The sequence below is a fragment of the Choloepus didactylus genome, chromosome X (assembly GCF_015220235.1).
Source record: "Choloepus didactylus isolate mChoDid1 chromosome X, mChoDid1.pri, whole genome shotgun sequence".
NCBI classification, from domain to species: domain Eukaryota; kingdom Metazoa; phylum Chordata; class Mammalia; order Pilosa; family Megalonychidae; genus Choloepus; species Choloepus didactylus.
In genome coordinates this window covers 133,093,965-133,238,143 of record NC_051334.1, presented here as the reverse complement: position 1 = coordinate 133,238,143, position 144,179 = coordinate 133,093,965, and the positions used below count along the sequence as shown (strand labels likewise).

At 38.5% G+C, this 144,179-nt stretch overlaps 1 pseudogene; it reads left to right on the top strand.

Annotated features, from left to right (window-relative positions):
- The first annotated feature begins 23,819 nt into the window (after positions 1-23,819).
- On the top strand, positions 23,820-76,272 carry LOC119522348 (annotated as a pseudogene).
- The last annotated feature ends 67,907 nt before the right edge of the window (positions 76,273-144,179 follow it).

Below are 144,179 nucleotides of genomic sequence, written 5' to 3'. Positions count from 1 at the left end.
GATATTATACAGAACACTTTCTCAGACCACAATGGAATGAAGTTGGAAATAAATAAAAGGCAGAAGGTCATAAAATTCGCAAACATATGGAGGCTAACAAACTTCCTCTTAGAAAACCAGTGGATAAAGGAAGAAATTACAAGAGAAATTAGTAAATACCTCGAGGCAAATGACAATGAAAACACAACTTATCAAAACTTATGGGATGCAAGATCCAGAAATAGATAGCATAATACTGGGTGATGGTAGCACGGTATTGTAAGTACACTGAACAAAGATGTCTGTGAGTAAAGCTGAAAGAGGTAGGACAGGAAAAAACAAAATCAAAGCAAACTGGAGTCTATGGTCAACAGTAACATAGTAATATACCTCCATTAAATGTAACAAAGGCAATATGCCAATGCTAAATGTATATGAGAGGGGGATATAGGGGAGGAATACGGGATTATTGGTAGTGGTGTTATTTGCTGTCCTTAGTAGTATATTGTATTGTATGACATGTTATTTGTCTTTTTATCATTTTTTCTTACTGCTAAAAAAAAAAAAAAACAATTTTTCTTGTAGTAATCAATATGTTCAACTGCTGATTGTGGTGATAAATGTACAACTTTATGATGAAACCATGAACAACTGATTGTACACTGTGGATAAATGTATGGTATGTGAGCATAACTCTATAAAATTGTAAGAAAATACATATATAGGAGTAAAACTGTCGGAGAAAACATAGTGAGAGGGATGATGCCTCACCAATATGGACTAACTACAATTTGTAAACTCAGAATTGAATCTTAGAACATAGCCTAACATGGACACAATAATTGTAATAGTCCCTAGATTGTAAGCTCTTACAGCAGTTAACTCTATCCCTGAATTATAAGGCCTATCTCTAAACTTTGAGATGCTTATCCCCTAGCGTATAACCTGATTGGTCTCTGGAACAATGCATGTCTCTGGAACAATGCATATCTCTGAGACACCCGAAACTCAGAGCTAGAGTTCGGCAGATGTGAATGTCAGTATTAGTGCATACAGCCACTGTCAAAAAAAAAAGCTGAATAAGAGCGCAGACTTCAATTAGTGATATGAATGAAGCAGGTCTGGTTAAGACCAGGGCAAGCCAGGCCAAAGGGTAAAGGTTGAAACTCATTGCGTTTTAAAACTTCAACTTTCATATGAGACCAAGGGAATAGATATCTATTTGGTACAGGATCTAAATTTTCTAAACGGTACAACTCTACAGTCGATTTGTTCAAACACCACAACTGCATGGAACTTTCAATAGGAAGTGAGATACGGTAGGTTAGTATAGGCTGGAGTGAAATAGTGACACATCCTAGAGTAATTTGGGCAGATAATAAAAAATATATTTACAGCCTCCCCCTCCCCAGCCCCGAGGATCTGGGGGAAGGTGCAGATGTGTTGGACATCCTCACCTGGACTGGTGTTGATGTTGTCACAAACATTGGGACTGGCAGTTTGATGTGCTGAGCCCTTGAGCATGGGACTTGCCCTTATGAAGCTCATTACCACAAAGGAGAGTCTAAACTTGTATGTAATGGTGCCTAAGAGTCTCCCCCTGAGTACCTCTTTGTTGCTCAGATGTGGCCCTCTCTCTCTCTAACTGAGCCATCTCGACAGGTGAACTCGCTGCCCTCCCCTCTACATGGGACCCGACTCCCAGGGATGTAAATCTCCCTGGCAACGCAGAGTATGACTCCCGGGGATGAATGTGGACCCGGCATCGTGGGACTGAGAGTATCTTCTTGACCAAAAGGGGGATGCAAAATGAGATGAAATAGTCTCAGTGGCTGAGAGATTCCAAATGGAGTTGAGAGGTCACTCTGGTGGACATTCTTATGCACGATATAGATAACACTTCTTAGGCTTTAATGTATTGGAATAGCTAGAAGTAAATACCTGAAACTACTAAACTCCAACCCAGCAGTCTAGACTCCTGAAGACAATTATATAATAATGTTGATTACAAGGGATGACAGTGTGATTGTGAAGACCTTGTGGATCACACCCGCTTTATCTAGTGTATGGATGAGTGGAGGAATGGGTATAAAAACTAAAGGACAAATGGGGTTGGATGGGGGGATGATTTGGGTGTTCTTTTTTCACTTTTATTTTTTATTCTTGTTCTGGTTCTTTCTCATGTAAGGAAAATGTTCAGAGATAGATTGTGGTGATGAACGCATAACTATGTTATCATACTGTGGACAGTGGATTGTATATCATGGATGATTGTATGGTGTGTGAATGTATTTCAATAAAACTGAATTTAATAAAAAAAAAAAAAAACTTATGGGATGCAGCAAAGGCGGTGCTGAGAGGGAAATTTATTGCCCTAAATACCTATATTAAAAGAGAAGAGAGAGCAAAAATTGAAGAGTTAACTGCTTACCTGGAGGAATCAGAGAAAGAACAGCAAACTAACCCCAAAGCAAGCAGAAGGGAAGAAATAACAAAGATTAGAGCAGAAATAAATGCAACTGAGAACAGGAAAACAATAGAGAGAATCAACAAAACCAGAAGTTGGTTCTTTGAGAAAATCAATAAAATCGATGGACTTCTGGCTAGGCTAACAAAAAAAAAAAAAGAGAGAGCAGATGCAAATAAATGCAATCAGAAATGGGAAAGGAAATATAACTACTGACCCTACAGAAATTAAGGAGATAATGAGAAGATACTAGGAGCAACTATATGCTAATAAACTACACAACTTAGATGAAATGGACAACTTCCTAGAAAAGCATAAACAACCAACATTAACTCAAGAAGAAATAGATGACCTCAACAAACCAATCACAAGTAAAGAGATTGAGTCACTCATCAAAAAGCTCCCAAAAAGGAAAAGCCCAGGACCAGATGGTTTCAATGTGATCTCTACCAAGCATTCAAGAAAGAATTAGTACCATTTCTGCTCAAACTCTTCAAAAAAATTGAAGAAGAGGGAAAGCTACCTAACTCTTTCTATGAAGCCAACATCACCCTAATACAAAAATTCGACAAAGATACTACAAAAAAAGAAAATTATAGGCCAATTTCTTTAATGAATATAGACACAAAAATCCTCAACAAAATACTTGCAAATCGAATCCAGCAGCACATTAAAAGAACTATACACCACGACCAGGTGGGATTTATTTCAGGTAAGCAAGGCTGGTTCAACGCAAGAAAATCAATTAATGTAATACACCACATCAATAAATCAAAGCAGAAGAACCACATGATCATCTTGATTGATGCAGAAAAGGCATTTGACAAAATTCAACATCCTTTCCTGATGAAAACACTTCAAAGGATAGGAATAGAAGGGAACTTTTTCAATATGATAAAGGCAATATATGAAAAACCCACAGCTAACATCACACTCAATGGGGAGAGACTGAAAGCTTTTCCTCTAAGATCAGGAACAAGACAAGGATGCCCACTATCACCATTGTCATTCAACATTGTGCTGGAAGTTCTAGCTAGAGCAATTAGGCAAGAAAAAGAAATAAAAGGCATCCAAATTGGAGAGGAAGAAGTAAAACTTTCACTATTTACAGATGACATGATTCTATATGTAGGAAATCCAGAAAAATCTACAGCAAAGCTACTAGAACTAGTCAATGAATACAGCAAAGTAGCAGGCTACAAGATCAACACGCAAAAATCTGTAGTGTTCCTATACACAAGTAATGTGCAACAAAAGGAGGAAATCAAGAAAAAAATCCCATTTACAATAGCAACCAAAAGAATCAAGTATTTAGGAATAAACTTAACCAAGGACGCAAAAGACCTTTACGTAGAAAACTATAAGAAACTGCTAAAAGAAATTGAACAAGACCTAAAAAAATGGAAGAACATACCATGTTCGTGGATTGGAAGACTAAATATAGTTAAGATGGCAATTTTACCTAAACTGATTTACAGATTCAATGCAATACCAATTCAAATCCCAACAACTTACTTTACAGAAATAGAAAAACCAGTAACTAAATTTATTTGGAAGGGTAAGGTGCCCCGAATAGCCAAAAATGTCTTGAGAAAGAGGAATGAAGTGGGAGGTGTCACACTACCTGACTTTGAAGCATATTACAAAGCTACAGTGCTCAAAACAGCATGGTACTGGCATAAGGACAGATATACTGATCAATGGGATTGAATTGAGTGTTAAGAAGTAGACCCTCGCATCTACAGACAACTGATCATTGATAAGGCAGTGAAGCCAAAGCAACTGGGAAAGAGCAGCCTGTTCAATAAATGGTGTTTGGAGAACTGGATATCCATTTCCAAAAGAATGAAAGAGGATGTCCATCTCACACCTTATACCAAAATTAACTCAAAGTGGATCAAAGACCTAAACATTAGCACCAAGACTATAAAACTCTTAGAAGAAAATGTAGGGCAATACCTTAAAGATTTGTGAAAGGAGGTGGTTTCTTAGACCTCACACCCAAGGCACGAGCAACCAAAGAACAAATAGACAAATGGGATCTCCTCAAAATTAAACACTTTTGTACATCAAAGGACTTTGCCAGAAAAGTAAAAAGGCAACCTACACAATGGGAGATGATATTTGGAAACCACATATCAGATAAGGGTTTAATATCCCGAATATATAAAGGAATCCTGTATCTCAATAACAGAAAGACAAACAATCCAATTAAAAATGGGCAAAAGACATGAACAGACATTTTTCTGAAGAGGAAATACAAATGGCTCAAAAGCATATGAAAAAATGCTCAACTTCACTGGCTATTAAGGAAATGCAAATCAAAACCACAATGAGATATCATCTCACACCTACCAGAATGGCCATTATCCAAAAAACAGAAAATGACAAGTGCTGGAGAGGATGTGGAGAAAGAGGCACACTTATTCATTGTTGGTGGGAATGTAGAATGGTGCAAGCACTCTGGTAGACAGTGTGGAGGTTCCTCAGGAAGCTAAATATAGATTTGCCATATGACCCAGCTATTCCATTGCTGGGTATATACTCAGAGGACCTGAAACTTAAGACACAAACAGACATTTGTAAACCGATGTTTATTGCAGCATTATTCACAATTGCCAAGAGATGGAAACAGCCCAAATGTCCATCAAAGGACGAGTGGATAAACAAACTGTGGTATATACACATGATGGAATATTATGCAGCTGTAAGACAGAACAAAGACATGGATCATGTAATAATATGGATGAACCTTGAGGACATTATGTTGAGTGAAGTTAGCCAGAAACAAAATGACAGATTCTGTATGGTCTCACTAATATGAACAGACATTAATGAACAAACTTTGGGAGTTAAAAGCTGACAACACAGGCGACCAGGAAATAGAAAGAGGGTAGAGACCAGCCATTTGATGCTGAAGGACTGCAGAATGTTTAGGATTGATTGCATAGATCCAGAAATAGATAGCATAATTCTCTGTGATGGTAGCACAGTGTTGTAAGTACACTGAACAAAGATGTCTGTGAGTAAACTGAAAGAGGTGGGATAGGAGAATGTATGACACCAGAGGTATAGATAGATGATAAAGACTGGGACTGTATAACATGGCAAAAACTGGAGTGGCCAATGACTGTTACTAAATATACAAATATAAAAATGTTTTTGCATGTGGGAAAGCAAATGAATGTCAACCATGTAGAGAGTTGAAAAGGGGATGGTATTCAGGAAAAAACATAATCAAAGCAAACTGGAGTCTATGGTCAACAGTAACATTGTAATATACCTCCATTAAATGTAACAAAGGCAATATGCCAATGCTAAATGTATATGAGAGGGGGATATAGGGGAGGAATATGGGATTCTTGGTAGTGGTGTTATTTGCTGTCCTTACTAGTATATTGTATTATATGACATTATTTTTCTTTTTATCATTTTTTTCTTATTGCTAAAAAAAAAACAATTTTTCTTGTAGTAATCAATATATTCAAGTGCTGATTGTGGTGATAAATGTACAACTTTATGATGATACCATGAACAACTGATTGTACACTGTGGATAAATGTATGGTATGTGAATATAACTCTATAAAATTGTAGGAAAATATATATATAGGAGTAAAAGTGTTGGAGAAAACATGGTGAGAGGGATGATGCCTCACCAATATGGACTAACTACAATTTGTAAACTCAGAATTGAATCTTAGAACATAGCCTAACATGGACATAATAATTGTAATAGTCCCTAGATTGTAAGCTCTTACAGCAGTTAACTCTATCCCTGAATTGTAATGCCTATCTCTAAACTTTGAGATGCTGATCCCCTAGCATATAACCTGTTTGGTCTCTGGAACAATGCGTATCTCTGAGACACCTGAAACTCAGAGCTAGAGCTCGGCAGATATGAATGTCAGTATTAGTGCATACAGCCACTGTCAAAAAAAAAAAAAAAAAAAAGCTGAAAAAGAGCGCAGACTTCAATTAGTGATATGAATGAAGCAGGTCTGGTTAAGACCAGGGCAAGCCAGGCCAAAGGGTAAAGGTTGAAACTGATTGTGTTTTCAAACTTCGACTTCCATATGAGACCAAGGGAAGAGATATCTATTTGGTACAGGATCTAAATTTTCTAAACAGTACAACTCTACAGTCGATTTGTTCAAACACCACAATTGCATGGAACTTTGAATAGGAAGTGACATACGGTAGGTTAGTATAGGCTGGAGTGAAATAGTGACACATCCCAGAGTAATTTGGGCAGATAATAAAAAATATATTTACAGCCTCCCCCTCCCCAGCCCCGAGGATCTGGGGGAAGGTGCGGATGTGTTGGACATCCTCACCTGGACTGGTGTTGATGTTGTCACAAACATTGGGACTGGCGGTTTGATGTCCTGAGCCCTCGAGCATGGGACTTGCCCTTATGAAGCTCATTACCACAAAGGAGAGTCTAAACTTGCACGTAATTGTGCCTAAGAGTTTCCCCCTGAGTACCTCTTTGTTGCTCAGATGTGGCCCTCTCTCTCTCTAACTGAGCCATCTCAACAGGTGAACTCGCTGCCCTCCCCCCTACGTGGGACCCGACTCCCAGGGGTGTAAATCTCCTTGGCAATGCAGAGTATGACTCCTGGGGATGAATGTGGACCCGGCATCATGGGACTGAGTATATCTTCTTGACCAAAAGGGGGATGCAAAATGAGACGAAATAGTTTCAGTGGCTGAGAGATTTCAAATGGAGTTGAGAGGTCACTCTGGTGGACATTCTTATGCACTATATAGATAACACCTTTTAGGTTTTAATGTATTGGAATAGCTAGAAGTAAATACCTGAAACTACCAAACTCCAACCTAGCAGTCTGGACTCCTGAAGACAATTATATAATAACGTAGATTACAAGGGGTGACAGTGTGATTGTGAAGACCTTGTGGATCACACCCCCTTTATCTAGTGTATGGATAAGTAGAAAAATGGGTATAAAAACTAAAGGACAAATGGGGTTGGATGGGGGGATGATTTGGGTGTTCTTTTTTCACTTTTATTTTTTATTCTTGTTCTGGTTCTTTCTGATGTAAGGAAAATGTTCAGAGATAGATTGTGGTGATGAATGCATAACTATGTTATCATACTGTGGACAGTGGATTGTATACCATGGATGATTGTATGGTGTGTGAATCTATTTCAATAAAACTGAATTTAATAAAAACAAAAACTGACTTATTCCAAAAACTACAATAAAATGAAATCATGAAGATTAAAAAAAAAAAAAAGAACACCCAAATGTCAGGGATTGATTTTGGTGATGAATACATAACTATGCAATGGTAGTGTGAACAATCGAATGTACGATTTGTTTTGTATGACTGCATGGTATGTGAATATATCTCAATAAAATGAATATTAAAAAAAAGAAGCCCAGTGTACCACAAGCAGAATAGATATTAATAGACCTACTCCAAGGCACTTACTAATCAGATTGCCAAATGTTCAAGATGAAGAGAGAATTCTGGAAGCAGCAAGGAAAATAAGTATCCACAATAAACAAGGAAAGCTTGATAAGACTATGAGCAGATTTATCAGCTGAATCTTGCTCAAACTCTTCAAAAATATTGGACAGCCAATGTTGCCTAACTCATTCTATAAATCCAACATGACCGTAATACCAAAGCCAAACAAAGATAGTATAGGAAAAAAATTACAGACCAATCTCTTTAATAAATTTAGATGCAAAATCCTCAACAAAATACTTGCAAATTGTAACCAGCAGCATGTTAAATGAATTATACACCAGGACAAAATGGGATTTATTCCAGGTGTGCAAGGCTGGTTCAATAAAAGAAAATCAATTAATGTAATACACCACATCAGTAATTCAAAGGCAAAAAAGCACATGATCATCTCAATAGTTTCACAAAATGCATTTGACAAAATCCAGCATCATTTCTTGATGAAAACACTTGAAAGGATAGGAATAGAAAGAAACATCCTCAACATGATAAAGGGTACACATAAAAAAACCACAGATAACATCATACTCAATGGGGAAAGATTGAAACTTTCCCTCTATGATCAGGAAAAAGATGAGCATGCCCACTGTCACTATTGTTAAACTTTATGCTAGAAGTTCTAATCTGAACCATTCAGCAATGAAAAGAAATAAAAGGAAACCAAATTTGATAGGGAGTAATAAAAGCTTTCCTATTTGCAGATAACATGATTGTATTTAAAGAAAATCCTGAAAAATCCTAAAAAAGATACTAGAGCTTACAAATGAATTCAGGAGATTGGAGAAGTACCATATTAACCTGAAAAAAGCCAATGCTGTTTCTACACAGAATTAATGAATAATATGAAGAGGAAATAAGGAAAAAATTCCATTTAAAAAGAAATTAAAAGCATGAAAGGATCAAATAACAATGAATACATTTAAGTAAATATTACTTACACACAGAACACTACAAAACATTGGTAAAAAGAAACAAGGAAAACCTAAACCTAAACAGATGGAAGGATATTCCATTTTCATGGATTGGAAGACTAAATGTTGCTATGATGTTGATTCTACCAAGAAAAAATTACAGATTCAAATACAATCCAAAATCAAAATCCCAACAGCCTTCTTTGAAGAAATTGAAACACCAATCAAATTTATTTGAGGCAGTGATGTCATCAACATGGCAATGTAAACAGATACTGAAAACTTCTTTCCAGGGGTTTATCAAAAAAAAGGGCAATTCTGAATTGTTTAAAATTCTGGAGGAGGACATACAGTGGAGAAAGACCCTGAAAATGCTGAATTGAAGAAAGAGATTTCTCAGGTAGGAATTTTCCATCCCAGAACAGCAAGTCACCTCCCCACCCCACCTCTCAGTCTCCATGCAGAAAAGGCACAGAAACAGAAACAGCAGACCAGAACCCCCTCAACAGGGACTCAGATTTTAAAATCTCACAGCAGTGAAAAATACCCTCACTGTTTAAAGACCTGAAGGATATTTCAAGACCCAGATCAGTGAGGGACAAAGAAACTGAGAAAATGTGCACAGAAATGCACTTCAAGCCCTGGGTTTGAAAGCCCTTCTCCAATCTTGAGGGAAGCAGCAGCCAGTGGCCATTTAACTTCTCATGAGGTGACAGAGAATGTGACAAAAGAGATGAAGGACATAACAGAGACACTTGGATGATCATAAGGAAGAATTTGTAAGCTTGAAAAAAAGGCAAAATTATGGGAATGGAAGGCACAATAGAAAAGATGAAAAACACAATGGAGACATACAACAGCTGACTTGGAGAGGCAGAAGAAAGGCTCAGTGAGAGGGCCTTTGTGTGCAGGAAATCTGAAATCCTGCACACAAAGGAACAGATAGGGAAAAGAATGGAAAAAAAAAATATGAGCAGAGTCTCAGGGAACTGAATGCCATTCAGTGCATGAATAAATGTGTTGTAGGCATCCCAGAAGGAAAAGAGGAGGGAAAAGTGGTAGAGGGAATAATAGAGGAAATAATCAATGAAAATTTCTGAACTCATATAAAAGGCATAAAATTGCAAGGCTTTTCCAGTTTGCTAATGCTGCCATTTTGCCAAACACCAGAAATGGATTGGCTTTTAAGTTAAATTCAGTTTTACCAAGATACATTCACATACCACATAATCATCCATGGTGTACAATCAACTGTTGACAGTACCATCACATAGTAATGCATTCATCATCCCAATCTATTTTTGAACATTTTCCTTACTCCACAAGTAATGAAAATTAGAATAAAAATAAAAGTAGAAAAGTACAGCCAAATCATGCCCCCCATCTAACCCTATTTTTCATTTAGGCCTTCTCCCATTTTTCCACTCATCCACCCATACACTGGATAAATGGAGTGTGATCCACAAGGTTTACACAATCACACTGTCACCCCCCATAAAGTACATTGCTATAAAATCTCTTCAAGAGTCAAGGGAACTGGATTGGAGTTTGATAGTTTCAGGCATTTACTTCTAGCTTGAATTGGCTTTTATAAAGGGGGTTTATTTGGTTACAAAGTTAAAGCCTGAAGGCCATGAAAATGTCTAAGCTAAGGCATCAACAATTGGGTACCTTCACCAAAGGAAGGCCAATGGCATTGGGAAAACCTGTGTTAAGTGGGAAGGCATGTGGCTGGCATCTCCTTGCTCCCAGGTTGTGTTTCAAAATGGTGTTCTACAAAGTGTCAGCTTTCAATGGCCATCTTCAAAATGTCTGTCTCAGTTGCACGAAGCAGTGAGCTGCTTCTGTCTGAGCTTTTATAGGGCTCCAGTGAACTAATCAAGGCCCATGCTGAATGGGTGGGGCCACACTTCCATGGAAATTTTCAATCAGAGGTCACAACCTAACAAAAGGTGTCACTCATAGTTGGGTGGGCCACATATCCATGGAAACAACCTAACCCCAATATCCCACAAGATTGCATTAAAAGATCATGGTGTTTACTGGGGGCAATAATATATCCAAACTGGCACAGCGTCCAAGAAGCATAGCATACACCAAACAGATTTGATCCAAATAGAGCTACTTCAAGACATTTGCTAATCAGATTTTCAAATGTCAAAGACAAAGATAGAATTCTGAAAGCAGCAAGAGAAAAGGAATCCATCATATGCAAGGGAAGCCTGAAAAGACTACATGTGGAACTCTCAGCAGAAACCATGGAAGTGAGAAGGCAGTGGAATGACATACTCAAGATACTGAAAGAGAAAAACTGCCAACCAAGAATCATATATCTGGCAAAACTATCCTTCAATAATGAGGTAGAATTTAAAATATTTACAGATAAACACACAGAGTTTGTGAATAGGAAACCTCCTCTACAGGAAATACTAAAGGGAGTGCTACAGACAGACAGAGAAAGACAGGAGAGAGAGGTTGGGAGAGGAGTGTAGAAATGAAGATATCAGGAGATAGAAGGGTAGAGATTGGGCATTAGATGTTGAAGGAGTATAGAATATTCTAGAGGATTGATTGTGTAGATCTAGAAATGGTTAGCACAATACTGTGTGATGGTAGCAGAATATTTTAAGAACACTGAATAAAGATGACTGTGAATACAATTGAAAGAGGAAGGTTAGGTGTCTGTATGACACCAAAAGGAAAGATAGAAGATAAAAAGACTGGCGCAGTATAACTCAGTGAAACCTAGAGTGGTCATTGAGTGTAATTAGATGTACAAATATAGAATGTTTTTGCATGAGGGAGCAGCAACAAGGAATGCAGTTGTGAGGTATGAAACAAAGTACATGAAAACAGTAGGTTGAGTGAAATAAGCTAGAAATGAAAAGACAAGCATTGTAGTGCCTCCCTAATATGGACTAATAACAATGTATAAACACTGAGAATTGAATCTGGGAGCATGGGTTATAAGGGGAAGGCTTTTGTAAAGTTTCCTAGATTGTAAGTTCTTACAGCAGTCACATTTATTCATGAGCTGTGACAGTTATTTCTAAATTTTGAGATTATGAGCTGTTTGGGTATGATGTGGTCCCTGGAGCTTCATGTGTCTGTGTGGCATCTGGGACTCAGAGCCAGAGTTAAGCAGCTGTGAGTGTCTGCATTGCCCCATGAATCAACTGTTAAAGAGGCTGAATAGGAAATCAGAATTCAATTACAGATATGAATGAAATGGATTTGGTTGAGATTGGGGTAGATCAGACCAAAGGGTAGAGGATATTAGCCATGTTTCAAAACTTTCCCCTCTGTGTGGGACCAAAGGAAGAGATGGTTATTTGGTGCAAAATCTATATTTTCTGTAGCATATTATATAATTTAACTTGTATGGTCAGTTTACTCAAATGACATAATTACATGGAACCTTGACTAGGGAGTGAGAACTTGTTGCTTTGTACAGGTTAGCATGAAGCTCCTACACAACCCAGAGTAATTTGAGCATAGAATAAAAGCATTTGCAAAGCTCCCTTGTGAGACTGTGGAAAATATGGAAATATTAAACTTTCCCAGCTGGGAAAATCCTGATATTCTTGGAAGCATTGCAGACCACCAGCTTAGTAGGCTGAGCCCTTGATCTTGTGGCTTGCCCTTATCAAGCTTGCTACTCCAAAGGAGAAGCTAAGCCTACTCCTCATAAGTGTGCTTAAGAGTCACCCCCAGAGGGCCTCCTTTGTTGCTTAGATGTGGCCTCTCTCTCTAAGCCAACTCAGAAAGTAAACTCACTGCCCTCCCCCTTAAGTGGGACATGATTCCCAGGGATATAAATATCCCCAGCAATTTATATATTTACATGTGGAATATGACTCCCAGGGATGAGCCTGGACCATGCATCGTGTGATTGAGAAAGACTTCTGGACCATAAGAGGGAAGGGAATTGAAACAAAATAAAGTTTCAGTGGCTGAGGGATTTCAGATGGAGTCAAGAGGTACTTCTGGAGGTAACTCTTATGCATTATATACATATCCCTTTTTAGTTTTTAGTTTATTAGAATAGTTAGAAGGAAATATCTAAAACTGTTGAATGGTAATCCAGTGTTCTTGATTCTTGAAGGCAATCATATAACCATATAGCTTATATGGTGTGACTATATGATTGTGAAAACCTTTTGTCTCACACTTGCTTTACCCAGTGTATGGACAAATAAGTAGAAAAATGGGTAAAAAATAAATGAATAATATGGAGGAGGGAGGCATGGGACATTTGGGGAGTTCTTTTTATTTTTATTCTTATTTTTATGTTTTGGAGTAATGAAATCATTCAAAAATTGACTGTGGTGATGGATGCACAACTATATGATGGTACTGTGAATAATTGTTTTATACTTTGGATGATTGCATGGTATGTGAATATAGTTCAATTACAATAATTAAAAACAGAAAATGGAGAGAAGAGGGTTATCAGATGATTTGAGTGTTCTCTTTTACTTTTATTTTTATTCTTATTTTCATTTTTATTTTTTGAGTAATGAAAATGTTGAAAAATTGATTGTGGTGTTGAATGCACAACTATATGACAAAATTTTCAACAATTGTACACTTTGGATAACTGTATGGTGTGCCAGTTTAGATGTATTATGTCCCCAAAAATTCCATGTTGTTTGATGCAATCTTGTGTGGGCAGATATTATTGGTGTTGATTAGATTGGAATTCTTTGATTGAATGTTTCCATGGAGATGTGACTCAATGAACTGTGAGTGAAATGTTTGATTGGATAATTTCCATGGAGGTTGTTCCCCACCCATTCAGTGTGGGTGTTAATTGGATCACTGGAGTCATATGAAGGAATTCACAGACAGAGGGTCTCAGAGCAACTGAGAGTGACATTTTGGAGAGAAGCTGAAGCCTAGAGAGGAGCATCCTGAGAGAAAGCCATTTTGAAACCAGAACTCTGGAGCAGATGCCAGCTATGTGCCTTCCCAGCTAACAGAGGTTTCTGAATGCCATCAGCCATCCTCCAGTGAAGCTTTCCTGTGTTGATGCCTTACCTTGGACACTTTATGGCCTTAAGACTGTAACTTTTTAACCAAATAAACCCCCTTTATAAAAGTCAATCACCTCTGGCATTTTGCATTCCAGCAACATTAGCAAACCAGAACATATGGTATGTGAATATATTTCAATAAAATTACATTAAAAAATTGAGGGAGATTCAAACATTGAATGTGATGAATGCACAACTATGTGATGATACTGGGAACAATTGATTGTATACTTTGGATGATTTCATGGTATGTGAATATATCTTAATAAAATTGCATTAAAAATTGCAATAAAAATTAGTTGAAAGGCTAGGTGAACAAGTATCATCTTGAAAAAGAAGAATAAATTTGGTAGTCTCACAATTCCTGACTTTGAAACTTATTACAAAGCTACAGTGGTCAGAAGCACATGGTACTGCACCCCAGAGTACTTTGGGCAGAAAACAAAATGTATTTGCAATGTCCCCTTGAGGTACTGGGGAAAGATGTGGACATATTAAACTTCCTCACCTGGAGAATTACTGATATTACCAGAAGAAGGAGGGAATCCCAATTTAATAAGTAAAGCCCTCAATCTCAGTGCTTGGCCTTATGAAACTTATTCCTGCATAGAAGAAGCTAAGCCTACTGATAATTATGCCTAAGCATCACCCAAAGACAACCACCTTTGTTGCTTAGATGTTGCCTCTTTCTCTCAGCCAACTCTGCAAATAAACTCACTACCCTGCCCCCTATGTGGGTTATGACCCCCAGGGGTGTAAGTCTCCCTGGCTATGAGGAACAGGACTCCCAGGGATGAGTCTGGACTTGGAATCATGGGATTGAGTATGCTGTCGTGACCAAAAAGGGGAAAATAATGAAACAAAATAGTTTCAGTGGCTGAGTGATTTCAAAGATATCCAAGAATTCCATCTGGAAGATATTCTTACACATCATATAGATATTCCTTTTTAGTTTCTAGTTTCTTAGAATTGCTAGAAGGAAATACCTGAATTTGTTGAACAGTAATCCAGAAGACCTGGTTCTTCATGATGATTGTATAACTATTTAGCTTTTATCATGTGACCATGTGATAGTGAAATCCTGGTGGCTGACACTCCCTTTAACAAGAGTATGGACAGATGAATAATAAAATAATGATAAAATATAAATAATAGGGTTATAAGAGGTATGGGATGGTTTAGGCATTCTTTTTTATTTCTTTTTTATTTTTATAAATTTCTCTTTATTTGGAGTAATGTAAATTTTTGACAATTGATTGTGGTGAGGAATACACAACTTTTTGATGATACAATGAGCCACTGATTGTATCTTTTGAATGGATTATATGGTCTGTGTTTATATATCAATAAAATTGCATTAAAAAGGAGTGTGGTACTGGTACAAGGACAGATATATTGACCAATAGAATTGAATTGAGACTTCAGAAATAAACCCTCACTTCTAAGGTCAATTGATATTTCACAAGGTTGCCAAGTCCACTCAATTGGAAAAGAATAGTCTCTTCAACAAATGGTGCTGGCAGAACTGCATACCCATATGCAAAAGAATGAAAGAGGACTCCTATCCCACACCTTACACAAAAATAAGCTCAAAATGAATCACAGACCTAAACATAAGAACCAGGGCTACAAAATATCCACATGAAAATGTAGGGAAGCATATTCAAGATATTGAGTTAAACAATTGTTTCTTAGACATTATATCCAAAGTATAAGCAACAAAGAGAAAAATAGATAAATTTGACCTCCTCAAAATTTCAACTTTTTATGCATCAAAGGGCTTTATCATGAAAGTGAAAATACAACCTACTCAGAGGGAGAAAACATTTAGAAACCTCATGTCCTATCACAGTTTAATATCCAGAATATATAAAGAAATCCTACAATCCAGTAATAAAGAGGTAAGCAGCCCATTTAAAGTGGGCAAAAGAAAATAATAGACATTTCTTCAAAGAGGATATACAAATGGCCACAAAGCACAGGAAAAGATGCTGAACACCATTTTCTATTAGGATAATGGAAATCAAAAACCACAATGATAAACACAAAACCTTGAACTTCCACAAAAATGCTCCTAGAGCTAATAAGTGAATTCAGCAAAGTGGCAGGATATAAGATCAACAGAAAATAATCAGTAGTGTAAAAAAAAATCAGTAGCAATGTACAATCAGAAGAAATTAGGTTAAAAATTCCATTCAGAATATCAACTGAAAAATCAAATATCTGTGAATAAATCTAACCAATGATGTAAAGGACTTGTACACAGAAAACTAAAACAGTTGCCAAAAGAAAGTAAAGATGACATATAGAATTGGAAGTATGTAAAGCATTCATGGATTAGAAGACCAAATATTTTAAGGTATCAATACAACCCAAATCAATTTGTGGATTCAATGCAATCCCAATAAAAATTTCCACAACCTTCCTTACAGACATGGAAAGAGCAATCGTCAAATTTATATGATAGGGTAAGGAGCCCTGAATAGCTAAAGGCATACTGAAGAAGAATGAAGTTGGAGTACTCATATTTCCTGATCATAAAACTTATTACAAATCCACAGTAATCAAAGCAGCATGGTACTGGCACAAGAGCAGACATGTAGACCAATGGAATCTAATTGAGAGATCAGAAATCAAGACTCACATTTACGGCTAACTGATTTTGACAAGGGAGCAAAGACCACTCAAAAGGGAAAAAATAATAACTTCAAACAAATGGTGCTGGGAAACTGGATCTCCATTTGCAAAACAAACAAAGCAAGATGGCCCCTAATTCACACCTTATACATAAATCAACTAAAAATGTACCAAATACCTATATATGAGCCAGAACTATTTAACTCCTAGAAGAAAACTTAGGGAAACTGTTCCAGTTTGCTGAAGCTGCTGTTATCCAAAATACCAGAAATGAATTGGGTTTTATAAATGGGATTTATAGGTTACAAATTTACAGTTCTAAGGCTAGAAGTGTCCAAATTAAGGCATAAACAAGAGGATACTTTCATTGAAGAAAGGTTGATGTCATCTGGAATACCTCTGTCAACTGGGAAGGCATGTGGCTGGCATCTGCTGGTCCTTTGCTGCAGGGTTCTTGTTTCAAAGTGGCTTTCTCCAAAATGTCTCTGAGCTTGTGTCTCTCTCAGTTTCCCTCTCAGCTCCTGTGAATTCTTGCTTGTTCTCCCAGGCATTTTTCTTATCATCTTGGGGTCCTTTCTAAGCTTCTCCGGGGCAAACTCTAGGCTTAATCTCTTAGCATCTCCAAAAGTCCTTCTGTCTGCATCTCTGAGTGTCTCCAAGTGTGTATGACTATGTCGGTTCTTAGCTTCTCCTGCATGCAAATTCTGGATTACATAGCTTTTCTACAAAATGTCTCTTTCAGTTTCCCTGAGCTCCTTCTCTCTGTGAGCTCCCTTAAAGGACTCCAGTGATCTAATTATGATCCACACTAAGAGGGAAGGGTCAGATCTCCACTGAAATATTCAATCAAATTCCCAACCCACAAAATTGGATTAAATGATCATGTGTTTTCTGGGGTCCATAACAGCTTCAAACTGGCACAGAAGCATCTTCAAGATTTGTATTAAGCAATGCTGTCTTAGATTTACACACAAAACACAAGCAACAAAAGATAAAAGATAAATGGTAGCTCATCAAAATAAAAAGTTTGGCACCTCAGAAGACTTTATCATGTAAGTGAAATGACAACCTACAAAGTGGGGGAAATATTTGGAAACCACATATCCAATAAAGGTTTAATTTCAAGAATATATAAAGAAAACCTTCAACTTAACAACAAATAATTTAGAAAAATGGAAAAAGACTTGAACAGACATCTCTCCAAAGAAGACATACAAATGGCCAAAAAGCACATGAAAAGATGCTCATAATTAGCCATCAAATAAATGCAAATCAAAACCACAATGAGATATCATTTCATACCCATTAGAACACCTGTTATTAAAAAAATTGATCTGGGGGCTTTCCCTTGTGAGGCTTGTTGCTGCAAAGGAGAGGCTAAACCTATTATAATTGTGCCCGAGTCTCCCCCAGAGAGTCACTTTGTTGCTCAGATGTGGCCCTCTCTTTCTCTCTCTCTCTCTCTCTCTCTCTGACTATGTGGCAGGTGAAATCACTGCCCTCCCCACTATAAGGGACATGACTCCCAGGTGTGTGAATTCCCATGGCAATGTGGGAAATGATGCCTGGGGATTACCCTGAACCCAGCATCATAGGGTTGAGAAAATCTTCTTGGACCAAAAAGGAAGAGAAATGAAACAAAATATTGTTTCAGTGTTGAGAGATTTCAAATGGAGATGACAAGTCACCCTTGAGGGTATTCTTATGTGCTATATAGATAGCTCTTTTTAGTTTTTAGTGTATTGGAGTAGCTAGAGGGATATACCTGAAGCTGTCAAACCACAACCCAGTGAACTTGATTCTTGAAGATGATTGTATAACTATGTAGCTTGCACAGTGTAACTGTGTGATTGTGAAAACCTTGTGGCTTGCACTCACTTTATCCAGTGTATGGACAGATGAGGGGAAAAATGGGGACAAAAATTAGATGAAGAATAGTGTGGGATGGAGGGGATGGAAAGTTTTGGGTGTTCTTTTTTTATTTTATTTTTATTTTTTGGAGTAGGGAAAAGGTTAAAAAATTGATTCTGGTGATGAATGCACAACTGTATGATGGTGCTGTGAATAACTGATTGTACATTGTGGATGATTGTAGGGTGTATGTTCTATTTTGTTAATGCTGCCAGAAGGCAGAATACAAGAAATGGATTGGCTTTTATAAAGGGGGTTTATTTGGTTACACAGTTACAGTCTTTAGGCCATAAAGTGTCCAAGGTAATGCATCAACAATAGGGTACCTTCACTGGAGGATGGCCAATGGTGTCTGGAAAACCTCTGTTAGCTGAGAAGGCATGTGGCTGTTGTCTGCTTCAAATTCTGGTTTCAAAATGGCTTTCTCCCAGGACATTCCTCTCTAGGCTGCAGTCCTCTTCAAAATGTCAATCTCAGTTGCTCTTGGGGCATTTGTTCACTCTTAGCTTCTCCAGAGCAAGAGTCTGTTTTCAACGGCTGTCTTCAAACTGTCTTTCACCTGCAGCTCCTCTCTCAGCTCCTGTGCATTCTTCAAAGTGTCCCTCTTGGCTGTAGCAAGCTCACTCATTCAGTTGAGCTTATATAGTGCTCCAGTGAACTAATCAAGGCCTATGCTGAATGGGTGGGGCCACACCTCCATGGAAATTATCCAATCATAGTTATCACCTACAGTTGGGTGGGTCACATCTGCATCAAAACACTCAAAGAATTACAATCTAATCAACACTAATATGTCTGCCAACACAAGATTGCATCAAAGATAATGGCATTTTGGGGGACATAATACATTCAAACTAGCACAGTGTGTCAATATTTCTCAATAAAACTTTATTTTAAAAAGTAAATGAACAATAGGGGGTGAGGAGGGGTATGGTATGTTTTGCAAGTTCTTTTTTACTTTAATTTTTATTATTATTTTTTGAGTAATGAAACTGTTCAAAGATTGTGGTGATGAATGCACAACTATATGATGATACTGTGAAGAACAGATTTTACAGTTTGGATGATTGTAGGGTATGTGACTATATCTCAATAAAATTTTATTAAAAACTGAGAACATATTCTGGAGAGGATACAGATAAATAGGAACACTCATTCTTTGCTGGTGGGAATATAACAGTGTGCAACCACTATGGAAGGCAGTTTGGAGGTGCATCTGAAAACTAAGTATAGAACCTACCACATGACCTGGCATTCCCACTACTAGATACATACCCAAAAGAATTGAGATCTGGGATTCAAACAGCTATTTGAACAACAGTATTCATGGAGGCATTATTAACAATTGGCAAAAGATGTGAGCAACCCAATTGTCCACCAACTGAAGAATGGGTAAATAAAATGTGGTGTGTACATACAATAAAATACTGTTCAGCTGTAAAAACCAATGAAGTCCTGATATATGCAACAATTTGGATGACATTGAAGAAACCATGTTGAGTGAAATAAGGCAGACAGAGAAGGACAAATATGTTAAAAACTGACTGATTTGAAATAATTAGAATAAGTAGATTGGGAATCTCAATAGAGGGTACCAAGGGATGGGGTGGGTGGGTTTAGGGAATGAGAAGTTAAGGCTTAAAATGTTCAGGGTCCTGTTAAAAATGATGGAATAGTTTGATAATGGATGATAGTCCAACATTGTGAACATAATTAATACCATTGAAATATATGTCTGAATGTGATTAAAAGGCAAAAATTTGGATTGCCTGTATGGTAACAGGATAAAAATTTTAAAAACCCATGGAATAATGCCACGTAAACAGTGAGCCCTAATTTAAACCATGGACTATAGTTTATAGAACAATTATTAGAATGTGCTATCATCAGTTGTAACAAATATTCCATAACATTGCAAGGTGTTAATAGTAGGGAGGTCTATGTGAATCCTATATTTTATGCATGATTGCTTTGTAAACCCATAAATTCTCTAATAAAATAAATTGGAAGGACACAATTAGATATCATTACACACCCACTAAAATGGATACTATTTTAAAAAACAGGAAATTATTTATGGGAGTGGAAGTGGAGAAATAGGAACTCTCACTCATTTTTGGTGCATGTGGCAAACCAGGGCCCAGGCTGTTCCCACCGTAATGAATGTGGGTTACTGCAAATAGCCACCTACTTGATGAGCACAGGTGTTAAAGGCCATCAGACCTCCCAGAGAGGGGGTAAGTATGGGCAAATGGTATTGTAAACAATGCATAAAAACTCCCCTCCCATGATCACAGCTGATAACAAATCCCCATACCCCTATGTCACAAGACCCTGCCAAAACTCTTGTCTCATACCAAATGGACTGTACTTTTCCTAACCCTTATAAACTACCCCATGGCATAACCCCCTGCTCTTTGCAGAGAATTAATTCAATTTTTGGCTGGCCACCACTGGGATGAACCTCTCCTTTCCATAAGTCCTATTAAACTCATGTCTAACTCCATGAATGGCATGTTCTTTGTGCCACTTTGAATATATTATGTAACCCCAAATAGCCATGATCTTTTAGCCCAGTCTTGCTGAGTGGATCATTTTAATTGAGTGTTTCCATGGAGATGCAACTCACCCAAGTGTGGGCAATACCTTTGATTAGATTATGTCCATAGATAGAGGTGTTACCCAACCCATTCACTGTTGGTCTTAATTAAATCACAGGAGTCCTATAAGAGCACACAGACAGAAGGAGCTCAATGCCGCAGCTGAGAGAGACATTTTGAAGACAGCCATGGAAAGTAGACATTTGCTATCCCAGAGTCTGCCTGGGAGAAACTAAGAGAACTCCCCAAGATGTTTAGAAAGAAATGTCCTTGGAGAAAGCCATTTTGAAACCAGAACCCTGGAGCAGGTGACAGCCACATGGCTTCCAAGTTGATAGAGGTTTTCCAGACACCATCATCATTATTCAGTGAAGCTACCCTATGGTTGATGCCTTAGTTTGGACACTTTTATGGCCTTAGGACTGTCACTTTGTAACCAAATAAACACCCTTTATAAAAGCCAATCCATGTCTGGTATTTTGCATAATGGAAGCATTAGCAAACTGGAACAGATTTTGGTACCAGGAGTGGGGTGCTGCTGCTGCTGAGTTTGCAAATACCAAACATGTTGGAATAGCTTTTTAAATGGATAGGGGAAGATTCTGGAAGAATTGTGAGGAGATTGATAGAAAAAGGCCTAGATGGTTTGAAGAGACTACTGGTAGGTGGAAGGCAGAATTTGAAAACAACAACCTGGGATACTTAGCTGAGAAGATCTCCAGACTATGTGTGGAGGACCCAGCCTGGCTTCTCCTTGCAGCTTATAGTAAAATATGAGGGGACATAGATATGCTGAGAATTGAACACTTTTGTACAAAGAAACCAGAAACAGATTGGAAAATTCTGGGCTTCGTGAAATTGAGACCCCAGAGGATGGTGCCCCACATGAGGATTTATCCAAATATAGAACCCAACTGCCATTTCAATACGAGCCAGGATTGGAAAAGGAGTTATCCAAAAATGATTCATGGAAAGTCCTATTATTTGACAATTTTGACTCTGGTAAGCTGCATGTGAAGCCAATAATTTTTTGTGAGATCTGTATAAATGGAACTACTGCCAGTCTGGACTAAAGGAACAGAAAAGGGACAGACTGAAGGAGCAATTTCTTCAAAGACAGAAACATGGAAATTGAGGTCTGGAGTCAAGAAATCTTGGGCAAGGAGAGCAGAGCAACCCATGCACATGGAAAGGGTAAGTTTGCCCTGGAGTCAGAGGGCAGGCCTTCCGTCTCAATGCTCAGGAAGTGCTGCTGCCCCAGGCCTCACAGAGGATGGAGCACATTCCCCAGGAATTGGGGAGAGCCTAGCCACCATCCCACAGTTTGGAGAGGGGTGAGCCTTTTCACCAGAGTTGCAGAGCCCAGGTGGCACCCTGATGCTTGAGGAAGATGGGGTCAAGATAGAGGTGTTCTCCCCAATTCTTTAATATGTTGGATAACTCACCCCAGTGTTTGAAGAGAAAAGGGCTGCTGCATAAGCAATTGGAAAGCATGGGATGGTCACTATCTCAAGCCCCAAGGATAAAACATTATTCTATAAATGACTCTCAGACTTTCAAATCAAATGAAATATACCCTGCAGGGTTTAGGAACTGTCCTGGTCCTGTGAATCTTATTTTCCTTTCAGTTTCTCCCAATGGCAATCAGAACACTTATCCTATGACTGCCCCTCCATTTTATATTGGCAGGAGATAACTTGCTCTAAGTTTTACAGTTCCACAGCCAGAGGGGAATTTTGCCTTAGGACAGACCATGTCTGTAACTGATCTTGTTAAGATCTTGTACATACCAACTGTTACTGAAATGATTCAAGTTTTGTGATATTATGATGGAATAAGTGAATTGTATATGGAAAGATCATGTCTTTTTGGGGTCCAGGATGTGGAATGTGAGAGTTTGGATATATTATGTCCCCCCAAAACAGCCATGATATTTGAACCCAATCTTGTTGTTCAGTGGAACATTTTAATTCAATGTTTCCATGGAGATGTGACTCACCCAAGTGTGGGTAATATCTTTGATTAGATTATTTCCATAGAGGTGTTAACCCATCCATTTGGTGTTGGTTTTATTAAATCACTGGAATCCTATAAGAGCACACAGACAGAGGGAGTTCAGTGCTGCAGCCAAGAGAGCCATTTTGGAGATGGCCATTGAAAGTAGACATTTGTTAGCCCACAGTTTGCCTGGAAGAAACTAAAACACCCTCAGAGGCTTAGAAAGAAATGTCCTGGGCAAAAGCCATTTTGAAACCAGAACCCTGGAGCAGACACCAGCCATGTGCCTTCCCAGATGACAGAGGTTTTCTGGACACCAGTGGCCATTATTCAGTGAAGATACCCTATGGTTGATGCCTTAATTTGGACACTTTTATGTATTTAGGACTGTAACTTTGTAACCAAATAAACCCCCTTTATAAATGCCAATCCATTTCTGGTATTTTGCATAATAGCAGCATCAGCAAATTGGAACATCCTTTCACCTTGTGGCTGAGCTGGGTTAGAACAATTGGAGAGTAAGCCAGGAGACAAAAGAGCCACTGGCCATACTGAGAAATTGTGGGAAAAATTCCAAATTTGCTGTGTCATCCATATTGGGAGGGGTGGCTGCCATTCTGGATGATTAGGGACTGCTGTGATGGTATAGGGATGCCCTGGAGACTCTGGTGGGGTTATTAATTGTTTTGCAACAAATAGCAGGACAACTAAATTTAATTAAGAAGAAAAAGGATCGCCAAATAGTGGCAGCCACTGAATGGCCCCTTTTAGGAAATTTGCAGATGGCTACTGAGACAGAACAAGTGGAGAAAGCATTACATTTAGAAAAGAAATTAAAACTAGAAAAAGATATCCACTTTGCCCAGCTGGAAATGAAGGACTCTCTGACCAACCACCTGCTCCAAGTGAATGACCAGTTAGAGATTCTAGCATGCACATTTGCCTGAATCAAAGGGTGTCAATTGCCTTGGGCTCAATTCCAGAGGATTTTAGCTACTCCAGTATGGGACCACAAAACATGGGACCCCATAGACCTCCTTGGAAGAGGAAGGAAGGGGAGGAATAATGGGAGGTAGAGGAAGTGAAGAGTCCCTAGAGATGCATCCCATAATACAACAGAGTGGAAGGTGCCACAAGATCAACCCCCTAGAATTCAGCAATGCCAGCCTCCTGAAGAGAAATTACATTACTATGAGAGACTATACTGCTGCTGATTTGGATGATTTAGGGCAGCAGTATATGCAAAAAACTAAGGAGTCCCTACCCAATTGGTTTCTGAGGTAATGGGACACTGGAGTAGAGGGAGTAGGTCTATCTGGAGTGGAGATGAGTAATTTGGCATCTACTACAACCCACCTTTCACTACAACACTTGTATGCTACCTCAGCTAATGCAAAATTCACCTCCTTATTGGTATGACTGGTTGATGGGTGTAAGGCTGCATGGCCTAATAAAGAGGATACACTGCACAATGCCTCACATTGGCAAACTATGGAGAAGCTACAAGATGTTTTAAGAGGGCTAGGAATGAAGTATGCCATTTATGCCAAGGCTTTCATATGTCCTGACACAGGCTTTTACTACAGGAATGAAAAACATGGTGTTGAATACTGCCCCCAACCATTACTATGGGACTCTCATGTCTCTCCTAAGTCTGCTAATAGGACATCCTGTATTTCCCTTGTTGCTCAGGTTATAGCCAACATTGGTGATTTGGAAAGGATGCAGAAAAGGGTGGCATGCATAAGGGCAATGGAAAAGGATCTCTGTGAGCATGACAGTCCTAGTCATGTATTTGGCAAGCAGATGTTGGCAGATATCATCACTTCTGTCACAGAAATGGAAGCTATAGATAAGCAATCTAATGCAGTCCTAGAAAGCCTATGGAGAAAACTGCCTAAGGGCCAGAGATTTACTAAAGTAAGCTCCAAAGCCTCTGAGAGAGAAAGGAAGTCATGAAAGAAACCACCATAGATCCCAAGCCTAGGAGCCATATGTTTCACCAGAAGTGGCATGACAAGCCACTTTCCCTCTCCTTTAGGGGGTAGGTCAAGATCTCCAGATGCAAACAATAACGGATGATCCCTGGGATTAGAGGTCCTCTGTGGAATTAACTGTTTGTTGGTCCCCTACTAGCCAGCAGCAAGTGTTAGTACTCATAAATATGGGAGTCAAATGTACTGTAATTTATGGAAATGCAGCCTGATTTAATGGATATTTGCTGGCTATGGGAGAAAAACAATCAAGGCCAAACAGCAAAATTTCATCTAGGAAATTGGGAGATTGCCCCCCCAAGAGAATATGGTATATATTTCCCTTATGCTGGAATATATTTTAGGAATTGATCTACAGAGTGCCACACTGAAGACCACTATAGATGAATTATGCCTCCAGTGAAAAGTGATCAAAGTGGTCTTAAAGGGAGCAGGCAGAGTGATGTCCTGTAAAAGTAACCCCACCTCAGAAGGTCATGGCTACAAAGCAATATAAACTTCCTGGGGGGCACCAAGAAATTTCAGCCACTATCAAAGATTTGGAGTAGGTGGGAATAGTAACACCCACCCATAGCCATTTCAATAGTCTTGTATGACCAGTACAAAAGCCTGAATGTAATGTAGCACATGGCAGTAGAATATCAGTAGTTAAACAATATAATACCAACATTGTATGCCACAGTCCAAAAGTTCACTGGTTTATTACAAGAAATTCATACCCAATTGTGTGAATATCATTTTGGATTGGCTCTTGTTAATGCTTTCTTTAGTATCTCCCTAGAAAAAAAATCAAGCAGACTGCATTTGCTTACTCCTGGGGAGGCCATCAATGGACTTTAAGAGTTCTTCACCAAGGCTATGTACACAGCCTGACCATCTGTCACAGTCTCGTAGCAAAGGATTTGGCTAAGTGGAAAAGTACCATAAGTGTAACTCTATTTCACATCAGTGAGGATGTCATGTTAACCACTAACTCTTTCAAATTAAAAGAAGTCTCAGATGCATTGCTATCTCACCTAGAAAATCAGGGATGGGCAGTCAATAGTGACAAAATGCAAGGCCCTGGCTGCTCTGTCAAATTATTGGGTGTTGCATGGTCAGGTAAGATAAAAACTATACCTTCTGCTGTAGTCAATAAGGTGCAATGTTTCCCCATGCTGCAAATGCCAAAGCAACTAATGGCTTTCTTGGGGTTGTTGAGGTATTGGAGACCTGTTGTTTCTCACTTATCCAAAATGTTAAAACCTTTGTATATTTTGATTAGGAAAGGCCATCCATGGGAATGGGACACCTCCCAACCAGCTGCTTTTGAAAAGATAAAAAGGGCAATAGCAGAGGCACAAGCACTGGGGGTCATAGATCCAGACCTTCCATGTGAATTGGATGTAACCAGCACTGATATATGCTTTGTATGGGGTCTGTAGCAGAGGCAACATTCTAAACAAATGTCTCTTGGCTTTTGTTCACTATTATGGAGAGGGACAGAACTGAGATACAGCACCCTGGAAAAGCAAGTGTGTGCTGCATATAATGCCTTATTGCAAGTGGACAGACTGACTCAAAGATGCCCAATCACCTTGAAAATGGCTATCCCTATTCACAGGTGGTTAACCATCATGGCTTCTAAGCCACTCTCTGGCAGTTCCCAGCTAAGCACACTGAACAAATGAAAAGCCTACCTGCTATGGCACAGCATTTTCAATACCAGCCCTCTGAGTACAGAAATGCATAAGATTCTCAGACTAGTGTCCTTTATAGAAGATTCAACAGCCCAAGTTGGTGCACCTGAAATAGCTGTTTAAATTCCCACTATAGAAGTCATAGGTACAATTCCAGAGTCTGCTTGGTACTCTGATAGGTCTGCCAGTGTGAAGTCTCCCACATGGGCAGCTGTGGCAGCACAACCCAGTACTGACACTTATGGTGGGAGACTGGTGCTATGCAAAGCAGTCAATGGGCTGAGTTAAGAGCATTGTGGATGGTAATAGTGCATGAACCAGGAGATGTGCTAACCATCTATCTGAGAGCTGGACTGTTTACAAAGTCATTATGACCTGGATGGCAACCTGGAAGCAGGAAAAATGGACAATCATAGGTTGCCCCTTCTGGGGACAAGAATTGTGGAAAGATATCTGGGACACCTGCCAATGACAAAAAGTAACTGGATATCACGTCCCTGCCCACACTCCCAACACATTACCTGGGAATGTGGAAGCTGATGCACTTACATGGGTTCATAGATCATAGCTGAACCCAGGGAAATGGCAGAGTGGTTTCATTGGAAAAAATGGGCACTGAGGGTATCAAACCCTGTGGCATCTGGCTGCCCATCACACACCAGCAGCTAGTGGACATCACTAGAGAGTGCCCTTCATGCTCCCTGCATTGACCACATAAGCTACCTCACCAGATAGGACACAATGGCCAGTAACAAATCCTGGTGACCTGGTGGCAAGTGGATTACAACCATCTCTTTCCACTCTTGCAGATTGCAAGGTATGCTTTTACTGCTGTGGACACAGCTACAGGACTTTTATTAACTTTCTCAGTGGGGAAGGCAAACAAGGGGGGAACCATATGCTGTGTGGAAAGAATGAGCACTCTCTACGGTGAACCTACACAGATAGACAGTGATCAGGGGACCCTTTTTACTTGATAAATGACCAAGCCTTGTCTATGGACTATGGTGTAATGTGGACTTTCCATCTAGCTTGTAGCCCCATTGGTGCAGGCCTTAATGATAAAATGAATAGTTTGTTAAAGAAACAGCTAAAATATGATAAAAGGTCCTTGTAGCAGTGGATTAAAAGGCTCTATCAGGCCATAACTCCCTTGAATGCAATGCTTCCAAGGGCTGCTGCACCCACCCCAGTTGAAATGCTAATGGCAGGACCAATTCAAGCATTGGGAATCCAAGTTAAAGGGTCAGCTGCCTTACAGCTTAAGTGAGGAAATAGCAATAATTTGTTGTTGCCTGTGCCTCAGACCATAAAATTTGGGGAAAATGAAGTCAATTGGCCTTGGTGCTGGCCTATGCAGCCACATTGGTTAGGAATCCTAAGTCCCTGGGTAATAGGATTTACCCCAAATTTTGTGGTAAGGCCTCAGTTTATTCAGAAAATACCTGTTAAAACTCTTATCACCAATCCACGGCCTACTTTTCCCATGGGAACTTCATGCATAACTATGTGGATACTTCTTATGCCCAGATTAACAATTGATGTAATGGCAGAGGACTCTCAAGATTTGAAGGGTGAGAATATACGGTATTTAAAACCTCCCCATAATGTTTCTCTCCCTGGTGCCTTTTATCAACCAATGGAACTCTAGCATGTATATTTTTAGATCAGCAGGAATTATCCCTTATTTTCACCCATAAACATCTTTGTTTTCACCCATAGCCCCCTAGCAAACACCTTCCTAAGTTGGCTTCAGCAGTAACTCATACCCACAATTGAACCCAATGTTGGGTTTTCCTGGACTTTCCATCTTCAGGTAACACTGGCCTTCCTTGGACTGTGAGCTCTGCAAATTGGACTGCAAGGAATACCCTGCTGGCCTGGCAGAATTCAGTACATTAGGACATTTGGAAAAGAATCTTCTAAATTAAGGCTGAAATCAAACTACCATCCTATAAAGAGACTGGGGCTTACATTCCCTCCCTTGTATGGGAACAGGTGAACAAGCCCTAGCCTGTATTGGGGAATGCTGTATATGATGGTTTAGGGTGGTTGATGGCAGAAACTATAACAGTGGACCATGTTGCTGTCTCAATGGAACTACTTAATGGAATTCATGATGTGGGATGGATACCCTCTGAATTGTGTAATTTTACTGCTAAACTACAAAACAATAGCCTTTTCCACTGGCAAAATATCTGCAACCAATATGGGGCATATCCTTCCCCCAAGGGATGGCTATGGACCTGTGGGCATTTTAGTTGGCTCTATTTACCTTAAAACTGGACAGGACATTGTATGTGGGGACAGTCCTATGTTTCCTTTCCCTTATATGACTCTTTACTCCATAATTCTAGTATTCCAGTTTGCTAATGTTGCCAGAATGCAAAACACCAGAAATGGATTGGCTTTTATAAAAGGGGGGTCATTTGGTTACACAGTTACAGTCTAAAGGCCATAAAGTGTCCAAGGTAAGGCAAACACAACTGTGTACCTTCGCTGGAGGATGGCCAATGGTGTCCTCTGGAAGACCTGTTAGCTGGGAAGGCACATGGCTGGCATCTGCTCTGGAATTCTGGTTTCAAAATGACTTTCTCCCAGGACATTCCTCTCTAGGCTGCAGCAGTTCTCCAAAATGTCATTTTAGCTGCTCTTAGGTTGTGTTTCAAAACAGTATTCTCCAAAATGTCTCTGTGTCAGCTTCTTGGGGCAAACTCTGGGCTAGTACCTCCAAAGCATCATCAAAACTCTGCTTTCAATGACCATCTTCAAAATGTCTCTGTAAGTTGCAGCAGCAGGGTCCTTCTTTCTGAGCTTTTTTTATAAGATTCCAGTGAACTAATCAAGACACATCCTGAATAGGTGGGGTAACACTTCCTTGGAAATTATCCATTGAAATGTCTCGCCCAGTTGATTGGGTGACATCTCCATGGAAACAATCAAAGATTCCAACCTAATCAACACTAAAACATCTGCCCCCACAAAATTGCATCAAAAAACATGGCATTTTGGGGGACATAATACATCCAAACTGGCACATCTGGTAACTGGGAAATGGGATAATACTTCCAAACTGGCACATCTAGTAACTGGGAAATGGTTAAAGCTAGACATAGAATAAAATGCACTCCCTGGTGGTATTATCCTTTAGCCATTCTTGCACCAGGTGGAGCTGAAATAGTTACTGAAAAACGTGTAGCCTTAGCCAATCACACTGCCCAAGCATTTAATGATTCCAAAAGAGCTATATCCTTGCTAAATGAGGAAGTCACACAGCTTAGAAAGGTAGCTTTACAAAATGGAATGGCCTTAGATATCCTCACTGCAGCACAGGGTGGCAGCTTTGCCTTAATTAATGTGCAGTGCTTTGTATATGTCCTAGTTTGCTAATGCTGCAGAATGCAAAACACCAGAGATGGACAGGCCTTTATAAAACGGGGGTTTATTTCACTACACAGTTACAGTCTTAAGGCCACAAAGCATCCAAAGTAACACCTCAGCAATTGGGTACCTTCACCGGAGGACGGCCAGTGGTGTCTGGAAAACCTCTGTTAGCTAGGAAGGCAGCTGGCGTCTGCTCCAAAGCTCCGGCCTCAAAACGGCTTTCTCCCAGGACGTTCCTTTCTAGCAAGCTTGCTTCTCTTCAAAACATCACTCCCAGCTGCACTCTCTTTCTTCCCCTCAAGTCAGCTCATTTATATAGCTCCACCGATAAAGGCCCACCCTGAATGGGTGGGGCCACGCCTCCATGGGAACATCTCATCAGAATCATTGCCCACAGCTGGGTGGGGCACATTCCAAGCAAATCCAACCATCACCAAAACGCCTGCCCCACACAAGACCACAAAGATAATGGCATTTGGGGGACACAATACACTCAAACCAGCACATTCCACCCCCTGGACCCCAAAATGACATTATCTTTCCAAATACAAAATATATTCATTCCATCACAATATCACAAAAACTTAAATCATTTCAGTAACAAAAATTAAGTACAAAATCCCATCAAAATCAGTTTAGGCTTGGTCAGTTCTAAGACATAATTCTTTCTAGCTTTGGATCTGTGAACTTAGAACAAGTTATGTGCTCCCAATATACAAAGGACAGACATTCATAGGATAAACATTTCCATTGCCATAAAGAGAAACAGTAAGGAAAACAGGGTTAACAGGAACAAAACAGTTCCTAAAACCCGCAGGACAAACTCCATTAGATTTCAAAGTCTGAGAGTCACTAACAAAACAACGTTGCATCCTTGGGGCTTGAGAGAGCGGGAGCCTAACCCTTCCCAAGGGCCTTTTTGGCAGCTGATTCTTCTCCAAATGCTTGGGTGAGTGCTCCAACACTTCCACACATTGGGGAGACCACCTTCTCGGCTCCACCCTCCTCAAACCTCGGGGCAGCTCCCGGATTCCCTTCCATCTCCGGGGCACACGCTCAACCCCTTCAGAACAGTGTGGTGGCAGCCAGGCTCTCCTCAATTCCCTGGAAATGTGCTCCAACCTCTTTGGGACCTGAGGTGGCAAAACTCTTCCAGAGCATCGAGGCGGAAAGCCCGCCCTCGACCTCCAGGGCAAACTCACCCTTTCCATGCATGTGGGCTGCTCCGCTCTCCCAGCCCGAGACCTCCTGACTCCAGACCTCAACCGCCATGGCTCTGACTTTGAAGAGATTTTTCCTTTAATTTTTTCCTTGTCTGTCTCCTCCAGTCCAGACTGGCAATGGCTCTGTCTATAAAGATCTCGCAAAAATTCTGTTGGCTTTGCATGAAGCATGCAGGGGTCAAAGCCATCAGACAATAGGACTTTCCACAAATCCTTTCTGCTTAACTCCTTTTCCAATCTTGGCTTGTACTGAAATGGCGGCTGGCTTCCACGTTTGATTACATCCTCATGTTGGGCTGTAGCTTCTGGGATTCCACCCCCTGGAAGCCTGTAATTTTCCAAGCCATCAACTTCTGGTTTCTTTGAACCCAAGAGTTCAGTTCTAAGTTTATCTCTCTCTGCTCGCATTTTACTATAAGCTGCAAGGAGAAGCCAGGATACGTCCTCCACACATAGTCTGGAGATCTCCTCAGCTAAGTATTCCAGGTTGTTGCTTCCAGATTTTTCCTTCCATCTGACACCAGGACTCAATTTTGCCAAATTTTGTGCCACTTTAAAACAAGGATCACCTTTCTTCCAGTTTGCAACAACACATTCATCATTTCTGCTCAAGTCCTCATCAGAAGTATCTTTAGAGTCCATATTTCCACAAACAGTCTCTTTAAAGCAGTTTTGGCCTTTTCTATCAAGCTCCTCACAACTCTTCCAGAAACTCCCCCTTATCCATTTAAAAAGCCGTTCCAACATGTTTGGTATTTGCAGACTCAGCAGCAAAAGCACCCCACTTCTCTCGGTACCAAAATCTGTCCTAGTTTGCTAATGCTGCAGAATGCAAAACACCAGAGATGGACAGGCCTTTATAAAACGGGGGTTTATTTCACTACACAGTTACAGTCTTAAGGCCACAAAGCATCGAAAGTAACACCTCAGCAATTGGGTACCTTCACCGGAGGACGGCCAGTGGTGTCTGGAAAACCTCTGTTAGCTAGGAAGGCAGCTGGCGTCTGCTCCAAAGCTCCGGCCTCAAAACGGCTTTCTCCCAGGACGTTCCTTTCTAGCAAGCTTGCTTCTCTTCAAAACATCACTCCCAGCTGCACTCTCTTTCTTCCCCCCAAGTCAGCTCATTTATATAGCTCCACCGATAAAGGCCCACCCTGAATGGGTGGGGCCACGCCTCCATGGGAACATCTCATCAGAATCATTGCCCACAGCTGGGTGGGGCACATTCCAAGCAAATCCAACCATCACCAAAACGCCTGCCCCACACAAGACCACAAAGATAATGGCATTTGGGGGACACAATACACTCAAACCGGCACAGTATATATTCCTGATCATTCAAACAATGTTTCACAAGTTTTAGATCATATACAAGAGCACATACATAATATTGATCAATTATCAGTAGCCCCCTTGTCTAAACAGTTTAATTCCCTTTCTTGGCCATGGTGGCATATCCATGTGGGGTTATCTCTGTGTGGGGGACTTCTAGTGTTCTGTTGTCTCTTATACTTTTGTTGTGGAATATGGAGGCAATGTCTGTCCTATGCTCAACATAGTCTGCTTCATGGGGCTGGATTGCTGGGACCCAGGGTTGGGCACCCTCCCTTCCATAGTGAAAGAGATTTATTGCAAGTAACTGCCTACTTGATTGGGACAGACATTAAAGGTCATCAGACCTCCTCAAGTGAAAAAGAATGTACAAATGGTAACATAACCAAAGCATTAAAACTCCCCTCCCCTGATCACTGTTGAAAACAAATCTCCACACCCCTGTGTCACAAGACCCTGCTGAAATTTTTTCTCACACGCTATGGACTGTCCTTGTCCTAACTCTTATAAAGCACCACCTATCACTCTGCCCTTCCTTGTGGAGTGCTAATTCCATTTTCTGGCTGGCCACCACCAGGAAGAGCTCCCGCCTGTCTCTAAGTCATATAAACTCATGTCTAACTCCATGCCTGGTGTGTTCTTTGGTCTTGGGTATGAGCTGAGTTGGAACAGTGGGAATGTAAAATGGTGCTGCCACTTGGAATGCAGTGTGGCACATCCTCAGAAAGTTAGGTATAGATCTACCATATGACCTGGCAATTCTACTTCCAGATATAAACCAAAAGGTTTGAAGGCAGGGAATCAAAAATATATTTGTACACCAATGTTCATGGTGGCATTATTTGCAGTTGCCAAATGGTGGAAGCAGCCTGAGTGTTTATTAACTGAGAATGGATAAATAAAATGTGAAATATACATAAAATGGTATGCTATTCAGTCATAAATACAGAATTTTTCATATATGCAACAATATGGATAAACCTTGAAGACAGCATATTGACTGAAATAAGCCAGATGCACAAGGACAAACATTGTATGATCTCACTGATTGAAATCATTAGAATATGAAAAATCATGGAGTCAGAATTTAGAATATATGTTACCAGGGGCCAGTGTGGGAGTAGGGAAAGGGGAGTTAATGCTAAAATTGTTCATATTTTCTATTTGTGTTGATTATAACATTTTGTTAATGGATGGTGGTGATGGTAGCACAACATTATGACTGTGATTTAAAGCACTGAATTATATATGTGAATGGGCTTAAAAGGTATGATTTTAGGTTGCAAATATGTTCCTATAATTAAAATTTAAAAATCACTGTACAAAACAGTGAACCTTATTTTATATGAAAGACTATAATTAATAGTAAGATTATGAAAATGGTCCTACATGAATTTTAACCAATGTACCACACTAATACAAGGTGTTAATAAAAGGGTGTATATGGGAACTCTGTATTTTATGCATGATTTTTTTACAAATCCACAACTTCTCTTAAAAATAAACATACAATTACCTGCAGTTTTTAAAGGAGTTGCAAAATAACTAGGGTAGTGAACGGTAGCAGACTCTGATACCCTCCAGAAGTCTGCTATAGTGTTTTATTGAAACACAAAATTTGTCTCTACAGTTACCCTCCTTTTGAGAAAAGATAATCCCAAAGAAAGATAATTCTTGATTGTAAAATAAGGCCAGTTTTAGTGAATTTGACCTGATTATTTACATAGGTGTAGCAAGAATGGTAATTTACCATATGGGCCTTTTTAAGTTTGCTTTATATTGGAAGTTTTATGAGGAATCTCATATTGAACTTTTAAAAAACTCACCAGGCTAGGAAGCCAAGCTAAGAACTTGCCACCTGATTTTACCTACATTACCTACAGCTTTGGGTGAATTCCTCTGTCCTTGAAGTCCTCACCTTCCCAAAAAATGTATGGTTCCAGAGCCTGTGAGGAAGTGACCTTGTTTTATCACCTGTAAGGCTGGGAACTCTGTAAGCAGAGTACCAGGCTAGTTTTTCCAAGAGAGCATTGTAAGCGTTGATTCCATAAAGTCAGCCTTAGTTCCTTAAAAGTGTATTTCCTCAAAAAGCTTTGGTTATGTAGCCAATATTTCCAATTATGTCCTGTTAACAAGGAGGGCAGAGTTTTATTGAACCTATAAAAACATATTTCCATGAAAATAAGAATACTCAAGATATACACATATATACTCAATACATATTCTGGAGGGATCAGGCAGGGAGAAAAAGATAAATGTTTCATTTGTTTTTTACAAAAATACGGTTCTTTAAATTTGTTTGAGTTGTAGATAGCTTCAGGTAAAAGAGGAAGGGGCTTCTTATATCCTAAAAGTAGAACACAAAATCATCAGCAGTACTTTAAACAAAATTTTATCAGGTCATGAATCAGGTCCTATATAATTAATTCTTGTTTGGCTTGATCCTGTGCTAGTAATCTCATGAATCCATCAGCTTTTCCACTAGAATTCTGGAAATTTTGACTCAGTCCAGTGGTATGGTCTCAAAGTTATTTAAACAATGTCATCAGAAGTTTGTGTCCCAGAGTACCTGGATAGTCCTTTCCATGTGTCTTGGAGACAACTCTTTTCTGTTGAAGAAGCACTCTGGCCTGTACCTGATTGCAAGCACAATTAGGCAAGTATCCGAGTTAAACAAACAAAAATTCTTTTCAGATGACAAAAGGTTAAGGTGTCCATAGTTAGCTTATTACTGCTTATAAAAAGTGAATGATCTGGTAAGAATTCATTATAAAATAATGAAACCAATGAGGAAATTTGGTTGTCTCCATGTCAAGTAACATTTTTTAATAATAATTGAAATTTGGTCAATAACTTCATACTGCCATTGTATATTATCAGGAAAAGCAGTACCAGGGCATATAATGAATCATGAGGATACTGAGAAATCTTTAGGAACTTCATACAACTTCTGAAATATTTATAGTAATAACGTATCATCCATACAAATTTAACCAATGCAAGATTAACCATCTCTTTTAATTTGACAATACTTACCATGCAACTCATAACATATCAAATAAATTTAATTACTTTTAGCAGCCCTCTGTTTAGAAGGTGAGAGAAAAAATCCTTTATGATTTTCCAGGGGACCTCTGGAAAATCCCAAAGAGAGTTTGTGACAACAAAACATCATTTAGGATTTGATTTTGGGAAGGCAAAAATTCAGGAGGTTTAAACATATGGTTACACAGGTTCATGGGTCACTGTGAAAATATTTTCAGTTATCTATTTAACCAAAGTGGCAATAAAATATTTTAAAAATTAATATAGGAAGCAACATGTTTGTAAAAAAGAAAACTTAGTTTTTTAAAAAAAATTGATCTTTTTAAAAGTAAGAAGACTTGTCTTAAACAATCAAGGGCATGCAAAGTCAACATAGGGCATAGAAAATTATTGTGATAAGACACAGAATTTTTCCCTTTTGGGCTGATTACTCAGAAGATAAAGAAAAACCTTTTACAATCTTTTAGGAACAACAGACCAATAATCCAAGAAAATTTTGTCATTTTAACAGAGGAAAAAAACAAATTCTTATTTTGCAGTAGTATAACATTTGATACAAATGTTTTTAAAAATCTTATCATAAACCCATCAAATCTTATCCACCTGTGACCATGAAAAATAAGGCTCCCTTTTCACAAATCTGTAATTTTTCTTATCCAGTAAAGTTTTATTCTGTATTTTCCTCTTTCTCATTCTGCAATAGGCAGTCACTTAGTTTAGGGAAGAACTACATTTTTCTCAACAAAAACATATCCTGCGTAACTTGCATACATGAATTAGCTAAGAACAAGGTTTTAAGTTTTTGAAATATCTTGGACTCTTACTTTAAGCTGCCATCCTACAAAACACTATTAATGCTGAAATAAAGTTTGTCAGAAAAATGAGTCTATATGATTAAACTCAAATTTACATTTTTATCATCTTAAACATCTAGTAGATATAATGCTAGCTTATTTGGTAGGTAAACCTGTATAAAGTCAGGAAGAACATACTAAAGAAGAATAAAAATGTGTGCTTGTATTGTACCTAACACTGATAACTCAGAAGGCATAGTTGCTTTTATTAAATCAACAGCAGAGTCTTATTTGTCAAAGATTTACCTAAATTATGGGAACTTGAATTCTTAAAATATTTGGGTTTGTTTCATAAGAATAATTTTTGGATTGAAAGTATTTGAAGTTCAGTTCCCTGAGATTTTCGGAATATTAAATTTATATTAGTACTTACTTATCTCTAAGCTAATTTGAATAGACTCCTTTAAGGAATTTTGTAAGTCAATTACATAATACCCATACAGGAAGTAGGGAACTATATACATATAACATGCACATTAAGCATGTAGACAGGCACAAATAGGGAGTTTATAGCTTCAATTCTAAAAATTTTGGCTGTGAGTTAAACATAAACACAGAAATTATATATATATATATATATATACACACACACATATATATATATATTATATATATATATATATATACATACACATGATAAAAGAGCTAGCTTTGTTCCATTTTATATATTTTTAGCCAGGATTGTGTTCATTGCAGATGGAACATGTTAATGGTACTTGCATAATATGAAGGCTAAAGCGTCCTCACCAATATTTGTGGAGGAGACTTATAAGATTCTCTTTGCCTTGATGTGTAATCTTATGGAGGCTATGGACTAAATCTGGAGCAAGGGGACAAGGAGAGACCAAAGAGCCATCTGAGCCATCTGGTTGTCTCCAAGATCTACCCAAATGGATAAAATATAAAATCTGTTTCCAATTAACTTTTTCAGTCTCATTTAGTTGCTTTTGGGTCTCTGAAACCCTTGACAAGTACCAACAGGGAGAGGAGACTTCCCTAACAATAGGGAATTGAGAGACTGCAGTGGGAAAGGGAAAGACTCAAGTTGCTGAAGGGAAGTTTGGTTTTTAGGATGCACCAAAACTGGTAAAATGAAGGAAGGAGGAGAGAGGTAAGAGAGTGGAAGGGGTCTTAGATGAGCCAGTTAGGGAGATCTCAAGTTTCCCCAAATTGAACATTGAATTTCTGGGGAGTCCTTAGTGAAATCATGCCATGGAGAAACAAATTGGACAGAGATAGCACCATATTGCTATTCAGAGACAGAGTGCCAGAAGATCGGGTATGGCCAGTAGTGAAGGAGGGCACCAAACCAACAATTAAAATTTAAGATACCAAGAAAATAGAACGTCAAAATTCAAATGAGGCATCAGTAAACAAATAGACAATTGAGAAGACAGATACATCACAAAAAGAGCCAGGAAAAGTCCTGCCCAGAGGAAGGGGTCATGGAGAAAGTAGCCAGGAAGAGTCCTGCTCAGTGGTGGGAGTCAATGATTAAATCCCCACTCAAAGGATGCAATAAGACTTCCACCCAGGAAGTTTCTCTCTCAAAGGACAGAAAGGAGCCAGGAAAAATTCTGCTCAATGGAGTCAGGCATGAAATCCCCATTCAAAAGAACCATTGAAACTACTGTCCAGAAAGATTCTCTCTCCAACCAAAAGAGTTAGCTCAAACCAAAAAGAGTCCGAGTCCCACTCAGTGAGATCTCAATATACAAAAAGTATTCTCAGAGAATCAAATTTAAGTCTTACTGTGCTTTTATGGACAAACTATCCCAAGCACCAGATCAGGAGTCACATATTCACCAGGACCTGACATCCAGGTGGACAAAGAATAATAGGACCATTATGCACCTGGGTCAGTCCAGTTGAGAGGTCCAGGGTGGAGTGGATGTTCTGATCCTATCTGAGTCACAGAAGCAGTAACTATTAAAGAAAAACCTTCCCTGGACAATGATAAACAGGCAAGGATAAGTTTATTCAGGGAGATAGAGTAGAACTCATCTCTCTCAAAACAAAGGACAGCATACCTTTTAAGGGCTAGGAGTAGGTTGGAGAAAAACCACAGGATGATATTAAGGCGGGGAGTTGATCACTGGGATGGGGGAGTGACTTATCAAGGGTGCAATTAGGACCATTTGGTTTAGAATGTTTTCCATTGTGGTAGTTAGGCCACTGGTATCTGTAAGGGCTGGGAAGGAGGAAGAGTGAGGTAAGGAAACAACTATTTACAGGGCTACTAAGCACTTGTATAGGGTAAGAGGCAGGGTGAGGGGGAAGTCAGAAGCCTGGAGTCAAGGAATAGCCTGTCAAAGTCAAGCTAGGGAAGTTAAGAGAGTCTTGGTCATTCCCTAGAGCCTTTAGAAAGGAATGCAGCCTGGTCAGCACATTTATTTCAGCCTTGTGAGATGCTAAGCAGGGGAGCTATCTCAGTCAAGCTGTTCCTAGGCTTCTAACATACAGAAGTATGAGATAACACATTTGTGTTCTTTTGAGCCACTAAGTTTGTGGCAATTTGTTAATGGCAGCAATAGAAGACAGCTGGGAACAGTGCAGTGTAGCAGAGAGGCATGTTTTATATCCTCTGTATTTGCTCATGTACTCACTTCCTCATCAGCTTAGTCTGCTGGCTCGGACTTCTCCAAGAGCAGAAAGGTTCTTACTTGACTCATACAGTTATCATCTAGCACAGGTGCCCCCTGTTACTTTTGTGTTGGTGAGTTCTCACATGAGTATGTATGTAGATTTCTTGGTGACACCCATTTTCCTCTTGGGACCTTTCACTTCACTGACATAAGTGATACCTCCATTTGTCTATCTTGTTACTCATTACTTCCTCTGAGGTCATTACTTTCAGCATTATATCATAAAACTCTTTCTGCTGGAGTCATCTCATTCATCAGATGGTCCTGTTGGGCAGAGTTACTTTCAGAGTCCACATCTCATAGAAATTTCAATCACAGGTACAAATACAGTTTAATCCAAACATAGGCTTTACATTTTTGGCTCCTAGGCATGCCTCTTCAATTAACTACATGCTTTTAGAATGTTTAGTAGTGAATCAAATTTCAGTGGTTGCATTCCCCAAATTCTGGAAGACATCTCTGAGTGGATTTCCTGATGTTTCCCCTAACTTTGTGATGAAAAGAAAATGTCACAGCACTCCAAATCTCTATAACAAGATCCTCTCAACCAACCCTGTAATGATTAATGAATCCTTAGTTTTCCTTTATAAAACCTTAAAGTGGGTGAAAGGGAATTCTTCCAGTTCTGCATGGATGGTATATCACCATACATTAGAATGTAGCAGTAGTTTTCAACTATTTTTCTCCACTTTAGAGGCTCAGCTATAACTGAAATGAGAAGTGTCTTATTTAAAACTATGATTTACTTGTTAATCTATATTTATAGATATATAAAAATGTTGGAAGTCTATGCCCTCTGGTAAGTTAGAAGGATTTGAGAGAAGGGTACATGAAGGTGATTAGCACTTTTTTACTCTATATACTTCCACAGCATTTAAATCTTTTTTTAAATAATGAGAATCATTTCAACTAAGAAGAAGAGGAAATTTGGAGGTTTATGATAAAAGAAAGGAATAAAATTTATGTCATCCACAGGAATTTCTTCTGACTCCCAGATCCACTTATCTAATTCCTTGTTTGACAACTTGACTTGGATATTAACAGAAATCTCAAATTCAATATGTCCAAAGTTGAATTCATTACATTTACCTCAAAAGAGTTAGACCTCCACCAAGCCAGAATCTTGGGAAACATCCCTGAATCTTTCCTCTCCTTAACTCCCCTCATTAAATCTGTTAACAATTCCTATCCAATCTACTTTAAAATTAGATTTCAATTTTTTCCAAACTTCACTATCTGTAATATAAGCACTCTGGCCCAAGCCACTATCACCTCCTGCTTGCACTGTTGTAATAGTTTCCAAACTAACTTCTGTTTCCATTATCCACTGCTCACCCCCTCCCAGTCTATTCTCAATCCAGAAACCAGAATTACAATACAAACTTGACTATGTCAAAGCCTGCTTTAAAAAATAACCAACCTTCTTTTTTCTTATTGTTATCTGAATAAAATTTTAAAAATATGATCTATAATTCCTTGCATGAATCTGTCCAATTTTCTCCTTATCACTCTCTTTGTCCACCATTCTGTAACCATAGTGAGCTTCTTTTAGGCAAGGTTTCCTACTTCACTTCTCACAAGGCAGAAAGGAAGTTGTCAGTTAAGGATGCAATTTCTTCTTCCAAACTCCTTCAAATAGTTGGTAAAATCTAGTTTCTTATGGCTGTATGTCAGATGTCCCTGTTTCCTTGTTGACTGTTAGCCAGGGATCAATCTCAGCTCTGATAATTCTATGTCTTTAAATGAGCAACAGGGCCTTGAATCTCCCACAGGCTTTGAAGATGACTTACTCTTCTGCTACTAGTCAGAGAAAACTCTATGCTTTCAAAGGGCTCATGTGATTATGTTAGGCCCACCTGGATAATCTCCCTATTTTATGGTCACCTATTAGACCTAACTACATCTACAAAATCCTATTTTCCATGTAACAGAATCACAGAAGTAACACCAAGATGAGTGGATCATAGGGGTCATCTTAGAATTCTGCCTAAACTGGTATTACATGTATTTGTATATTTTCACTTGGGTTGAAAACAATTTAAGAGCAAATACCAAGACATAAATTTATTTTCTTTTTCTTACACTTTCTTCCACAATTCACCATTCACAGCACAAATCTTGAAATATGGAAGCTATTCAATAAATACTTGTTGATTTAGTTGATGATAAATTATGGCCAACTTGATCATGATCACCTAAAAAGTTTATACAACCTAGAGACATGTAGCAAACACCTGAAAGCATCATTCCTACAGATCACAACTTGTGGCAAAGACATTATGGTGTCATGTCTAAAAATTGCAATCCAAATGATCCAGTTGCCAAATATGGGGACTATGATGACTAATTTCATGTGTCAACTTGGCTAGGTTATGGTATCCAGTTGCTTGGTCAAGCACTGGCCTGATTGTTACTGTGAAGGTGTTTTCTATGTGGGATTGGAATCTATAATCTGTTGACTGTATACACAATCAACAAAGGATATTGCCCTCAGCAATGTGGAGAGTCTCACCATCAAATTAGTTGGATATCTTAAAAACCAGAACTGTAGAAGTTAGAAGTCAGAAGAATTTCTGCCTCAACTTCAGCATTGGCTCTTGCTGGAATTTCCAGCCTGCTAGCTTCCCCTGGGGAACTTGGACTGAGAACTTTACTACTGACTTCATTGAAGTTTCCAGTTTGTGACCTGCCCTATAGAGCTCCAACTTGCCAGTCCCATGGTTGAGTGACCCAATTCCTTATAACTCTTATGCACACACACACACCCACACCCACACACATCCACACATCCTGTTAGTTCACTTTCTCTGGAAACCCTGACAAATACAGGGGCCAAAGTGAAAAAGGGTGGTATGATCTCATTAAAGGTCTAATTTAGTTACGTTCTCTGAGGAAAACTATTTTTCAACGATTGTCTTATAAAAAGAAATCACAAGAAAAATCCTTGGCTCCCATTCATTTTTGCAAAGTACATAAAATAAATCAATGTATTCAAAGGTTACTAGCAATTCATTTTCCCAAATGCATACAATTCAAGACTTGCATACATACTTGAATTGCATACTTGAAGAAGTGCATGTATGTAGCAAATATTTATTTTACAGCAGTATGCTACCAAACATGTGCTTGCAATTCTAAAATTCAGGAAAATCAAACTTCTAAAAGATTGACATTTGGAAAAGGAAACACTTCAGAATAAGATTACCCTGTCCTTTTACTCTCTCTGGGGCAGTTTGTTCTCCTTGCTTAGAAATACACATATATTCAGGAAATTTAATGGTACATCACTGCATTTAAAGCTATCAAGCATTGATATTTACTTTAATATTTATGTCTATTTGTTCACAGTTGGATTTTTCTTACCTTAAGATAGTAGTTTCTCATAAGTAGTTTAATCTTCCACAACCTGAAAATGAAATCAACAATTGGATAGTATTCTCTCACAGTTGCTTTAAGGTTGCAAATTGAAATCACAGCTCATCTCTGTCCATGATATTGGTTAGCTATTTAGGGCACCTTGAAAGGAAAAGCCATATAAGTTAATGTGATTTTTATTTAGACATTTAATATAAAAACAGAACTTCTATTTTCACTATATATAGTATTAACAAAAATGCTTTCAGAAAACACACACACACAAACACAAACATTCTCTGCCAGTTAATATGAAGCAGATATATCTATCTAATTTATTTTAAGTTGGTTTACTGAGTTGTGGTGGTTTAATTATAACTGATGTTAACAAGGTTTGGTTATATCCACAAAACTTGCAGTTCCCATGATCTGAATAGAGGAATGTGACTAGAATCCTCTGGCTCCAAAGACACTTGGGCCTTGTTTTTAAAAGGACTCTGAGAAAACTCAGTTTTTCTCCTTAGTGATTTTTAATACAAATCAATATTTTCTTACATATTTTGCAATGCAAGCTCATCTTCCCCTACCCTGAGTATTACTTCTGTCTCCCTTTACCTCTTTTGCACTCAGATCTCAACTTTCAATTCTGCCTGCTTCCAACCTATAACCAAAGGAATGATAGCTATCACTAATTTTAAAAGTGCTTTATAAGCATTATTCTCATGTATATCCAATAACCGTATTAGGTATATCCTAGATGAGTATGTCCATTTTACATAATGGAAAACTAAGAATGGAGGAGGTGGTTGGCAATTTGTGAAGGTCACATAGCCAGTAAATAGTGAAAGTAAAATTTGAACCTAGGAAACCTGCCTTCACATCATAGTGCTTCTACCATAGACTACTGTCTCCTGATTTTGTTGAGGTCAAATACTTATGAACAACCAGATAACTGTTTCTTCATAGTGAGACATCCAAAACTTTTGTTATCATGAGTGTATACTTTGCCTCTGTAGATTTTTGCATAAGAGCATGTTACAATACTAAAAGACAGAAAACTTGCATAGCTTAGGGATAACTGGAATTAAGAAAAATTAATCTAACAATTACCATATAAAATTTAACAATCTAGGATTTGAATATAGACAGGAATGGCAACATTATACAATCCTATTTTCAATAACAATGATGCCCACAGGCAAGTCAATGTCTTCAGTTTAAAATTAATATTGGAAATGGCTTTTTTGAAAATTGTGGCAAGAAGAGGTATTCCTTTATGAAATTGTAACAAGATTTTTCAACCCAGACATTAAAATTTCAATTCCACATCCAATGTGAGCATCTTATTAGTGTGGCTCTAGACTTTAAAGGTGATGTTATTAAAATAGATATATGTGGACTTTCAGGGAAGATGGCAGAGTAGGGAGCTTCAGGACTCATTCCTTCCAACAAAGCAACTATTAAACAGGCAGGAACAGTCTGAAACAACTATTTTTAAATTCCAGAGGCCAGAATAACACTGTGCAGCTTCCATGGAAGAGCAGGAGGAAGAGGCATAAAATTATGGTAAAGAACTCTAAATTACTCTTTCCACATGGCAACTACCTGCATGCATCTTCAACTCTCACAGCAGGGTGCTGTGGAGTCCAGCCACTGGGTAATTTGCTGGTGACAGAAAGGGGCATAAAAATCCTCTTTCCTAAGAAAAGCACTGAGCATGGCCCATGGTTGATCATGGCTTTTGATTAACAAAATCAGATTACTGATTCCTGGCTCTGAGGGCAGCTATTGTTTCAAGCCCTCACAACAAAGTCCACTGTTTTACACCTCCGTGGATGGGGTAAGGGGTGGTGGAGATTTAAAATGCAACACTTCCACAGGGCTACAGGTGACAGTTAACAGAAGGGCTGTATATGCTGGGAAGGCCAGGAAAGCTCAGCTTAGGGGGGCCATCAGAGAATTTGGAGCCATTCCTGACCCACTCCTGTGCCAGTTTGAATGTATTATGTCCCCCCAAAATTCCGTTGTCTCTGATGCAATCTTGTTTGGGCAGACATATTAGTGTTGATTAGACTGTAATTCTTTGATTGTTTCCATGGAGATGTGACCCACCCAACTGTAGGTGATAACCTTGATTAGATAATTTCCATGGAGGTGTGGCCCTGCCCATTCAGTGTGGGCCTTGATTAGTTTACTGTAGCACTATATAAGCTCAGCGATAAGGACCAAATGTGCTACAGCCAAGGGGGACGCTTTGAAGAATGCACGGGAGCTGAGAGATGAGCTGCTGCTTACAGAGACAGTTTGGAGATGGCCTTTGAAAGCATCTTTTACTCCTGAGAAGCTAAGAGAAGACAAACACCCCAAGAAGAACTGAGAGTGACATTTTGAAGAGGAGCTGCAGCCTAGAGAAGAACATCCTGGGAAAAAGCCATTTTGAAAACCAGAGCTCCAGAGCAGATGCCGGCCATGTGACTTCCAAGCTAACAGAGGTTTTCCGGACACCATTCCCCATCCTCCAGTGAAGGTACCCAATTGTTGATGCATTACTTTGGACACTTTATGGCCTTAAGACTGCCCCAGAAAGGCAGAGTCCAGGTGGCACCCTGATGTTTGAGGAGGGTGGAGCCAAGAAGAAGGTGGTCTCCCTAATGTGTGGAAATGTTGGAGCACTCACCCCAGCATTTGTTGAGAAAAGGGCTACTGCATAAACCTTTGGAAGGTGTGGGACTCCCACTCTCTCAAGCCCCAAGGAGAAAATGAAGTTCTGTAAATGACTCTGACTCTCAGACTTTGAAATCTAATTGAGTTGGCCCTGCAGGTTTTAGTTACTGTTTTGGACCCTTAAACCCTGTTTTCCTTTCAGTTTCTCCTTATGACAATGGGAATGTTTACCCTATGACTGTCCCTCCTTTGTATATTGGAAGCAGATAACTTACTCTAAGTTTCACAGGTACAGAGCCAGAGGGGAATTTTGCTTTTGGACAGACCATGCTTGTAACAGATTTTGATGGGATCTTGTATTTACCTATTGTTACTGAAATGATTTAAGTGTTTGTGATATTGTGATGGGATGAATGTATTTTGTATATGGAAAGATCATGTCATTTTGGGGTCCAGGGGGTAGAATGTGACAGTTTGAAAGTATGCCCCCCCAAAACACCATTATCTCTGATGTAATCTTGTGTGGGCAGTTATATTAGTGTTGATTAGATTGTAATTCTTTAAGTGTTTCCATGGAGATGCGACCCACCCAACTGTGGGTGATAACCCTGATTGGATAATTTCCATGGAGGTGTGGCCCTGCCCATTCAGTGTGGGCCTTGATTGGTTCACTGGAGCTCTATATAAGCTCAGACAGAAGGAGCAACTAGCTACAGCCAAGAGGGACACTTTGAAGAATGCACAGGGGCTGAGAGAGGAGCTGCAGCTTACAGAGACATTTTGAACATGGCCTTTGAAAGCAGTCTTTTGCTCCTGAGAAGCTAAGAGAGGACAAGCACCCCAAGAGCAACAGACAGTGACATTTTGAAGAGGAGATGCAGCCTAGAGAGTAACATCCTGGGAGAAAGCCATTTTGAAACCAGAACTCCAGAGCAGATGCCAGCTATGTGCCTTCCCAGCTAACAGAGGTTTTCTGGATGTCACTGGCCATCCTCCAGTGAAGGTACCCGATTGTTGATGCATTACCTTGGACACTTTATGGCCTTAAGACTGTAACTGTGTAACCAAATAAACCTCCTTTATAAAACCAAATTCATTTCTGTTATTTTGCATAATGCTAGCACTGGCAAATTGGAACAACTCCCCAAAGTACTTTGGAGACAGTGAGTGCCCCTTTTGTGGTTTCCTGGTCCTGTTTTGTCTGAGAAAGACTGATATGGGAAAGTATTCTCTGGGGTGACCCTCCTCCCAGAATTTGCCCTCCAAGCAAAAGCAGTATGAGATTAAAAAAAATAGGTAATAAAACTATTCAGGTGGACAGTATGGGAAAAGGCCTGCCAGCATCAAATACCCAGGAGAGGGAGGTGTGTCACCAGGCAAATGTTGAGGACAACCAAACAGTAGAACTTGAAAACATCTAAAAAGCAAAATCCAAGAACAAGACAGAAGTCCAGAGAGACATGGAGAAACCATGCACATAGTATTACCTTAGGCAGACCTCCCTGATAGTAGGGCTGAAGATCAAGAAAATGTCTAATAATCATTTACCTACAAACCAAGAAACAGACCTCCTAGGGGGTAAAACTCAGGGTTACCTTTTTAAAATATTAGAATGCACAGTGTGCAACAAGAGTACAAGGCAAACAAGGAAAGAGGAAATGATGGCCTATCCAAAGGAAGAAGATAAAATGCAGAAAATACAAGCAAAGGAGAGGAGCCTGTGAACATAATGAACAAGTTCTTTAAAAAAGTGATCTTAAAAATGCTAAAGGAGGTGAAGGAAAGTACTAAGGAAGAAATAAAGGAAATAAGTAAAACAATGAATGAACAGTATGAGAGTCTAAGTAAAGCGATAGCAATTTTAAAAATGAACTAAACAGTACTAACAGAGTTTAAGAGCACAATAACTAAATGAAAAATGCCAGGAAGGTTTAAAGAGCAGATTGAAGCCGGCAGAGGGAAGAAAGAGTGAACTTGAAGACAGACACTTGAAATGACCAGGCTGATGAGCATAAAGAAAAAATAAATATTAAAAGCAAAAATAGCCTGAAAGCTATGGGACACCATCAAGCACATCAATATATGAATTTTGGGAGCCCCAGAAGGAAAAGAGAGAAAGGGGCCAAAGGAATAGTCAAAGAAATATGTCACAGAGCTTCCTGTGCTTAGCAAGAGATGTGAACATGCATATCCAAGAAGCTCAGAGAACACCAAACAAGATAAACATAAGGAAATTACTCCCCATGATATATTGATTACACTATCAAATGCAAATGGCAAGGAAAGAGTTCTGAAAGCTGTAAGAAAAAAGTAACATGTTACATACAAGGGAGTCCCAATTAGATTGAAAAATGATTTCCCATCAGAAACCATGGTAGGAAGAAAGCAGTGGATTGAAATCCTTAAAGTGCTGAAAGAAAACCACCAGTGAAGAATTTTACAGCCAGCAAGACTCTCTTTCAAAAATGGGGGAGAGGTTAAGACATTCTTAGATGACAAAAGCTAAGGGAGAATTTCACCACTAGACCAGCTCTACAAGGAATGCTAAAGGGAGTTCTTCAGAATTAAAGAAAAGGGCACTAGACAGTGGTTCAAAGCAGCATAAATAAATAAAGACCTGAGGTAAAGGTAACCATTTGAGCAATTATAAATTCCAGTATTATTATATTGTACTTTGTGGTATGTAACTCCACTTCTTAACTTCCTACAGATGCTAAAATGCAAATGCACAAATGTAATGATAAGTCTAGGTTTTTGAACATAAAATGTACAAAGATATAAGTGGTAACAAGTACAGAAAATGGGGGGAGTACAGGTTATAGGAATAGTATGTGTGCATGCTATTGAAATTAAGTTGGTATCAAACCAAATTTGACTTATATATTTAGGAAGTTAATTTTTAATCCTATGGTAACCATAAGGAAAATATAAGAAAAATATATCCAGATAGAAATGAGAAGATACCCAGCAAAAAAAGCAAAAGCTACAGAAACAGGGTTTAATGGATGTGAAGGGCAAAATGTATAAGAATTACAAGGCTAAAGAGCAAAATGGAAGAAGAAAGTCCCATATTATTATCAATAGTGACTTTAAATGTAAACACTCCAGTCAAAAGGCAGAGATTGGCAAATGGATAAAAAAGCATGACCAAAGTACACACTGTCTGCAAGAGACTCACCTTCAAGTAAAACAAGTGGCTGAAAGTAAAATGATGGAAAAATAAATACCATGCAAGTGGTAATGAAAAGAGAGCTGGAGTGGCTATGCCAATATCATATAAAATAGACTTTAAGTAAAAAAGAGTTAAGATGAACAACAATGGTCATTATGAATTGATAAAGGGGAAAATTAAACAAGAAGATGTAACAATTATAAATATATATGTACCTAACATTAGAGGCCCAAAATATATCAAGCACATGCTGACAGACTTCAAGGGAGAAATGGAAAGTTCTACATTATTAGTAGGAGACTTTAACACACAACTCTGAATAATTGATAGTATTTCTTGTCAGAAAATCAATAAAGAAGTACAGGACTAACAGACATATATAGAACAGTGCAGCCAATGGAAACAGAATATATATTCTTGAGTGCACAAGGATCATTCTCCAGTTTAAACCATACATTGGGTCATAAAACAAGTTTCAATAAATTAAAAAATATTGAAATCATACAGTGAATATTCTCTGACTACAGTACAATGAAGCTAGAAATTAGGAACAGAGAGAGAAATGAAACTTTTACAAATAAGTGGAAATTGACATACTCTTAAACAACCAATGGGTTAAAGAGGAAATCAGAAGCAAAATTAGGAAATATCTTCAAGTGAATGAAAATGAGAATACAATATTCCAAACTTTTGTTATGCAGCAAAGGAAGTGTTGAGGGAAATTTAGAGCTCTAAATGTTCACACTAAAAAAGAACAAAGAACTCAAATCAAAGAAATAATCTTAAAACTGGAAGAATTGGAAAAAGAAGAGCAAACTAAACTGAATTGAGCAGAAGGAAGGAAACAAGAAAGATTAGAACAGAGATAAATAAATAGAAAACAAAGAAACGGTAGAGAAAATCAACAAAAGCAAAAGTTGCTTCTTTGAAAATATCAATGGCATTTATAAAACTTTGTCTAGACTGAAGAAAAGAGAGAGAATACAAATAAAAAAATCAAAAATGTAAAATGGGACATCACTACCTGCCCTGCTGAAATAAAAATGGATATAACAGGATTACATGGACAACTTTCTGCCAACAAATTAGACAAACTGGATGAAATGCACAAATTCTTAGAAACACACAACTACATACATTAACTCAAGAAGAAGTAGAAGATCTCAACAAGTCAATTACTATGAAAGAGATTGAATCAGTAATCAAAAGCCTCCCACCAAAGAAAAGTCCTTGACAAGGTGGCTTCACAGAGGAATTCTACCAAACATTACAAGAAGACTTAACTTCAATTCTGCACAAACTCTTCCAAAAATTGAAAAAGAGGGAATACTCCATACTTCTTTCAATGAAGCGTCAACCTCATACCAAAGCCAGATTAAGTTACCACAGGAAAAACAACTACAGACCAACAACCCTTATGAATATTGTGGCAATTTGGATATATTATGTCCCCCAAAAGTGAAATTCTTCAATACAATCTTGTGGGGGCAGACATATTAGTGTTGACTAGGTTGTAATCTTTTGATTATTTCCATGGAGATGTTAATCAACTGTACCTGAAACATTTGATTAAATTATTTCCATGGAAATATGGACCCTGCCCATTCAGGGTGGGTCTTGATTTAATCACTTGTCTCCTATAAAAGAGCTCACAAACAGAAGGAGCTCAGAGCAGTTGAGAGGGACATTTTGGAGAGAAACTAAGGGCTGACGCAGGTGCTGGACACTTGGAGATGCAGACAGAAGGATGTTTGGAGATGCTAAGCTAAGAGATGAAGTCCAGAGTTTGCTCCAGGGAAGCTAAGAGAGGACTAAACACCCCAAAAGCAGCTAAGAGAGACCCAGAGACATTTTGAAGAATGCCATTTTAAAATGCAACCTGGAAGCAAAAAATCAGCAGAAGCTAACCACATGCCATCCCAGCTAACAAAGGTTTCTGGATGCCATCAGTCATTCTTCAGTGAAGGTATCTTCTTGTTGATGCATTAGTTTGGACATTTCAAACTGTAAATTTGTAGCCAAAGAAAACCCCTTTTAAAAAGCCAATCCATTTTTTGGTGTTTTGCATAATGGCAGCATTAGCAAACCAGAACAAATATAGATGCAAAAAACCTCAGAAAAATAGAAGCAAACCGAATCAAACATTAAAAGAATTATACAACATGACCAAGTGGATTTTCTCCCTGTTATGCAAGGTTAGTTTAACATAAGAAAATCAATTAGTGCAATACACCACAATCATAGAATGAAGGGAAAAAACACAAGTGATCATATAAATTGATGCAGAAAAGGCATTAGACAAACATGCAGCACCTTTCTTGGTAAAAACACTTCAAAAACTAGGAATAGAAGGAAAATTCCTCCACACAATAAAAGACATATATAAAAAGCCCACAGCTAATATCCTACTTAATGGTGAAAGACTAAAAGCTTTCCCTCTGAGATCAGGAACAATACAAGGATGGCCTTTGTCACCACTGTTATTCAACATTGTACTGGACATTCTTGCCAGAGTAATCAGGCAAGAAAAAGAAATAAAAGGTATCCAAATTGGAAAGGAAGAAGTAAAACTTTCATATTTGCAGATGATACGATCCTACATACAGAAAACCCTGAAACAACCACAACAAAGCTCCTAGAGCTAATAAATGAATTCAGCAAAGTGGCAGGGTACAAGATCAACACCAAAAAATCAGTATTATTTCTATAAACAAGCAATGAACAATCAGAAGAAGAAATCAAGAAAAAAATTCCATTCACAATAGTAACTAAAAAATAAAATATGTAGGAATAAATATAGTGAAGGATATAAAGGAATTTTACACAAAAAACTAAACAGTGTTGCTGAAGTTAAAGTAGACCTGAGTTACTGAAAGGATATTCCATGTACATGGATTGTAAGACTAAATAACATCAAGATAGCAATAGTACCCAAAGCAATTTATAGATTCAGTGCAACCACAATCAAAATTCCATCAAGCTTCCTTGCTATATGGAAAAGTCAATCATCAAATTTATATGAGAGATCAGGTTGGGCAAGATGGCAGAGTGGTGAGGTGTGGAATTTAGTTACTCCTCTAGGGCAGCTGGTAAATAGCCAGGAACTGTGTGGAACTGCCATTTCAGGGAAGTCTGATCAGTCATACATTATGCAGCAGTCTGGAATGGGTGGAGCAGCAGAGATCAAAGAAATACCTGTAAGTTTCTCCAGCCAGGGGGCTGTTGCCCCTCCCCCCAGGCACCACAGACTGTATTGGAGCTACTTCCCCAAGGGAAAAAGAAACAATCTGTGCTGGGAGCAAGGAGGGGATTCAACCTGGCCCCAACTGAAGGTTAACATACTTGGACAGCTGAATAAAACCTTCAAGCACAGATAACCTGAGAGCAGGTACTAAAGAATCTGTGAACAATCAGCCTGGCAGGAAGGAGACAGTGCTAAGAAAAATAGAAAAAAAAAAAAAAAAAAACAGAGATTGTTGGAGTTGAAGGTGTTCAGAATACTGGAAAGGGCTGGGCTCCAACAGAAAGGGGCACATAAAAATGTGTACCAAATCCCATCTGTAAACACAGGAAGCTGGGGTCTCACTATGAAAAATGAGTGCTTTGGTTTTTTTTCATCTTTTCTTCCTCTCAGACTCTTTATCATTTTGCATTTCAATAGTGCATCTTAGCTGCTGCCTCAGACCTGCCCCCTGCAAGAGTGGAATTAAAGTTGTCTCAGAGTAACTATTCAGGTGAAAGAGATAATAGCCTAAAGGGCTTATCTTTAAATAGTCTATACTGGGACTGACAAAACTTGGGGGCTGGGGAAAGACCTTGAAAAGGGATTTCTTTTTCTTACTCTTTTTTTTTTTTTTTTTTTTGAAATAACTGTTCTAAGTAGCTCATTACAGACACCCTCAAATATTTGCAATAGGCTGCTGGACCCAGGCAAGAGTGGAGCTAAGATAGCTCTGAGAGAAAAAACAATGAGTCTAGTGGGGGAAACAATCCCCTGAAGGGCATAGTTTCCCCAAGAAAAGGGGAGGGTGGCGCAAAGCTCAAGTGGCCACCCTCCTTAAGAGAACTCAGTGTCCAGGGGCTGCAAAACAGAAAACAGCTTGAGTCAGCCATGCCCCTGGCAGGGACAAGGTCTGCAGAGAATTAAAGGCATAAGTGGCATCTCTTTACACTGGTGGGAAGCTGCAGGCTCACAAGCAACACCTGCTGGACAGGACAGGAAAAGCAGAGTCTAGAGGCTTCACAGGAGGGTTTGAAAACCTGCATGTTTCTTATTCTCAGGGAAACTCCATACCCTCCTTCTGAGACCTGGGCCTATCTGGAATGGGAAAATCTGATTGGGGTCAACCATATATGGGGAGACCGCTCACAAAAATGTTACATAGAGGCAGAGCAAGAAACAGAAAAACAAGAGGAGGAAAATTCTGATCAACTAAATAGAAGCTATGGTAGGGGCCTAGAAAAAGATGAACTGAATACCAAAGTATAGAGAACAAAGCCAACAAACAAGAAAATCCTAGGTAACAGAATGAAAATAAGCTCCAGAATAAACTAATCAAGAAACTCAGATGCCAAGACAGCTAAAAATAATGAGCCATACTAGGAAACAGGTGAATATGGACAAGCCAAAGGAAAAAACTAACAGGTCAACTGAGTTACAGGAATTGAAACAACCAATTAAAGGTGTTAAAACAAATCTCCTAAACCAAATCAATGAGCTGAAGGAAAATGTGGCAAAAGAGATGATGGATGACCATAAAGAAGAATTCATAAGTTTGAAAAAACAATGACAGAACTTCTGGGAATGAAGGGCACAATAGAAGAAATGAAAAACACAATGGAGACATACAACAGTAGATTTGAACAGGCAGAAGAAAGGATCAGTGAACTGGAAGACAGCACATTTGAAATCATACACACCTAAAAACAGATATGGAAAAATATGAGCAGGTTCTTAGGGAGCTGAATGAGAACATGAAGCACATGAATATACATGATATGGATGTCCAAGAAGGAGAAGATAATGGAAAAGGGGGCAGAAAGAATAATGGGAGAAATAATGAAGATTTCCCAACTCTCATGAAACACATAAAATTACAGGTCCAACAAGTACAGTGTACACAAAACAGAATAGATCCAAGTAGACCATACCAAAGACAAAGAGAATTCTGAAAGCAGCAAGAGAAAAACCATCCATCACATACAAAGGAAGCTCAAAAAGACTGTGTACAGATATCTCTGCAGAAACCATGGAAGTGAGAAGACAGTGGCATGATGTATTTAAGATAATGAATGAGAAAAACTGCCAACCAAGAATTCTGTATCTTGCAAAACTGTCCTTCAAAAACGGAGAGATTAAAATGTTTTCAGAAAAACAGATACTGAGAGTTTGTGAATAAGAGACAGGTGCTAGAAGAAATACTAAAAGGAGTGCTACAGGCTGATAGGAAAAGACAGGGGAGAGAGGTTTGGAGAAGAGTGTAGAAATTTAGACTATCAGGAAGGGTAAAAGGAGAGAAAGAAAAAAATAAGTTATGATATATAAAATCCAAAACACAAAATGATAGAAGAAATTACTGCCCTTACAGTAATAACACTAAATGTTAACAGATAAACTCCCCAATAAAAAGACATAGATTGGCAGAATGGATTAAAAAGCAGGACTCATCTTTGTGATATTTAGAAGAAACTCACTTTAGACACAAGGACAAAAATAGGCTGAAAGTGAAATGTTGGAAAAAGATGTTTCATGAAAACAACAACTTGAAAAAAGGAGAAGTAGCTGTATTAAGATCAGAAAATTAGACTTCAAAAGTAAAACAATTAAAAGAGGCAAAGAAGGATAATATATATTAATAAAAGGGTCAATTCATCAGGAATATATAACAATCATAAATATTAATTCACCAAGCCAGAGTGCCCCAAAATGCATGAGGCAAACAATGAGAACATGTAAAGGAGAAGTAGATACCTCTACAATTGTAGTAGGAGACTTCAATAAACTGTCTCATCAATGGTTAGAACATCTAAACAGAGGATCAATAAGGAAATAGAGATGTTGAATTGTATGATAAGTGAACTAGACTTGGCAGACATTTATAGAACACTACACCCCACAACAGTAGGATACACATTTTTCTCAAGTGCTCGTGTAACATTCTCTAGGATAGACCATATGTTGGATCACAAAGCAAGTCTCAACAAATTTAAAAATATTGATATTATACAAAAAAATTTCTTGGATCATAATGGAATGAAATTGGAAATAAATAACAGGCAGAAAGTCAGAAAATTCACAAATATATGGAGGCTAAATAACACACCCTCAGAAAACCAGTGGGTAAAGGAAGAAATTACAAGAGAAATCACTAAATACCTCCAGGCAAATGAAAATGAAAACACAACATATCAAAACTTATGTGATGCTGCAAGGGTGGTGCTGAGAGGGAAATCAGTTGCCCTAAATCCCTATATTAAAAGAGAAGAGAAAGCAAAAATCAAGGAATGAACTTTTCACCTGGAAGAAATAAGAGAAAGAACAGCAAACTAACCCCAAAGCAAACAGAAGGAAATAAATAGCAAATATTAGAGCAGAAATAAATGAAATTGAGAACAGGAAAACAATTGGGAGAATCAACAAAACCAGATGTTTCTTTGAGAAAATCAATAAAGTTTATGGGCCCTTAGCTAGGCTAACAAAAAAAGAGAGAGAGAGACGAGACATAAGTACTGATCCTGCAGAAATAAAGGAGATAATGAGAAGATACTATGAGCAACTATATGCTAATAAATTAGACAACTTAGACAAAATGGACAACTTCCTAGAAAAGCATGAACAACCAACACTGACCCAAGAAGAAACAGAAAACCTGAACAAACAAATCACAAGTAAATGGGTTTAGTCAGTCATCAAAAAGCTGCCAAAAAAGGAAAGCACAAGACCAGGTGGCTTCAAATGTGAATTATGCCAAGCATTCAAGAAAGAATTAATACTACTCCTGCTCAAAATATTCAAAAAATTGAAGAGGAGGGAAAGCTACATAATTAATTCTATTCTATAAAGCCAACATCATCCTAATACTAAAGGCAGACAAAGGTACTACAAAAAATGAAAATCATAGAACAATCCCCTTAATGAATGTAGATGCAAAAATCCTCAACAAAGTACTCACAAATTGAATTCAGCAGCACATTGAAAGAATTATACACCACAAGCAGGTGAGATATATTCCAGGTAAGTAAGTCTGGTTCAACAAAAGAAAATCAACTAATGTAATACAACACATCAATAAATCAAAGCAGAACCACATGACCATCTCTATCCATGCAGAAAAGGCATTTGACAAAATTCAACATCCTTTATTGATGAAAAAACTTCAAAGGGGAGGAATAGAAAGGAACTTTCTCAACATGATAAAGGGAATATATGAAAAACCCACAGCTAACATCATACTCCATGGAGAAATATGGAAGGATTTCCCTCTAAGATCAGGAATAAGACAGGGATGCCCACTGTCACCACTACAATTCAAATTGTGCTGGAACTTCTAGCTAGAGTAATTAGGCAAGAAAAAAATAAAAGGCATCCAATTTGGAGAGGAAGAAATACAATTTTCACTGTTTGCAGATGACACGATCCTATATGTAGAAAATCCAGAAAAATCTACAGTAAAGCTACTAGAACTAATCAATGAATATAGCAAAGTGGCAGGCAACAATATCAACATGGAAAAACCTGCAGTGTTCCTATACACAATAATGTGCAATGGGAGGAAGAAATCAAGAAAAAATTCCATTTGCAATAGCAACCAAAAGAATCAAGTATTTAGAAATAAACTTAATGAAGTCCATTAAAGACCTATACAAATGAAACTACAAGAAACTGCTGAAAGAAATCAAACAGGGCCTAAAAGAAATGGAAGAACATACCATGTTCATGGATTGGAAGATTAAATATAGTTAAGATGTCAATTCTATGTAAACTGATTTATAGATTCAATGCACAACCAATTAAAATCTCAGAATCTTTCTTTGCAGAAATAGAAAAACCAATAACCAAATTTATTTGGAAGGGCAAGTTGCCCCAAAGAGCCAAAAAATATCTTGAGAAAGAGGAATGAAGTGGGAGGTCTCACACTACCTGACTTTGAAGCATATTACAAAGCTACAGTGCTCAAAACAGCATGGTACTGGCATAAAGCTAGGTATACTGACCAATGGAACCAAACTGAGAGTTCATAAATAGATTCTCACATCTTTGGGTAATTGATCTTTGATAAGGCAGTCAAGCCAAAGCAACTGGGAAAGAGCAGCCTCTTCAACAAATGGTGCTTGGAGAACTGGATATCCATCTCCAAAAGAATGAAAGAGGGCCCCTATCTCACACTTAAACAAAAATTAACTTGAAATGGATCAAAGACCTAAATATTAGCACTAAGACCATAAGACTATTAAAAGAAAATGTAGGGCAATTTCTTAAATATGTCAAGATAGGAGGTGATTTCCTAGACCTTACACACAAAGTGCAAGCAACGAAAGAACAAATAGAGAAATGGGATCTCCTCAAAATCAAACACTTTTGTACATCAAAGGACTTTGTCAGAAACTTAAAAAGGCAGCCTACACAATGGGAGACAATATTTGGAAACCACATATCAGATAAGGGTCTAATATCCAGAATATATAAAGTGATCCTACAACTCAACAGAAGAAAGACAAACAACCCAAATGACAAATGGGCAAAAGACATGGACAGATGCTTTTCTGAAGAGGAAATACAAATGGCTCAAAAACATATGAAAAAATGCTCAACTTCCCTGGCTATTAGGGAAATTCAAATCAAAACCACAATGAGATATTATCTTTCATCTACTAGAATGGCCATTATCCAAAAAACAAAATTACAAGTGCTGGAGAGGATGTGGAGAAAGAGGCACACTTATTCATTGCTTTGGGGAATGTAGAATGGTGCAACCACTCTGGAAGACAGTGTGGCAGTTCCTCAGGAAGCTAAGTATAGATTTTCCATATGACTCAGCTATTGCATTACTAGGTATATATTCAGAGGAACTGAAAGCTAAGGCACAAATGGACATATGTAAACCAATGTTTATCATGGCATTATTCACAATAGCCAAGAGATGGAAACAGCCCAAATGTCCATCAATGGATGAGTGGATAAACAAACTGTGGTACAAACACATGATGGAATATTACACAGCTGTAAGACAGAACAAAGACACGGAACATATAATAATGTGGATGAACCTTGAAGACATTATTTTGAGTGAAGTTAGCCAGAAAAGAAATACAAATATTGTATGGTCTCACTAATATGACTAACATTAATGAGAAAACTTTGAGAGTTAAAAGCTGATAACCCAGGCTACCAGGTGATATAATGAGGGTAGAGATCAGGCATTTGATGCTGAAGGACTACAGAATGTTCAGCAGGTTTGACTGTATAGACCCAGAAATAGATAGCATAACACTGTGTGATGGCAACACAAGATTGTAATACACTGAAAAAAGACGTTTGTGAGTTAAGCTGGAAGAGGTGGGCTAGAAGCATGTATGACACCTGAGGTAAAGATAGAAGATAAAGACTAGGACTGTTTAACTTAGCAAAAACTGGAGTGATAAATGGTCAATGATTGTGACTAAATGTACAAATATGAATCTGTTGTTGCATGTGGGAGAACAAATGCGTGTCATCCATGCAGAGTGTTGGAAAGGGGATGGTATTGGGGAAAAAACACACTCAGAGAAAACTGAAGTCTATGGTTAACAGTAATGTTGTAATATTCTTCCATTAAATGTAACAAAGGCAATATACCAAAGCTAAATGTGTATGAGAGAGGGATATAAGGGAGGGATAAAGGATTCTTGGTAGCGGTGTTGGTGTCCAACCCTACTATTAAATTATATTGTATATTCCATTTTTCTTTTTATTATCTTTTTATTATTTTTTGAAAACATTTTTTTCATAGCAATCAATATGTTCACATGCTGCCTGGTGATAAATGGACAACTGTATGATGATACCATGAATTGATTTTACACTGTGAATAATTATATGATATGTGAATATAGCTCTATAAAATTGCATGGAAAAATATAAACAGGGATAAAAGTGCTGGAGAGAAGGATGTATGTGTTTACTGTTGTTTGGAGGCAGAAAGGGATAGCCTTTCTGGAGGACAGTGGGGTGGTTCCACATGAAGCTAAGTATGTGGGTGCCATAGGGTCCTGCAACCTCATCATGGGGCATATACTTAGAGGATTTGAGAGCAGGAACATGAATGGACATTTGCACACTGGTGTTTATGGAGACAGTATGCCTGATTTGCAATGGGTTGAGGTAGCCTAAAAGTACATGAACTGAGGAACAGAATGGTGAAATGTTGTGTGTGCATACAATGGAATATTGATCAACTGCAAGAAGGAATGAAGCTGTGAGACATGCAACAAAGTGAATGGATCCTGTAGACAGAATTTTGAGTGACCTATGCCAGAAAGAATGGCAAACACTATAATGCCTCACCAACATGGACTAACTACAATGTGTAAACTTATAATTGAACCTTAGATCACACCTATTAAGGGGAATGCTTATTGTAAGGCTCCTAGATTGTAAACTCTTACAGCAATCACATCAATTCCTGAAATGTAATGGCTATCTCCAGATTCTGAGATGCTGATCCCTTTTTGTATAACCTGATCAATCCTTGGAAATTTGGGTATTTGTGTGACATCTGAAACTCAGAGCTAGAACTCAGCAGATATGAATGTCAGTATTAGCACATACAGCAACTGTTAAAAAAGTGAAAAAAGAGGCCGGACCTCAACTACAGACATGAATGAAGCAGATGTGGTTAGGACTAGGGCAAATCAAGCCAAAAGGTAAAGGACAATAATGACTGTGTTTTAAGACTTCAAGTTCCATGTGAGACCAAGGGAAGAGATGTTTAGTTGGAGCAAGATCTATATTTCCTAAACAAGTTAACCCATACAGTCTGTTCAAATGCTATAATTACACGGAACTTTTAATAGGAAGTGAGACTTGGCAGGTTTGCATAGGTTAATGTGAAATAGCAACACATCACAAAGTAATTTGGACAGAGAACAAAAATATATATGCAGGCCCCCCCTTAGGAGCTGGGGGAAAGTGCAGAGGTGTTGGGCTTCCTCACCTGGATTGTTGCTGATATTCTCACAAACATTGAGGACTGGTGGTTTGATGTGCCAAGCCTTCTATCAAGGGACTTGCCCTAATGTAGCTCGTTATTGCAAAGGAGAGGCTAAACCTGCTTATATTTTGTGCTTAAGAGTCTCCCCCTGAGTATCTCTTTGTTGCTCAGATATGGCCCTTTCTTTCTAGCTAAGCCAACTCGGTAGGTGAACTCACTATCCTCTCCCCCTACATGGGAACTGACTCAGGGGTGTAAATTTCCCTGACAACATGGGATATGACTCCCAGGGATGAATCTGGACCCAACATCATGGGATTGAGAACATCTTCTTGGCCAAAAGGTGGATGTGAAATCAAATGAAGTAAAGTTTCAGTGGCTGAGAGATTCCAAATGGAGTCAAGAGGTCACTCTGGTGGGCACTATGTAGATAACTGTTTTTAGGCTTCAGTGCATTGGAATGGCTAGAAGTAAATACATGAAACTATCAAACTCCAACCCAGTAGCCTTGACTCTTGAAGATGATATAGCTTACAAGGGGTGACAGTGTGATTGTGAAAGCCTTATGGATCACACTCCCTTTATCCAGTGTATGGATGGATGAGTGAATGGGGACAAAAAGCTAAATGAAAAATAAGGTGGGTGTGATGATTTGGGTGTCCTTTTTTACTATTATTTCTTATTCTTATTTTTACTTTTTCAGGTGCAATGAAAATGTTCAAAAAACAGATTGAGGTGATGAATGCACAACTACATGATGGTACTGTGAACAATTGATTGTACACTTTGGATGATTGTATAGCATGTGAATATATCTCAATAAAATTGAATTTTAAAAAATGCAAAAAAAGAGGGAGAGCTTAAAATATTCACAGATAAACAGAAACTAAGAGTGTTCATGAAATGGAGATCTGCTTCACAAGAAATATTAGTTATTGCTACAGACTGACAGGAAAATACAGGAGAGTGAGGTTTGGAGGAGAGTATAGAAATGATTATCAGTGTTCTTGCTCAAGTCTGTTAGGTACCCCAGAAAAGAACATGTTCTTTTAATACGTTCTTGTGGGGGGGGGAGACCAATTGTGGGGGGAAACTTTGGGCTCAATTGAGATGTGACCCAGCCCATTCAAAGTGAGTCTTAATCCTGCACTGGCACTCTTTATGGGAGAACACGGAGAGAGAGAAATGCCCCAGGAGAAACAAGCAAGGGCCCAAAGGAGCTGAGAGAGAAATGCCCAGAGACATTTGGAGAGAGCCACTGAAACCAAAACCCAGGAGAAAAAGACTAGCAGACATCACCATGTGCCTTCCCATGCTACAGAGGAACCATGGATGCCAGCAGCCTTTCTGCAGAGAAGGTATTTTCCTCTTGTTACCTTAATTTGGACATTTTTGTGGCCTTTGAACTGTAAATTTATAAACTAATATATCTGCATTGAAAAATCCAACCCATTTCTGGTATATTGTATTCTGGTAGCTTTCATAAACCAAAATATCCAGCAAGGGAAACTAAAGGGGTAAAAAGAGAGAAGATATAAGTTATGACACATAAAATCCAAAGGACAACAAGGTTGAAGACAGTACTGCCTTTAGAGAAATAATATTGAATGTTAATGAATTCAGTTCCCCAATCAAAAGACATAGACCAGGAGAATGGAAAAGAAAGCAGGATCCATTTATATGTTGTCTATGAGAGACTCACTATAGACTCAAGGACATAAATAGTTTGAAAGGGAAAGGTTGGAAAAAGATACCGCATGCAAACAGCAACCAGAAAAGAGTGAGGATAGCGATACTAATATCAGACAAAATAGACTTTAAAAGTGAAACTCTTAAAAGAGACAGAGAGGAGGCGGGGCAAGATGGCAGAGTGGTGAGGAGCAGAATTTTGTCTCTCCCCTAGAGCAGCTGGCAATTACCCAAGAACTATATGAAATAGTGTTTTCGGGGTCTCCAGTAACCAGTCACACATTGGACACAAGTTTGGAATTGGAGGAAAAGCAGAGATCCCAGCAAACATTGTAAGTTCCCCGGACCAGGGGTCTGGCGCCCCTCCCCACCCAGACCTCACAGACTGTCTTGCTGCCGGCTCCCTGAAAGGGGGAAAAAAAAAAACAAAAAACAGAAATCTGCTGAGGGCAAGAAGGGAGGCTCAACCCAGCCTCAACTGCAGAATTAATTAACAAATTATTTAGCTAACTTTCGGAGCTGGGGTGCTAAAGAGGGGCTGGGCTCCGAGAAGTGGGGGCACGTAAAAGTGGGCACCCATTCCCAGACTCCAAAAAAGCCATTTTTTTTTCCCTACATTTTGTCCCTTCTGGCTTCTCACTGATCCCTTATCTTTTTGCATTTCAATAGCCCCCAGCAGGGGTGGAACTGAAGCAGTTGGAGAGTAATTATCAGACAATAGCCCAAAGCATATCTTTAAATGCTCTATTCTGACACTGACAAAACTTCCAGGCTGGGGAAAGACTTTTAAAAGAGACTATTTTTTTTTCCTTTATTCTTTTTCTTGATTTCTTTTCTACTTTTTTTTTTTTTTTTAAATCTAAAATTAATACATGTGGTTATTTTCTATCGGAAAGCCCAGGTTGAGGAACTAGGCTGGGCTTGGGGGAGACAGAGTACCCACAGTGTCTTTGAATTCCGTATTCACTACTGAAGGTCTCCACCCCAGTCTTTAATTGGCAACTCAGGCTGAACAAGGAATCAACCTGGAGAGGCCCCAAAGAGGAGAGAGGAGAAGGGAATAGTGCCCCTGAGAGACAACTGGAGTTCTGAGGATTGGGAGAGTGGAGGGAGGTCCAGCTCAACTGGCAGCCCTCCTTCTGGGAATTCAGACCCCAGGGGCTGGAATTCAGATTCCGGCTTCAGTCAGCCACGCCCCTGACAGGATCAGAGTCACCAGGAGAACTAAAGGCTCCATACCTCCTTACACTGGTGGGGGAGCTGCGGGCTGGCCAGCGCCACCTGCTGGACAGGAGAGGAAAAGCACCAATTCTAAAGGCCTCATAGGAGGGTCTCATTCTCAGGAAAACTCCATACCATCCCAATGAGACCTGGGCCTCACTAGACTGGGAAAATCTGGATAGGGTTGACCATATCTGAGGAGACCCACTCACAAAAAGGTTACATAGAGGCAGAGCAAGAAACAGAAAAAACAAGAGGGGAAAAATTCTGATCAACTAAATAGAACCTAAGTTAGAGGTCTAGAATAAGTTGAACTGAATAACAGAGGCCAGAGAACAAAGCCAACCAACAAGAAAACCACTAGGTAAAAGACAGAAAACAAGCTCCAAAATAAACTAATCAAGAAAATCAGATGCCTAGACAACTTAAGATAACAAGCCATACCAGGAAACACGAAAACATGGACCAGCCAAAGGAACAAACTAATAGCTCAGCTGAGATACAGGAGTGGAAGGAACTAATGCTAAATAAATTTGATGAAATGAAGGAAGATATAGCAAAAGAGCTGAAGGATATAAAGAAGACACTGGCTGACCGTAAAGAAGAATTCATAAACTTAAAAAAACAAATGGCAGAACTCATGGGAATGAAGGTCACAATAGAGGAGATGAAAAACACAATGGAGGGACACAACAGAAGATTTGAACAGGCAGAAGAAAGGATCAGTGAACTGGAAGACAGGTCATTCGAATTCATACACAGAAAAGAACAGATGGTGAAAAAAAATGGAAAAATATGAGCAGGCTCTTAGGCAGCTGAGTGACAACATGAAACGCACAAATATACGTGTTATGGGTATCCCAGAAGGAGAAGAGAGGGGAAAGGGGGCAGAAAGAGTAACAGAAGACATATTCAACGAAAATTTCCCAACTCTTACAAAAGACAGAAAATTAGAGATTCAAGAAGTACAACGTACCCCAAATAGAATAGATCCCAATAGACCTACTCCAAGACACTTACTGGTCAGATTGTCCAATGTCAAAGACAAAGAGGGGATTCTGAAAGCAGCAAGAGAAAAGCAATCCATCACATACAAGGGAAGGTCAATAAGACTGTGTTCAGATTTCTCTGCAGAAACCATGGAGGCAAGAAGACAGTGGCATGATATATTTAAGATACTGAAAGAGAAAAACTGCCAACCCAGAATTCTATATCCAGCAAAACTTTCCTTCAAAAATGAGGGAGAGATTAAAACATTTTCAGACAAACAGACACTGAGAGAGTTTGTGAATAAGAGACCAGCACTACAAGAAATACTAAAGGGAGTGCTACAGGCTGATAGGAAAAGACAGGAGAGAGAGAGTTGGAGAAGAGTGCAGAAATGAAGATTATCAGGAAAGGTAAAAGGAGAGGAAAAAATAAGATATGACATATAAATTCCAAAAAACAAAATGGTAGTAGAAAGTACTGCCCTTACAGTAATAACACTAAATGTAAATGGATTAAACTCCCCAATAAAAAGACACAGACTGGCAGAATGGATTAAAAAACAGGACCCATCTATATGCTGTCTACAAGAAACTCACTTTAGACACAAGGACAAACATAGACTGAAAGTGAAAGGTTGGAAAAAGATATTTCATGCAAACAACAACCAGAAAAAAGCGGGAGTAGCTATATTAATATCAGACAAGTTAGACTTCAAAAGCGAAACAATTAAAAGAAACAAAGAAGGACACTATATATTAATAAAAGGGTCAATTCATGAAGAAAACATAACAGTCATAAATATTTGTGCACCAAACCAGAATGCCCCAAAATTCATGAGGCAAACACTGCGATCACTGAAAGGAGAAATAGATACCTCTGCAATAATAGTTGGAGACTTCAATACACCGCTCTCATCAATGGATAGAACATCTAGACAGAGGATCACTAAAGAAACAGAGATGTTGAATTCTATGATAAATGAACTAGATTTGACAGACATTTATAGAACACTACATCCAACAACAGCAGGATACATTTTTTCTCAAGTGCTCATGGAACATTCTCTAGGATAGACCACATGTTGGGTCACAAAGCAAGTCTCAACAAACTAAAAAATATTGATATTATACAAAACACTTTCTCAGACCATAATGGAATGAAGTTGAAAATAAATAAAAGGCAGAAGGTCATAAAATTCACAAACATATGGAGGCTAAACAACACCCTCTGAGAAAACCAGTGGATAAAGGAAGAAATTACAAGAGAAATTAGTAAATACCTTGAGGCAAATGACAATGAAAACACAACTAATCAAAACTTATGGGATGCAGCAAAGGCGGTGCTGAGAGGGAAATTTATTGCCCTAAATACCTATATTAAAAGAGAAGAGAGAGCAAAAATTGAAGAGTTAACTGCTCACCTGGAGGAATTAGAGAAAGAACAGCAAACTAACCCCAAAGCAAGCAGAAGGGAAGAAATAACAAAGATTAGAGCAGAAATAAATGCAATTGAGAACAGGAAAACAATAGAGAGAATCAACAAAACCAGAAGTTGGTTCTTTGAGAAAATCAATAAAATCGATGGACCACTGGCTAGGCTAACAAAAAAAGAGAGAGAGCAGATGCAAATAAATGCAATCAGAAATGGGAAAGGAAATATAACTACCAACCCTGCAGAAATTAAGGAGATAATGAGAAGATACTATGAGCAACTATATGCTAATAAACTACACAACTTAGATGAAATGGACAACTTCCTAGAAAAGCATAAACAACCAACATTAACTCAAGAAGAAATAGATGACCTCAACAAACCAATCACAAGTAAAGAGATTGAGTCAGTCATCAAAAAGCTCCCAAAAAGGAAAAGCCCAGGACCAGATGGCTTCACATGTGAATTCTACCAAGCATTCAAGAACGAATTAGTACCAATCCTGCTCAATCTCTTCAAAAAAAATTGAAGAAGAGGGAAAGCTACCTAACTCTTTCTAAGATGCCATCATCACCCTAATACCAAAACGAGGCAAAGATACTACAAAAAAAGAAAATTATAGACCAATTTCTTTAATGAATATAGATGCAAAAATCCTCAACAAAATACTCACAAATCGAATCCAGCAGCACATTAAAAGAATTATACACCACAACCAGGTGGGATTTATTCCAGGTATGCAAGGCTGGTTCAACACAAGAAAATCAGTTAATGTAATACACCACATCAATAAATCAAAGCAGAAGAACCACATGATCATCTCGATTGATGCAGAAAAGGCATTTGACAAAATTCAACATCCTTTCCTGATGAAAACACTTCAAAGGATAGGAATAGAAGGGAACTTTTTCAATATGATAAAGGCAATATATGAAAAACCCACAGCTAACATCACACTCAATGGGGAGATACTGAAAGATTTTCCTCTAAGATCAGGAACAAGACAGGGATGCCCACTATCACCATTGTCATTCAACATTGTGCTGGAAGTTCTAGCTAGAGCAATTAGGCAAGAAAAAGAAATAAAAGGCATCCAAATTGGAGAGGAAGAAGTAAAACTTTCACTATTTGCAGATGACATGATTCTATATGTAGGAAATCCAGAAAAATCTACAGCAAAGCTACTAGAACTAGTCAATGAATACAGCAGAGTAGCAGGCTACAAGATCAACACGCAAAAATCTGTAGTGTTCCTATACACAAGTAATGTGCAACAAGAGAAGGAAATGAAGAAAAAAATCCCATTTACAATAGCAACCAAAAGAATCAAGTATTTAGGAATAAACTTACCCAAGGACACAAAAGACGTTTACATAGAAAACTATAAGAAACTGCTAAAAGAAATTGAACAACACCTGAACAAATGGAAGAACATACCATGTTCATGGATTGGAAGACTAAATATAGTTAAGATAGCAATTTTACCTAAACTGATTTACAGATTCAATGCAATACCAATTCAAATCCCAACAACTTACTTTACAGAAATAGAAAAACCAGTAACTAAATTTATTTGGAAGGGTAAGGTGCCCTGAATAGCCAAAAATGTCTTGAGAAAGAGGAATGAAGTGGGAGGTGTCACACTACCTGACTTTGAAGCATATTACAAAGCTACAGTGCTCAAAACAGCATGGTACTGGCATAAGGACAGATATACTGATCAATGGGATTTAATTGAGTGTCCAGAAGTAGACCCTTACATCTATGGACAACTGATCTTTGATAAGGCAGTGAAGCCGAAGCAACTGGGAAAGAGCAGCCTGTTCAATAAATGGTGTTTGGAGAACTGGATATCCATTTCCAAAAGAATGAAAGAGGATGTCCATCTCACACCTTATACCAAAATTAACTCAAAGTGGATCAAAGACCTAAACATTAGCACCAAGACTATAAAACTCTTAGAAGAAAATGTAGGGCAATACCTTAAAGATCTTGTGAAAGGAGGTGGTTTCTTAGACCTCACACCCAAGGCACGAGCAACCAAAGAACAAATAGACAAATGGGATCTCCTCAAAATTAAACACTTTTGTACATCAAAAGACTTTGCCAGAAAAGTAAAAAGGCAACCTACACAATGGGAGATGATATTTGGAAACCACATATCAGATAAGGGTTTAATATCCTGAATATATAAAGGAATCCTGCATCTCAATAACAGAAAGACAAACAATCCAATTAAAAAATGGGCAAAAGACATGAACAGACATTTTTCTGAAGAGGAAATACAAATGGCTCAAAAGCATATGAAAAAATGCTCAACTTCACTGGCTATTAAGGAAATGCAAATCAAAACCACAATGAGATATCATCTCACACCTACCAGAATGGCCATTATCCAAAAAACAGAAAATGACAAGTGCTGGAGAGGATGTGGAGAAAGAGGCACACTTATTCATTGTTGGTGGGAATGTAGAATGGTGCAAGCACTCTGGAAGACAGTATGGAGGTTCCTCAGGAAGCTAAATATAGATTTGCCATATGACCCAGCTATTCCATTGCTGGGTATATACTCAGAGGAACTAAAACTTAAGACACAAACAGGCATTTGTAAACCAATGTTTATTGCAACATTATTCATGATTGCCAAGAGATGGAAACAGCCCAAATGTCCATCAAAGGACGAGTGGATAAACAAACTGTGGTATATACACATGATGGAATATTATGCAGCTGTAAGACAGAACAAAGACATGGATCATGTAATAATGTGGATGAACCTGGAGGACATTATGTTGAGTGAATTTAGCCAGAAACAAAAGGACAGATTCTGTATGGTCTCACTAATATGAACAGACATTAATGAACAAACTTTGGGAGTTAAAAGCTGACAACACAGGCGACCAGGAGATAGAAAGAGGGTAGAGATCAGCCATTTGATGCTGAAGGACTACAGAATGTTTAGGATTGATTGCATAGATCCAGAAATAGATAGCATAATACTGTGTGATGGTAGCATGGTATTGTAAGTACACTGAACAAAGATGTCTGTGAGTAAAGCTGAAAGAGGTGGGATAGGAGAATGTATGACACCAGAGGTATAGATAGATGATAAAGACTGGGACTGTATAACATGGCAAAAACTGGAGTGGCCAATGACTGTTACTAAATATACAAATATAAAAATGTTTTTGCATGTGGGAAAGCAAATGAATGTCAACCATGTAGAAATTTGAAAAAGGGATGGTATTCAGGAAAAAACATAATCAAAGCAAACTGGAGTCTATGGTCAACAGTAACATTGTAATATACCTCCATTAAATGTAACAAAGGCAATATGCCAATGCTAAATGTATATGAGAGGGGGATATAGGGGAGGAATATGGGATTCTTGGTAGTGGTGTTATTTGCTGTCCTTAGTAGTATATTGTATTGTATGACATGTTATTTTTCTTTTTATCATTTTTTCTTATTGCTAAAAAAATAATTTTTTTTCTTGCAGTAATCAGTATGTTCAAGTGCTGATTGTGGTGATATATGTACAACTTTATGATGATACCATGAACAACTGATTGTACACTGTGGATAAATGTATGGTATGTGAGCATAACTCTATAAAATTGTAGGAAAATATATATATAGGAGTAAAAGTGTTGGAGAAAACATGGTGAGAGGGATGATGCCTCACCAATATGGACTAACTACAATTTGTAAACTCAGAATTGAATCTTAGAACATAGCCTAACATGGACATAATAATTGTAATAGTCCCTAGATTGTAAGCTCTTACAGCAGTTAACTCTATCACTGAATTGTAAGGCCTATCTCTAAACTTTGAGATGCTGATCCCCTAGCGTATAACCTGTTTGGTCTCTGGAACAATGCATATCTTTGAGACACCTGAAACTCAGAGCTAGAGCTCAGCAGGTATGAATGTCAGTATTAGTGCATACAGCCACTGTCAAAAAGAAAAAAAAAAAAAAAAGCTGAAAAAGAGCCCAGACTTCAATTAGTGATATGAATGAAGCAGATCTGGTTAAGATCAGGGCAAGCCAGGCCAAAGGATAAAGGTTGAAACTCATTGCATTTTAAAACTTCAACTTTCATATGAGACCAAGGGAATAGATATCTATTTGGTACAGGATCTAAATTTTCTAAACAGTACAACTCTACAGTCAATTTGTTCAAACACCACAATTGCATGGAACTTTGAATAGGAAGTGAGATACGGTAGGTTAGTATAGGCTGGAGTGAAATAGTGACACATCCTAGAGTAATTTGGGCAGATAATAAAAAATATATTTGCAGCCTCCCCCTCCCCAGCCCCAAGGATCTGGGGGAAGGTGCGGATGTGTTGGACATCCTCACCTGGACTGGTGTTGATGTTGTCACAAACATTGGGACTGGCAGTTTGATGTGCTGAGCCCTCGAGCATGGGACTTGCCCTTATGAAGCTCATTACCACAAAGGAGAGTCTAAAGGTGTGTGTAATGATGCCTAAGAGTCTCCCCCTGAGTACCTCTTTGTTGCTCAGATGTGGCCCTCTCTCTCTCTAACTGAGCCATCTCGACAGGTGAACTCGCTGCCCTCCCCCCTACGTGGGACCCGACTCCCAGGGGTGTAAATCTCCCTGGCAATGCAGAGTATGACTCCCGGGGATGAATGTGGACCCAGCATCGTGGGACTGAGAGTATCTTCTTGACCAAAAGGGGGATGCAAAATGAGACGAAATAGTTTCAGTGGCTGAGAGATTCCAAATGGAGTTGAGAGGTCACTCTGGTGGACATTCTTATGCACTATCTAGATAACACCTCTTAGGCTTTAATGTATTGGAATAGCTAGAAGTAAATACCTGAAACTACCAAACTCCAACCCAGCAGTCTGGACTCCTGAAGACAATTATATAATAATGTAGATTACAAGGGGTGACAGTGTGATTGTGAAGACCTTGTGGATCACACTCCCTCTATCTAGTGTATGGATAAGTAGAAAAATGGGGATAAAAACTAAAGGACAAATGGGGTGGGATGGGGGGATGATTTGGGTGTTCTTTTTTCACTTTTATTTTTTATTCTTGTTCTGGTTCTTTCTGATGTAAGGAAAATGTTCAGAGATAGATTGTGGTGATGAACGCATAACTATGTTATCATACTGTGGACAGTGGATTGTATACCATGGATGATTGTATGGTGTGTGAATGTATTTCAATAAAACTGAATTTAATAAAAAAAAAGAGACAAAGAAAGAGACTATGTATTAATAAAAGGGGCAATCATCAAGAAGAAATAACAGTTATAAATATTTATGTACCTAGCCAGAGTGTCCCAAATACATGAGGCAAACACTTGTAACACTGGAGGGAAAAGTAGATACTTCTACAATAATTGGATACTTCAATTCATCAATGGATGGAATATGTAGAGAGAGGAACAATAAGGAAACAGAAATCTTGAATAATATGATAAAAGTACTAGACTTAATGGACATTTACAGAACATTGCACCCCACAACAGCAGGATATACATTCCTCTCAAGTGTGCATCCAATAATTTAATCAGAAGTTCCACCATAATCAACAGACTAATCAGTCTGCCTCCAAAAGATTGCATAAAGAATATGGCTTTTCTGGGGTATACAATATGTCTAAACTGGAACAGGTGGTATATGGGAAAATACATTTAATGCAAACTAAGGCCTATAGTAAACAGTAACTTTAGTTAACAATAGCATTCAAATATTATACTTTTGTCTTAAGCAACAGAAAATTATTTATCACCATTCCTGAGTCTGGAAGTCCAAAGTCAAGGTATTGGCAGGGCCATGCCTTCTCTTAAAAAGGAGAATCCATTCTATGCTTTCTAATGGGTGCTGGCAATCCATGGTGTTCCTTGGTTTGTGCAGGCATAACTCAATCTGTTTCTGTCACATGGCCATCTAGCTCTCTCTATATCTGTCTCTCTGTGTCCAAATTTCTTCTCCTTATAAGGACACCAGGCATCCAGTCATACTGGATTAGAGCTTTCCTAATCCAATTTGGTCTCATTTTAACTAGTAACATCTTCAGACCTACTAGTTACACATAAGTTCACATTCACAGAACCAGGGGTTGGGACTTGAACATGTCTTTGGGAGAAACAATTCAATTCATAACAGTGCCATTTCTAAAACAAAATTCAGTCCCTCCCTATGCTTTAGAGTCCAAACCAAAACTCTTCAGTCTGAAAGCCAGCAGTCTTGGTAATCTGCCCCACTTGATTTCTCTAACTCTCCCTACTCATCAGAATCACTGCTGATAGTGTCCTGACCATTTCTGCCCCTCTAGTTACAGCTGGTCCTTCTCAGTGGCTCTTGTAGGTACTTCTTATTTTGCCAGCCCTTTAAATACTGGCATAATTCAGAGTTCTGTTATGGACCCTATTCATTCCTCAGTCAACATTTTCTTTTAGTTTCTAATATTATTTTATTAATTGTAACAAAGGCACTATAACAAAGCTAAATTTGAATAATAGAGGATATAAGGGAGTGGTATTGGATTCTTTTCTTTTTTATCCAGAAAAAATGGGAAAGTTCTCATATTGATTGTGCATAACTGTGTGATTATACCAGGAGTCATTGATTATACACTTATGATGGATTGTATGGCATGTGAATAAAAGATTTTTTAAAGAGACAAGTTAGACACAAGGACACACATAGGTTGATAGTGAAAGGCTGGAAAAAGTTATCCCAAGCAAGCAGTAACCAAAAAAAGCTGGCATAGCTATACTAGTATTAGGCAAGATATACTTTAAATGAAAAATGGTTATAAGAGACAAAGAAGGACAAAGACGAAAGATAAAAGGAATCCAATTTCGAAAGGAAGAAGTAAATCTTTCAGTTATTTGCCTATGGCACAATCCAATACTGAAAACATCCTAAAAATTCTACAACAAATCTACTAGAAGTAATTTATGAGTTCAGCAAAGTGGCAGGATACCAGATCAACATACAAAAATTAGTAGTATTTCTATACACTAGTAAAGAGTAATGTGAGGAGGAAATCAAAAATAAAATTCCATTTTCAATAGTAACTAAAAGAATCAAATATCTAGGAATGTATTAGTTAGGGTTCTCTAGGAAAACAGAATCAACAAGAGATATCTGTAAATATAAGATTTTTAAAAGTGTCTCATGCAACTGTGGGTATGTACGAGTCCAAATTCTGTAGGGCAGGCAGCAGACTGGCAACTCCGATAAACGTGTTCGATGAACTCCTCAGGCAATGAACTGCCAACTTCAATGAACTCAAGAAACGCTTCCCTGGTCACCGAAGAAGTGAAGATCCTTATCTGTCTCACTTAAAAGTCTTCAACTGACTGGATTAAATCCAGTTGATTGCATTCTCTCATTGTGGAAGACACATCCATCATTGAATGTAATCAGTCACAGCTGCAGCCAACTGACTGATGATTTAATAAACCAGCCTTCTGGTTTATTAAACAGCCACAAATGTCCTTGCAGTAACAGGCCAGTGCATGCTTGACCACCCACCTGGGCACCATCACATGACCAAGTTGACACATGAACCTAACCATCACACGGAAAAGATTTAACCAGGGATGTAAAGGACCTGTATGCAGAAAACTACAAAACTTTGCTGAAAGAAATGAAAGAAGACCTAAAGAAAGTCATTCCATGTTCATGGATTGGAAGACTAAATATTGTTAAGATGTCAATTCAACCCAAAATGCTTTACAGACTCAACACAATGCTAATTAAAATTCCAACAGCCTACTTTGCAGAAATATAAAAGACAATGATCAATTTTATGGGCATGGGTAGGGGCCCTTAATAGCCAACAACATCTTGAAAAGGGATGAAACTGGAGAATCCACACATCCTGACTTTGAAGCGTATTATAAACCTACAGTGGTCATAAAAGCATGGTACTTGCATAAACATTCACATATTGAACAATGGAATCAAATTCAGAATTAAGAAATAGACCCTCATATGAATGGCCAATTGATTTTTGACAAGGCTGCCAAGTCCATTCAATTAGGACAGAACAGTCTCTTCAACAAATGGTGCTGGGAGAACTGGATATCCATATCTGAAAGAATGAAGGAGGAAGCCTAGCTCACACATGAAAATTAATTAGAAATGGATCAAAAAACTAAATACAAGAACCAGGATCATGAAAATCCTAGAAGAAAATGTAGGAAAGCATCTTCCATATCTTGTGGTAGGTGGTGGTTTCTTAGGCTTTACACCCAAAGCACAAGCAACAAAAGGAAAAAAAATAGATAAATGAGACCTCCTCAAAAGTACATACTTTTGTGCTTCTAAGGATTTTCTCAAGAAGATGAAAAGTCAGCCTGCACAATGGGATAAAATATTTGGAAACCACGTATCCAATAAGGGTTGAATATCCAGAATATATAAAGTAATCCTACTCAACAATTAAAAGACAAATAACCCAATTTAAAAATGGGTGAAGGACTTGAATAGACATTTCTCTAAAGAGGAAATTCAAATGGCTATAAAGCACATGAAAAGATGCTCAACATCACTAGCTATTAGGGAAATGAAAATCAAACCCAAAATTAGATATTATTTCACACCTACTAGTTTGGCCACTATTAAAAAAAAAAGACAGAAAACTCCAAATGTTTTACAGGATGTGGAGAAATAGGAACACAGTCACTTCTGGTGGGAATGTAAAATGGTACAGCCACTGTAGAAGACAGTTTGGCAGTTCCTCGGGAAGCTAAGTGTAGAATTGCCATATGCCACTACTAGGTATATACTCAGAAGAGATGAAAGCAGGGACACAAACAGACTTCTACACTCTGATTTTCAGAGCGTCATTATTCAAAATTGCCAAAAGATAAAAACAGCCCAGGTTTCCATCAACTGATGAATGGATAAACAAAATGTGGTATGTACATACGATGGTGTATTATACAGCTGTAAGAAGGAAAGACGTCCAGATTCATGTGAAAACATGGATGAACCTTGAGGACATTACGTTGAGTGAAATAAGCCAGATGAAAAAGGACAAATACTGTATGAGCTCCTTAATATGAGCTAATTATAATGAGCAAACTCATGGATCTAGAATATAGGTTACCAGGAAATAGAATGAGCATAGAGTAATGGGGAGCTGATGCTTATTTATGCAGAATTTTTAAAAAGGTAAATATTTGGAAATGGATAGATGTGATTGTAGTCCATGATCATGAGTGTAATTAAAAGCAATGAATTGTGCATGTTATTTCTGTTGAAAGGGAAAGTTTATGGTCATGTATGTCACTAGAAGGAAAGCTAGAGGATGAAACATGGGAATGTATAACACAGTGAAAACTATTGTGGACGATGAATGTGTTTCATAGTAAACATATAAGAAAGTTCTTTCACGAACTATAACAAATAATCGTCACTATTACAAGGTGTTAATAATAGGGTGGCATATATGGGAAAATATACCTAATGCAAACTCTGGACTACAGTTAACAGTAATATTTCAATATCGTCTCATCAATTGTAACAAAATTACAAAACCAATGCTAAGTGTCAACAATAGGTGGATATAAGGGGTATGGAGTTTTTCTTTTTAGGAGCAATGAAAATGTTCTAAAATTGAAAAATAAAATAAAACAAAACAAAATAAAGAAGATCCTCTTGTATCTAACCCCTTTTCTTTGCATACCTCAGTCACCTACCCCTCTGTCACCCTCCTCCTTGTTGTGTTTGAATACAAAATCCTGCTGGCTCTCTCTCTGCCTTCAGGCCTCAATTCCACCCTACCCTTACCTGGCAGCGGGGAGAAAACTGAAGCCGTCAGCCCCAATAACCTTGCCCCTCTTCCTAGTTTTATCTTTCTCCATGGCACTTGTCATCCTGGAAAGCAGTCTGTATTTCACATGCTCATCTTTCCCACTAGGGTATGAGCTCCATGAGGGCAGGGATTGTATCCGTTTTGTTCACTGCTATTTCCCAGGGCCTAAAACAGGGCCTGGCACACAGTAGGCACTCAATAAATGTTTGTTGAATTCATTTCCTAGTGTGTATAGCTTAGATTACTATTAGGCACCTACTTAGAAACATGGGCTCACCATTTTCTCACTGCGGGGGTGTGTGGGCCCCCTAGGCCTCAACTTCACCTGCCCTAAAATGGCATCAGGAATAGCATCCTCTATGCAGCATTGTGCCAACTGGGTGTGATTAGGTTTGGCCACTTTGCCAGTCCCAGTGGGCTCCGCCTCAATTGAGTTGCCATGACAGAGGGTGGAGTCAGAGCCAGGGCCAGTACAGGTAAGAATTCTCACGAGCTGGCTGCAGACACTCACCTGAGCGCCTTGGACTGAGCACACACGCCTCTGACTGAGCTAAACCAGCGCGTCTTCTGATTGCCTGCCCACCCTCCCTTCCTGTGACCCAAGTTCCACCGCAAGGCTGGCAGCACACTCTGCCGAGTAGACCTCACGTCCGCCGCTAAACCAGACCACAAGACGGAGATGCAGGACCTTGTCACTGAAGTGAAGCCGTATCCAAAGGCGCAGCCCTTACATGCCCCGGGGTTAGGGCCCTTTTTGCCGAAGCAGCTGCCCAAGCCGGACCGGTTCGGGGGTGAATCCCGCCACTCCCCCAGATCTATGCCCACAGGGGCCACCCTCCACGCCATTGGCACGCAAAGCCAGTGAGCTTTGTGAATGCCTTTGATCCCCAACCCTCTCTACCGCCAGCCCGAGACCGACAGAAGCCCAGATCTGTTGACCTGCGACCGCTGCCTGCAGACCTTCCCTTTGGAGGACTTTACTGCCTTCATGGACCACAAGAAGTTGGGCTGCCAGTTCTTCAGAGGCCCCAGTCCCAGGCAAGGCTCAGAACTGGAGGACCAGAAAGCCTTGATCCGCCTCCACTGCGGCAGAAAGTTTATAGAGGCCTGGAGATTGCCGTGCCACGCCCAGTGGGACCACGGAATGTCCATCTATCATACAGAGGCAGAGGCCCCAGAGAACCCACTGCTGGGCCTGGCAGAGGTGGCCACGGCTGTGTCTGCCGTGGTGGGGCCGACATCCCTGGCCAAGGGCCTTGGGGTGAGCAGCCAGTGGAGCCGGACCCGCCCTGTGTGCAAGAAGACCCTCAGCTCCTTCAGCAACCTAAAGGTGCACATGCGCTCGCACACAGGTGAGCAGCCCTATGCCTGCGACCAGTGTCCCTACGCCTGTGCCTAGATCAGCAAGCTCAACCGCCACTGCCTCATGCATGGCCTGGGGCTCGGTGGCATCTGTTTCCAGTGCCCCCACTGCTGTGTGCCCTTCAGACTACGTGGCACCCTGGACAAGCCCTTGTGGCAGAAACATCCTGAGGCCGGCAAGGATGCCTGAGATCCAGGCACACCCTTTCCTGCTGTCCCTGTGTACCCACAGTCCCCACTGCTGCTGACCTGTCTGTCCTCCCCACTTGTGTGAGTAAACCGACTCTCTCCTTAGTTACACACACACAAATTCTCTACATAAACATTACACCATGCTTAAGAAATATTTAGACAGGAAGAATATAATCGCCCAAATATTGGTATCCAGACTATATTAACAACAAATAAAAAAGGGGAAAAATACATTAAAAGCCTGTGCCATTTTGAAATTATTATGGACCCCAGAAGAGCCATGATCTTTGAATCCAATCTTCTTGGGTGGAAACTTTTGATTGAGTGTTTCCATAGAGATGTGGCTCATCCAACTGTGGGTGAGACCTTTGATTAAATTATTTCCATGGAGATGCGACCCCACCTATTCTAGGTGGGTATTAGTTAGATCACTAGAGTCCTTTAATAGAGCTCATGTTGAGAAGGAGCTCAGAGAGAAGCTGAGAGAAACATTTTGGAGATAACCTGAGTGAACACAGATGCTTGGAGATGCAGACAAAAAGAAATTTGGAGATGCTAAGCTATCTCAGTCTGGCTAATAGAAAATAGATACCTCAGTGTGAGTGGCATTCTTATTCCTTTTCTCTCCCCACTTCCTCCCTTCCAACTTTTCAATTGTCAACTACTACCATTTTGGTTATGAGATTTCTGTGGGGTGATCAAGCACTCTTTGGGACACTTGATTTCGTGAAATATTTTAAGATTAAAAAAAGAGAACATTCTCCTTGGGAAGGGAAATGGCTGCTCACTTAGAGATGAATTTTCATGGTGTCCATGCCATGGTGGTCCTTTAGTTCTCCCAAGCACCCACTCCAACTTCACCCATTGGTGTTCTTTTGGTTGAACTATCAAGACTTTCACAGCCTTACCGTAAGTATCCTAGATAGTGTGTACTTTACTTGGGGGTGGGGCAGTGAGGGATAAATGCTTAAGTACTAACTTTTGGTTGATGCCTCGATATGTTTTGGAGGGGTTTTTATTCTTTTTGTTTCTGTATTCTTAAACATTTTTCCACTCTCACTTAGGCATTTTGGATGCTGGTCATCTAGTGGGTTTTCTGGGATGTAGGGAAACCTAAATGACACTATCAGGTGCAATACTAGCTAATTAAAGCTAGAAACTTACCCTGCCATTTACTGAGATTTCTAAGTATGCTTTTCATATTGCCTTAATGTAGCAGTAATGTGTTTATGCATTTGTTTCTTTGCACATTTTGTCAAATATTAGAACTCTACTTTTTGTGGCACATATTAGCATATAAGCCTTATTCCAAGAGTTATTTATTTTTTCACTTGTAAAAAAATAATATTTCCACATAAAGAACTCTGTTATATCCTAGAGGACTTCTGTCTTTTATGTTCAGGATAATAAAGACTTTAAAGTGGAAAAAAAGGTCCCACCTTCTAGAGATCCAGGTAGCATGGGGAGGGTCTGGCGGTACCCCCTGCCCAGGCCCGAGCCAAGCACTACCATTGTAAAGAACTAACTACCCTGATAAATTCAACTGGTTCTTCCTCAAAAAATAAGTTTTCAATAAAATACATAAAAACCTGCAATAATCCTTTGAAGTTTACATACTGAGTGGAACATGAGTTTTAGGAGAGATTGATCTGGTTGAGGGAGGCATCAAAAAACAAAGTATATTTTAAAAGTGGTAACAATTCAGTGAAAATGTACATTAGACAGACTGAATTTGCCATGGAGAAGCTAAGAGAGGACTCTCAGATGCTTAGAGAAAAATGCACCAGGAGAACCAAGCAGAGAACTGAGAGAAGGTAAGAGAGACAGAAGCCCAGCAACATTCCAGAGAAAGCCATTTTGAAATGTAGCCCAGGAGCAAAGAACCAACAGATGCCAGCCATGTGCCTTCCCAGCTTATGGAAGTGTTCCAGAAGCCATCGGCCTTTCTTCAGAGAAAGTATCCTCTTGTTGATGCCTTAATTTGGACACTTTTATGGGCTTAGAACTATAAATTTGTAACCTAATAAATTCCCTTTATAAAAACCAATTGATTTCTGGTATTTTGATTAATGGCAGCATTTGCAAACTGGAACAAAGCCCAAAAGAAAAATCAGCAAAAGATGCATATGGAAGTCAGATAGTCATAAACTGGAAGTTTCAATGCATATATGAAAAGTTGCTCTAGCTCAGTAGTAGTCGGGAGAATAAAAATAAAACAAAAAATAGTTAAAATTTCACCCACAACAATTTGATAAAATTTTTATTCTGACACACTATATAAGCAAAGATGTGTGAAAACTGGAAAACTCATAGTGATGGTAGCAGGAGACAATGGTATAATCACTTTGGAAAGCAATTTGACAATATCTTTTAAAGATGAATATGTGCATACATTATTACCCATCAATTCCACTCTTTAGTATATGCTCTATAGATTTCCTTACCTGAGATCAAAAGAAAATATATACTAGAACAGTTATTTAGTATTGTTGGAAATAGCAAAAACAAAACAAAACAAAACTCAATTGTTGTCAAAAGTTGACTGAATAATAAATTGAAATATAGTCATACATAGCAGTCAAGATAAATCAAACAATGTTTATCAAAACAGACAAATGAAAAATACAAGCTTAAGGAAACAAACTGTTGTGGAATCTTAAGTACAGTATGATACTATGCTAATAATTTTAAAAGCCTGAAAAACATACAATTTTGCTATGAAAGAGAGTAGAGAAATAGACTGGTACCGGAAGGAAGCTGTCAGGTCAAGTAAGACTGACTTTTGTCCTTGTTATTTTAATCCTATAGTTAATAGAGCATGCTAGTGCACTTTTTTGAATGATTCAGTAAAAAAAAGATACTGCTTGTGCCAGTTTGAATGTATTATGTCCCCCAAATGCCATTATCTTTGATGTAATCTTGTGTAATCAGTGTTAATCAGATTGTAATTCTTTGAGTGTTTCCGTGGAGATGTGCCCCACCCAACTGTGGGTGATGACTCTGATTGGATAATTTCCATGGAGGTGTTGGCCCACCCATTCATGGTGGGTCTGAATTAAATCATTGGAGCCATATAAATGAGCTGACAAACACAAGAAACTCGGTGCAGCTGAGACTGACATTTTGAAGAGGAGCTACAGCCAAGAGGGACACTTTGAAGAAAGCACAGGAGCTGCAGATGAGAGACAGTTTGAAGATGTCCATTGAAAGCAGACTCTTGCTCCAGAGAAGCTGAGAGAGGACAAATGCCCCAAGAGCAACTAAGAGTGACATTTTTGAGGAACTGCAGCCTAGAGAGGAATGTCCTAGGAGAAAGCCACTTTGAAACCGGAACTTTGAAGCAGATGCCAGCCACATGCCTTCCCAGCTAATAGAGGTTTTCCAGACACCATTGGCCATCCTCCAGTGAAGGTACCTGATTGTTGATGCATTACCTTGGACACTTTATGGCCTTAAGACTGTAATTGTGTAACCAAATAAACCCCCTTTATAAAAGCCAATCCATCTCTGGTGTTTTGCATTCCAGCAGCATTAGCAAACTAGAACAGATTTTGGTGCCAGAAGTGGGGTGCTTTTGCTGCTGAGTTTGCAAATACCAAACATATTGGAGTGGCTTTTTAAATGGATAAGGGGAAGATTCTGGAAGAATTGTGAGGAGCTTGATAGAAAAGGCCTAAACTGCTTTGAATATACTGTGGAAATATGGGCTCTAAAGATACTTCTGATGAGGCCTTGAAGAAAAATGATGAATGTGTTGCTGTGAACTGGAATAAAGGTGATCCTTGTTTTAAAGTGGCAGAGAATTTGGCAAAATTGAGTCCTGGTGTCAGATGGAAGGAAGAATTTGAAAGCGACAACCTGGAATACTTAGCTAAAGAGATCTCCAGACTAGGTGTGGAGGATGTACACTGGCTTCTCCTTGCAGCTTATAGTAAAATGTGAGTAGAGAGAGATAAACTTAGAACTGAACTCTTGGGTTCAAAGAAACCAGAAGCTGATGGATTGGAAAATTATGGGCTTCCATGGGGTGGAATCCCAGCAGCTACAGCCCAACGTGAGGATGTAACCAAACATGGAACCCAGCCTCCATTTCAGTACAAGCCAAGATTGGAAAAGGAGATAAGCAGAAAGGATTTATGGAAAGTCCTATGGTCTGACGGCTTTAACCCGTGTGCTTCATGCGAAGCCAACACAATTTTTGTGAGATCTTTATAGATGGAGCTGTTGCTGGTCTGGACTGGAGTAGACAGACTAGGAACAAATTGAAGGAAAAATTTCTTCAAAGACAGAGCTGGGAGAGCAGAGTGGCCCACATGTATGGAAAGGGTGAGTTTGCCCCAGAGGTCAAGGGTGGGCATTCCTCCTCAATGCTGTGGAAAAGTTTTGCCACCCCAGGTCCCTAAGAGGGTGGAGCACATTCCCAGGGAACTGGGGAGAGCCTGGCTGCCACACAACTGTTCTGAAGGGGTTGAGTATTTGCCCCAGAGATGGGAGGGAATCAGGGTGCTGCCCCAGTGTTTAAGGAGGGTGGGGCCAAGAAGATGGTCTCCCCAGTGTGTGAATATGTTGGAGCACTCACCCAAGCATTTGGATAGTAAAGGGCTGCCACAAAGGCCCTTAGGAAGGGTTAGACTCCCGATGCAACTTCATTCTGTAAATGACTCTCAGACTTTGAAATCTAATGTAGTTTGTCCTGCAGGTTTTAGGAACTGTTTTAGTCCTGTGAACCCTGTTTTCCTTTCAGTTTCTCCTTATGGCAATGGGAATGTTTATCCTATGAATGTCTCTCCTTTTTATATTGGAAGCACATAACTTGTTCTAAGTTTATAGGTCCACAGTCAGAGGGGAATTATGACTTAAGACTGACCATGCCTATAATTGATTTTGATGGGATCTTATTGTAACTGAAATGATTTAGGTTTCCGTGACATTGTTGTGGGATGAATGTATTTTGTATATGGAAAGATAATGTCATTTTGGGGTCCAGGGGGTGGAATGTGCCAGTTTGAATGTATTATGTTCCCCCAAATGCCATTATCTTTGATGCAATCTTGTGTGGGCAGACCTATCAGTGATAATTAGATTGTAATTCTTTGAGTGTTTCCGTGGAGATGTGCCCCACCCAACTGTGAGTGACGACTCTGGATAATTTCCATGGAGGTGTTGGCCCGTCCATTCATGGTGGGTCTGAATTAAATAATTGGAGCCATATAAATGAGCTGACAAACAGAAGTAACTCATTGCAGCTGAGACTGACATTTTGAAGAGGAGCTACAGCCAAGAGGAACACTTTGAAGAAAGCACAGGAGCTGCAGATGAGAGACAGTTTGAAGATGGCTGTTGAAAGCAGACTTCTGCTCCAGAGAACCTAAAAGAGGACAAATGCCCCAAGAGCAACTAAGAGTGACATTTTTGAGGAACTGCAGCCTAGAGAGGAACATCCTGGGAGAAAGTCATTTTGAAACCAGAACTTTGGAGCAGATGCCAGCCACATGCCTTCCCAGCTAATAGAGGTTTTCCAGACACCATTGGCCATCCTCCAGTGAAGGTATCTGACTGTTGATGCATTACCTTGGACACTTTATGGCCTTAAGACTGTAACTGTGTAACCAAATAAACCCCCTTTTATAAAAGCCAACCCATCTCTGGTGTTTTGCATTCCAGCAGCATTAGCAAACTAGAACACTGCTCAAGCAGCACAGAGAGATCATTGAAAAGAGAAACCCTCTAGAAAATGGGAGGGAGGAGATATAGAGCACATTTGTATGAACTGTCCTTTGATGGGACTACATTGCATTTTCTCTGTATTATACAGTTTTGCAAAAAATTGTGATTCAGTTTTTCTTTGCCCCATAATGCCCATAGCACTAAAGCTTGCTTAAACTCCTAAAATTACCTTAGGTTTACAAGGTTCTTCCCCGTATCATTAGACAAATAATGCAGCTTGAAAGTAAATCCTCCAGGGTTCCTGTTCAGTTCCCTCCAACCTGTCTTGATCAACCAGAACAACTGATTACTACACCATATACCTAGTGGACAGTTTGATTATTTTTTTGCTCATTAAAATGATTTCCAACATTAGCAGGAAACACATGGCATATTCTCAACAGCTTGATATTATATTGAAATATGCACTACATGATAGTGTGTAACACATTCTCTTCCTCTCAACCTTGAGAAGCAAAATGATAAATAGGATCATCAAAAATCAAGTGCCATTTAAAAGTCATTGTCTACTAGAAATTAAGAAGAATGCAGGTTTCATTGCATCATCTTCTTTTTCTTTTGGATTAGACAGTCAGATACTATGCATATGAATGCTTATGGTGGCATGCTAATGTTCATAGCATCAGAAAATAGTAATTAGCTATGATAGGGAATTTAGGAACAATCTTGTCCAAACCCATTAATTGTCATGCAACCCAATTTAAGCCTTCCCAACCTTATACTCAATTTACAAGGGATGTGCCTAGCAGGAAACTACTTTTCATCAAACTATCTTACATTTATTTCTGAAAATCCACAAAATGGTTCTCAGATAAAGGTTAAAATGAGTCTGGCAGATTTAGTCCCCGCTGCTTTCCTTATCTTATTTACTCCAATTTCCATTAATTGACCCTTCCATTTATCTACATCTAAGGTCAGGAAAGTAAGGAGATGGCATGGCTAAGAAATTGAACATAAGGGATGTGAAGCCTGATTCCTGGGATCAAGTAAGCCTTACTGTTCCCTAACTGCCTAACAGGAGCAAGTAATTTAACCTATGTCTCAGGTTCCAAATCTTGAAATGGGGCTGAGCATGGAACAGATGCCATCTGCTTCAGAATAAAGGGTGGTGAAATATTTACTGTGTTGTATATATAGTGTAAAGTTTTTCTAAGGTGGAGGGGAACATTTAGAACAGAAAATGAAGAAAGAAATGGAAATGAGAATGACAGGGTGGATTAAATAAAATGTACATAAACTGTCTAACATATTTAGCAATCACTATGTTTATCATTATTGTTATTATTATTTTTTGGAAAACACTATTATTTAGTTATGAAAGATGTTATTATTTCCAGGCAAAGGATCAGAGTCAAAGAATTTATATACTTGAGGAGAATTGTGGGAAGATGGAGTAGGAAGCTCTGGGAATACGTCTCTTCAACAAAATAACTATTGAACTAGCAGTAACTATCTGATCAACCACTTTGAAATTCCAGAGAATGGGGGAACACTGTGAAGCATCCAGCAAGAAGCAGGAGGAAGAGGCTGGTGTTCCAACCCAGATTATCCCCAAGACCAAATAACACTCCTGGCACTGAATTACCAGTGAGTTTAATTGGGGACTTACAAAACAGAAGAAGATTCTTCTCGATGGCTGGTGGGTGAAGTGAAGTCAGAATTCCACACACAGAGAACTACCAAGTGGGGGTGCTTATAAAGGTTTGTGACAATGGAGTATCAGCAGTGTCTCACGTGATTTGGCTACAACAGGTTTCCATGAGATTTGGTTAACAGTGATTAGGGGAGTTAATGTCTTTCCTGGTCATGTAGGCAGCTGTGTGCAGCTCATAATGGAGGGCAAGGTGGGGCCCTGGGGCCCTGGGGCCTCACAGTCCACACCCATGCAGCAGACTAATTGAACATAGGGCAGACAGTGCAGGATAAGAGACAACAGAACACTAGGAATCCCCTCACAAGGAGATAACAAACACACCGAGAGATGCTGCTGACAATTGATAAAATCTGTGATTTTCAGTCTTATTTTCTGATTCATTGAATTCTGCCAAGCCAGCAGGGTGTTCTGCACAGTCAAATTTGTAAGAGTTACAGTCCAAGAAAAGCCAGTAGCATGTAAAGGTGGCTAGTCTGCAAACCCAACATCAGGTTCAGTTGTGGGCATGAGTTAGCACTGAGGTCCATAGGGTGCTGTGGATGAAAACAAAGATGTTTAAGTGGAACAATAAGGGTAATCCCTCCTGATCTAACAATTTCCAGTCTAAGTTTCCATTAGTGGACAAAAGATATCCTGAGGAAGGGGTGCTGTGAGGGGGTTTTAGATACCACACTATCCTCCAATGCAATTGCAGGGAGTCTTCTGAAGTAAAATCTACAGTTAGCTTAGGGATAATGCATGTCCACAAAGTCATATATACAGAACCTTGAGGTATGGGGAGGGGTGCCCTGGTTGGTTATATAAACTGTGATTTAATGCTTAAATCTTAGATGACTCCAATGCCAACCAACACAGCTGTATTGCCCAGACCACAGCCAATCAACCTTATTTCCCTCAATTTCAATTGCTTGTGTGCAGGCAAGAGCAAATTATTTTCATGTCATTGTGGTTGTGACATTGCTGGTCCTTTTACATGAAATTGCAGCACTTGCATGGGCCCTGCAGTTCCAATACAGCAGGTGCCGAAGTGGCTCTCAAGGTCATGAATTGAGGCTCATGAGGGTTGGATATAACTGACAGGTCCACTGCTACAGGGACTGTTTGTCATCTTTTAGCTGCTCTTTCAAAAGCACATACATTCTTTCTATTAACCCCATTGCTGTGGGGTTGTATGGCAAGTGAAATGTCCATAAGATGTCATGTTCAGTAGCCTTAGCTTGGCTTAAATGTCCAGTAAAGAGGTTCCCTCTATCACTTTCCATAAGTGTGGGGACCCCAAAGAAAATACTTAATTTCTCTAGGCTATTCATTGTAGCCCTCTGGTTCACTTTTCCTACTGGGAAGGCCAGTAACAGCCCAGTAGCCATGTCTATGGCTGTAAAGGCATATTTTGACCCTCAGAAAAGGGAAGGGGCCCTATGTAGTCTGCTTGCCATGTGGTGAATTGGATCTGCTTGCAGCCAATGTGCCTGAGTTGGTGAGGAAGCATTCTTGGTCATTGCAGTGAGCAGGAGAGGCAGGCATCCACAACACAACATCTTTCAGCCATTGCCCCATGATGGGTAACTGGGATTGTTGCACTAGTCTCCACAAAGTCTGGTGTCCTTGTTGCCCTGTTTTCCTATCTAGCCATTCAGCAGCCTTGTTCCGTGTTGGTTCCAGGCTACAAACTTTTGCTAAAGTATCTGCTTTGATATTGCCAGATGTTCTAATTTGCTAATGCTGCTGGGATGCAAAACACCAGAGATGGATTGGCCTTTATAAAAGGGGGTTTATTTGGTTACACAGTTGCAGTCTTAAGGCCATAAAGTGTCCAAGGTAACACATCAGCAATCAGGTACCTTCACTGGAGGATGGCCAATGGTGTCTGGAAAACCTCTATTAGCTGGGAAGGCATGTGGCTGGCGTCTGTTCCAAAGTTCTGGTTTCAAAATGACTTTCTCCCAGGATGTTCCTCTCTAGGCTGCAGTTCCTCAAAAATGTCATTTTTAGTTGCACTTGGGATATTTGTCCTCTCTCAGCTTCTCTGGAGCAATAGTCTGCTTTCAGCAGCCATCTTCAAAACTGTCTCTCATTTGCAGCTCCTGTGCTTTCTTCAAAGTGTCCCTCTTAGCTGTAGCTCCTCTTCAAAACATCACTCACGGCTTCACTGTGTTCCCTCTGTTATGTCAGATCATTTATATGGCTCCACTGATCAACTGAGACCCACCTCAAATGGGAGGAGCAACACCTCCATGGAAATTATCCAATCAGAGTCATCACCCACAGCTGGGTGGGGCACATCTCCGAAGTAACACTCAAAGAAATCTAATCAACACTGATAACGTCTGCCCACAGAAGATAACATCAAAGATAATGGTGTTTGGGGGACACAATACATTCAAACTGGCACACCAGATAAAGAGTCAGTGTTATGGACAGAAACATGAAGTTGTAGTAGGCATCCCAGATATCTTCCCACATTTCTTTCCCCCATAAGGGATGGCCAGCAATGCTCCATTGCTCTTGCTTCCAAGTGCCCATCCACACTGTTAACCCCTGGTATACTGCCCAGTTTTCAGTAAAAATAGTGCAACTGCTGGTTGTGACCAATGACCATCCATACAACCCTTAATTCAGCCCATGGACTGCTTTGCATAGTCCCAATTTCCCACCATATGGTGTCTGTACTAGGTTGTACAGCTACTGCTGCAAGATGATGGTCTGCCCATGTGCTGATCCATCAGTATACCAGGAAGACTCTTTAATACTGCCACATCTGTCAATGGTGGGCACAGAAACAGCCACCTTGGAAGGATCAACAGGGAGGGGCAAGCATTGTTCTTCCACATAGGAAACTGGTCCTAAAATAGCATGCATTTCTGCACTTATGGGACTGTTGTTAAAGACACTGCATTGCAGCAGATAGGCTTTCCATTTGGTCAGTGCTAAGCTGAGCCCTCCCTGAATGTGGTTTATTTGCTATGTCTTTTATTCACCCCTGTATGGGTATGGCAGTGTGCAATGACACAGGGCATTTTTACGTTAGTCCTTCAACTTGTAGCAGGGCATTTTAAGCAGCACATAGTTGTTTTTCTAAGGGGTATATCATAGCTCAGCCCCTTTCCAAAGCTGAGACCAAAAGCTGAGGGGAACTCATTGTGCCTGTTGCCTTTGCCACAAGCCCCACCCAAAGCCAATATTGGTACTGGCCACATCCAATTCACAAGGCATGTCTGGGTCCACACCCCCTTTTAGCTTGAACCTCTGTGATGGCTCATTTAGCCTTTTCAAAGGCAGCTTAATGTGGAATGTCCCATTCCATGTTCTTCCTTTCCTTATTAGGACATACAAAGGTATTAGGATTTCTTCTAAATGGGGTATAAATGGCATCCAATAATCCAACAAACCAAAGAGAGCCATTAGCTGCTTAGGTGTGTGGGGTGTTGGCTAATTTTGCACATTATCAACAACAGCAGAGGGGATAATATTTGTGGTGGTTTCCAAGTCTGCAAGAGAGTTGTCAACATTATATCATCAATATAATGAAAGAGAGTGACCTCTGCCATAGATTTCCACATTTTCAAATCTTGAGTTACCAAACCATGGCAAATAGTAGGGCCATGAAGATATCCTTGTGGTAGCATGGTAAATGTCCACCCACCGTTGTTATCCCATCCCCCCCATGAAGGTTAATGCAGGCTGGCTGGAGGAAACTAAAGAAATGCTAAAAAAGGCATTAGCAAGATCCTCCAACACAAAATGAAACTGGCACTTAAGTCCTGCAACAAATTAGCCCACATTGGGTACACTGGCAAACAAAGGAAGGGTTAAATGGTTAAGTTCTCTATAATCGATAGTCATCCAGGCAGAAACAGGCTTCTTCACTGGTCAGACTGGGCTTTTAAATAAGCTGTGAGTGGGGATTATAATGCCTACTCCTTCCAATTCCTTAATGGTGGCAGTGATTTCTTGATAGACTCCTGGTAACCCATATTGATGCACTGCCACCATGTGTCTGGGGAATGGTGCATTTACCAGTGACCACTTAGCATGTCCTCTTTGGATGGTTTTGACTACTTAGCACCAGAAACAGAATTCACCCAGAATAGTTTGCTGTTGTGTTGCCTTAATTCATTTTCCATATGTTAGGGAGCATTCTGCTCCAGTATTCACCAGTGCCAAAACTCTAAGTTCATTAGTGGGATAACAAAAAATAGTTAACTCAATATTTGCACTCTGATAACCAGTGTCCCCATATATAGCTCTTATTTGGGGATGTTGGCCCATCCCCTGTGTGAAGGCAAAAGGGGTTTGCCAAGCCTCCTTGGCAGGGGAGCAGTGGTCTCTTTATAAGGTAAGGACCGAGTTTTTCAACCAAAGTTCATTTCTCCCTCTGATAATCTGGTTCTAAATTTGGTGCATCTCTGCTTTTTTTGGTAACTTGTTCCATAACCTTACCAGCACAAAGTTTGGTTGTCTACCAATATCTCCAATTTTAGTGCTGACAGCTATTAGGTCAGCCCACATCTGTCTAGGCAACACACAGTTTGGACTGTCATGTCTCTATGGTACATGACCCATAGTCCTGATACCAGCTCCTTTTTGCCTTAGGTAGTCAGATACTCCTAGATCTACTACTACTTGGGCAGCCCTGGAGATGGGTTGTCCCACCAATGGGCTAAGAATAGGTACCAGTGTCTCATAACAGTGATTCAGGGCACTGTGTAAAATTGTGTTTCTTATGCTCATAGTCAAAATTTTTTTATCTGGTTCTACAAAGTTAGCAGCATAAACTGCATGTTTCATTCCTAGACCCATTAGTATATCTTATAATTCATCAAGCATGCCTCAATAGGGGGTGACTTGGGGCTTGTCCCCCACATTGGGCCAAGTTTCTTTACACTGAGTCACTAGCCAATTTAATAGTGAGCTGGACTCAGCTCAGGTGGCTAAGGAATATATACATTGGAAAAGGAAAGGTGAATGGTAATAGAGACCAATTTGCTTATTTCATGTGCCAAAAGCAGTTTTCCCTCATGCCAGTGTCACACATGCACAGCAGCCAATTTGGAAAATTTCTTTAAGTTTTTGTTATATTGAGTCCTAATTTCCCATAACTCAGTAGCAGTATAATTCCACATTGTAATCTGCACCTTTTGATCAGGAGGAGCCATTAGGGCAGCAGCAGCTGCAGCACCATCACCCCCTGCTTGAGGGTCAGGGTGTTGAATGTGCTCCATTTTGATTTTTTGTTGGAACAGAGGATGAACGTGCTTACTTTCCACATTTTCAGGTCCCCAGTCAGATGGGGGCTCATCCTCATCTACAGAAAAATCAATGGGGGTCCCACAGTTCTCGATGCCAGTCAGGAGAAATCATGGTATGCCTGACTTGACTTTGAACAGCTTGTGCCCTCTCAGTGTAGCATAATTTCATGCTAATATCTCTAAACTTTCATCTGTGAAGAGTAGCCTCTCATTTTATGTATCCTTCAAATCTGCTTGGGCTATCTGCATGTCTCTTTCTAACTTAATTTCCCCTTCTAGGTGGCAAACATCAGCTCTGACTGACAGAGCATCTTCTGTAGTCAAGTGCACAGCTCCTATCAGAGGCCATGCAAGAGCTGTGGTGGCCTGACAGCTCTCCCTTTTCTTATGAAATCCTAACTGTCCTCCAGCATGCTGCAGGAGAACCAGCAATCCATCTAGGGAGTTCTGGGCATTGCCATACTCCCTCAGTGGCCCCCACTCATCCAGGAGGGCAGCCACTCCTCCCCACATGGACCTTTCAGGCCATCACAGGATGGCCCCCAAGGGAATCTTATTTCCCAGGACTCATCATACCACTTACAATTGATGATTCCTTGTTTTGCTGGATGCAAGCCAAATGTTCCAACCCAGATTAGTCCCAAGACCAAAGAATATGCCTGGCATGGAGTAACCCATGAGTTTATTTAGGGACTTACAAAATAGGAGAAGAATTTTCCTGATGGCAGCAGGTCAGGAAAATGAAATGAGCATTCTATGCAGAGAAAGAGAGAGAAGTGCCAAGGGAGGGGGCTGGTGATTATAAAGGTTTGTGATAAGGGAGTTTCAGCAGGGTCTTGTGAGATTTGGCCACAACAAGATTTCACAAGATTTGGTTACAAGGTCTCATGAGGTTTGGTTACTAACAGTGATTAGGGGAGTTAATGTCTTTCCTGGTCATGTAGGCAGCTTCATGTAGCTCATAATGGAGTAGGAGTTGGGGCCCTGGATGCTGGGGCCTCACAGCTGGTAAATTGTTAAATTTACCAAAAAAGACCAATGAGTTTCACCCTCCTTGCAGCTACCCACCCCAGCTCTTTGGCCAGCAACTGCGAGGACTGGAGCTCTGGCTCCTGGCTCAGCTTGCTGGTGCAAGGTTGGGACATAAAGAAGTAGCCTTCCAAACTTCAGGGATATGTGGTCTAGTCCCAGATCTCTACATTTGATCAACTACTGCAGATCACTGGGGCCAGCTCTGAACATTATCATTGTTCCAACCCCCATGGGGCAAAGGCAGAAGAGGAATCTTAGGGAGTAAACTTTCTCAAAAGTGCGAAAGCAGTTAAAGGGCTTCATTAACCAGGTGTGTGCTAAAATAAGAAAATGCAGCTTCAAAGGCAATAGAAGCTCCTGTTGCCCTTGCTAGCTCCTCCCCCACCCCCTCCACAACACAGTGTGGAGCCAGTTTTCACTCCCATCGTGGGTCTCCTGGCCCTGCTTCAGAGGAAGCAGAGTGGTCCTTGTATGTAAACTGGTGTGCATGTTTGTATGTAAACTGGTGTTCATGTTTGTACGTAAACTGGTTTGCATGTATGTCAGTGCCAGTCTATCAGGTGGATGATTGAGAAAGGGAACATCTTGGGATCTTCCTGTGCAAGTTTGACCTGAAGGCAGAGAGGCTGGCAGAAAGGGGGGGGGGGGGGGACAGTGTGAGAAATAATTAAGTTTAAATGGCCTGGGGCAAAAGCCTACATGCATTATGTCACTCAGAAGAGCACCCAGGATGGAGAGGAGGTCTGTTTCAAAAGGAGTAGAGGGAGTGTTCACTCAAATTCCTTGGACTGTAAACTGGGAATTCCTGGGGCCTCCAGAAATCACAGGCCCAGGAGAGGAAGCAGATTCCCTGGCTCCTGCCCCACACAGACTCAGATAAAACATAGAGGAATATGCGCTTCCCATTTGCCTCAGGCTGATCTGTTTGATAGGAGGACTAAGCTCTGAAGGGGACCACCAGCCAAAGCAGAGTCAATAGCAAAGTATGTAAAAGGAGATTTTTAACTTGGTTTGTTTTGATTAGCTCCTGGCATTCAAGAAAATCTGTCAAATAATTAGATGGGTAAAAACTTAAGGGACAGTCCAGGGAGTAAATCCAAGACTTAACACTTTAAAATATTAAAAACTACAATGAACAACAAAAGATTACAAGACAATCAAATAAATAGGAAATGGTGGCCCAGACAAAGGAACAAGATAAAAATCCAGATTCCACCAACAAAGAGGACCAGACTCTAGACTTACCACACATAGACTTTAAAATAATGATCCATAATATGCTCACAGTGATAAAGAGAAAAATGGAGAAAGAACTAAAGTAAATGAGGGTGACTTTCAGAGAAGATGGTGGAGTAGGGAGCTGCAGTACTCAATGATCCTCTAAAAGTAGCTAGTGGACAGGCAGAAAGTGTCTGAAACAACTCCTCTGGGGCTCTGGAGAAGTACATCATCTAGGGAAGAGCAGGAGGAATAGGCTGAGAAACTTCAGTAAAGAACTGTAAGTATCTTGCTCTATGGTGGCTGCTGAAGCCCATTCCCCACTCTCAAGGCAAGGTGCTTTGAGGTCCAGTCTTGGGTTGGTTGCTGCAGATGGAGAGGGACATGGAAGCCCTCCTTCTAAAAATGGGAGATGCAGCCTGGCCAAGTACAGGTCATGGCTTTTGATGAGCAAATTGTGATCGCTGGCTTTTGGCTTTGAGCCACACGTTTAGCCAACCCTGGACAGAGACTGCCCAGTCATTGCTTTAACCCCACCCACAACAGCACTGAAGGCTGTGGAAGATCAAAGGCACAGGGCCTTCTTAGGGTGGCAGGTAAAAGTTTGCTAAAGAGCATAATCTGCTGGGCAGGCCAGGAAAGTGCCTCATTGGGGAGATGTCAAAAGCCTTTTAGGAGTCTTTTCTAACCCTCTCCCCAGGGTTCTTTGAAGAGAGTCTGGAAAAATCTACAACAAAATCCCTAGAGATAGTAAATGAATTCAGCAAAGTGGACAGGTACAATCAACACGCAAAAATCTGTAGCATTTCTTTACAATAGTAATGAGCAATCTGAGGAGGAAATCAAGAATTAAATTCAATTTACAATAGCAACTAAAAGAATCAAATATCTAGGAGTAAACTTATCCAAGAATGTAAAGGACTTGGACACAAAACCAAAAAAAAAAAAAAAAAATCATGGCTTAAAGGAATGAAAAAAAATACCTAAATAGATGGAAGGACATTCCATGTTTATGTGTTAAAAGACTAAATATTAATATGATGTCAATTCTATCCAAAATGACTTACAGATTCAATGCAATCCCAATCAAAATTCCAGTAGCCTACTCTTCAGACATGGAAAAGCCAGTTATGAAATTTATTTGGAAGGGTGAGAGGCCCCAAATAGCCAAAAACATATTGAAAAAGAAGAATGAATCTGGAGGACTCATGCTTTCTGACTTTAAAGCATATTACAAGCCTACAGTGGTCAAAAATGCATGGTTCTGATATAATAATGTGGATGAACCTTGAGGACCTTATGTTGAGTGAAGTTAGCCAGAAACAAAAGGACAAATACTGTATGGTCTCACTAATATCAAATAACACTAAGGAGCAAATTTTTCTGAGTTAAAATCTGATAACACAGGCTACCGGGAGATAGAAAAGCATTTAATGCTGAAGGAATACAGAAATGTTCAGCAGGACTGATTGTAAAGATCCAGAAATAGATAGCATAATACTGTGTAATGGTACTACAATATTGTAAGCACATGGAACAAAGATGTCTGTAAGTAAGGCTGGAAGAAGTGGGATAGGGGAATGTATGACACCAGATGTAAAGATAGATGATGAAGACCGGGACTGTAAAACTTGGCAAAAAATGGAGTGGCCAATGACTGTTGCTAAATGTACAAATATAAAAATGTTCTCACATGTGGGAGAACAAATTAATGTCAACCATGAAGAGTGTTGAGAAGGGGATGGTATTTGGGAAAAAACATAATCAAAGCAAACTGGAGTCTATGTTCAATAGTAACATTGCAATATGCTTCCATTAAATGTAGCAAAGGCAATATACCAAAGTTAAAAGTGTATGAGAGGGGGATATAAGGGAAGGATATGGGATTCTTGCTAGTGGTATCGCCTTCTGTCCTTATTATTATATTGTATTGTATGACATTTTAATTTTTCTTTTTATTATCTTTTTTTATTATTCACCAAAAAAAACACTTTCTCATAATAATCAATATGTTCAATTGCTGACTGTGGTGACAAATTTACAACTATGTGATGATGCTGTGAACAACTGATTGTACACTGTGGATGGCTGTATGTTACCTGAATATATCTCTGTAAGATTATAGGAAAAATATAAATAGACGTAAAAGTGCTGAAGAAAACATGGAGAGATGGATGTACCTATTTACTGTTGATGAGGAGGCAAAATGGTGTAGCCTTTCTGGAGGTCACTCTGGCGTCTCCACAAGAAGCTAAGTATGTGAGGCCATAAGGTCCTACAACCTCATTATGGGGTATGTATTTGGAAGATCTGAGAGCAGAGACATGAATGGACATTTGCACATTGGTGTTTATGGAGGCAGTGTTCATGATTTGCAATAGGTGGAGGGGGTCTAAGGGTATACTGAGGAACAGAAAGGTGAACTGTGGTGTATGCATACAACAGAACATTGAGCAACTATGAGAAGGAGTGAAGCTGTGAGACATGCAATGAGGTGAATGGATCCTGTAGACAGTATGTTGAATGAAGTACACCAGAAACCAAAGCAAACACTATAATATCTCACCAATATGGGCTAATTACAACGTGAAAACTCAGAATTAAATCTTAGAGGATGGCCTATCAGGGAAATGATTATTGTAATGGTTCCTAGATTGTAAGCTCTTACAGCAGTCAAATCTACTCCTGAATTGTAATGGCTATCTCCAAAATCTAAGATGTTTATCCCATTGTACATAACCTGATTGGTCTCTGGAAAATTGGGTATCTGTGTGACACCTGAAACTCATAGCTAGAGCTCAGCAGATATGAATATCAGTATTAACGCATACAACTGTTAAAAAAAAAAGCTGAAACAGAGCCCAGACTTCAATTTAGACATATCAATAAAGCAGATCTGGTTAAAACTAGAGCAAATTGGGCCAAAGGGTAAAGGTTGAAACTGACTGTGTTCAAACTTCAAATTCCATGTGAGATCAAGGGAAGAGATGTTTATTTGGTGTAGGATCTATATTTTCTAAACAATATAACTTCTACAGTCAGTTTGTTCAAACACTACAATTACATAGAACTTTGAATAGGAAGTGAGCTATGGTAGGTCTGTATAGATTAGAATGAAATGGCAACATGTCCTAAATTAATTTGGGTGGAGAATAAAAATATACATTTGGGGTCCCCCTGAGAAGCTGGGGGAGAATGCAGAGGTGTTGGACTTCTTCACCTGGATTGTGGCTGATGTTCTCGCAAATACTGGGGACTGAGAGCTTGATATGCTGAGCCCTCTGTTTTGGGGCTGGCCCCTGTGAAGCTTGTTGCTGCAAGGAGAGGAGGAGAGGCTAAACCTGCTTATAATTGTGCCTAAGACTCTCTCCCTGAGTGCCTCTTTGTTGCTCAGATGTGGCCCTCTCTCTCTAACTAAGCCACCTTGGTGAGTGATCTCGCTGCTCTGCCCTCTACATGGGACCTGACTCCCAGGGGTGTAAATCTCCCTGGCAACACGGAACATGACTCCCGGGGATGAATCTGGACCCAGCATCATGGGACTGAGAACATCTTCTTGACCAAAAGGGGGATGTAAAATGAAACAAAATAAAGCTTCAGTGTCTGAGATATTTCAAATGGAGTCAAGAGGTCACTCTGGTGGACATTTTTACACACTGTATAGATAACACTTTTTAGTTTTTAATGTATTGGAATAGCTAGAAGTAAATACCTGAATCTACCAAACTACAACCCAGTAGCCTTGACTCTTGAAGATGATTGTATAACAATGTAGCTTATAAGAGGTGACAGTGTGATTGTGAAAACCCTGTGGATCACACTCCCCTTATCCAGTGTATGGATGGATGAGTAGAAAAATGGAGACAAAACCCAAATGAAAAATAGGGTGGGATGGGGGGGATTTGGGTGTTCTTTTTTTATTTTTATTTTTATTCTGATTCTGAGTATTTCTGGTGTATGGAAAATTTTCAAAAATAGATTGGGGTGATGAATGCACAACTATAAAATGGTATTGTGAACAGTTGACTGTACACAATGGCTGATTGTACAGTATGTGAATATATCTCAGTAAAGCTGAATTTTAAAAAAGTGCATGGTACTGGCATAAAGATACACATATTGACCACAAGAAATGAATTGAGAGTTAAGAAATAGCTCATCACATCTATGGCCAATTGATAATTGGCAAGGTTGTCGACTCCACTTATCTGGGACAGAATAGTATCTTAAACAAATGATGCTGGGAGAACAGGATATCCATAGGCAAAAGGATGAAAGAGGACCACTATCTCACACCTTATACAAAAATTAACTCAAAATGGATCAAAGACCTAAATATAAAAACTGGGACCATAAAACTCCCAGAAGAAAATGTGGTGATGTATTTCAAGATCTTGTGGTAAGCAGTGGTTTCTTAGATTTTACACCCAAAACACAAGCAACAAAAGAAAAAAAATAGGTAAATGGGGCCTTCTCAAAATTAGAAACTTTTTCACATCAAAGGACTTTTTCATGAAAGTGAAAAGGCAACCTGATCAATGGAAGAAAATATTTGGAAACCACATATCTGATAAGGGTTTATTATCAAGAATATATAGAGAAATCTTACAACTCAAAAATTAAGACAAACAATCCTTGTAAAAATGGGCAAAATACTTGAATAGAAATTTCTGTAAGCAGAAATACAAATGGCTAAAAAGCACATGAAAAGATGTTAAATATCACTAGCTATTAGGGAAATACAAATCAAAACCACAATGGTCATTTAACACCTACTAGAATGGATACTATTGAAAAACAGAAAAAATCAAATATTGGAGAGGAAGCAGAGAAAGAGGAACACTCATTCATTGTTGGTGGCAATGTAAAATGGGAGAGGCACTAAGGAAGAGAGTTTGGTTGTTCCTCAGAAAGCTAAGTATAGAACTGCCATATGTTCTGGAAATTCCACTAGTAGGTATATCCCCCAAAGAATTAAAAGCAGGGACTCAGTTTCAGACCAATGTTCATAGTGGCATTATTCCCAGTTGCCAAATATGGATGCAAACCAAGTGCCTATTAACAAAAGAATGGATAAATAAAATGTGATATATACATACAATAAAATATTATTCAGCTGTAAAAAGGAATGAAGTGCTGATACATGAAACAACACGGATGAACCTTGAAAATATGTTGTATTAGTTATGGTTCTCTAGTGAAACAGAATCAACATGGGAGATCTATAAATATAAGATTTTATAAATGTGTCTCATGCAACTGTGGGTATGCACAACTCCAAATTCTATAGGGCAGGCAGCAAACTGGCAACTGCAATGAAGGTGTTTGATGAACTCCTCAGGCAGCAAGCTGGCAACTCTGATGAAGGTTTTCAATGCACTCCTCAGGAAATGCTTCACTGGCTACCTGAAGAAGAAGTGATTGTCCTCTCCCTCTCTTCCTTAAAAGTCTTCAACTGCTTGGATTAAATCCACTTGATTGAATTGTCATTGCAGAAGATGCCCTTTGTTGATGTTATGAGTCACAGCCTCAATCAATTGACTGATGATTTAATAAACCAGCCACAAATGTCCTTGCAGTAACAGTTAGGCCAGTGCTTACTTGACCAGACACCTGGACACCATCACCTGGCCAAGTTGACACATGAACCTAACCATCACAGTCCACCCCTTGTCAATTTAAGTTATACATATCACCTTAAATCATACTTTATCTCTAAGTGGAGAACAATTACAGACATATATTTTGCCTAACAATACTCAGCTGTCCTGTGTACAACCAGAAACACACTAAATCTCCCCAGAATATGGTGAAAGTCCTTGGATGACTTTGACTCTTCAACTTGATTTCCTTTAACTTAAATACTGTGAAATGAACAACACAGCATACGTCATATGATAAGGGGATAACACAGAGAAGAAAACAAAGATATTTTCTTTATAGACAAATACAAACATACTCATAACAAAACAAGGAGGAAATATCCATGCCATCATAGTCCTCATTTCTGTAACTGGTAACATGGTCATAGTTCATATTTATCACTACCTTCTTCCACTATCCATTCCACATTCCCTTTACCCTCAGCAAGCAAGCACTTCAGCTGGCTGTGGTTCTTTGCCTGGTGGGGTGACCAAAACCATCATTCCTGAAGTTTCTTGGCTATTGGTAGTCCTGCTTAGATTGGTTTCCCATTGACTTTAATCACAGGGCACAATAGTACTAAGAAACATCCTAAGGAATCTCCTGTATTCCAGGAAAACACTCCTTTACCTCCATTGTGTAGTTGCAGTGCTATTTCCCCTTGATAGGATCAATCACCACAGCCAGTATGGTAATCCCCTATCTTGTCAGTTGATTCAGAGGCATAAGAAGCCCAAAGTGGCCAGGTGGCAGTCTTAACTTCCAGTTCAATGGAATTATTGCTGTGTTTCCTGGTGGAAGCACTACTCCTTTGGGAACTAAGAGCTGTAGACCAGCAGAGCTTAAGCTTGCAGGGACAGGAAGCAAAAATTTACCTAGTGGATCACTAGGAGTGATAATGAGTGGTGCCACTCCTGTTTCCACCCCTTGATTCCTTGACCTGTGTGTCCTGGCTATGGGAGAAACACCACCATAGAGTGGATGCTGATTCAGAGCATACACAGACTCCCAGAGAACACTGCCCCAGCCCTGCAAGATATTGCCACCTGGTTGGTGCCATAATTGAATCCTTAACAGGCCATTCCACCATTCTATCAACCCAGCTGCCTCTGGATGATGGGGAACATGGTAAGCCCAAAGAATTACATAAGCATGTGCCATTCCCTCACTTCGTTTGCTGTGAAGTGGGTTCCTTGGTCAGAAGCAATGCTGTTTGGAATACCATGATGGCAGATAAGGCATTGTGTAAGTCCATGGATGGTAGTTTTGGCCAAAGCACTGCATGCAGGGAAGGGAAACCCAAATCCAGAGTATGTATCTATTCCAGTAAGAACAAATTGCTTTCCCTTTCATGATGAAAGTGGTCCAATGTAATGAACCTGCCACCAGGTAGCAGGCTGATCACATTGGGGAATGGTGCCATGTTGGGGAGTGAGTGTGGGTCTCTGCTGCCAGCAGATTGGGCACTCAGCAGTGGCTGTGCCCAGGTCGGCCTTGGTGAGTGGAAGTCCATGTTGCTGAGCTCATGCAATATCACCATTATGACTTTGTTCATGAGCCCATTGGGCAATGATGGGAGTGGCTGAGAAAGAGACTCATTAGTATCAACCAAACAGGTCATCTTCATGAGCCTATTGAGCATTGACCAGAGTGAGTGGGGCTGATTGGTATCCACCAAATGGGTCATCTTATCCACTTGATTATTTTTTTCTACATTATAAACCATTTATTTTACATTTTTCAGTGTTCACATTAGTGGTAACATATAATATTTCTTTTTTTGTGCCTGGCTTATTTCACTCAGCATTATGTCTTCAAGGTTCATCCATGTTCTCATATGTTTCACAACATCGTTCCTTCTTACTGCCGTGTAGTATTCCATCGTGTGAATATACCACATTTTATTTATCCACTCATCTGTTGAAGGACATTTGGGTTGTTTCCATCTCTTGGCAATTGTGAATAATGCTGCTATGAACATTGGCATGCAGATATCTTTTCGTGTCACTGCTTTAAGGTATTCCAGGAATATACTAAGAAGTGCAATTGCTTGATCAAAGGGTAACTCTATATCTAGTTTTCTAAGGAGCTGCCACACTGTCATCCACAGTGGCTGTACCATTATACAGTCCCACCAACTATGAATAAGAGTTCCAGGTTCTCCACATCCTCTCCAGCATTTGTAGTTACCTGTTTGTTTAATGGCAGCCATTCTAATTGGTGTGAGATGGTATCTCATTGTGGTCTTAATTTGCATCTCCCTAATAGCTAGTGAAGCTGAATATTTTGCATGCATTTTTTTGCCACTTATATTTCCTCTTCAGAGAATTTCTCTTCATATTTTTTGCCCATTTTGTAACTGGGCTGTCTGTACTATTGTCATTCACTTGTAGGATTTATTTATATAGGAAGATATCAGTCTTTTGTCAGATACATGGTTTGCAAATATTTTTTCCCATTGAGTTGGCTGCTTCTTCATCTTTTTGACAAATTGCTTTGAGGTACAGAAACTTTTAAGTTTGAAGCATTCCCATTTATCTCTTTCTTTTGTTGCTTGTGCTTTGGTTGTAACTTCTAGGAAGTGAACTCCTAATACAACTTCCTAAAGATGTTTCCCTACATTAACTTCTAGGAGTTTTATGGTACTATCTCTTATGTTGCAGTCTTTAATCCATTTTGAGTTAATTTTTGTGTAGGGTGTCAGATAGGGATCCTTTTTCATTCATTTGGATATGGATATCCAGCTGTCAAAGCACCATTTGTTGAAAAGACTGTTATGTCCCAGTTCAGTGGTTTTGGGGGCCTTATCAAAGATCAGTCAGCCATAGATCTGGGGGGTTATCTCTGAATGCTCAACTCAATTCCATTGATCAATATGTCTATCTTTGTGCCAGTACCATGCTGTTCTGAGAACTATGGCTTTATAATAAGCTTCAAAGTCAAGAGTATAAGTCCTCCCACTTTGTTTTTCTATTTTAGAATGGTTTTAGCAATTTGAGGCATCTTCCCCTCCAGATAAATTTGATAACTAGATTTTCCAAGTCTGAAAAGTAGGTTTTTGGAATTTTAAAAGGAATTGCATTGAATTTGTAGATGAGTTTGGGTAGAATTGACATCTTAATGACATTTAGCCTTCCTATCCATGAACATGGAATATTTTTCCATCTTTTTAGGTCCTGTGCTGGTTTGGATGTATTATGTCCCCCAAAATGCCATGTTCTTTGATGAAATCTTGTGCAGGCAGATGTATTTAGTGTTGATTACATTGTAATTATTTGATAGAGTGTTTCCATGGGGATGTGACCTACCCAACTGTAGGTGATAACTCTGATTGGATAATTTCCTTGGAGGCATGGCCCCGCCCATTCAGCATGGGTCTTGATTAGTTTACTAGAGCACTATACAAGCTCACAGAGAAGGAATGAGCTTGCTACAACCAAGAGGGACACTTTGAAGAATGCATAGGATCTGAGAGAGGTGCTGCAGATGAGAGACAGTTTGAAGATGGCTGCTGAAAGCAAACTCTTGCTCTGGAGAGCTAAGAGAGGACAAATGCCCCAAGAGCAAATGAGAGTGATATTTTGAAGAGGAGCTGCAGCTAGAGAGGAATGTCCTGGGAGAAAGCCATTTTGAAATCAGAACTTGGAGCAGATACCAGCCATGTGCCTTCCCAGCTAACAGAGGTTTTCCGGATGCCATTGGCCATCTTCCGGTGAAGGTATCCAATTGTCGATGCATTACCTTTGACATTTTATAGCCGTAAGACTGTAACTGTGTCACCAATTAAACCTGTTTTATGAAAGCCCATCCATTTCTGGTATTTTGCTTCCTGGCAGCATTGGCAAACTGGAACAGGTCACTTTCTATTTCTTTTAGTAGAGTTATGTAGTTTTCTTTGTATAGGTCTTTACCATCTTTGATTAAGGTTATTCCTAGGTAGTTGATTTTTTTAGTTGCTATTGAAAATAGTATCTTTTTCTTGAGTGTCTCTTCAGTTTGGTCATTTCTAGTATATAGGAACATTGCTGACTTGTGTGCATTAATCTTGTATCCCACTATTTTGCTAAATTTGTTTATTAGCTCTAGTAGCTGTGTCACTGATTTCTCAGGGTTTTCCAGATATAAGGTCATATCATCTCCAAATACTGACCATTTTACTTTTTCCTTTCCAATTTGGATGCCTTTTATTTGTCTTCCCAGATTGCCCTGGATAGCACTTCCAGCACAATGTTTAATAACAGTGGTGACAGCAGGCATCCTTGTCTTGTTCCTGATCTTAGAGGGAAGGCTTTCAGGCTCTCACCATTGAGTACTATGCTGGCTGTGGGTTTTTTATATATGCTTTTTATCATATTGAGGAATTTTCCTTCAATTCCTACCTGTTGAACTGTTTTTATCAAGAAGGGATGTTGGATTTTGTTGAATGCTTTCTCAGCATCTATTGAGATGATCATTTGATTTCTCTCTTTTGTTTTATTAATATGTTGTAATACATTGATTGATTTTCTTATGTTGAACCATCCTTGCATCCCTGGAATGAACTCCACCTGGAATAGTGTATGATTTTTTAATGTGTCTTTGGATTTGATTTGCAAGTATTTTGTTGAGAATTTTTCATCTATATTCATTAAGGAGATTGGCCTGTAGTTTTCCTTTTTTGTAGCATCTTTACCTGGTTTTGGTATTAGAGTGATGTTAGCTTCATAAATATGTTAGGTAGTGTTCCATTTTCCTCAATGTTTTGAAAGAGTTTAACTAGAATTGGTGTCAGTTCTTTTTGGAAAGTTTGGTAGAATTCTGCTGTGAAGCCATCTGGCTCTGGGCATTTATTTGTGGGAAGCTTTTTGATAACTGATTGGATCTCTTTGCTTGTGATTGGTTGGTTGAGCTTTTCTATTTCTTCTCTGGTCAGTCTTGGTTGCTCATGTCTTTCCAGGAAATTTTCCATTTCCTCTACATTGTCTGCTTTGTAGACATAAATTTGTTCATAGTATCCTCTTATACTTGTGTTAATTTCTCCAGGATCTGCAGTAATGTCAACTCTCTCATTCATTATTTTCTTTATTTGGGTCTTCTCTCTTTTTAATTTTCTCAGTCTAGCTAGGGGCTTGTCAACCTTCATGATCTTCTTGAAAAACCAACTTTTGGTGCTATTTATTCTCTCTATTGTTTTTTTATTCTCTATGTCATTCATTTCTGCTTTAATACTTGTTATTTCTTTTATTCTACTTTGCTTAGGATTAGTTTGCTGTTCATTTTCTAGCTTCTTCACTTGCTCCATTTGTTCAATTTTTGCTCTTTCTTCTTTTTTAATGTATGCATTTAGAGCTATGAATTTCCCCCTTAGTACTGCTTTTTCTGCATCCCATAGGTTTTGATATATTGTGTTCTCATTTTCATTCATCTCTATATATTTAGCAATTTCTCTTGCTATTTCTTCTTTAACTCACTGACTGTTAAAGAGTGTGTTGCTTAATCTCCAGGTATTTTTGCATGTTCTAAGTCTCTGATGGTTACTGTCTTCTAATTGTATTCCATTGTGATCAGAGAATGTGCTTTGAATAATTTCAATTTTTTTTAAATTTGTTGAGGCTTGTTTTCTGGCCTAGCATATGATCTGTTCTGAAGAAAGTTCCATGAACACTAGAGGAGAATGTGCATCTTGGTGATTTGCACTGTAATATTCTATATATGTCTGTTAATTCAAATTCATTTATCAGATTGTTTCGGTTTTCAATTTCCTTATTGGTCTTCTAACTCATTGATCTATCTATAGGAGAGAGTTATGTATTGAAGTCTCTCACAACTATTGTGGAAACATCTATTGCTTCCTTTATTTTTGCCAAGTTTGTCTCATGTATTTTGGGGCACCTTGATTGGGTGCATAAACATTTATGATTGTTATTTCTTCTTGTTGAATTCCCCCCTTAATTAGTATTTAGTGGCCTTCTTTGTCTCTGATAACCTCCTTGCATCTAAAGTCTATTTTATCCAAGATTAATATTCTTACTCCTGCTTTCTTTTGGCTGTACCCTGCATGAAATATTTTCCATCCTCTCACTTTCAATTTCTGTTTGTCCCTGTGTCTAAAGTGAGTCTCTTGTATGCAACATATTGATGGTTCATATTTTTTCATCCATTCTGCCAATGTATATCTTTTAATTGGGGAGTTTAATCCATTTACATTCAATGTTATTACTGTGAAGGCATTTCTTGAATCAGCCATCCTATCCTTTAGCTTATGGTTGTCAGATATATTTCCCCTATCTCTTTCAATGTCCTTTAACATATTCATATTGAATCTTTTTAGTTCTAAACCTTTCTTCATACCTCCCTTTCCTTTCTTTGTCTTTCTCTCTGTAGGGCTCCTTTAGTATCTCAAGTAAGGCCAGTCTCTTCTTAGCAAACTCTCTTAGCATTTGTTTGTGAAAAATTTAAGCTCTCCCTCAAATTTGAAGGAGAGCTTTGCTGGATATAGAATTCTTGGTTGGCAATTTTTCTCTTTCAGAGTTTTAAATATGTCATGCCACTGCCTTCTCTCCTCCATGGTAGCCACTGAGTAGTCACTGCTTAGTCTTATGCTGTTTCCCTTGTAAGTGGTGGATTGCTTCTCTCTTGCTGCTTTCAGTACTTGCTCCTTCTCTTCAGCATTTGACAATCTGATCAGAATACATCTTGGAGTGGGTTTACTTGGATTTATTCTGTTTGGAGTTCATTGGGCATCTATGATTTGTTTATGTTCTTTAGAAGGTTTTGTAAGTTTTCTCCAACAATTTCTTTGAATACTCTTCCCAGACCTTTACCCCTCTCTTCCCCTTCTGGAACACCAGTGATTCTTATATTTGTGCATTCTACTTCATCCATGATATCCCTGAGATCCATTTTGATTTTTTTAGATTTTTCTGCCATTCTTTCTTTTGTTCTTTCACTCTCTGTACTGTCCTCTTTGAGCTCACTGATTCACTGTTCAGCTTCCTCCAATCTAGTACTGTGAGTATCCAGGATCTTTTTAGTTTGATCAACAGTTTCTTTTATTTCTATAAGATCATCTACTTTTTAATTTACTCTTGAAAATTCTTCTTTATGCTCTTCTAGGGTCTTATTCATGTCACTTATGTCCTGTGCTGTGATCTGGTTGTTTGTCATTAGTTCTTTGATTAATTGCTCCAAGTACTGTGTCTCCTGTGATCTTTTGATTTGGATGTTTGGGTTTGGGTTATCCATATCTTTTGGTTTCTTCATATGCTTTAAAATTTTCTGTTGGTTTTGGTCTCTTGATATTTGCTTATCTTGATAGGATTCTTTTAGAATATGTTGGCTTCTTTGAACAAATATCTCTAATGTGTCAGAGATTCTTTCTCTGACCAACCAGCAAGTGGTGTCCACAAGCCACCTATTCCCCTCAAGCCAGTTCTCCCCAACTTTGTCTGTGGTGGATGGAGGTCTGTATCTTGTGGGAGTCCAATTGGTGCACCAAATTTCTATGTATAGTTGGTGCTGCTCATCCTGAATGTGGGGGGGGGGTGTCTGAGTGTTTAGGAAGTGAGGGCAGGTTTAATAATCAAATCTCCCAGGTGTTTCTGGAGACTTAGAGCTGTTGTAGGAGTCCAAACCTTCCATTCAGTCTCCCCACAGTCTGTCTCTTCCACCATCCACTTGATTATTAAAATCTTCTGCTGAAGTCACCATCTTGTGAGCATTCACATGGGACTCAAATATCTTCATGTTCCTGATAAATGGATAAACAAAATGTGGTATATCAGCTTTAAAAAGTATGATGTCTTGATACATGGCCACCATGACTGAAACTTCAGGACTACATGTTTAGTGAAATAAGCCAGACACAGAACATCATATAGTGTATGATCTCACTTATATGAAATCATTAGAATATGCAAACTTTTAGAGTCAGAATCTACAATATTGGTTAATAGAGGATAAGATGGGGACTGGGAACATCCAGTAATGGCTTAAAATATACATTGCTTTGATGTGAAGTTATGGAAATAGTTTGGTAATGTGTGGTGGTGTTGGTAGCAGAACATTATAAATGTAATTAACAGCAGTGAAATATATGTCTGAATGTGGTTAAAAGTGGAAATATTATGTTGTATATATGGTCCTAGAATAAACATTTTTAAAATATCCATAGAACTTCACAACACAGCAAACCTTATGTTGATCACTGGAATATATTTAATAGTACAATTATTATAATGTGCTATTAATGATTGTGAAAAATGTGCCACAATGCAAGGTGTTATAATTGGTTGACATATGAATATCCTGTATTTTATGCCTGATTATTCTTTAAAGCCACAACTTCTCTAATAAAAATAAACAAAAATTAAAACCACATATACCTATTTATAAATAAAAGTCATATTGAATTTTTAAAGCAATATGCAAATATTCAAAAAAATCAAGCTGTAAAACCTGGTAAAAAGTAAAACAGAGAAAAAATACATTTATTAATGCTTTGTTTATATTTCTTTTCGTGGTCTCACATCTTACCTTAACTAGTGAATCCTTTCCTAAAATACCCAGCATATCTATTTGGCAAAAAAAAAAAAGAAAAAAAATCAAATATGAAATAGACTATAAAAAGGTAGCATATAATTTTAGATAGTCAAGTTAAACACTGTAATCTATTATTATTCATAATATTCAGACTAGACATGCTCCATGAATTTTCTGAAAACTTTTACAGAAAGAAAATTATAACTTAGGATTTATCTAGGATACAATATATCATACAAAGTTAACCTTAAATGTGATTTATAGGAAATAAATTTCATGCAGGCTTATTCATTCTAATGTAATGTCATCTTTACCTTGAGTCACCAATAATGTAAAATAGTGGTGGCAATCAATAATTACCAGCCATGTAGACTTTCTTTATGATGGTTTTGCTATTAACTAGCTGAGTAACCTTGAAAAAGTAAGTTATCCTATCTGATCTTAAGTTTCTCTATCCAGCAATAAGATTCCACAATTTTATGAACAAAATATGAAAATATAATGTTAGCAGTATTATTCTTGGAGAAAACACAACAACATACAAGTTAAATATATAAAAGATAAATTAGGGTGAGGCTGTTTGTGTAATGTTTTCATGTTATCAAAAAGTTTACTGATGAGTTATCTGAAGTATTTCCCCTGCTGAAAATCAATGTTTACACATTATTTATATGTCATAGAGAAGAGAGAATATAGGGATTTTGAGCAAAGCTTTCTTAGTAGAAGCCAGAGAAATTAAAAACTAAAATAATAGGAGTTATTTGTCATAATAACTCCTTTGTATGTCATAGAACATCAAAGGTTATTAAAGACCTCCATATATCTCAAACTATTCAACAAAAGCAATTTTAAGAGCAGGAAAAAAGAGTAAATGCAAATTCTGTTTAAGAGAATAGGGATTATTAATGCAACATTAGAAAGCTAAAATATTATTTTTGGTAGAAAATGTTTTCTGTTTAAGTTCTTTCCATAAAGTGGATACATGAAGAATATGTACCATATTTAACCTGATACCATAAGTACTCAGAGGATACCACCATGTAGAAAGAAATTTCCAGGCCTTCCTTTTCAGATGTGTTAATGGAGATCTGGAATAACTAATGACAAAATGGCATTCTGAGGTCATCCAGCAGAGCCTAATACAGTACTTATTTCTACAAAACACTAAGCAACTCAGTTTTGGGTCCAGTATGCTTTTCACAACACCATACTCTTTCCTTTTTTATAAAATTATCTTATGTGCATTATGTCATTGGCTAACTAATCAAATAGTAAAATTAAGAACCTCTGAAATGCACTTCAAAATATAGTGTATGGGCAAGACATCCAGCCATGTCAGGAAGTTAACAAATACCCTTCTAAAAAATTATAAACCTGTAAAAAATTAACAAAAGAAAATGCTTCAGCACTTTGGAAATTGACAAAAGGCATGCAACAATATGAGAAGTGTTTATTCTTGAAATACTGCTGCACTTTAGATAAGAAGAGACGTACCTGTGGCATTCTGTGCTGCAGATGCATCAATCCACCAAACAGCTTGGTCAATTCTAGGGTTGGGCATGCTCTGAGGACCAGAAGCTTCTCTGCTATGGTTAAGTAGTCCTTAACAGGCTTGGAGAGGCGGGGCAAGATGGCAGACTGGTGAGCTGTAAGTTTTAGTTACTCCTCCAGGAAAGTAGGTAAAAAGCCAGGAACTGCGTGGACTGGACACCACAGAGCAATCTGACTTTGGGCATACTTCATACAACACTCATGAAAATGTCGAACTGCTGAGATCAGCGAAATCTAAGCCCAATACAGAAAGCTTCAAAGAATTGCAATTTGGCACGTCAAGTCAAGAGCAGAACTAAGAGAGCTCTGAGACAAAAGGCAATAATCCAGTGGCTGAGAAAATTCACTAAACACCACAACTTCCCAAGAAAAGGGGGGTGTCTGCTCACAGCCACCATCCTGGTGGACAGGAAACACTCCTGCCCATCGCCAGCCCCATAGCCCAGAGCTGCCCCAGACAACCCAGTGTGACGGAAGTGCTTCAAATAACAGGCACACACCACAAAACTGGGCGTGGACATTAGCCTTCCCTGCAACCTCAGCTGATTGTCCCAGAGCTGGGAAGGTGGAGCAGTGTGAATTAACAAAGCCCCATTCAGCCATCATTTGAGCAGACTGGGAGCCTCCCTACACAGCCCAGCAGCCCAGAACTGCCCTGGGGGGACGGCACTCACTTGTGACATAGCACAGTCATCCCTCAACAGAGGACCCGGGGTGCACAGCCTGGAAGAGGGGCCCACTTGCAAGTCTCAGGAGCCATACGCCAATACCAAAGACTTGTGGGTCAGTGGCAGAGACAAACTGTGGCAGGACTGAACTGAAGGATTAGACTATTGCAGCAGCTTTAAAACTCTAGGATCATCAGGGAGATTTGATTGTTAGGGCCACCCCCCCTCCCCGACTGCCCAGAAACACGCCCCACATACAGGGCAGGCAACACCAACTACACACACAAACTTGGTACACCAATTGAGCCCCACAAGACTCACTCCCCCACTCACCAAAAAGGCTAAGCAGGGGAGAACTGGCTTGTGGAGAACAGGTGGCTCGTGGACGCCACCTGCTGGTTAGTTAGAGAAAGTGTACTCCACGAAGCTGTAGATCTGATAAATTAGAGATAAGGACTTCAATAGGTCTACAAACCCTAAAAGAACCCTATCAAGTTCAGCAAATGCCACGAGGCCAAAAACAACAGAAAATTATAAAGCATATGAAAAAACCAGACGATATGGATAACCCAAGCCCAAGCACACAAATCAAAGGACCAGAAGAGACACAGCACCTAGAGCAGCTACTCAAAGAACTAAAGATGAACAATGAGACCATAGTACGGGATATGAAGGAAATCAAGAAGACTCTAGAAGAGCATAAAGAAGACATTGCAAGACTAAATAAAAAAATGGATGATCTTATGGAAATTAAAGAAACTGTTGACCAAATTAAAAAGATTCTGGACACTCATAGCACAAGACTAGAGGAAGTTGAACAATGAATCAGTGACCTCGAAGACGACAGAATGGAAAATGAAAGCGTAAAAGAAAGAATGGGGAAAAAAATTGAAAAAATCGAAATGGACCTCAGGGATATGATAGATAACATGAAACGTCCAAATATAAGACTCATTGGTGTCCCAGAAGGGGAAGAAAAGGGTAAAGGTCTAGGAAGAGTATTCAAAGAAATTGTTGGGGAAAACTTCCCAAATCTTCAAAACAACATAAATACACAAATCATAAATGCTCAGCGAACTCCAAATAGAATAAATCCAAATAAACCCACTCCGAGACATATTCTGATCAAACTGTCAAACACGGAAGAGAAGGAGCAAGTTCTGAAAGCAGCAAGAGAAAAGCAATTCACCACATACAAAGGAAACAGCATAAGACTAAGTAGTGACTACTCAGCAGCCACCATGGAGGCGAGAAGGCAGTGGCACGATATATTTAAAATTCTGAGTGAGAAAAATTTCCAGCCAAGAATACTTTATCCAGCAAAGCTCTCCTTCAAATTTGAGGGAGAGCTTAAATTTTTCACAGACAAACAAATGCTGAGAGAATTTGCTAACAAGAGACCTGCCCTACTGGAGATACTAAAGGGAGCCCTACAGACAGAGAAACAAAGACAGGACAGAGAGACTTGGAGAAAGGTTCAGTACTAAAGAGATTCGGTATGGGTACAATAAAGGATATTAATAGTGTCCTAGTTTGCTAATGCTGGAGAATGCAAAACACCAGAGATGGATTGGCTTTTATAAAACGGGGATTTATTTCACTACACAGTTACAGTCTTAAGGCCACAAAGCGTCCAAGGCAACACATCAGCAATCGGGTACCCTCACCGGAGGATGGCCAATAGCCTCCGGAAAACCTCTGTTAGCTAGGAAGGCAGCTGGCATCTGCTCCAAAGCTCCGGCCTCAAAACGGCTTTCTCCCAGGACGTTCCTCTCTAGCAAGCTTGCTCCTCTTCAAAACATCACTCCCAGCTGCACTCTCTTTTCTCCCCCCAAGTTAGCTCATTTATATAGCTCCACTGATCAAGGCCCACCCCCGAATGGGCGGGGCCACGCCTCCATGGGAACATCTCATCTGAATCATCTCCCACAGCTGGGTGGGGCACATTCCAAGCAAATCCAACCAGCACCAAAAACATCTGCCCCACACAAGACCACAAAGATAATGGCATTTGGGGGACACAATACATTCAAACTGGCACATTCCACCCCCTGGAACCCAAAATGACATTATCTTTCCAAATACAAAATACATTCATTTCATCACAGTATCACAAAAACTTAAATCATTTCAATAACAAAAGTGAAGTACAAAATCCCATCAAAATCAATTATAGGCATGGCCAGTCCTAAGGCATAATTTTTCTTTAGCTGTGGATCTGTGAACCTAGAACAAGTTATGTGCTTCCAATATACAAAGGAGAGACATTCATAGGATAAACATTTCCATTGCCATAAGGAGAAACAGTAAGGAAAACAGGGTTAACAGGAGCAAAACAGTTCCTAAAACCCACAGGACAAAGTCCATTAGATTTCAAAGTCCGAGAGTCATTTACAGAACAATGTTGCATCCTTGGGGCTTGAGAGAGTGGGAGCCTAACCCTTCCCAAGGGCCGTTTCTGCAGCCCGTTCCTCTCCAAACACTTAGGTGAGTGCTCCAACATTTCCACACATTGGGGAGACCACCTTCTCGGCCCCACCCTCCTCAAACATCGGGGCAGCTCCCGGATTCCCTTCCATCTCCGGGTCACACGCTCAACCCCTTCAGAACAGTGTGGTGGCAGCCAGGCTCTCCCCAATTCCCTGGAAATGTGCTCCACCCTCTTTGGGACCTGAGGTGGCAAAACTCTTCCAGAGCATCGAGGCGGAAAGCCTGCCCTCGACCTCCAGGGCAAACTCACCCTTTCCATGCATGTGGGCTGCTCTGCTCTCCCAGCCCTAAACCTCTTGACTCCAGACCTCAACCTCCATGGCTCTGTCTTTGAAGAGATTTTTCCTTTAATTTTTTCCTTGTCTGTCTCCTCCAGTCCAGACCGGCAATGGCTCTGTCTATAAAGATCTCGCAAAAATTCTGTTGGCTTTGCATGAAGCACACAGGGGTCAAAGCCATCAGACAATAGGATTTTCCACAAATCCTTTCTGCTTAACTCCTTTTCCAATCTTGGCTTGTACTGAAATGGCGGCTGGGTTCCATGTTTGGTTACATCCTCACGTTGGGCTGTAGCTTCTGGGATTCCACTCCCTGGAAGCCTGTAATTTTCTAAGCCATCAGCTTCTGGTTTCTTTGAACCCAAGAGTTCAGTTCTAAGTTTATCTCTCTCCACTCGCATTTTACTATAAGCTGCAAGGAGAAGCCAGGATACGTCCTCCACACGTAGTCTGGAGATCTCCTCAACTAAGTATTCCAAGTTGTTGCTTCCAGATTCTTCCTTCCATCTGACACCAGGACTCAATTTTGCCAAATTCTCTGCCACTTTAAAACAAGGATCGCCTTTCTTCCAGTTTACAACACATTCATCATTTCTGTTCAAGTCCTCATCAGAAGTATCTTTAGAGTCCATATTTCTACAAACAGTCTCTTTAAAGCAGTTTTGGCCTTTTCTATCAAGCTCCTCACAACTCCTCCAGAAATTCCCCCTTATCCATTTAAAAAGCTGTTCCAACATGTTTGGTATTTGCAAACTCAGCAGCAAAAGCACCCCACTTCTCTGGTACCAAAATCTGTCCTAGTTTGCTAATGCTGGAGAATGCAAAACACCAGAGATGGATTGGCTTTTATAAAACGGGGATTTATTTCACTACACAGTTATAGTCTTAAGGCCACAAAGCGTCCAAGGCAACACATCAGCAATCGGGTACCCTCACCGGAGGATGGCCAATAGCCTCCGGAAAACCTCTGTTAGCTAGGAAGGCAGCTGGCATCTGCTCCAAAGCTCCGGCCTCAAAACGGCTTTCTCCCAGGACGTTCCTCTCTAGCAAGCTTGCTCCTCTTCAAAACATCACTCCCAGCTGCACTCTCTTTTCTCCCCCCAAGTTAGCTCATTTATATAGCTCCACTGATCAAGGCCCACCCCCGAATGGGCGGGGCCACGCCTCCATGGGAACATCTCATCTGAATCATCTCCCACAGCTGGGTGGGGCACATTCCAAGCAAATCCAACCAGCACCAAAAACATCTGCCCCACACAAGACCACAAAGATAATGGCATTTGGGGGACACAATACATTCAAACTGGCACAAATAGAGAGAGGGGAAAAATATGGCAAACATAAACCAAAGGATAAGATGGCCGATTCAAGAAATGCCTTCACGGTTTTAACGTTGAATGTAAATGGATTAAACTCCCCAATTAAAAGATATAGATTCGCAGAATGGATCAAAAAAAATGAACCATCAATATGTTGCATACAAGAGACTCATCTTAGACACAGGGACACAAAGAAACTGAAAGTGAAAGGATGGAAAAAAATATTTCATGCAAGCTACAGCCAAAAGAAAGCAGGTGTAGCAATATTAATCTCAGATAAAATAGACTTCAAATGCAGGGATGTTTTGAGAGACAAAGAAGGCCACTATATACTAATAAAAGGGGCAATTCAGCAAGAAGAAATAACAATCGTAAATGTCTATGCACCCAATCAAGGTGCCACAAAATACATGAGAGAAACACTGGCAAAACTAAAGGAAGCAATTGATGTTTCCACAATAATTGTGGGAGACTTCAACACATCACTCTCTCCTATAGATAGATCAACCAGACAGAAGACCAATAAGGAAATTGAAAACCTAAACAATCTGATAAATGAATTAGATTTAACAGACATATACAGGACATTACATCCCAAATCACCAGGATACACATACTTTTCTAGTGCTCATGGAACTTTCTCCAGAATAGATCATATGCTGGGACATAAAACAAGCCTCAATAAATTTAAAAAGATTGAAATTATTCAAAGCACATTCTCTGACCACAATGGAATACAATTAGAAGTCAATAACCATCAGAGACTTAGAAAATTCACAAATACCTGGAGGTTAAACAACACACTCCTAAACAATCAGTGGGTTAAAGAAGAAATAGCAAGAGAAATTGCTAAATATATAGAGACGAATGAAAATGAGAACACAACATACCAAAACCTATGGGATGCAGCAAAAGCAGTGCTAAGGGGGAAATTTATAGCACTAAACGCATATATTAAAAAGGAAGAAAGAGCCAAAATCAAAGAACTAATGGATCAACTGAAGAAGCTAGAAAATGAACAGCAAACCAATCCTAAACCAAGTACAAGAAAAGAAATAACAAGGATTAAAGCAGAAATAAATGACATACAGAACAAAAAAACAATAGAGAGGATAAATATCACCAAAAGTTGGTTCTTTGAGAAGATCAACAAGATTGACAAGCCCCTAGCTAGACTGACAAAATCAAAAAGAGAGAAGACCCATATAAACAAAATAATGAATGAAAAAGGTGACATAACTGCAGATCCTGAAGAAATTAAAAAGATTATAAGAGGATACTATGAACAACTGTATGGCAACAAACTGGATAATGTAGAAGAAATGGACAATTTCCTGGAAACATATGAACAACCTAGACTGACCAGAGAAGAAATAGAAGACCTCAACCAACCCATCACAAGCAAAGAGATCCAATCAGTCATCAAAAATCTTCCCACAAATAAATGCCCAGGGCCAGATGGCTTCACAGGGGAATTCTACCAAACTTTCCAGAAAGAACTGACACCAATCTTACTCAAACTCTTTCAAAACATTGAAGAAAATGGAACACTACCTAACTCATTTTATGAAGCTAACATCAATCTAATACCAAAACCAGGCAAAGATGCTACAAAAAAGGAAAACTACCGGCCAATCTCCCTAATGAATATAGATGCAAAAATCCTCAACAAAATACTTGCAAATCGAATCCAAAGACACATTAAAAAAATCATACACCATGACCAAGTGGGGTTCATTCCAGGCATGCAAGGATGGTTCAACATAAGAAAAACAATCAATGTATTACAACACATTAAAAACTCGAAAGGGAAAAATCAATTGATCATCTCAATAGATGCTGAAAAAGCATTTGACAAAATCCAACATCCGTTTTTGATAAAAACACTTCAAAAGGTAGGAATTGAAGGAAACTTCCTCAACATGATAACGAGCATATATGAAAAACCCACAGCCAGCATAGTACTCAATGGTGAGAGACTGAAAGCCTTCCCTCTAAGATCAGGAACAAGACAAGGATGCCCGCTGTCACCACTGTTATTCAACATTGTGCTGGAAGTGCTAGCCAGGGCAATCCGGCAAGACAAAGAAATAAAAGGCATCCAAATTGGAAAAGAAGAAGTAAAACTGTCATTGTTTGCAGATGATATGATCTTATATCTAGAAAACCCTGAGAAATCAACGATACAGCTACTAGAGCTAATAAACAAATTTAGCAAAGTAGCGGGATACAAGATTAATGCACATAAGTCAGTAATGTTTCTATATGCTAGAAATGAACAAACTGAAGAGACACTCAAGAAAAAGATACCATTTTCAATAGCAACTAAAAAAATCAAGTACCTAGGAATAAACTTAACCAAAGATGTAAATGACCTATACAAAGAAAACTACATAACTCTACTAAAAGAAATAGAAGGGGACCTTAAAAGATGGAAAAATATTCCATGTTCATGGATAGGAAGGCTAAATGTCATTAAGATTTCAATTCTACCCAAACTCATCTACAGATTCAATGCAATCCCAATCAAAATTCCAACAACCTACTTTGCAGACTTGGAAAAGGTTGTTATCAAATTTATTTGGAAAGGGAAGATGCCTTGAATTGCTAAAGACACTCTAAAAAAGGAAAACGAAGTGGGAGGACTTACACTCCCTGACTTTTAAGCTTATTATAAAGCCACAGTTGCCAAAACAGCATGGTACTGGCACAAAGATAGACATATAGATCAATGGAATCGAATTGAGAATTCAGAGATAGACCCTCAGATCTATGGCCGACTGATCTTTGATAAGGCCCCCAAAGTCACTGAACTGAGCCATAATGGTCTTTTCAACAAATGGGGCTGGGAGAGTTGGATATCCATATCCAAAAGAATGAAAGAGGACCCCTACCTCACCCCCTACACAAAAATTAACTCAAAATGGACCAAAGATCTCAATATAAAAGAAAGTACCATAAAACTCCTAGAAGATAATGTAGGAAAACATCTTCAAGACCTTGTATTAGGCGGCCACTTCCTAGACTTTACACCCAAAGCACAAGCACCAAAAGAGAAAATAGATAAATGGGAACTCCTCAAGCTTAGAAGTTTCTGCACCTCAAAGGAATTTCTCAAAAAGGTAAAGAGGCAGCCAACTCAATGGGAAAAAATTTTTGGAAACCATGTATCTGACAAAAGACTGATATCTTGCATATACAAAGAAATCCTACAACTCAATGACAATAGTACAGACAGCCCAATTATAAAATGGGCAAAATATATGAAAAGACAGTTCTCTGAAGAGGAAATACAAATGGCCAAGAAACACATGAAAAAATGTTCAGCTTCACTAGCTATTAGAGAGATGCAAATTAAGACCACAATGAGATACCATCTAACACCGGTTAGAATGGCTGCCATTAAACAAACAGGAAACTACAAATGCTGGAGGGGATGTGGAGAAATTGGAACTCTTATTCATTGTTGGTGGGACTGTATAATGGTTCAGCCACTCTGGAAGTCAGTCTGGCAGTTCCTTAGAAAACTAGATATAGAGCTACCATTCGATCCAGCGATTGCACTTCTCGGTATATACCCGGGAGATCGGAAAGCAGTGACACGAACAGATATCTGCACGCCAATGTTCATAGCAGCATTATTCACAATTGCCAAGAGATGGAAACAACCCAAATGTCCTTCAACAGATGAGTGGATAAATAAAATGTGGTATATACACACGATGGAATACTACGCGGCAGTAAGAAGGAACGATCTCGTGAAACATATGACAACATGGATGAACCTTGAAGACATAATGCTGAGCGAAATAAGCCAGGCACAAAAAGAGAAATATTATATGCTACCACTAATGTGAACTTTGAAAAATGTAAAACAAATGGTTTATAATGTAGAATGTAGGGGAACTAGCAGTAGAGAGCAATTAAGGAAGGGGGAACAATAATCCAAGAAGAACAGATAAGCTATTTAACGTTCTGGGGATGCCCAGAAATGACTATGGTCTGTTAATTTCTGATGGATATAGTAGGAACAAGTTCACAGAAATGTTGCTATATTAGGTAACTTTCTTGGGGTAAAGTAGGAACATGTTGGAAGTTAAGCAGTTATCTTAGGTTAGTTGTCTTTTTCTTACCCCCTTGTTATGGTCTCTTTGAAATGTTTTTTTATTGTATGTTTGTTTTGTTTTTAACTTTTTTTTTTCATACAGTTGATTTAAAAAAGAAGGGAAAGTTAAAAAAAAAAAAAAGAAAAAGAAAAACAAGGAAAAAAAAAAAAAAGATGTTGTGCCCCCTTGAGGAGCCTGTGGAGAATGCAGGGGTATTCACCTACCCCACCTCCATGGTTGCTAACATCACCACAGACATAGGGGACTGGTGGTTTGATGGGTTGAGCCCTCTACCATAAGTTTTACCCTTGGGAAGACGGTTGCTGCAAAGGAGAGGCTAGGCCTCCCTATATTTGTGCCTAAGAGTCTCCTCCTGAATGCCTCTTTGTTGCTCAGATGTGGCCCTCTCTCTCTGGCTAAGCCAACTTGAAAGGTGAAATCACTGCCCTCCCCCCTACGTGGGATCAGACACCCAGGGGAGTGAATCTCCCTGGCAACGTGGAATATGACTCCCGGGGAGGAATGTAGACCCGGCATCGTGGGACGGAGAACATCTTCTTGACCAAAAGGGGGATGTGAAAGGAAATGAAATAAGCTTCAGTGGCAGAGAGATTCCAAAACGAGCCGAGAGATCACTCTGGTGGACACTCTTACGCACACTTTAGACAACCCTTTTTAGGTTCTAAAGAATTGGGGTAGCTGGTGGTGGAAACCTGGAACTATCAAACTACAACCCAGAACCCATGAATCTCGAAGACAGTTGTATAAAAATGTAGCTTATGAGGGGTGACAATGGGATTGGGAAAGCCATAAGGACCAAACTCCACTTTGTCTAGTTTATGGATGGATGTGTAGAAAAGTAGGGGAAGGAAACAAACAGACAAAGGTACCCAGTGTTCTTTTTTACTTCAATTGCTCTTTTTCACTCTAATTATTATTCTTGTTATTTTTGTGTGTGTGCTAATGAAGGTGTCAGGGATTGATTTAGGTGATGAATGTACAACTATGTAATGGTACTGTAAACAATCGAAAGTACGATTTGTTTTGTATGACTGCGTGGTATGTGAATATATCTCAATAAAATGATGATTAAAAAAAAAAAAGAAAAAGAAAAAGAATCTGAGACAGATAGAAGGAATGGAGGTTACCCTCTGTATCTGGGGAAGTCTCGAAGTACAAGCTTCCTGAATAAAAGATGAGGGTCATGAATGGTGATCAGTGATGCTTTTATTAATCTGGGGAATGCTGAATTCAGTCATCATGTCTTTGAGGTTTATGCTAGTGAAGTTAATCCCGAGGCATATTTTAACTCTAGATTTTCAGCCTCCCTGCTTTATGATTTTAATTCCTACTTTATTCTGAGTAGTGATGCAGCGGACTGGCAATGAATCGCATCACAATTTAGAAACTGTTTTCCACACAGTTATTTCACTGAGAATATGATTTAAAATGGATTACAAATGTCATAATACTCCCAGTTTGCGGAGTGGACTTGTTCATTGTTATAAACTTGAGTTTTGCATTGTTTTGTGAATTGGAAATTAGAACAGTAAACAGTCATTGAGCTCTGCTTTGTTTTTTATGAATGCTTAATTAAAAAAAGCATAATTTAGGTTGTCTGTTTCGATTAATGTTGGGGGAAATATCAAGGATTAAAGAAATTTTAGTATTTTCAATGTTTGTAATTATTAATAAGAAAGTAGAAATAAGAGTTTCTATTTTCAAAGCAGTTTGCTAGTTTTATCTAAAGTTTGTTTTGATATATGAATGTAATAAATTAAAATAAAAAAAAAAAAAAAAAAAACTCTACCAAGGCTGCAGCTTTGAGTTCAACCATGTGGACACTGGTTCTATCACTCATGCTTATGCAATGAGACCCCATATAAACCCCATATATACTAGAAGTTGAGAGTTTGCATGATGCATAATTACATTGCTATGCCAGGAGGGTGATACATTCTGACTCCAAGCAGAAAGGACATGACATGGAAGCTTGCATTTGAGACCCTCTCCAGCCTCACACTATGTGTCTCTTTTGACTTATTTGTATCCCTTTACTATAATAAAACTATAATCATAAAAAAAAAAAAGGGCTTGGAATAGTTGGTGACATCCTTATTCAGCAGCATTGCCAGTACAAGTAATTATATTGGAAGCAGTTGAGTGAGGAGGACCAAAGGCTGTAATACCACAAGGAAGTCCTTCAATCTGAAAAGAAATGGCACCAGAGAGAATCCACAAGAAGAAGTTAAAAGCACCATAAATGACAAATATGTGGGTAAATATAAAGCAATCCCATATATTTTTCTCATTTCTTCTCTCAACTTCCTTAAAAGACATAGAATTGAACAAGGAAATAAGTATAACAATTTATTGTTATTATTTATTGATGAAAGGAATGGAGTTATTCCAGAGTAAAGTTTATATATTTTTATATATTACTGGAATCAAGGTTGTATTAATCTTATATGGATTGTAATAAGTAAAGATGCATATTTTAGTGCATAAAACAACCATTAAAATTGAAATATACAGTTAAAAATAACAGAGAGATTAAATTGTGCACTAAAAATATTTATTTTTTAACACAAAAGAGGGCATTAACAAGTATCAGAAGAACAAAAAGCCAAGAGGCATCCACAAACAAGCAGTAAAATGGCATATGAAAATCCAAACATTTCAATAATTACATCAAATATGAATGGTCTAAACAGTCCAATCAAAGGCAGAGAATGACAGTCTGGAATAAAAGAAAGATCCAATCATATTCTATACATAAGAGACAAGACATATTCAAAGGCAAAAATATGTTGAACATATAAGAATGGAAAATTTATATAGCAAACAAACTGAACATAAGAGAGCTGAAGTGGCTATATTAATTTTAGAAAAAACTAGACTCTAAGTCAATAAATGTTTCTATATACAAAGAAGGACATTTCATAATGATAAAGGGTTAATACATTAGGAAGATGCAACAAATGTAAATATGTATGCATCTAACAGACTCCCAAAATATGTGAAGTACAAACTAACAAATTTGAAAGGAGAAAGGCAATCCAACAATAATATTCACTGTAAACTAGCTAGACCTAATAAACATCTATACAGCACTCAAAACAACAGCAAAATGCATATTCTTTTCAACTGTACATAGAACATTCTCCAGAATGTACCACACATGCTCAGCCATAAAACAAGCCTCAATAATTTTGAAATGATTGAAATAATTTTTGAAAACTATGTACTCTGATCATAATGGAATTAAATTATAAACCAACACTAATAAATGAAAGAAATCTCAAAATATTTGGAAAGTAAACAATCTACTAAAAAACATATGGGTCAAAGAAACAATTAAATAGGAAATTATAAAATATTGTGAACAGAATAAAAACAAAAAGTCTAGTATGACAAAATTTGTGAGATGTTGCTAAAGTAGTGCATAGAAAAAACATATAGCTTTAAAAACTTTTATCAGAAAAAAATTCTCAAGTTAATAACCTATTGACACCTTAAAAACTAGGAAAAGTAGAGAAAACTAAACCCAAAACAATTAGGAAAGGGAAATAATAAAGATTGAAACAATAATCAATGAAATACAAAACAGAAAAATAAGAATAAAATAAAACCAAAACTTGGTTCTTTGACAAGGTCATAGGAAAACTCAATAAGTTTTCTGAGGAACCACAAAACTGTCTTCCCCAGTAGTTGCACCATTATACATTCCCACAAGCAGTGAATAAGTGTTCCAATTTCTCCACATCCTCTCCAACATTTGTAGCTTCCTGTTTGTTTAATGGCAGCCATTTTTCAGGCACGAGATTATATCTCATTGGGATTTTGATTTGCATTTCACTAATAGTTAATGAAGATGAACACTTTTTTCATGTGCATTTTAGCCATTTGTATTTCCTCTTCAGAAAAATGTCTATTCATATATTTGGCCCATTTTGTAATTGTGTTTTTTTTTTTGCCCTTTTGTTGTTGAGTTGTAGGATTTTTTATATATACCAGATATCAAACTCTTATAAGATATATGGTTTCCAAATATTTTCTCCCATTGAATTGGCTGCTGCTTCACCTTTATAAAAAAAGTATTTTGAGACACAGAAGCATTTGATTTTGGGGAGTTCCAATTTATTTTTCTTTTGTTGCTTGTGCTCTGGGTGTAAGGTCTAAGAATCTACCTCCTATTGCTGGGTCTTGAAGATGTTCCCCTATATTTTCTTCTAGAATTTTGTGATACTGGCTCTTATATTTAGGCCTTTGCTCTGCTTTGAGTTAATTTCTGTGTAGGGTGTGAGGTAGGCATTCTTTTTCATTCCTTTGGATATATGGATATTTAGTTTTCCCAGTCCCATTTGTGGAAGAGACTATTCTGATCCAGTTCAGTGAATTTGGGGACCTTGTCAAAAATCAATTGACCATAGATCTGGGGGTCTATTTCTGAACTCACAATTCAATTCTGTTGATCAATATGTCTATCTTTGTGCCAATACCATGCTGGTTTGACAACTGTGGCTTTATAGTAAGCTTCTAAGTCAGGAAGTGTAAGTTCCCCCCTCCCTTCTTCTTTTTTAGGATGTTTATGGCAATTTGAGACCCCTTTCCCTTCCAAATGAATTTCACAACTAGCTTTTTCAAGTCTTCAAAGTAGAGTGTTAGAATTTTGATTGGAATTTCATTGAATCTGTAGATCAATCTGTGTATAATTGACATCTTAATGACACTTAGCTTTCCTATACATGAATATGGAGTATCTTTCCACCTACTTAGGTCTTCTTTGATTACTTTTAGCAAAGTTTTGCAGTTTTCTGCATAGAGATCCTTTACACCCCTGGTTAAATTTATTCCTAGATGTTTGATTCTCTTTTACTTGCTATTGTGAATGGAATATTTTTTCTTATTTCCCTTCTGTTTGGGGTCATTACTAGTGCATAGGAAAATTACTGATTTTTGCATATTAATCTTATATCATGCCACTATGCTGAATTTGTTTAATAACTCAAGTAGCTATGCCATATATTTCTCGGGTTTTTCCAAATATAATATCATGACATCAGCAAATAATGAGAGTTTTACTTCTTTCTTTCTGATTTGGATGTCTTTTATTTATTTTTCTTGCCTAATTGCTCTGGCTAGAACTTCTAGCACAATGTTGAATAATAGTAGTGACAGTAAGCATCCTTGTCTTATTCCTGATCTTAGGGGAAAGGCTATCAGTCTGTCACCATTCATTATGATGCTGTCTGTAGGTTTTTCATATATGCTATTTATCATATTGACAAAGTTTCCTTCAGTTCTTGCCTATTGAAGTGTTATTGTCAGAAAAGGGTGCTGAATTTTGTTGAATGCTTTTACAGCATCAATGGTGATGATCATATGATTTTTTTCCTTTTAAATGTGTTAATGTGTTTTATTACATTGATTGATTTTCTTATGTTGAACCACCCTTGCATACCTGGAAAGAGTCCCACTTGATCATGGGATATAATTCTTTAAAGGTGCCTTTGGATTCAGTTTGCAAGTACTTTGTTGAGAACTTTTGCATCTATATTTATTAGGAAGATTGGCCTGTGGTTTTCCCTTCTTGTAGTGTTTTTATCTGGTTTTGGTATTACAATGATGTTAGCTTCATAAAATATGTTAGGCAGTGTGCTGATTTGGATCCAATATGTACCTCAGAGAAGCCTATGCACTTTTATCCCAATCTTATGAGGGTACACCTATTGTGGGTTCAAACTTTTGATCAGGCTGTTTCCATGGAGATGTGACCCATCCCATTCAAGGTGTGTATTAATCTCCTTGCTAGAGAGTTTATGAGAGGATACAAAGCAGAGACAGTTTGGAAACAGTAGAGAAGTTAAGAAAGAAAATGCCCAGGAAGAAGGAAGAAGGGCGCACAGAAACTGAGACAGCCATTTTGAGAAAAGAACCAAGGAGAAGAAGGGACAGCAGACATCACCATGTTCCTTTCCATCTGTCATAGGAACCCTGTATGCCATTGGCTTTTCCTCAGAGAAGGTAACTACCTCCTGATGCCTTAATTTGGACATTTTAATGGTCTTAGAGCTGCAAATTTGCAACTTAATAAAGCCCCATTGAAAAAACAAACCGATTTCTGGTGTATTGCCTTCTGGCAGCTTTAGCAAACCAAAACAGGTAGTGTTTCTCTTTCTTCAATGTTTTGGAAAAGTTTGAGCAAGAATGGTGTTGGTTCTTTTCAGATTGTTTGGAAAAATTCCCCTGTGAAGTCATATGGCCCTGATGTTTCTTTGTAGGAAGGTTTTTGATGACTGGATCTCTTTACCTGTGATTGGTTTGTTGAGGCTTCCATTTCTTCTCAAGTCAGTCTATGTTGTTTATGTGTTTCCAAGAAATTGTCCATTTCCTTTAAGCTGTCTAGTTCATTGGCATACAGTTGTTCATAATATCCCCTTATGATTTTTTTATTTCTTTGGGATCCATGGTAATGACCCCATCTCATTTCTAATTTGTTTGTTTTCATCTCTCTTTTTGATTTTGTCCATCTAGCCATGGGTTTGTCAATATTGTTGATCATCTCCAAGAACTAACTTTTGGTTTTATTGATCCTCTCTATTGATTTTTTTCTCCAGATAATTTGTTTCTGCCTTAATCCTTGTTATTTCTCTTCTTCTACTTGGTTTAAGGTTAGTTTACTGTTCTTTCTCTAGCTTCTTCAGTTGTTCAGTTGTATCTTTGGTTTTAGCTCTTTCTTCGTATTTAATGTATGCATTTAGATACCTAAATTTCCCTCTCAGCACTTCCTTTGCTGCATCCCATAGGCTTTCATATATTGTATTCTCATTTTCATTAATCTCTGGGTATTTACTGATTTATACTGCAATTTCTTCTTTGATCCATTGATTCTTTAAGAGTGTGTTGTTTCATCTCCATGTATTTGTGAAAGATCTGGTTCTTTCATGGTTATTAATTGACAGCATCATTCCAATATGGTCAGAGAAAGTACTTTGAATAATTTCAATTTTTAAAAATTTATTGATACCTGTATTGTGCCCCAGGATATGATCTTTCATGAAGAATGTTCCATGAGCACTAGAGAAGAATGTATATCCTTGTGTTTTGGGATGCAGCAATCTATATATGTCTGTTATGTCTAATTCATTTATCACATTGTTTAGGTTCTCTATTTTCTTATCTTCTGTGTGTTTGTTCTATCTATAGAAGAGAGTCATGTATTGAATTGTCCCATTATTATTGTAGAAGCATCTATTGTTCCCTTCAGTTTTGCCAATGTTTGCCTCATATACTTTAAAGCTCCTTGATTGCATGCATGAATATTTATGATTTTTATTTCTTCTTTCTGAATTGTCCCTTTTGTTAATATATAGTGTCTTTCTTTATCTCTTTTGACATCTTTGCATTTAAAGTCTATTTTGTCTAATACTAGTATAGCTACCCCTGCTTACTTTTGGTTAGAGTTTGCATGGAATATATTTTTCATCCTTTCACTTCTAATCTATTTGTGTCCTTAGGCCTAAGATGAGTCTATTGTAAATAGCATATCAATGGATCATACATTTTAATCCATTCACACCAGACTGTATCTTTTAATTGGAGTGTTCAATCTGTTCACATTCAAAGTTATTACTGTAAATGCAGTACTTGAAACAAGCATCTTATTTCATTTTTTGTCGGATATATTTTCCCTCTCTCTCTTTTTTCTTTAAATTACCTTTACTAATACTTTTCAATCCTGTGTCCTTCTACAGACTCCTGTCTCCTGTCTTTTGTTTTCAGCCAACAGAACTCGCTTTAGTAATTTTTGCATGACAGGCCTCTTGTTAACAAATTCTCTCAGCATTTGTTTGCCTGTGAAAATTTTAAACCCGCTATCATTTTTTTTTAAATTGAGATTGTTCACATTCCATACAATTATCCAAATATCCAAAGTGTACAATTGCCTATGGTACCATCATACAGCTGTGCATCCATCACCACAATTGTTTTTTGAATTTTCAGAACATTTTCAGTACTCCAGAAAATAAATAAAGACAGAAAAGGAAACTTAAATCCTCCCATACCCCTAACCATCCCCCTCCATCATTGACTTATATTATTGGTATAGTACATTTGTTAAAAATATTAAAATACTACCAACTGCAGTATATAGTTTGCAATAGGTATACTTTTCTCCCTATATGTCCCTCTATTATTAACTTCTAGTTATAGTGTCATGCATTTGTTCATGAAAGAGATTTTTAAAATTTGTACAGTTAGTCATGGACATTGATGACCAGAGGATTCACTGTTTTATACATTCCCATCTCTTAACCTGTAACTTTCCTTCTGGTGACATACGTGACTCTGAGCTTCCCCTTTCCACCACATTCACACACCATTCAGCACTGCTAGTTATTCTCACAAAGTGCTACCATCACCTCTGTTCATTTTCAAACACTTAAGTTCAACCTAATTGAACATTCTACTCATAATAAACAACCCCTCCTCATTCTTTAGCCACTTTCTATATCGTGGTAACTTATATTACATGTCTGAGTTTACATATTATAATTAGCTCATATCAGTGAAACTGTACAATATTTGTACTTATGTGTCTGACTTAATTCAGAAATATAGTGTCCTCAAGGTTTCTTCCTCAACCCATTTTTAAAGATGGTTTTGTTCACACACCTTACATTCCATCCTAAGTAAACAATCAATGGTTCCCTGTATAGTCATGTGTTTATGTATTCACTACCCTCACCATTATCTATATAAGGACATCTCCATTTCTTCCACAAAGAAGGAGGAAGAGTCAAAGAAGGTAGAAAGATGAAAAAGAAAAAAGAAAGAGAAAACAAAAAGAAAACATGACAGCTAGAAAACAAGAAAAGGAAAGAGCATTAAATTAAAGTTGAATAAAGAGTCAGACAACATCACCAGTGCAAAGAGTCCCATAGCCCTCCCTTATGTCCCCCTCTTATATGAATTTAGCTTTTGTATATTGATTTTGCTGCATTAAAGGAAGCATAATACAATGTTTTTGTTAATTATAGTCTCTAATTTGCATTGATTGTATTTTTCCCCCAATACCACCCTATTTTTAACACCTTGCAAGGTTCACATTTGTTTGTTCTCCCTCATGTAAGAACATATTTGTACATTTTATCACAGTTGTTGAGCACTCTAGGTTTCACTGAGTTATACAGTCCCAGTCTTTATCTTTCCTCTTTCCTTCTGGTATCCCACATGCTCCTAACCTTCCTCTTTCAACCATACTTACAGTCATCTTTGTTCAGTGTACTTATGTTGCTGTGCTAACATCACCTAAGATTGTGATGTCTTTTCCTGTCTATAGTGCCCCCTTTAGGATTTCCTGGAGCACAGTTATCTTGTTCACAAACTCTGTCATTATCTGTTTGCCAGAAAATATTTTAAATTTTTCCTCATATTTGAAGGACAGTTTTGCTGTATATAGGATTCCTGGTTGGCAGTTTTTCTCTTTCAGTATCTTAAATATATCACACCACTTCGTTCTTGCCTCCATGGTTTCTACTGAGAAATCCACACATAGTCTTATCAAGCTTCCTTTGTATGTGATGGATTGCTTTTCTCTTGCTGCTTTCAGGAATCTCTCTTTGTCTTTGACATTTGATAATCTGATTATTAAGTGTCTTGGCATAGGCCTATTCAGATATATTCTGTTTGGAGTATGCTGCACTTCTTGGATCTGTAATTTTATGTCTTTCATAAGATATGGGAGATTATCATGGATTATTTCCTCTATTATTGCCTCTGCCCCTTTTCCCTTCTCCTTCTGGGACACAAATGACACATACATTCCTGCATTCATTGCTGTCATTCAATTTCCTAATACGTTGCTCACTTTTTCCATTCTTTTCCCTATATTTTTTTGTAGTTAGGATTTCAGGTTTCTTGTTCTCTAGTTCTGAGTGTTTTCTTCTGCCTCTTGAGATCTGCTGTTGTATGTCTCCATTGTGTCTTTCATCTCTTGTGTTGTGCCTTTCTTTTCTGTAGTTTCTGCCTGTTGTTTTTTTTTTTCAAACTTTCGATTTCTACCTTATATTCACCCAGTGTTTTCATTATATGCTTCATCTCTTTTGCCATATCTTCCCTAATTTTTTGAATTGATTTAGCATTAGCTGTTTCAATTCCTATATCTTAGTTGAAGTTAAGTTTGTTCCTTTGACTGGACCATAACTTCATTGTTCTTAGCATAGGTTGTAGTTTTCTGTTGTCTAGGCATCTGGTTTCCTTGGTTACCCAAATCAGGTATTCCCAGAGCAGAACAGGCTCAGATCTCAGAAAGGGCAATATTCAGTATCACATCTCCCTGAGCGTGTGTCTTAGAAGACTGACACACTCCATGAGGCCTCAGGCTGCTGTGCTTTTCCTAACCTTCCCAGCAGTTGGTGCCTGTCAGTCTGTAGCTCCTGACTGGTGTAAAGAGGTGTGGCCTCCTTATTCCTTAGTTTATGTTTTGGCTGTTTTCCCCTAGGCTTTGGGTTCTTGTTCTAAGTGGGAGGTCAGTAGTAGATCACTTTTCCATTGCTGCTTTCAGAATTATCTATTTGTCTTTGAAATTGGACCATTTGATCAGTAAGTGTCTTGGTGGAGGGCTATTGGGATCTATTCTGTTTGGAGTACACTGCACATCCTGAATCTGTAATTTTTTGTCTTTTATAACAGTTGGGACATTTTCAGTGATTATTTATTGTATTATTCTTTCTGCCCCTTTTCCCTTCTCTTCTCCTTCTGGCACACCCATAACAGGTATATTTGTGCACTTCATGTTGTTATTCAGTTCTCTGTGACCCTGCTGATATTTTTCCATTCTTTCCCCTATCTGTTCCTTTATGTTAAGGCTTTCAGATGTTTTGTCTTCTAGTTCACTTAACCTTTCTTCTGCCTCTTCAAATCTGCTGTTGTAAGACTCCATCACGTTTTTCATCTTTTCTATTGTGCTTTTTATTCCCATAAGTTCTGCCATTTGCTTTTTCATACTTTTGATTTCCTCCTTATATTCCCCCAATGTCCTCTTTATTTCTTTCATCACTTTTGTCATATCTTTCCTCAGCTCATTGATTTGGTTTTTGAAGTGATTTTTGAATTGATTTAGGTGATCTGTTTGGTTTTTAATTAGTTGTTTCAATTCCTGTATCTCAGATGAAGTGTTAGTTTGTTCATTTGGCTCTTCCATATTTTTGTGTTTCCTAGTGTGGCTTGTAATCATAAGCTGTCTAGGTATCTAGTTTTCTTGATTTATTATTCTGGAGCTCATTTTCACTCTTTTACCTAGGGCTTTCTTGTTGGTTGCCTTAGTTCTCTATCCATTCTTTGTCATTCAATTCAGCTTATTTTAGACCTTTACCATAACTTCTGCTTTGTTGATCAGAGTTTTCCACCCCTTGTTTCTCTGGTTCATGCTCTACCTCTGTGTAGCCTCATTGTGGGAGAGTCTCCTCAGATATGATTGACCCCAATCAGATTTTTGCAGTCCACACTGGCCCAAGTCTCAGAAGGAGGTTATGGAGTTTCCCTGAGAATAAGAATCTTCATTTTGTCAAACCCTCCTGTGATATCTCTACACTCTGTGCTTTTCCTATCCTGTCCAGCAGGTGGTGCTTCTCAACCTGCAGCTCCCTAACCATGTAAAGAGATGTCACAGGTGCCTTTAATTCTACACAGACCTTGTCCCTGTTGAGGGCATGGCTGACTCAAGCTGGTTTCTGTTTTTCAGCCCTTGGGACTTGCCCTCCTCTTTTCTGGGGGGAATTTATGCCTTTTAGGGAATTGTCTCCCCCAATAGAGTCATTGCTTTGTCTCTCAGAGTTCTCTTAGCTCTGTTATTGCCTGGGTCCAGTGGCCAATTGCAAATCTTTGAGGCTTTCTATAATGGGCTACTTAGAATATTTATTTAATAAAAAAACAATAAAAGAAAAAGAAAAAAAGGAAAAGAAAAAGAAAGGTCTTTCCTCTGTCCCATGTTTTGTCAGTCCCAGTATAGACTATTTAAAGATAAGCCCTTTAGTCTATTATCTCTTCCTACTGAATAGTTACTCTGAGACAACTTTAATTACACCCTTGCAGGGGGCAGGGTTGACACAGGAGTTCTGATGGGCAATTGAAGTGCAAAAAGTTAAGGAGTGGGAGAGCAAGAGAAGAGGAAACAAGAAACCAAAAAAACCTGCTTTTCTGAGAAGGGCCCAAGCTTCCTGGATTTGCATATGTTCCCCCTTCTCTTAGAGTCCAGCGCTTCTCTTTATTCTGATCACCCCAACATCAAAATTCTCTGTTTTTGGATTTTTTTTTGGTTTGTTTTTTGTTTTTGCTTTTGTTTTTGTTTTTGCTCTTTTTGCTAGCCCTGTCTCCTCTCTGCTGGGCTGATTACTCCCAGGTTTTCTTGTGCCTGGTCTCAGTTTATCTGTGGTTGGAGCTTTTTATTCAGTAGTCTGAGTTTGTTAATCAATTCTGCAACTTGTACCAGGTTAAGCCTACCTCCTGCTTCCCAACACAGACTGCTTCCTTCTCCCTTGGGAAACCAGCTACAAGACAGTGTGCTGTGTCTAAAGGGGAAGGGTGCCAGTCCCTGGCTAGGGAAACTTACAGGTTTTGCTGCAATCTCAACTGTTTCACCCATTCCAGACTGTTGTATGATTTGTGACTGATCACAGATTCCCCTGAAGTGGCTGTTCCACATATTTCCTGGCTACCTACCAGCTTCCCCAGAGCAGTAACTCAAAGCCACACTTCACCACTCTGCCATGTTGCCCTGCCTCTCACTTTATTGATTTTGAAACTTTGTTTCTGGGCCAATGAACACTTATGGTTGTAATATCCTGTTGAAATGACACTTCTATTATTGTGGTAACAATATTATCATCCTTGGAATACACATTGTTTTAAAATTTATTTTAACAGATATTAATATACATATTCTAGGCTCCTTACACTCACTGTTTTCATGGATACACTTCCAAGCTCACTCACATAACTGTTGGCAGAAGCCTTAGTTACTCACCATGTGAGCATCTCCTTTGGACAGCTCATGACATGGCAGCTGGGTTCCCCTAGAGTGACTGATTCATGAGAGAGAGAGTTTGACAGACCATGATGAACTTTATAACCTAATCTCAGAACTGGCATGCTATCATTTCTGCTATGCTCTGTTTGTTCACCCAGACCAACTCTAGTACACTGGGGTACTAAACATGATTGTGAATACCAGGAGGAGGGCATCACTGTGGCTGGCTTAGTGGTTGGCTATAATAGTCTTAGAATAATCACTTGGAAATTGGAGTGTCATGGCCCAAGAGGGCTTTTGTAGCCAAAGGACTAAAGAAAGCACCGGACATGTTCTGAGACATGAGGGCTTACCTACAGGGTGGGGAAGTTGAGCCACATTGCCCTGAAATAAGGAGCTTCTCTGGATGGATTCAGGAGCTGCTCTGAATGGCAGCCACTTCAGAGCACAACATGGAAATAGTCTGTAATTTGGGGGGCTGAATAAGCTGGTTATAAGGGCTTGACATTCCAATGGGTATGAGAGCATAAGGCAGGGAGCAGGGTCATGCAACATAAGGAGGTGTTGATTATAATCAACAGGGAGGAGTGGAGGATTATAGAGATAACAGTATCTCAGGGAGCCTCAAGGAGGAGGTAGTTTTGGGTATAGATTACAGTTAGCATCTGATATTACAAGGAGAATCGGACAAACCTCAGCAGTCCTAGGTCAAGCAAACTGCTGTGTGCAGTTTTCAAGACACTTTGGGGCCAGGGGCTCCCACATGAAGTTTATACTTAAATGCTGTGGTTGAAAGAGAAATTTCTTACTTTTTACTCCAATGTTCCCCAGGAACCCAAAGTTTTCCCACTTAGTTACTTTTCAGAAAATATTTAATGAAATTTCATTTAAAAAATGGCACTTCACACACACTCAACATTGTGCTAGATCCTATGGTTGGGTAAGATATGTATATGAAATATAACATTTAACAAAGTTTTATCTATTGTGCTGGTTTGAATCTGTTATGTACCCCCAAAAAGGCCATGTTTTTTTAATCCATTCTTTTGGGTGCAGACCTATTGTGGTTGGGACATTTTAGTTAGGCTTTTCATTTGAGATGTGACCTAGCCCATTCAAGGTGGTTCTTAATCCTTTCCTAGATTCCTTTATGAGAGGATAAAAGGTAGAGATATTTTGGAGAGAGCACAGAGAGAGAGAAATGCACCAAGATGCTAAGAGACAACCCACAGAAACTCAGAGAGAAAGCCACCAGAATCAGAAGCTGATAGTGTTGAAACCCAGTTACAAAGGACAATCAGATGCCATCCATGTGCCTTGTTAACTGTCAGAGCAACCCCCAGTGCCAGTGGCCTTTTATCAGAGAAGGCATCCTCTTGTTGATGCCTTAATTTGGAATTTTCATGGCCTTAGAACTTTAACTTTGTAAACTATAAACCCCCTTTGTGAAAGCTAACCCATTTCTGTTATACTGCATTTTAGCAGCATTAGAAAACTGAAACAGCTATCAAACAAATCACCATTCATTTGAGACATTACTAACACTTCCTTCCATACTATTATTTCCTAGTACAAGCATTTTGTTGTCTTCTTTCCCATTGCAGTAGCCTCTCAACTGGTTTCCTTGGTTAAATACACTGTCCTCTTGAATCCATCATTTTCTGCTGCCTGATGTAGCTTTTCATAGGTCTGATTATAACACTCACTGATATAAAATATTTGATGGTTCTCTAATGCCTTCAAATTCTGACCCCAGTTTCTGTTCCTAGCTATATAATTTACCACTCCCTACACAATGCATATTATGTTGTAGTCAAGATTTTTTCTAAAGTATGTTTTGTGGGATGTTAATTCTACTAGCTGTGGGGAAAACTATCCATTTTATATAAGTTTGGGAAGTGCTGCATACTCTATTCAATTATTAAATATTCCTGCAATATATCATTATATTAAAAGTTCTGAAAAATACCCCAGTAAACAACCCTATAACAAGTAAAGAGATCAATAATCAAATATTTTTCAGTAATAAAAAGTGCAACATCAGATGGCTTCACTAGTGAATACTATAAAATGTTTAAAGAAGAATTAACACAAATTTTTCTCAAACACTTCCAAAAACAGAAGATGGAATACATTCCAACTCAGTCTATAAGTCCAGCATTGCCCTCATACCAAATCCAGGTAAAGATATCACAAAAAAAGACTAATATCCCTTATGAATACAGATGAAATAATATCAAGAAAATACTAACAAACCAAATCCAGTGGTATATTAAAAGGATTATTCAGCATGAATAAGTGGGAATGCAAGGGTGGTTCAACATACAAAATCACTTAATTTAAAACAACATATTAATAGAATGAAGGAACAAAACCACACGATTATCTCAAAAGATGCAGGAAAACTTTTGACAAAAGCTACTACACTTTCATGATAAAAACAATACACCAAAAAGAGAAAGGAACTTCTGCTAACTGACAAAGCGCACCTATGGAAAATGCGCAATAATATCACTTAATGGTGAAAATTAAGATCAGGAACAAGACAAAGATGTCAACTCTATTCACTTCTATCCAACATATACTGGAAGTTGTAGCCAGGGTCAATAAGGAAATAACAAGAAATTAAAAAAAACCCAAACTGGAAAGGAAGAAGTGAAACTATATTTGAAAATTACCTGACCTTATATAGAAAATCATAAAGAAACTACAAAACCTACTAGAGCTAATTAATTAGTCAAGCAAATTTGCAGGATATAAGGTTAACATTAAAAATCAGGTGTATTTCTATACAATAGCAATGAAAAATCAAAAAATAAAACCAAGAAAACAAATTCCTTTAAAATTGCATCAAAAAGAATGATACATTTAGGAGTAAATTTAACCAATGAGGTACAAGAATTACACATTTAAAACAAGAAAACTTTATTGAATGAAGTTAAAGACCTAACTAAATGAAAATGCATCCTGTCTTCATGGATTGGAGGATGAAATATTGTTAAGATGGCAACACACCCAAACTGATCTTCAGCTTCAAAGCAATCCTTATAAAAACCCCAACTGCCTTTTTGAAAAAACTGGACAAGCTGTTCCTAAAACTTGTATGTAATTGCAAGAGACAATGAATAATCAAAATAGTTTTGAAAATGAAGAAAAAGTTGGAGGACACACACTTCCTAATTTAAAAACACACTGCAAAGCTAAAGTAATAAAAAGAGCATGGTATTGGCAAAGGATAGACATATAGGTAAATGGAAAAGAATTGAGAGTACAGATATAAACCCACATGCATTGGTTAATTTCATGTGTCAACTTGGCTGGGCTGTGGTGTCCAGTTGTTTGATCAAACAAGCATTGACCTGATTGATACCGTCAGGGTATTTTTTGGATTTAAATCATTAGTCTGTTGATTGCATCTATGACTAATTACATCTATAATCAATAAAGCAGATTTCCCTCAGCAGTGAAATAAGTCTCCTCATCCAATCAGTTGAGGCCTTAAAGGGAGAACTGAGAATTTCAGTAGTCAGAAAGAATTTCTCTCTCTACTCCAGACATCCATAGTCTCCTGAGGGATTCAAAATCAGCTTCAGTAAGTTTCCAACTCATGGCCTGCCCTACAGAAATTGGACTTGCCAATCCCCATTCTCACATGAGCCAATTTCTATAATAAATCTCTTAATATTTACATATATATCCTGTCAGTTCTGTTTCTCTGGAGAACATTGACTAATATGCCATGCATATATGTTCCTTTAATTTTTGACAATAGTACCAAGGCCACTCAATAGGTAAATAGTAGTTTTCAAAACAAATTATGCTGGGAAAACTGGATGTAGACATGGAAAACTGAATATTGACATGAAAAAATGAAGTAGGGGCCTTACTTTGAGTTAATGTTAATTCAAAATACATCAAAGACCTAAATAAAATGGCTAAAACTATAAAACTCTTGAAAGAAAATATCAGGGTACTCTTTCATGACCTTGGACTTGACAGTGGTTTTATAAATTTGACACCAAAAGCACAAGTAGCAAAAATAAAACAGACAAATTAGAGTTCTTCAGTATTAAAAGCATTTATACATCTCAGGATAATATCAAGAAAGTGAAAAAGGAAGCCTCACAGAATTGGAAAGAATATATGCAAATCATATATCTTGTAAGTGCCTAGTATCCAAAATATATAAAGAGCTTCTACAACTCAAAAATAAACAAACACAATTGAAAAATGAGCAAAATAATTGTATAGACATTTCTCAGAAGAAAACATATGAATGGCTAATAAGCATATGAAAAGATGCTCAACATTAGGGAAATGCAAATCAAAACACTTAGATATAACTTCACACTCAGTGGGCTATGATAATGAAAATGGTAATAAAAATGGAAAATAACAAGTATTTCTGAGGATGTGGGAAAATTGGGACCCTCATACATTGTTGGTGGGAATGTAAAATCAGGTAGTGACTTTACAAAACAGTTTGGTTGTTCCTCAAAAAATTAATAGAATTATTGGATGGCCCAGCAATTCCAATCCTAGGTATATACCAAGGAAAATTGGAAACAGGTATTCAAGCAAAAATTTATATTTGAAATGTTCATACTAGCACTATTCATAATTCCCAAAGGATGGATATAGCCCAAATGTCCACCAACTGATGAATGAATAAACAAAATGTAGTACATCCATACAATGGAATATTACTTAGCCATAAAAAGGATTGAAGTGACTGCAGATAAAGATGGTGGCATGATCAACTCAGGGCTGTGCCCTTCACAATATCTTTAAGCAACAGAAAAAGCAAGCAGAATCATCTTTCTAAAAGCTCTAGAAAAAGAACATTTGCAGTAACAGGGCAGGTACTGAATCAAGTAAAAGGAAATTTTGAAACGGTAGGATCTTGTGGTGTTTTAGCTGGCCCCTCCCCCACTCCCTCACTGGCTTGGTGCAGAACCCAGTACGTGCATGTGGGTGGCACATTCCCAGGGAAGGTCCCTGTTCCTGGTTCCTGAGGGAGCACAGCAACCCTCACACAGATACTGGGATCACATATGTCTGGACTGAACCAGGACACTTGCCCTCTGAGAACTTGCCCTGTATGTAGAAGGCAGTTCACAATGCTGTCCTATAGAATGTTGCAAGAGAACAATTGATTGTAGCTGCTTGGAGCAAGGTTTTATGGCTATGGGACATATAGTGCAGTGCTGAGGACTATGAAGAACACTCTTTCATAGAGAAAAGGGAATATTCAGATCCAAGTAAATGGAGGAATTCATGGGGTTATGCATGCCTGCACAGGAGAAAACATATGAGCAGAAAAGACAAGGGAGGAACCTATGCTTTTGTCTCAGGCTATTCTCTAAACTTATTGTTTGGACTGATAAGCTCTGAAGGAGACCACTCATACAGGTAAATCTGCAAAGACTGATAAAGGGGTTTCATCTTTTTATTCTTTCTCTTTTTTATTTTTGTTAGCTTTTTACAATGAAAGAAATATGTCATAATACTAGCTGGATATAATTTTAAGGAAAAGACTCCACAGTGTCAAAAATTCAGAGATAACACATTGAAACATCAAAATGCCCAAATTGCAATAAAAGTATTACAGAGCATTCAAAAGAAACAGGAAACAATGGCTCATGGAAAGGAACAGGATAAAAAATTAGAAAACATCAATCAGGAAGACCAGAGCTAGGGCACACCCAAAAACACATAAAAAAAATCATCCTAAATATGCTTAAAGTGTTAAAGGTAAACATGGACAAAGAACTGAAGGAAATCAGGAAAGTAATAGTTTAACACAAAGAGAATGCCAATAAAGAGATATAAATCATGAAAAGGAACCAAATAAGGCTGAAGTTCACAGTAACAGATATACAAAAAATTCTCTAGAGGGGTTGAACAAAAGTTGGAGCTGGCCAAAGAAAGAAAAAGTGAACTTGAAGATAAGATATTTGAAATTATTCAGTCAGAGGTGCAGAAAGGAAAAGAAGAAAGGTGAACAGAGTATGGAAAAAACTTGTGGGATACCATTAAGTATACAAATAGATGCATTGTGGGAGTTCCAAAAGGAGAAGAAAGAGAGAAAGGGGCAGAAGAAATATTGGAAGAAATAATAGCTGGAAACTTTCCAAATTTAATGAAGGACATGTGTATACACATCCAAGAAACTCAACAAATTCCAAACAGGATAATCTAAAATAAACCCATACCAAGACATATGATAATCAAACTGTTGAATGAAAAAGATAAAGAGAATTCTGAAAACTGCAAGAGAAAACAAATGAGTCATGTACAAGGAGCTTCAATAAGACTAAGTGCTGATTTCCCACAGGAAACCATAGAGACAAAAAGGCAGTTGGGTTACATATTTAAAGCACCAAAAGGGAAAAATTGCCCACTAAGAATTCCACTTCTGGCAAAATTGCCTTTCAAATATGAGGGAATGATTAAGTCATTCCCAGATAAACAAAAGCTGAGGGAGTTCATCACTAGTAAACAAGCCTTATAATACATGTTAAAGGGAGTTCTTCAGGTTGAAAGAGGAGGTCACTATACAATAGATTGAAGTCACATGAAGAAATAAAAATCTGTGCTAAAGGTAATGATGTGGGTAAATATAAATGCCAGTGCTGCTTTATGTTTGGATCATAACCCCACTCTTCACTTCCTCTAGAGTCTCAAATGCAAAGGTGTAAAAAGTAATGATAAATCAGTGGGTTTGTACTTAGGATATATAAAATGTACTTTGTGACAAGAAACATGTAAAGGTGGGGGGGGCAGGTGGGTATAGGAAAATAGTTTGTGTATGCTATTGAAATTAAGTTTGTATCAAAGCAAAAAAGATTGTTATAGATTTAGGATGTTAAATTTAAACATCATGGTAACCACAAAGAAAATATTGGAAAATGAGCACAGAAAGAAATAAAGAGGGATTTTATAAGGTTCACTACAAAAATGAGCAAAGAACTTAAATAGATATTTTCCTAAAGAGGATGTTCAGATGGCCAATAAACACATGAGAAGATGCTCAATATCACTGGCCATTGGGAAAATGCAAATCAAAGACACAGTGAGATATCACCTGATACTGGATTGGATCTAATTATGGAGGAGTAAATACCCAAAAGGAGGAGTGGGACATACAAAAAATTTGAGTATAGAATGTAAGCTTTATACCAATTATAAATTTCTTGAACTTGGCAACTACATTGTAGGTGAATACATGATTGAATATCCTTACTCTTGGGAAATGTGCATGGCAGTATCAAGTGTCAAGTAGTATGAGGTACACAACCTACTTTCAAATGTTTAGAAAACTGCTAAATAGGTATATAGATTAAATAGATAAAAAGAAAGATGATTGATAGAATGATATGGCAAAATGTAACAAAATGCTAAATATGGTGGATCTGTGTATCTGATTGCAGTCATGTTGGGATTCTCTGTATGGGGTTTGTATTATTTCTGCAATTGCCCTGTAAGTTTGTAATTATTTCAAAATAAAACAAAAAAAACTAAAACAAAGGTCAAATGAAGTACTTATATATGCTACCACATGGATGAACCTTGAAATTATGTTGAATGAAAGAAGTAAGTTACAGAAGGACACATGTATGATTCCATTTATATGAACTGTACATAATAGGCAAATCTATAGAAACAGAAAGTATTAGTGGTTGGCCAGGACTAGGGAAAGAGTGGAATGGGGAGTAACTGCTTAATGGGTATGGGGTTTCTTTTGGGAGTGGTAAATATATATTAACATTACATAGTGGTAATGGTTCCATGGTATTGTAAATGTACTAAAAGTGACTGGACTATACACATTAAAATGGTGAATTTCATGTTATGTGAGTTTTAGATCATTTTTTTTAACCCTGCAGTAAAAAAGTCTATTTAACATTGATGCATTGTTTCCCAATATATGTGACCTTGGAACCAATTTTTGAGGAACATCTTTTAACACCCTGCAGAAAACTGTCTTGGAACAAGTTTTGGGAAATGCCACTCTTATCATACAACTATTTGCCATTTCCTTAATATTCATGATTTGTGGTTATTTCCTGCATGGAAAGTTCTTAGTCTGTCATATCTGCAAGTGGAAACTCGATGATACCCCACCTCCTTCCTTTACAACATGGAAACCTTTCCTTCAAAGCCAAGCTCATTATTAATGTACTGTGAAAAGTCTTCTCTGCCATGCATACACTTTTCCTTAAGGCAGAGTTAACTGATCTTTTCTCTATGTTGTCATAGAACTGTGCTTATAGCACTATAATATTACTTCTTATATTTTGGGTGTCCACCTCCTCCCCTGGTAGACTGTGAGATTTTTGAAGACTGTGGGCCCACATCTTGTGCATTTTCCTAACTTGAATGCCTTTCATAGAGCCAGGTACTTCACTGGCACATCCCATAAATGGTCATTGAATGAATACCTGTGAAACTGTTATAATACAAGATGATATACAAGTAAAAGCTGAGTTGTATACTGTAAAATCTAAGTGCTATAGGAATTCAAAAATGAAATCAATGAGGACTGGAACACTTCAGGAACATTTCATAGAAGAGGTGATCTTGAAGTAGATTTTGAAAGATGGAATGTTGTCAAGGTAAACTCTATAAGTGAAGACAAGAAGCAGGAACTGAACCTGGTATGTTAGTGGAAAAGTCAAGGAAAATGGTGGATGCTGAGTAGTAGAAAAAATTGATTGGGTGGTTATATTGGGTAAGATTATATAACTCTTTGACTGTCAAAGGATTGACATGGGATGAAAACATAATTTAGCAGAGATTAGGCAAAACACCCAAAACATATATTATTTTAAATTAAGTTCTTTCTTCTTTATTAGAGTCACAATTGCCTGTCTGTATTGGTTAACTCACCTGTGCATTCCACATACAGAAAGTATTAAGGTTCATGTTTGAATTTTATAGGTTTTATATTTATCTAAAGAAACTTAATTTATAGTTTAAACATTATCATGAAAGCACAATCTTCCTCCCTTCCTCAAATGCTTTGTGTGTGTGTGTGATAAAATACATCTCCATTGAACTGTAAAGATGACCCTCATAAATTAAAGCATTAGAAGTATCCCCTGATCATGGGCATTAATCAAAGTTCTCTAGTTCTTAGATCTTGAAATGTAGATGGAATACTTTGAACTCATTGGAGGAAAGGTGTTCCACAACAGAGAAGCAAAATTTATTTTCTTAAGTTGACATTCATCTTTCTTTAGTTCTAACCCATTAAAAAGATGTGAAATTAGTCCCTAGGCTACCAAGTTGAAGTTTTAGTATACCTATTGCCAAAAAACATTTTTTCTCTTAATGAGATGGTAAACTCTAAGAAAACATTTTAAATCTAATAATTTGATTGATTTTTTTTTTCAGGAATAAAATTTCTAAATTTTTCTGAGTATTATTGGACAAAGATGCTTAAACTTTTTCAATCTAAAGACCACTTAGTTGGAGATGATGAATTCAAATCAGCCTTCTTATCTCTAACTCAAAGCACTGCTTCTTATGTCAATAAGTAACATTTTATGCTACTAATGAACAAAAACATTCACAGAAAAATATTTTAATGTGTACCTAATATAGTTTTAAATTATAATACATATTAGAAATATAAGCTAAACCTACAGCTGCAATGCTTTTTCTAAGTATTTATGCTTTGGCTTATTCAAGATATTCATGGTATGAAGGTAATTTTACATCATGGCATTCATTCTATTCAATATTGGAGGTCAAATTATACATAATACCTGAGAAATAAGGTGGGTGGTCATGTGTTTAGCAATACATCTTTTAAAAGTGCCATCTTTCTAACTGCATGATTTTTTCTTTTTTTATTCAGTTTTATTGAGATATATTCACATACCATACAATCATCCATGGTGTACAATCAATTGTTTACAGTACCATCATATAGCTGTGCATTCATAACCCCAATCTATTTTTGAACATTTTCCTTACACCAGAAAGAATCAGAATAAGAATATAAAAAAAATGAACACCCAAATCATCCCCCCATCCCACCCTATTTTTCATTTAGGTTTTGTCCCCATTTATCTACTCATCCATCCATACACTGGATAAAGGGAGTGCAATCCACAAGGTAATCACAATCACACTGTCACCTCTTGTAATCTAAATTGTTACATAATCATCTTCAAGAGTCAAGGCTACTGGGTTGGAGTTTGGTAGTCTCAAGTATTTGCTTCCAGATATTCCAGTGCATTAAAACCTAAAAAGTGTTATCTATATAGTGCGTAAGAATGTCCACCAGAGTGACCTCTCAACTCCATTTGAAATCTCTCAACCACTCAAGCTTTATTTTGTTTCATTTCACATCCCCCTTTTAGTCAAGAAGATGTTCTCAATCCCATGATGCCAGGACTAAATTCATCCCCAGGAGTCATATGCTGCATTGCCAGGGAGATTCACACCCCTGGGAGTCAGGTCCCATGTAGGGGGGAAAGCAGTGAGATCACCTGCCAAGGTGGCTTAGTTAGAGAGAGAGGGTCACATCTGAGCAACAAAGAGGCACTCAGAGGGAGACACTTAGGTGCAATTAAAAGCATGTTTAGCCTCTCCTTTGCAGTAACAAGCTTCATAGGGGCAAGCCCCAAGACAGAGGGCTCAGCATGTCAAGCTGTCAGTCCCCAGTGCTTGTGAGAACATCAACAACAATCCAGGTGAGGAAGTCCAACACCTCCACATCCTCCCCCAGCTCCTCAGGGAGACCCCAAATATATATTTTTATTCTCCACCCAAATTACTTTGGAATGTGTTGCTATTTCACTCTAACATATACAGACCTACCATATCTCACTTCCTATTCAAAGTTCTATGTAATTGTGGTGCTTGAGCAAACCGACTGCAGAAGTTATATAGCTTAGAATATATAGATCCTACACCAAATAAACATTTCTTCCCTTGGTCTCACATGGAAGTTGATGTTTTAACACACAGTCAGTTTCAACCTTTACCCTTTCGCCCAATCCACCCTAGTCTTAGCCAGATCTGCTTTATTCATATCTCTAATTGAAGTCTTGGCTCTTTTTCAGCTTCTTTTTTTTAACAGTTGCTGTAAGTGCATGAATTTTTTAGTGTTCTCTTTTGAACATCAGTGGATGACAAATTACCAAACTCAGGTCCTTCTATGTAGCATATATATATTTATTTATGATATACATGCTATAAGTAACATAAAATTCATATTACTGAATATATCACAGCTCTGAGGAAATGAATGATAAATATATTAAAATCATTGTTTAATTTGTTAATTGAACCCTTTATGGGGATGGTTAGGCACATTAAGCACATTTCCAAGAATGACATTCAGAATTTTTGAGTTCTGTCAAGGTACATGTAGGTTCTTTTGTATCAATAGACATGTAAAATATTGTAGTGATATTGAAACTTCCTATTTGGCCTTGAAAACAGTTTTCCCCCAGTAATAATGAATTTGAGATAAAATTGCTTTTTTGAAACTTAACAAATAATGAATTTTTATAAGATGAACAAACCTGGCATTGAAATTTTTATGATCTGACAATAGATAACTTCAACAGAGTTCTTTAAAAAATAAGTGTCTCAAAGAAAATTTTTATATGCAAATATAGCAATTTTACCTCACTTGGGGCCTCATTTTTCTGTTAATTCCATATCAAAGAATAGAAACTTGCTACATGAACTAAATGAAAAATAAATTATAATATGCCAGAAAACTGGCATGTTTCTAACCTGACAGCCACTCTGGCACTACCATATTGGGAACCATTACTCTAAAGAAAAAAAGCTGGAAAGAATCTTAGCCCACTTCTCAACCTTGGCACATGAAAAGGGAATTTATTCATTCTGTCACTGAACTGTAGCTGAAAGTTCTGAGAAGCTTTCTTTCCCAATGTTAGGCAATTAAGATTTCTCATTCAGTCAAATAACTAAAGATCAGAGATACCTTCACCCATGGCCAACCTCAAGCTGGATTAATGATTTTCAAAAGTTTTCATTTGTTGGACAATATTATCCTTTGAATAAAAATGGGCAAATGTAAGTTTCATTTTCTAGGTGGTCATTTTAATATGGTTAGGTACCTACACTTGGAAGAAACAATGAAGATAAAGTGGTATTAACCAGTTTGTTAGCAATATAGACACTAATGTAAGAAAGAGCATTTAAATGAAGATTGTAGTCAGAGAAAAATAATATTTCAAAAAAATTATCAGAAATGTTTCTTCTGCACTATTGTAAAATATAGTTAGCCTTGAAATTATTTAAGCCAAGATGATAAATTTAAGTGTAATTTTTAAAAAACATATTGTCTGGATTTTGATGATATTATGAGATGCCAGTGAACTTAAACTCCAAAATATAAGTAGGTAAAGTCTGCATAACATGTAGTCTCAATTATTAATAAATGGCAATCAGAGAGGTTGGACTTCTGGGATGGCAAGCAGTGTGAAGAACTCAGGGAACCTTTCCTCTGGAGAGACATTTATTAAGCTTGTGAAAATTAGCAAAGACAATCATTCACATTCTCTGGAGATTGATCAAAGGGCTTAAAACAAATTGAGAAGTGTTCATTCAATAAAATCTATGAAAACTGGGAAGAACAGTGGGAGACCAATGCATTTGAGCTAGGGACTACATCCATCTTCCCACAGCTCTGCTTTATGTAAAAACTGTTCCAGTGATTTACAAGCCAAGTGGCATTTACCATCTTCCTAAACTCCCAAGGGTGGAAGAGATATTTGGTATGGATTCAGCTGGGGAATACTGGCAGATCCTATTTTTCACAGCTCTAAGCTGCAGAAAGCTAATATTGCGTGTGTGATGGCAGCTAGTGCCATCTATTTCCCCATTTCCAATTCTTGATAAGTGGGAAGGATCCAGGCAGGGGAGTTGCTGAAAACTGCAGTCACTCATGCACAGGTCTGCATTGTGGAATTGCTGCTCTAGTGAGATTGACTTGCTTGGTGGGGAGACCTACTCTGGGTAGATTTTCCAACTGGTGAATATCAGCTCAACAGTTGATTTTACCTGCAGATAAAAAGAATGATGAATTGAATAGAATGGGATAAAAATGCCACATTGTCATCTCTCTTGATGCAGAAAAAGCATATGAAAAAAATTCAACACCTTTTCATAATGAAAACACTTAAAACTAGGAATGAAAGGGAACTTCCTCAACATGATAGAGGGTATGCAAAAAAAAAAAAAAAAAAAACAGGCAGCTAACATCATAGTAGATGTTGAAAGACTGAAAGCTTTCTCCCTAATATCAGGAACAAGACAAAGATGACTGTTTTTGCCATTTCTATTCAACATTGTTCGAAAATCCTAGCCAGGAAAATCAGGCAAGAAAAAGAAATAAAAGATATACACTGAAAAGAAAGAAATAATACTAATTCTGTTCTCAAATGATATAATCTTATATAAAATAAAACTTAAAGAATCCACAAAAAATAGGGCTAATAAACAAATTAGTCAACCTTGCAGGATAAAAGATCAACACTCAAAAATCATTTGCATTTTTATACTTTGATCTTAGTAGCCTTGCTTTGCTCACAAATACCACAAAATGGGATGGCTTAAAAAAGAATTTTTTAGCTCACAGTTTTGAGGCTAGGAGAATCCAAAATTGGGGCAGTAGCAAGGCAATGTTTCCTCCCTAAAGACAGTGGTGTTCTGGAGCTAGATGCTGGCAATTCTTGGGTCTTTGGCTTTTCTGTCACATGAAAATACACCTGGGTCTTTGGCTTTTCTGTCACATTACAGTACACATGGAGATGTCTTCTTTCTCTTCCAGGTTCCCTTGACTTACATCTTCCTTCACTCAAAGTGGCTTTTTCTTCATGAATCCTCCAGCAATAAGATTAAGGTCCAACCTCATTCAATTGGGGTCACCTTGACTAAAAACAGCATCTTCAAAGGTCCCATTTACAATGGGTTCATACCTACAGGAATGCATTAAGATTAAGAACCTGTTTTTTCTGGAATACATAACTCAATCTGTAAGAACTAGCAATGAACAATCAAAAGAGAAATTAAGAAAACAGTTCCCTTTACAAACTGAATTACAGATTCAAAGCAACCCTATCAAAATCTCAGGTGGCTTTTTTGCAGGAAGTGGCAACTTACCCATAAATTCATATGAAAATTCAAGGGACCCAGAATACCCAAAAACAATCTGAAAGAACAATTTGGGGGGGGGGGGGCTCACACTTCTTAATTACAACACTTTCCTTCACATTGCTTATTACCATCTGACATATTATGTATTTGCTTGTTTATTTCATGTATTTCCTCACTATAAAGAGACGTCTATGAGTGCAGGAGCTTTTTTTGTCACCGTCTCATTCAAAGCTCCTAAAACAGGGTCCAGAACATAACAGGTGCTTAATAAATGTAGAATGAAATTTAAAAAAAAAATATGTAAATGCTTTGGAGAATATAAGAAGTTATTTAAAGACAGAGCATTTATTATTTCATTCGATTAATACCACTAACTTGTTTTTATGTGCAAGATAATGGTACTAGGCAGCACATGGGCCACACAAAATATATAAAATATAGCTTCTGCCCTCAAGGAGCAGTTCAGTGGCATAGACAATATATGTATACAAATAACTATAATAGAAAGTAAAAAATATCAGGAAAAGGACACTGTTAAAATGCTATGGAACTAAAAGAGGGAGACATCATTTCAGGCAGATGGGATCAGGTGGACATCTTAGGGAAGATAATATTTGACATGTGGTCAGTAAATATTTGAACACAGTTTTGAGGTTAGTCCTTGGCTTTTCTGTTACATGGAAATGCTCATGGCAGCCTCTTCTGGCCTCTCTGTTTCATTGACTTCCAGCTTCTTCCTTTGGCTTTCTTTCTATGTGTCTGAATTTCATTATGCTTATAATGGCCTCCAGTAGTAGGGGGGTGAGACTTTGAAATAATTATTTCATGCCTTTAGAAATTTGTTTTGGTATAAGCTCTTCATTTGAAGACTTGGGACATTTCTACAGATGTTGAAGAAGGCCTCCATTTCCTCTTTCTCTCTTTTTCTATTAATGCCTTCTATCCCTGTTTCCATTTATATGTCATTCAGTAGATGTACAGAGCATAAATAATAAGATTTAAGGAAGCTTTCTTTGAAAAGCAAAGACCCTTGGTAGTAAGCCTTTCTTCTATTAATACATCAAGGAGAAATGAGAAATTTTTAATTTGATTGACAGTGTTCGGTTTAGACACTGTCACATAATTATTCTCAAAAGTGTGATTATCTGAGTACATATTCTTTGATATATTGCCAACATCATTTCAGTAATGAAATTGTTAAGTAATTCATCACTGAGTGCCAAATTGAAACAAATTCATTACTTGACTTCAACCTCTGATCAAAAT